This window comes from Canis aureus, chromosome 23 (assembly GCF_053574225.1).
Source record: "Canis aureus isolate CA01 chromosome 23, VMU_Caureus_v.1.0, whole genome shotgun sequence".
In the NCBI taxonomy this organism is placed as follows: Eukaryota; Metazoa; Chordata; class Mammalia; order Carnivora; family Canidae; genus Canis; species Canis aureus.
The window spans coordinates 26,052,166-26,168,833 of record NC_135633.1 but is presented as its reverse complement, the minus strand read 5'-3'; the positions used below and the strand labels follow the sequence as shown (position 1 = coordinate 26,168,833).

At 53.6% G+C, this 116,668-nt stretch overlaps 2 protein-coding genes and 1 long non-coding RNA gene across 11 annotated transcripts; 2 read left to right on the top strand and 1 right to left on the bottom strand.

Annotated features, from left to right (window-relative positions):
- Window positions 1–6,010: 6,010 nt before the first annotated feature.
- Window positions 6,011–11,674, bottom strand: LOC144294856 (uncharacterized). 4 transcript variants are annotated; one of them, XR_013362192.1, is made up of 6 exons: window positions 11,385–11,668; window positions 10,617–10,736; window positions 10,235–10,318; window positions 9,319–9,393; window positions 8,087–8,200; window positions 6,076–6,834 (listed from the first exon to the last, which is right to left on the bottom strand). It is a non-coding gene; the product is annotated as an uncharacterized LOC144294856 (long non-coding RNA). The 4 variants fall into 4 exon arrangements; XR_013362191.1 differs by having other exon boundaries at window positions 6,075–6,834; window positions 10,235–10,736; window positions 11,385–11,672; XR_013362190.1 differs by lacking the exon at window positions 10,235–10,318 and having other exon boundaries at window positions 6,078–6,834; window positions 11,385–11,659.
- On the top strand, window positions 11,635–39,153 carry STARD10 (StAR related lipid transfer domain containing 10). 2 transcript variants are annotated; one of them, XM_077866908.1, is made up of 7 exons: window positions 11,635–11,786; window positions 15,795–16,105; window positions 35,079–35,226; window positions 35,816–35,919; window positions 36,558–36,675; window positions 38,426–38,478; window positions 38,728–39,153. In XM_077866908.1, the coding sequence occupies exons 2-7, from the start codon at window positions 15,899–15,901 to the stop codon at window positions 38,971–38,973; spliced, it is 876 nt and encodes a 291-aa protein (XP_077723034.1). In that variant the 5' UTR covers window positions 11,635–11,786; window positions 15,795–15,898; the 3' UTR covers window positions 38,974–39,153. The 2 variants fall into 2 exon arrangements, with proteins under 2 accessions (XP_077723034.1, XP_077723035.1); XM_077866909.1 differs by lacking the exon at window positions 11,635–11,786 and adding an exon at window positions 15,325–15,463.
- A 1,968-nt stretch (window positions 39,154–41,121) lies between these two features.
- ARAP1 (ArfGAP with RhoGAP domain, ankyrin repeat and PH domain 1) lies at window positions 41,122–106,564 on the top strand. Of its 5 annotated transcripts, none has more exons than XM_077866891.1 (35): window positions 41,122–41,257; window positions 58,584–58,667; window positions 64,337–64,888; window positions 78,006–78,175; window positions 78,715–78,782; window positions 79,348–79,484; window positions 79,626–79,781; window positions 80,174–80,243; window positions 80,542–80,662; window positions 81,068–81,258; window positions 81,819–81,925; window positions 84,114–84,313; window positions 86,669–86,754; window positions 87,941–88,123; window positions 89,200–89,374; window positions 90,544–90,678; window positions 92,740–92,875; window positions 93,149–93,251; window positions 94,052–94,247; window positions 94,522–94,573; window positions 94,684–94,847; window positions 94,942–95,154; window positions 95,457–95,562; window positions 96,007–96,154; window positions 96,242–96,328; window positions 96,416–96,484; window positions 96,800–96,917; window positions 98,292–98,405; window positions 98,616–98,761; window positions 99,293–99,325; window positions 103,153–103,235; window positions 103,979–104,029; window positions 104,208–104,271; window positions 105,495–105,644; window positions 105,929–106,564. In XM_077866891.1, the coding sequence occupies exons 3-35, from the start codon at window positions 64,380–64,382 to the stop codon at window positions 105,944–105,946; spliced, it is 4,359 nt and encodes a 1,452-aa protein (XP_077723017.1). In that variant the 5' UTR covers window positions 41,122–41,257; window positions 58,584–58,667; window positions 64,337–64,379; the 3' UTR covers window positions 105,947–106,564. The 5 variants fall into 5 exon arrangements, with proteins under 5 accessions (XP_077723017.1, XP_077723019.1, XP_077723018.1 ...); XM_077866892.1 differs by lacking the exon at window positions 41,122–41,257 and adding an exon at window positions 53,620–53,695; XM_077866893.1 differs by lacking the exon at window positions 99,293–99,325.
- Window positions 106,565–116,668: the final 10,104 nt, after the last annotated feature.

The following is a 116,668-nucleotide window of genomic DNA, read 5'->3' as shown; positions in this document are numbered from 1 at the left end:
GATGATGAAACAGTTTTGTAAATAGTAGTGATGGTTGCATAACACTATGAATGTCGTTATACCACTGAACTGTACACAACGGTTAAAGTAGGGGCGGGGCAGCCCCGGTGGCCCCACGGTTTAACGTAACCTGCAGCCCGGGGTGTGATCCTGGCGACTGGGGATCGAGTCCCACGTCGGGCTCCCTGCATGGAGCCTGCTTCTCTCTGCCTGTGTCTCTGCCTCTCTCCTCGTTCTCTCTGAATGAATAAATGGATGAATCTTTAAAAAATTAAAATAAAATAAAATAAAATAAAATAAAATAAAATAAAATAAAATAGCCACCTGGTGGCTCAGTCAGTAGAGCATCTGGCTCTTGATTTCAGCTCAGGCTATGATCTCAGGGTCGTGAGTTCAAGCCCCACATGGAGCCCCATGTCAGGCTCTGCACTCAGCACAGAGTTTGCTTGAGATTCTATCCCTCTGCCCCTCCCCTCTGCTTTCTCTCAAATAAATAAAATCTTTTAAAAAATGTATATATAAAATTTTAAAAATAAAAATGGTAAAAAAATAAAAAATGGCTAAAATAATATTTTTGTATATATATTTTATCACAATAAACAAACTCTAAAAATAAACTAAAATAAAAATAAAGGACACAAAGCAAAAAGATAAGCAATAGATGAGGAGAAAATACTTGCAACATGTATATCAAATTAGTAAAATCTAGAAGATATAAAAAAAATTCCAGGAGTGCCTGGGTGGCTCCATCAGTTAAGTGTCTGCCTTCAGCTTAGGTCATGATCCTGGGGTCCTGGGATCAGCCCTGATTTTCCGCTGTCTGCTCAGTGGGGAGCCTGCTTCTCCCTCTCCCCCTCTGTCTGCCGCTCCCCCTGCTTGTGCGCTCTTTGTCAAATAAATAAATAAAATCTTTTTTAAAAAATAAAATAAATGAAAATAAATAAAAATTCCACAAGTCAACTAAGGGACAGAAAACTCAATATAAAAGTGAAACGGACAATGACTCTTTATTTATTTATGTATTCATTCATTAGAGACAGAGAGAGAGAGAGAGGGAGGCAGAGACACAAGCAGAGGGAGAAGCAGGCTCCATGCCGGGACCCCGATGCAGGACTTGATCCCGGGACTCCAAGATCAGGCCATGGGCCGAAGGCAGGCGCTAAACCGCTGAGCCACCCAGGGATCCTGAAACGGACAATGACTCTTATCAGAAGAAGAAAAACAAATGGTTCACAAAAACTAAAACTATACATAACAGGGGAACTGTAAGTTAAAGTGTGAAGGAAATGTCATTTTTCACTCATCACATTGGCAAAAATTAAGAAATTAGGGGCACTTGGGTGGCTCAGTCAGTTAAGCATCACACGCTTGGTTTGGGCTCTGGTCATGATCTCACGGTCTCAAAATCAAGCCTCAAGGTGGGCTCTGTGCACAGCAGGGAGTCTGCTTGAAAATTCTCTCCATCTGCTCCTCCCCCAACTCATGCTCTCTCTCTCTCTCAAAGAGAGAAATAAGCCTTTATAAAGAAATAAGTTAATATTCAGAGTTGGTGAAGGTATGAGACAATGGAGCCATTATTCCTCTGGTGGGAGTGCAGATAGGTCTAACCTCTTGGGAGAGCACCTGGGCCACATAATACACACACACCCACACACCCTTGGACACAGCTGTTGTACTCCAATGTAGGATAGGCTGAATGGCTACATATGTTATGGCACATCCACAAGATGGAATTCAATGCAATCCAAAGGAGGAGCCAGATAGGTATTTCCTAACATTGAAAATATATGTCTGAAAGACTTCATAATGCTTCTTATAATCCAACAGATTTATTTTTTGTTTCTGTTTGTTTTGTTCCTAAGTGAGAGAAAAAGTTCAGACTGCAGTTTGCAAGCAGTTTTCACAAATGACACCTGTGGGAATGGGTTGGCTTTATTCTCGGTACATGGAAAGCCAAATGGAATATGATCATCACATCTTTTTTAAATTTTTTCTAGATGTGGCTTTGCAATCGTAATGATATCTGGATGTACTGTGTATGAATTTTGATTGGATAAATGCAAGAATTTGTTAATCATCTTGAGGCAAAATTACAGGTGTGGTTTTTTTTTAATATTTTATTTTTAAGTAATCTCTATACCCAAGTTGAGTTTCAAACTCACAACCGTGAGGTCAAGAGTGGCATGTTCCACAACTGAGACATCAGGCACCCTTATGGTTTATTTTTATGTTTCTCTTTATTATTTTTTTAAAGATTTTATTCTTTCATTCATGAGAGAGACAGAGACATAGGCAGAGGGAGAAGCAAGCTCCCTGAGGGGAGCCCGATGTGGGACTCCATCCCAGGATCATGGGATCATGACCTGAGCCAAAGGCAGACGCTCAACCACCAAGCTACCCAGGTGTCCCTTTATGCTTCTCTTTAAATAGTTGTTTATGTCTATAACCAATGGCTTACCAAAGATTATAAATTAGAAAATAAAAAGAACTAAAAATGAGGAGCACCTGGCTGGCTCAGTCAGGGGAGCATGAGACTCTTTTTTTTTTTTTTTTTTTTTAAGATTTTTATTTATTTATTCATGAGAGACAGAGAAAGGCAGAGACACAGGCGGAGGGAGAAGCAGGCTCCATGAAGGGAGCCCAACGTGGGACTCAATCCCGGGTCTCCAGGATCAGGCCCTGGGCTGAAGGTGGCGCTAAACTGCTGAGCCACTCGGGCTGCCCGAGACTCTTATTTTCTAAGAGGTCACATGAAAATGAAGGAGAGAAACACAAACTTCTTTGGCAGATGAAATACGGCAGAAGTAGGGTGGCAGGAAGTGGCAAGAGGGTCCTTCATAAGGAAGTTAAATCCTCAAGATGTTGAAGTATGTTTGGCTTCAGATGGGTTCAAGAAAAAAACCAGGCACAGCCCTAGAGGAAGCTTCCTCCCACAGTACTCACCTTCCTTCCCAGTGAAGGCAGGTGGCTGTGAAATTCCCAAGGCATTTGAAGGGACTAGGGACTGGAGGGGGTAGAGATACCAACTGGAAAGGCTTCAAGGGAAGGGGCCATAGGAGAAGAAGGAGAAGGAGGAGACAGTTGGGAAGACATTGAGGGGCCTCCTCTACGGCCTCATTGAGGGGCCACCCTTTATTGAAGGGCCAGGGACAAGGGACAGAGTAATTCAGGCCCAGTTTTTACCTGCACCTCCCTCTATTCCTCCCAACTTTCTAAGATTTTAGGATGCTGACCTATGTGAAATGCAGCTGATTCAGTGTGATGCAGTTTTGAGGAGATATCTGATCCAGGTGAGGAGTGTCCCCACCCATCTTCTTGTCAGAGGTATTCAGAGCCTAGTTCTTAACTTGAACACAGCAGTGAGGAGTGGTTTCAAAACTGAAACCAAAACCAGAAGCAGATGTCCCAGAAGAAGGAGAAATTCTTGAGCTGGAGGGGTATTTTGGGGGGGCGGGGGGATCATCAGCATATGGATGGAAGTGAATGGGGTCATCCAAAGAGTATGCAATGAAGAGGGGGCTTGTTGCAGCATCTGGAGAACTGTATTTCAGGGTGTCCTAGCCCAATCAGCTGAAGACCACCAGAGACAAACCCATAGTCCAACGAAGTCAGGTTTATTGACCCATGCTATGAGGAAGACAATACACCAGAGGAACCACAGGGTGTCCTACCAAACACAAAAGAGAGAGTCATCATAGGATTTGAGAGACATAGCAGTAGGTGAAATTTCAATGAAGCAATATTCTGATGGCTCAAAGCAAGAGAGAGCTATGTGTAAAGGGGCCAACACCCACTGCTACGTGGAGGCAGGGGCCTGTCTCCTTAGAAACAATAAAGTTTAAAAAGATGTGATTTCGGGGGATCCCTGGGGGATCTCTCTCTATATATATCATGAATAAATAAATAAAATCTTAAAAAAAAAAGATGTGATATCTTATGTTCAGAAATCCCTTATCTGAATCTCTGCATCTGGGTTGTAAATCTTGTCCATTTAGTGAGTTAGATACTCCAGGCAGAAGTTTCATTCTTACTTACAGAACTTCAAACAGCAAAATTCCTGATAGTCTATGATTTTTTATTTTTTTAAAAAAGATTTTATTTATTTATTCATGAGAATACACAGACAGAAGAGAGAGAGGCAGAGACACAGGCAGAGGGAGAAGCAGGCTCCATGCAGGGAGCCTGACGTGGGACTGGATCCCAGGTCTCCAGGATCAGGCCCTGGGCTGAAGGTGGCGCTAAACCGCTGAGCCACTCGGGCTGCCCAGTCTATGATTTTAAAAAACAAAGTTGCTCAGTGGGTAAGAAAGAGGTAGTTACCCAAAGGAGGGGATTGTTATGACATCTTTATAGCTGCAGTATGTCCTTGGGAAAAATAGTATCTCCTGTTAATTTTGCAGCTGACTTCTCTCTGTCTGTTATTCTGGCCTGTTAAATAGCAGGGTAGACTTTTACAGTCCCAACTAATGTTTAGGTTTCCAAAGCAAACAATGGAAGAGGAATCTGAATGAGTAGGCAGCAAGAAAATCTAAATTGTAAGTTTCATAAAGCAGGAGGGTGATTATTGGTGTTGAATTCTGCTAAAAGATCTGCTACTATCCAATACAGTAACAACCAGGTGATTTAAATTTTAATTCAAAGTGATAATTGCAGGACTGCCTTTCTGGCTAAGTCTGTAGAGCATCCGGCTCTTGATCGCAGAGCTTGAGTTTGAGTTCCACTTAGTTATAGAGATTACTTTAAAAAAAAAAAAAAAAAAAGGTGGGAGAGCCTGGCTGGCTCAGTCGGTGGAGCATGCAACTCTTGCATGGAGCCTGCTTCTCCCTCTGCCTGTGTCTCTGCCTCTCTCTTTCTCTCTCTGTCTCTCATGAATAAATAAATAAAATCTTTAAAAAAAATAAAGCTGTATTTAGTTAATTGTTTGGAGGGGGAGGAGCAGGGGAATAGGAAGAGAGAATTTTAAGCAGGCTCCCACTGAGCAGGAGGCAGGCTCTTACTACCTTGAGATCATGATCTGAGCCAAAAAATCAAGAGTCCCAGCCTCAACCCACTGAGCCACTCAGGCGCCCCGAAAAGTAATTTTTTAAAAAAAGTAATTATATTAAACTTAAATTATTTTTAAATTAATTAAATAAAAATTGTTATTCCTCCATGGCACTTAGTCACATGTGGCACTTAGTGTTTGCGCTAGTTTGTGGCTACCATAGTCACAGGGCAGATACGGAGCATTCCCATCATCACAGAAAGTTCACTGACCAGCAGTGAGAGAAGTGGGAGTCCCCGACGGGGGTGACCCCTGAAGTGCAGTCTTCCAGGAGTGACGGGAGTGGAAGCCCTATGCGAGGTGCAGACAGTAGTGAGTAGTAGTCTTTCTAAAACCCAATCCTAAGCACTATTCTCCTATAACGGCTACTGTGTAACTCACGCGTGCCTGGAGCCCACAAGCCTCCGACCACTGGGCGCTCCTGCTTCACCGCATCTCCCTGCTCCCGCAAACCCTGGTCGCCAAACTCCATCCCCCAGCATGCCCCGAGCTGTCTTCAGCGACTCTGGCTCTTTTGGCTTCTGGGAAATGTAGTTTTTAAAGTGTTCCAACTCCAGAAGGGTTCTAGGCTTAAACTACGACTCCCATAAGGCAGCGCGCGGGTCTCGGCGGTCCACGGCACCGTGTCCGCCATGTCTGCCGTGACGGATATCAGAGCTGACTACCGAGGTTTAGCGGAGCGGAGTGGGGGCTGAGATGCTGGAGTCCCCAGAAAAGAAGGATAGCAGCTGCGCGGGGCCTCTTCCTGCCACTTCTCAAATCTCCGCCGCTCTGCGGCTGCGGGGTTGCCTCACCCAGAGTGGGACGCATGGGGGCGCCAGGGAACCCTTGTGACCGGACTGCCACAAGCGCTAAGGAGGCGCGTCCTACTGAAAGCAGCCTAGGCCATTGGACGGCCCCTGGCGGCAGGCGCACGCGCAAAGGCTGGCCCTCGCGGCCCCTGTAAACACCGAAGAGCGCCTGCGCTAACGGAGCGTCTCGGGATCAACACGTGGGGGCGCCTCGGCGAAGAGAGCAGTGAATTAAGGGGTCGCCTAAAGGTTTTGCGTTCTTTCTGTTGTCCTTTTTATTATGGTTTATCAAGCACAGACCCCTTCATCACCTCCCTTATTTTGATCCTCGTAGCAGGGTGGTGGGTTTTGTGGGTGTTTTGGTGTAATGACATTCTACTAATTTCACTGCAGGGTTTTTACAAATGGGACAACAGGTCAGAGAAAGTCACACAGCCAGAGTCCTAGCATAATAGAGTGTGACAGGTGAGGGGGGTAGTGCTAAGGGGCTAGACTCTGGATGGGGAGGAGTGGGAGGACCTGGGGCTTCGTTTCAGAGCCTTGCAGGAATTGGACATTTGGGTGACCAGCTGGGGCCAGTGGCAGCTGGACTGGCTGGATGATGAGGAGAGGGAGTGATGCTCACTGAGTTGAGGCTGTAGGAGCCACTGTCCCTGCCAGGTGAGCAGCCAAGTGGTACCCCAGGCATAGCATCCCACCCACCAGCATCAGGCAGCTGCCCACACAGAGAAGTGAACGTTTCTCTGTCCCTTGTAGGGGTGGAGCTGGGCTCTTCCCAGCTGTTTCTCTCTGCAGTGCTTGCTCTTAGAGGTTCTGGGGATAGGTGCATGGAGGGCCTGGGAAACTCAGTTCTAGTTGCAGACGGAGCCTTCTCAGGTGAGCCATGAAAGGCAAATGTTTGTAGAACTAGACATCCAAGATTCTTCTCACTTTCAAGGATCTAGTTCTCTGGGAGAGAACTTACTTTAACACTTATCTGTTTTCAGCAGGGGCAACAGGCTAAAGGAGAAAAGGACTCTGTTAAGGACACACAAGGAGTTGAGGTAGAACTGAACTAGGATAGGGATCTTTCCATTACACTGCAGTGAGCAAACGTCTTCATCAAACATTTATTGAGTGTCTAATGTATACTCTGAGAACAACTACCTTGGGGTAGCAAACAGAAGCCAGGATTGCAGTCAGACCTGGCTTTTAATCAGTCTTCAAAGTGACTGTTACCCTGGGTGAGTCATAACCTCTGAGCCTCAAGTTGTCTGTAAAGTGGCAGTAGTAAGACTTATCCAGGGTGTAACTATGAATTAAATGAGCTATAAGCTGTTTAGCATATAGAACACCACCAGGCACATGGCACACGCTCAGTAAACATTAGCCACTGCTGTTACTCATAAGTGCAGGTTGAGAGCCAGGCAGGAGCAGAGAAGCTGCAGCCCCGGGTCTGCTCATCTCCAAGATACTTCCCCTTCATGCCCTGGGAGCCTGTGGTTCTGGAGGGGGTCGGGGGACGATGGGGACCCACATCCCCATTTCCTCCTCTGGCACGGAGAACCTGGCCGTGAACAAGAGCCTCAAAGAGTGTTTACACCTCCACATACAACATGATTCCCTTCCCTACAACCCAGGATCCAGAGTTAAGGTGATTCTTGCTCAAAGCTACACATTACATACAGCCCTGGACAGTCAGACCAGAACCAAACCCCACACTCTTAACTCCTTCAGAGTTTGGGGTCTTGCACAACCTTTCCTCCCTGACTGGCAGGGGCTTGACCTGTGTTTCCCTTGATCAAAGCAAGAACTGGAGGCCTAGGAGGGGCCTGGGCAGGCCTGACATCAGGTACCCTGCCCCCAGCCCAGCCTGTTAGATGATAGAGGCCTGATCCAGTGGTCATTTCAACTCTGGCCCAAGGCTCCACAGTGGAGGTCTCCTTCAAACCCCTTATTTAGAGAGGAGGAAAGAAAAACCCAGAGAGGCCAAGAACTCACCAAAAGCCCCACAGTAAGGTAGGAGTGAGTCTGGACCAGAACTCAGGTCTCCTGATATTATTAGATCAGGGCTCTGGCTGGCAATCAATTTGGAGCTGGTAGAGCTTGGCTCCATCTCTCCCTCCCAATGCCCCCTCAGCCCTGCTGGACCAGCCCCAACACTGCCACCTGGGTGGGCTCTGGTTGGGGAGCGTCAGGGTGGAGGTGGGTGCCTGGAGAGGGAAGGGGAGGCAGAGTAGAGGACCTGGTCAGAGACAAGCCCAGGGCTGACCTGGGGCAGGTGTGCCGGGGAAGCTCTTCTTGGTGTGGTGGCTGCTGCAGGATTCTAGGGCCGTTTTCATCAGTCTGAGGCAGCAGAGGATAAAAATACCATGGGAGCACACTCCTGGAGGAGGGGAGCAAAGCAGATTCAGGAATGAGTCACAGAACCCAGCCCTAAATTTAGAAGGTGCTGAAGGAGGCAACCTCCCCCAGGGGAGCACCGTGGAGATGCCCGCTGACCCAGGGCCCCAGGGACCCAGGGTGGGGGGCAGTGGCTGGCAGCAGCTGCCTGCACAGCCTTACCCTGTAATGAGAAAATAGACATTTTAAGTTGCTGCTTAGGCATTTTACTGTACAACAGCCCTGCTCACACCCAGGGTCTGGACGTTTAGATGAGGACCTCAACTTAGGATTCCCACCACAAATTCCTGCTTTGCTCTTCCTGGTCATTTAAAATGACCACTCAGAGTCGAGCCCATGAATAACCTAGTGACCTCAACCCTGACCACCTTATAAGTAATAGGTTCTTGCTAGCCTGCTCTCTGTCTCCTGCTTGCCAAAAAAAGGATGGAGGATTGCCCTTTCCCTGGCTCACTGGGCCCTTTCTGGGATCTGAAAGTAAATCTTGTGACCCAACTTCCTTTGTATGAGTATATTGAAACCATGCCTTCAATCAAAAGGGGCCCAGGGTTTTCACTTTCCCAGAGTGGGAATTCAGATCCCGAGGGAGCTACCAGGCAACCCTGTGTGGGTGGCTCATGCCTCCTCATTCAGCAGATCATAATCTACATATTCTTGACACACCAGCTCCAAGTTTTCTAACACATGCCCCATGAAAGCAGAGCCTATCCAAGGCCTGTTCTACCTATGGATTTTGACCCCAGAATGAACCACAAGCCAAGACAGACCCTTCAGCCCCATTCCCAGACAGAGTTCCTAGTTGATTGGGGAGTGGCAGGGTGGAGGTGGCCTTCCCCACATCAGCCCTTCCTGTGGTCCTGAGAACCAGCCCTTGGAGTGTGGACATCTCGGTTCTGTCCGGCCTGCTGCCTGGTCATAGCCAGGGTCCCCATGTCCTGCTGCTGTCCTAGTGTATAGCTATCAGACACTGCAGAGGCGGATCTGTGGATGCAAGGAGCTAATGTCATTGAGCAAAGGCCTCCCAAAGGAGACCAATCCAGGCCTTTGCCAGCTGTTTCGGGATGGGAGTGAAGATGGGAGACAAATTGTCGTAGTGCTCACCTCTGCTTCATTCCCAACCCCCAGGCTCCAGATGAACCCAGGCAGCTTCTTTTCCTCATGTCAGAAGAGAGGGGCCTTCAGGTCAAGGAACAAAGGAACAAAGATGCAGGAAAGAGGTCATGCCTTGGGGAGAGATGTCAGACCTCAGGGGAAGGTGGAAGGGGGCTCAGGAGCTGTGGCACTTATTGAACACTCATTGCTTGCCAGGCACTGTGCTAAGAACGCCACATGCATGAACTCACTTCATCTCCATTGCAATGATGGAGACCCTACTAATCCACCCATTTTAGAAATAGGAGAACTGAGATGCAGAGGGGTTCAGTAACTTGTTCTCTGTTGCACAGTAAAAAGGTTTTAAGCCAGACAGCCTGGCTCCCTGGCTCAAGCTCTAAGCCATCATGCCAGACTGCTGAGCAGATATGTCACAGCATCTGCCCTGCTTCCTCTCCCATCCTCCCTCCTCACCCTCCAGTCCCTGCACCTAGTGCTCTGGGAGCTGCCCTCTGGACCTGTGGGGTCTTGCTGCCCAGGGTACCCCCAGGCTTGGGGGAAGGAGGAGCCCAATCATACCCCCACACCACGTAGGACTTCACAATATACAGAGCCCCGGTCCTGCCTCAGCCTGTCGGGGATGGGGAATTGTGTGCTATAACCACTTTGACAGGATAACAGGCCTACAAAGGTGCCCCGGGTAGGTAGAGTCTGGAGTAGAACCCTGGGGACACCCTCTATGGGAGGGCCCTAGACCCAGATGGCTGTGCCCACCTCTGCACACTGAGTCCCCTTCCTGAAGATGTCAATTGGGCACTGCCGCCTGCAGGAACCCAGTTCGATTGCTGGGTCAATGCAGCCTTCCAAATGCCCTGGAATTTCCTGCCAGAGGCTCCTGATCCATCTGTCTGACCCCAGGCCCTACCTGAGGCTCTGCGCTCAGGCCCACAGCAGTGGGGGTAGAGGCGCCCTTGTGTGTCTTCAGGAAGAACAAAGTTGTCTGGCCCTTCTACCAAGGTAAGGAATCCAGCACTGGGACAAGAGCCCCTTTCCTGGCAGCCCACACAACCTCCTTCTTTTGGTTTCTTCTTATTTTTTGATCTGAAAGCTGGGCCCTCAGCATCCTGACTCCGGATAGTTTCTACCTCCTGGGACTAGAGGGCCTCTGGGGAGCGCTTAGGATCACCCTTTGGATGGTGGGAAGGGGTTATGACTTTTCCTGAGTGGGGAGGCTCTTCTGATAGGCCTGCCTGGGGAACTGGGACCTGTCCAGGGACATAGCCTGGCCCATGTATAACATAACACACCCCTTCTGTCCCACACCCAGGGGACCTCCGCAAGGACACCAAGGATGGCTTCTGTTTCTTGCTGAGCCTTATTTTCTTCATCTGTCAAATGGAGCTCATGGTCCCAGTCTGGCCTTCTACCTAAAGTTATAAAAGTCAAATAAAATGAGTGTGGAGGATTCTTACTCTGGCCCAGCGCCTCTTCACAGAGAGGCTGTGTGTGTGTGTGTGTGTGTGTGTGTGTGTGTGTGTGTGAGCACACATGCATGCACATGTAACCACTGTGACTCCCTGGGTGCTGTCCATGCATCCCTAGGCAGGCCAGGGACTGAGGTCTGGGGAGGACTAATGTGCCACTGGGCAGAGCTTCGAGGCTTTAGGCTGTGGTTGTGGCAGGGCCTCAGGTCACAGGTTGCCAGATGACGCAAATATTGGGGGCATACTTATGCTAAAAATGATTCTTTGCTAATCTGGAAATCAGATTTCACTAGGTGTCCTGTGTTTTATCTGGCAACTCTACTTCGGTGCTCTGGGTGACCCGGTGGGCCCCAGGGTGTGTCTCTGTGCCGGGCTGGCCAAGCAGGAGACTGAGATGCCGTGTGCTTGTGTGGGACTGTGACAGGACACTGGTGTGATGGTATGTGGCTATGACAGTGTCACCAGGAGAAGCCAGGATGTGGGTGATTGCCAGTAAGCTCTCTGTGACTCCCTCAGGCTCCAGCTGCTTCCTCAGGGCAGGGTTTGTTTGGGCTGTTTGCTTAGTGAGGCCCAGCAGGGGTAGAGACCCACCCTGGGCAAACACTTAGATCCGGCTCCAGGTGGGACTAGTATGCCTATTGCCTATTGCCACCTGCTGAGAGACTACTGTAAAGGAGGTTCCCTCTTAAGGCGGAGCCAGCCCTGGGGCCCTCAGAGCGCTCTGTCCTGGGCCCTTCCAGAGGGGCCTCTGGAACCACCTCTCTACTCAGCTGCTTCCTGGTGACATCACACAGGTCACTGGCCAGTCTTCTAGAACAGTGCCCCCAGGACACTCCCTCGTTGCCCTGGGCAACCTGAGAATTTCTCCACCAAACTGGCAGGCCAGGTTACCCCTAAGGAGGGGGTGGGGGGAGAAGGGGCCAGGGGGGGCCTTCTCCTCATTTCCCAGAGGGGAGATCGGGGCAGCCATCCGTCTGTCTGTCTGACTAGATGGTGAGTAGGAGGGAGCACCCATGAGCAAGTCAAGACTTGGGGGTCCCTCATTGTCCAGGAAACTGGGGAGGGTGGAGGGCTAGGCAGAGGTTGAATGTTAAAACAGAGAGAATGGTGACTGTTGCCAATATCACCCTCAGGGGAATGACAGGGGTGGCATATAATGGGGAGTAGGGATGAAGCCTTGGGTTAAGAGAAGGGAGACCTAGGTTCTTATCTCTGCTTTGTCCCTGCTAGCTGGGCCTTTGTTTCCCTGTCTGTACAGTGAGGGCCTGCGGACAGATGACATTAGTCTGAGGATCTTTATTTCTGATGGGGACACAGTGAGGGAATTTGAGGGGAGTGTTAGGGACCAGGTCATGGTCACTGACCCCTGTTCCAATTACTGTCAGAGGGCGGTGAGCAAAGTCCAGTGTGAATCTCCGAATAACCCACTGCTCCCATTCCAGGAATCATAGTCCTGAGGTCCTAGAGGTCCCCATAGGAGTTCTGACTTCTTTGTGACTCGGGGGTGTCCCTGTGCCTCTCAGGGCCTCAGCTGTTCTCTCTGGGAGGGGCATGTGTAAACCCCAGCACTTGCCCAGTGCCTGAGCTAATGATTCCTCATGTTCCCATGACACCTCTCAGTTTGCTAAGCACCTTCTCCTCATACAAGCTCCTGCCTTCCACACCCACTCTGACTCCTGCTCAGTGATACCCCATCCTGGGGGTTGGGATCCAGACAAGAGACAGACCTGGGCTGTGCCTTGGGGGCCCAAAGAAATACCTCAGTCCACTTCTGGTGGAGAGGGCCCTAGGGCTGGGACAGAGGGCTGCAAGTGGCAGAGCAGGAGATGCCTTGCCAACCTTTACTACTGTTTAATCTTTCATGAGAATTTTAACCACCATCATATCAAGATGTTAACACTTTTTTGTTGGAAACATGCCATTTTTGGACAGTAAATCTCTCTACCTCCCCTCCCAGTTGCATTTTTGGTTATTTGGGGGTGAAACTGCTACATGTACAACTCTTTTCATTGCAATAATTCTCAGAGAGTAGGTTTTTTTCTTTCAGATGAAGAAACTGGATTAGAGAGGACCTGTCACCTGCCCCTGGTCACACAGTTAGGAAATAGTGTAGCTTGGATTGGACCCCAGGTCCACAGGCCCTTCACACTCTCAGGCTATGGGAAGCTGGGGTGGCCAAGTTCTAGAACTCCTCTCCAGACTCTTCCCCTAGGTACCCTCTCCCAGCCCTCTTGGGCTCACTGTTCTGCCCTTAGGCAGACAGGGCCGTCCTCTCTGGCTAAGGGGTATTTGGCAGTCATGTTTGGGAGGCTGTCATAAACCCCTGAGCCAAAGATGCCTGAATTTTGGGGGGCATAAGGGAGGAATTGCAAGGGCAAATGATGGGTGATCCTGCCCATCCACTGACTAGTTAGCCAGGCCTAGCCATCCAAGTAGGGGTAGTAGGCCACGTTCTTCTTCTGACTCAAGACCCAAAGATTCATTCTTAGTTAATCTACTTGGTTTCTGCCATCTGTACCTCCCTGAGTTTATGTCTCTCTGACTGGCAGCTGCCCGTTTGCCCTTGCTGCTGCCACCCCTGGACTGGGGGATGGGCATGAAAGGTTTAAGGCCCGCCCTGGTGCCTGCTGTCTGCTGAAATGTTATTGGGGCCCTAGGAAGGCAGGATCCACCAGGCTGGTGTTCCCATCTCTTTTCTTTATGATAGATCCCGGAGGTTACAGTTCACAAAGGCGGCTCTGTGGACTCTTCTTTGGGTCTCCCACCAGCCTGGGTGTGAGGCTGTCAGATAAAACCACTGGGGCCGGGGGAGGGGCAGTGACCTGCGTAGAGCTGGGGTGTATACAGAGGAGTTACATAGCTGAGAACCGTAGCCCTGGCCTTCTGAGCTCAGAGCCAGCTCCCCTGCCACTCAGTCCCACACATTTAAAGAATTTGGATTAGAAGGGGTGGGAGTAATTATCTGACTATGCTACCCACATACTGGGGATCTAAGGTGATCACACCTCATGGGGACCTGCAACTCAGTTTACAGGATTTACTTTGCAGAATATCCCTTGAGGTCACCTGCCATCATGGCTCCATGCTCAGCCCCATTTGCTTGTAAAACTGGGCCTGATTCACAAAGTGCTTGGAGCGATAACCACTAATAGGAAGAAACACTTCTATCTGTGAACCCACTATGACAACTCCTCATCTTTCTCCAGCACCTTTAAGGAAAGCGATTCCATCCCAGAGCTCTAGGATGGTGAGCCTAGGAGGTTATACATTCTGATTCCTTCATTCTACAGATGGGACGCTAAGGCCCAGAGAGGATGGAGCAGAGCAGAGAAAGGAACCCTGGGGGGGGAGGAGGCTGAAACCTGGGTACTGTATAGGATGGCCATGTACTCACTGTGTGACACTGGGCAAGTTAGCTGCCTATCTATGTGAGCTCCCATGGGCCCCCCTGCCCCTCTGTGGTCAAGGGCCACTTGCTGGTGTGAGTGAACGCTCAGCCTTGGGCCATCTGCCACACTCATTCTGGCCCGGCTTCAGAGAAGTTGAACCATTGACCTCAGTTCTCTAAAAGTAGCTTCAGGCAGAGCTGGCACTAGGACCCAGGGGCCAGATGTCAGCCTCCCAGGCTGGAGGGGGTGGCTAGAGTGCTGGTGGAGGTATCTCCTTCCACCCCCCACCCCACCCCCACCCCCGCACCGCGGCTTTGGAGCTCTGGCCAGCTCTGCCAGCGGAGGGACAGAGGCTCTTGAAAACCTAGTCTAGTCCATGGGAGGTGTGTGGACAGGTGCTTGGGTGCTCAGGACAGGTGGTGGCAGACAATGGTCAGTGTCCTGGGCTGGAGGGGGTCCTGGTTAAAGCTCCCAGCCTCGAGTGACTGGAGAGATGTTGCCCAAGTCTAGTCAGTCTGTGAACCTTGAGGCTAGTGGGTTCTATCAACTTCCGCCCGGTTTGCGAACCTCACTGGGAACTGGGTTAGAAGTGTGTAGGCTTGACGTGCCTCGTGGTTGGTGGGGGATGCGAGCTTCGGCATCTCTGAGTTGCTTTTGATTGTGGCGGGGGTGTGTACCCCTGTTTGGGTCTCTGGAGTGCCGTGCGGGGGCGTCTCTGGGATGTCTAGGGAAAGCGTGCCCGTGTGTAAGTAGGTTGTTGCAGGGGTGTATAGCTGTGAGTATGGGAGGGGGGATGGAGAGAAGGGGCTCACAACTAACTTCCAGAATCCCTCCTCAAACACCTCAGGGCCCCTCCTCCCAAAGTCCACCCTCACTTGGCCCGTTTCGGCGCCGACCCCAACCGCGGGTTGAGGACCAGCGCTCCCCAGGCCAAGACCCCTCCCGGGGCGGGCGGGGGCGGGCGCTAGGACCCTGCGGGGCGGGGCGGGGCGGGGCTCCGAGCTCCGTCAGCTGCACCTCCGCAGCCTGGAAAATACCAAGCCCCGGGGAGCGGAGCCCCCGAGCCCCGAGCCTAGCCCCGAGGGAGGGAGAAGGGAGGGGGGAGAAGGGAGGGGGCGCGCGGGGCGGGGGGGCCCGGGGCGGGGCCCGGCGGCGGGACCCACTGCTCCTCCCCCCGGAGCCCCCGCGCGGCCCCGGTCGCCTGGGCAGCGGCGGCGGCGGCGGCGGCGGAGGCGCTCGCACCCCCGGCCCCGGCGGGCCCCGGCGCAGCTGCGGGCACAGGTGAGCGTCCGGCGGGGCGCCCCCCGCCCCGCGCGCACCCCGCGCACCCCGCGCTGGCGCCGCTGCCGAGTTAGTTGAGCCGCTCGCGCCGGCCCGCGGGTCGCCTGGGGTCCTGGTCTCCGCTGGGTCCCCGAGAGCTCTGGCGGAACCCCGCTGCGGCCCCAGGGGGGTCCGGGGTCGCTCCCGGGGGTGCCCCGCCGCTGCCCTGTGCTAGTGCGCGCTCGCCAGGGGGCCCGTCTCTGCCCGCCTGGAACTCTCCATCCGCGCAGGACCCCGGCGCCCCACCCGCGCCCCCAGCGCACTGACTCTCGTCCTCAAACCGGTCCTGCAGGTCCCAGGGAGGTGGCGTCAGCATCTGCAGCCGCGTCGACGTTGCCGGAGCCTCCGCGGAGGACCCAGGAGAGCCGGACCGGGACCAGGGCCCTGGGCCTCCCCATGGAGAAGTCCGCCGCCTCAACAGAGCCCCAGGGGCCTCGGCCAGTCCTGGGCCGCGACAGCGTCCAGGTGCCCGACGATCAGGACTTCCGCAGCTTCCGGTCAGAGTGTGAGGCCGAGGAGGGCTGGAATCTGACCTACAGCAAGGCCGGCGTGTCTGTGTGGGTGCAGGCTGTGGAGATGGATCGGACCCTGCACAAGATCAAGGTAGGGTTGCCCCGACCCACGTGCAGCCTCCACTGTGCCCTTCCTGCTTCCGTCAGGGAGTCTCCTGCTCCTCGCTGGGGCCACAGACACCTGGTTGTGCACCTGGACTCAGAAGGAGTCTCCTGCCAGGGACCAGGAGGAGGCACGGTTTGCGGTTTGCGGGGCAAACGCTCATCACGCAGATGGGCCAACTGAGGCCTGGAGAGGGGCGTGTGCCTCACTCTGGCTCCCTCAGCCCAGGCTTCTTCATGCCCTCGCCTGCTTCCCGGGAGGTGGGCTGCTGCCAGGCTTGTCTAGGAGAGCTGGCTCTTTCTGGGACGCTCTGCCCCTGCAAGTCTTCACCAGTCCCTGACTGCTGTTATCCCAGACAGGGAAACTGAGCCCTTCTTTCCCTAATTCCTGGTTCTGTCCCTACACTCTGCAGCCCTGGGTGCCAGGGGCCTGATTCCTTCCTGCCTGATGCCCTGCTCTTCCTTCTTCCTTCCCTGGCTACTCCCAGAGTCTCCTGCAGGGACTTAGGACTGTGGTTGGCAGAGCCTGAAAGTCAGGGCTTGGATGTCTCTTCTTTATACAGGGCCAGGCTTGGGGAGGAGGGGGCCAAGGGAGGCCAGCAGGTGCAGGGCAGAGGCAGGTACATCTGCTCCCTCAGGACCTACAACCCCACTCCTCACAGCCCTGTGATTGTCCTCTTTGCCCATACAGGATGGGCTTAAGGTATGGGTCCCCAGGAGCCCACCTTGCCTGGGGGACTAGATGGGGCAGAGGCTGGTGAGGACTCTGGTCTAGAGGCCTCAATGGCTGCCCCCAACACATCTGGCATTGCTATGAGTGCCACATTTTGAGGGGAGCAGGTCTCCCTTCGATGGGCTCCTGGCAAAGGGTTGTGCCCTTCACCTCCCTTGCCTTTCCCTTGCTGTCTTTTTGCTGCCCTCCTCCTCCACATGGAGAAGTGTATTTCTGTTGGGGGGTGCGGGGGAGGGCACTGGACTCAGAGGGCACCTCTGCCCAGGACCTGCTCTCAGACTTAGCTCCGGCATCTTGACTTCACACCAGGGCTGGAGATGTCTGACTTTCCCTCTCTGACCCCGTGTCTTTCTGCTGCACTATATCCTCGTCATTTACAGTTTTGTCCGTCTGTCCCATATGGCCTTCTGGCTCACACTTTCTGCCTTCCCTTCTCCCTTGCTGTGAGTCTCTATCTGCATCCCAGCTGTCTATCTCTTTCTCTCTGGCTTTCCATGTGTGTCTCCCCGTCTGGGACTCTGTCCAGGCCTGAGGGCCCAGCGCTACGGGCTTCCTTGGTCCTGGCCTATGTCTGAGGCTGAGGAGCAGGGAAGCAGAGGGCAGCTAGTGGGTCCCAGCTTGGTGTTCTCTAGGGCAGAGATAGATCCTACCCCTCTTTGCATCCCTAGCATCCAACACAGATATAGCAGGGATGTTGATTGAATGAAGGATAGAAAGAAGGAAGGGACAAACTGAAAGGTAAGCAAGGTTGTTGCAAGAACAAGGTTATTTTCCAGACTGTAACCTGGGAAAGGTGTAAGGTTGTCCAGAAGCAGAAAGTCTGAGCTAAGTCCAGTATACTCCCACCCTCTGTGTCAATAGGGCGGAGCTGCCTCCTCCATCTGGCTTGGTTAATGAATAAACCCAGCCCAGTCTGGGACCAGAGCTGGTGGGTCTTAGGGCCAGACTGCCACAGTTCTGACCCTCTTGTGGTCAGCTCAGACCTGTCAAATGGCCTTTGGGAGAGGAGGGGACTTGGGAAAACTGGATGTTGTGGTCCCTAGCCAGGACCTGGATCCTCCTTCCCTCTCAGACTGAGCAGAGTTTGGAGGTGCCAAAAGGCCCTTTGCAATCCCTGTTTCATACTCCCTCTTAACTGGGGTGCAGGTGAGGACACTGAGACCCAGAGAAGGACAGGGGCCAGCCCAGAGCCACATAGCCAAGTCTTAGAAGAGCCAACTTGGAACCCAGATTTCTAGTCTTCCTAGCCTGTCTCTGTTCTGCTCCCCACAATGGAGGTAGAGTTTGGGACAGGAGGTGAGCAGAGCTGGGGCCTGGGATGGAGGCTGGGGCCTTTGCTATGGGCATCCTAAGGGGCCAGCCGCCCACTCCTGATTCCCTCAGCTCAGCCCAGTGGGGCTCTGGGAAATGAGCAGAGGTCTCTGGGCTCTTTAGCCTTAGGTTCCAGGATTCCCAGGTTCCATGCAGTGAATCTCTTTTCTGGTAGGAGCCCCTACCCTGAGCCAAGCAGAGGCTGTGTCTCTCTCCACCTGCAAATTTACCCTCTGGCTAATCCTGGGCAGCAGTAGACTTGTCTTCATGCTACAAAGAAACTGAGGCCAAGAGTCACTTGCGTCAGATCACAGAGCAGTGGAGGCAGAAGTAGGACCCAGGCCAGCCTGGCTCCAGAGCACCTGCCCCACTCTGCTTGGGCTCACAGTTAGTCAAGATCATAGCATTTGACCCCATCAATGACTCTTTGAAGTACGTGGTGTTCTCATAGTCCCATTCCTGTTTGATAAATGAAAAAGCTGAGGTCCAGAAAGGGGAAATGGCTTGCCAAGGTCACAGCAGTTCTGAAGCCAGAGTCCCCAGGGATGATTGGGTCACTCCAGGCGGCCGGGACCCAACCACAGGTGTTTGTTGATCTTTTGCCCCCTTACCCCATCGTGCCCCAACCTGTCGTGGGCCTGCCCCCTGAGCTGGGAAAGTAGCCTGCCCCCAGGGCATGCCTTGTTCTCGTGATCCCAGGGTGAGGGTGGGGGTGGGGTTCCGCCTGTCTATCTGATTGGTTTCCTTCTCATCTCCCTTCCCCTAGATTTATCTTCTCCCTCTGCCTGTGTTGAGTGGACCCTGCAAGCCTCTGGAGCTCTCAGCTGGGCATTTGGAGCCAAGACAAAGGGAAGGGACTGCTGGAGGCCACCTCTGCCCTTTTCCTCCCAACTGGCCTCCAGCCTGGCCTGGCCTCTGGTCTGCATTGTGCCTTGGGCCCTGGAGAGGAGGCTAACACCATGTCCTGAGAGGGCAGGCCTTGTCTCAGAGGCACATGCTTGGACTTGGGAGATCTTGGGTCCAAGGCAGAAAGCAAACCTAGGTCTGTCAATGCCCAGGCCAGTGTCTGGGTATATGAGAAATACAAAATGGGAGGTGGGGGGGGGGGGGGCGGGCAATGCAAAATTAATCAGGGCCAGCTCGGGCCCAGTCCTGGTGGTATCCTCTTCTGTGTATGCCCTGCCCTTCTCTGGGCTGTGTCTCTGTCTGTGTCATGGGCTATAGGAGCCTCTGAGCTCAACACCTGTGTTGGGGCCCATGGGAGAGAAATGAGGAATGAAGGGACAGAAAGCAGGACGTGACATGGCCTGCCAAGCCCTTCCCTGGATCCTCATGTGCTCAGGCTCTCTGATGTTGCAGCCTGCTGAGCATAGTGCTTGGCTAGCCATGTGAGAGCCAGAGGAGACCTAGCCCTGTCCTCAGAAGTTTCCAGACCCTGGTGAAGAGAGGAATGACCCTGGTGAAGAGAGGAATGACAATTCCAGGTGACCCCTGCCTATTACACGGGGCAGATGTTCATAGGCAGACCACAGAAGCAGGGGCGGGGCCTTGAGGGGCTTGGTGGCTAGAGCAGGGGTGGGAGGTCTCTTGGGGGAGTGTGGCTGAGAACCTGAGGTTCCTCTTGCTACAGGAAGCTGGGCAGTGGGGACCTGTCTTCTCTGACTTCCTGTCTTACTGCTCCTCCCCTTCTGCTTTGGAGAAAGCTCCACCGCCTCTCCCTTCCCTATCTCACTGTCCCCTTGCTCCCACATCACAAGGCACCCCCACCCCCACCCCAGGTTTCAAGCTTTCAAGTCTGTTCCAAGTACCTCATTAGCTCCCCGTATAAAATGTGGGATTATCTTATGGATCCCTAAGGTCCCTTCTCTTAACAGTCTTAACACTCTTAACAGACTCAAGAGGGTCTTGGAGAATATGGGGGCAGGCGCAGATGTTTTCTTTCTGGCTTCCCATTGAGTCTTCACAGCTGTGTTGTGGTGTGGGTCTTATTAACACCATTGAACAGATGTGGAAACTGAGGCTCAGAGCAGGAACTCACTTGTGCAAGGGAAAAACAGAGGGGGCTAAGGTGCAGGATCAGAATTCAGATGTTTGGGTCTCCAAAGCTGAGCTCTCTCTGCTCTCTTGGGCTTGCTTACAAGCACCATTGGGCCCTTTTGTCTTCAGGACCCCATAGCTCCCAACATACCCCGCTCTCCTGCCTCAATCTCCCTATGCAGTGTCATTGTGGGAGGGCACCCAACTAAGCAAGAGCCCAGGTCCTCGGCGTGACCTTAGAGGTCACTTCAACTTTCTGAGACAGTCTTATCTGTGGTGGCAAGAATGTGGGTTAATCTGGTTTTAGGGTTTTAGACTCAGTGAGTTCAGGTTCAGGCTGGGACTCTGCCCATCTGGGGCTCAGTTTCCCCATCTCTACAGGAAACTGCTGGGCAGGTGGTTTGTAGAGGCCATTTGGGCCTTAGACCATGATTAGAGGGGTCTATACTGCTGGACACAGAGTAAGAAAGCGAAGGCCTGGCTACTCTGTGCCATCAGAGAGCTCTCTAGATGGGGCACTTGAATCCAGGGTTTGGACCTGAGGACCTGCCCTGGCTGGCTCTAGCTCTGACTTGGCATGGGGGCCACTGGAGGAAGGAGCTCCAGAGCTGTCCTCAGCAAATAGGCTCCCGGAAAGCATGACTCCAGAGCCAGGGTCAGGATCTTCAGGTGGGGGAAGTTCAGAGAAGGGCAAGGTCAGAGGTGATTGGAAACTTCAGGGGAGTCTTAACTGGAGGAGGTGTCTGGGCAAGGCTGAAGCAGTATGGGAGAGAGAGCACATGGTCCAGAGTCCCGGCCACGTGGCCCTGAGCAGGTTGCTACCACCAGCGAGGCTTTAGCTTCCTCATGTATCAGATGAGGATAGTAGTGCCACCTGCCTGTCTGGGTACTTCATTCATTTGTTCGCCAATTCAGTGAACATTCACTGATAGCCTCTCTGCCTGGCCTGTGCAGAGGTTAGGGACACAGAGGGGAATCAAGGCCCAGTGCTGCTTTTAAGGAGGTCCCTCGGGGTTGGGCAGACACTTATTGCAGGAGCTATGGAGACGCAGCAGGGGCCTCTGAACTGGCCTTGGGGGCCAGGGAAGCCTTCCTGGAATGCTCAGGTGATACCTCTGAAATTGGGTGGAGAATGAGATGTACAAGTTCGATAGCATTGGAAGCATTCCCTACAGAGGAGCAGCCGTGTGAGGCCCGAAGGGGAACTAGAGCAGTGTATTAGGAGATTGGCAGGTGGTTTCCTAGGGAGCTTGGAACTCGGGGGGGGGGTGGGGGGGGTGGGGGGGGTGGAGGTGATTAGAGAGCTGGACTCAGGCCCTAGGACCTGCATTCTGAGGTACCAGGGGAGGGTTTTCAGTAAAGCAAGTAAGAGAAGGATGCTGTATTTGTGTGGACAGAGATGCTGAGGCCCCTGCTAAAACAGAGGCTGTGGAGAAGGCATCCAGAAAGCTTTAGGAGGGATAAATGGATGGGACTTGGCAGCTTTAGCATAACCCTCTGCAATGTGTTGTGCAGGCTGGGGTGTGAGATGGTGTGGATGTGCAGCCCCCTTGCTGCCTGCCTTGGGGATGAGGAACCTTGTGAGTGAGATGAAAGTGGGTGTCCCCCAGGGGCCAGAAGAGCCCTCAGTCCCCGGGCTGGCTCTGTATGTCCACGCCCATCTCCCCAGGCTCTGGCTTTTAAACTTTAACGAGCCCCAGCTCAGTTTCCAGCCGAGAGTCTTTAAAGTTTCAGGAGATGAGAGAAAGGAGGGAGTCCTGGAGACAGATGGGTTTTCTTTCTTCTCCTGCTCTCCATGCCTGGCTGGGCCACCTGGAGCCAGGGCTGTGGGCACAATGACTCCAGAAGCCTGGCAGTGTTTGGTGATCTGGGATCTTGATTGGGCCACTCCAGCCTGTTCCTGAGGGACCAATGGCCACAGGCCTGGCAACCAGGTTGCCACAGTAAAAGACAGGCTAGAAACCTTATTCCAGCCACAACCCTTTACCTTCACCTCTGACCACCAGCAGCTGGGAGGAAGGCTGTTCAGAGCAGGTATTAGGCTGGATGGGGCCCCTACTCCTCTTGGGGTTTCACTTTTTCCCCTCCAATGTGCTTGGGCTGCCCTCCATGTTCTGGGACCCTGGACCTTCAGAAACACAGATGGTGAAAGAAGGTGGCAGGCACCGGACTTAGTGCTGGATCCTATGCCAAATACTGGCTCCTCTCACCTGTCATGAGAGAGTGTGGGGTAGGTGGCACAGGGCAGCTGGAGCTAATCTCTGAGGCTTTAGCCTAACACACTGGCCTCCCTGCCTTTCAGCCTGGGCTCCTGGAAGGCAGATACTTGGTACCTCTGATGTCTTTAGAGTCCTTTTGTCCTGGGCAGGTGAACAATGCCTGTACAGGCACTCTGCCCTGGCAGCACACACACAGGGCAAGGGATAAGTACTGTGGTCCTGAGCCATTTAATCTCATCCTTTGGGTTTCAAGCCACAACCTGCATTTGCTCCTGGCTCTCCAAGATCCCATCTATAATCTGGACACCTGCTCCCCAATCTTTGGTCCTTCCAGATTACTTGGGACCTGATTCTGGACTAAAGAAGGCAGAGGCCTGACAGCCAGAGGGGATGGAGTTCCCTTGTGTGGCTCCAACTTTTATTCATTCAGCACATTTTTATTGAGCACATACTATATGCCAAGTAGTGTGTTCTATCCAGGAATTTAGTGGCAAATCAGACAGATCAGACCCTGCTGTTCTGAGCTTACATCCTGAGGAGGAGACTAGAGAAAACAGAAGCAAACAGATAATTAAATAAGATGCCAGATGGTGGTTGTGTGTTATGAGGACAGGGTGATGTGATAGGGCTCATCTGGCCTCTGTGTGCATCTTCTGTGTGTAGAGCTGGATTGAGGGTGATGTGTGTGTGATGTGAGCCTCCTCCCAAGTGCCCCGGTGACAGCTCTGGGCAGATACCTGCTGAGGGTCAGTAAGTCGCCCTGGGTGTGTGTACGTGTACGTATGTATGCGCGCATGTGCCTGAGTGTGGGACTGTGTGTTTCTGCGTCTGGCGTTCCTGTGTGTGTGTGAGTCACGCCCCCTCACTGCAGCAGGGTTGTTTCTGATCCAATTATGTCTCCTCAGCTGTCTCCTGGCGGCTCCAGCCCGGGGCTCAGTGCTGGCTCCACCAGTTTTCCCCTCCCTGCCTCCAGCCGGCCTCCTGGCCTGCCCTCTGGGCCTACCTCTGGGTCGCAGAGTCTCCTCTTGGGGTGTGTTCTCTATTCTTGTGTCTGATGGCTACTGCCTCTGCCTTTTATGTCTCTACTTGTCCCTTTTCTTCCATTTCCCCCCACCCTGTCCCAGTGATTTATTCAGTCAACAAACCTCTTTTCATGCCTCCCACCCATGTTACCAGCCACTGTGTGGGTGCTGGAGACCTGAAGGTGGATCAGACCTGGGCCCTGCTCCTGAGGCCTAGTGGGGAGACCGATGAAGATGAGGACAGCCCTCCAACAGAACTGGGGCCGCAGACCCCAAGGCTGACAGCATGGTGGGGGCGGCTTGTGGGTGGGGCCCTTGGAGCCCAGCAGGAGCCAGGCTGCAAGCTGAGCAGTTCTCTGTGAATCCCTCAACGCTCTAGGCTCCCAGAGGCAGGAATGTGGACTGAGAATGAGGAGTGGAGGCGGAGCCAGAGTGAGGAGGACATTTTGGAGTTGGGATCTGGACCAAAGGCAGAGAAAGAACAGCAGGGACTTTCCAGCTGGGCAGTGCCACCATCAGCTCTGGGTGGTAGAAAGCTCCCTAGCGGCAGGGGTGCACTGCCCTGGGAGCCAGGAGACCAGAGACAAAGATGTGGCTGCAGTGGTCCAAGCAAGGATGAGAAGGCCTGCCTTGGGTTGGAGAAGAGGAGCTGTTGGAAGGTTGTGGCCACACAGAATCCCAGGGATGGGAGTGAGGGACGAGTCCAAGAACCATGCCTGGGGTCCAAGCTCTGGAGGAAAGTGGAGGGCAGTGGGCCCTGGGGTAGATAAATATGGCAGTAGTGACCATGGTGAGGGGGAGCCTGGGAGTGATGCCCAGGAGGCTGTTGAAGACCCAGTCTGGAGCTTCCTAGGGAGAGTGCTTTAGGGGCATTAGGCCCCTGGCAGTCTCTGAAGCCCTGGGAGGTGTTTATCCAATTTGTCTTTGTCTTGGTGTCTGTGTGTCAGCCCTGGCCCTTGTCTTGTCTCCCTAGTCACCCCCTATCCCTCCCACTTCCTCCAGGCCCATCTACATCTGCCTCTCTCAGCTCTCCCGCCTTCCCCAGGCCAGGAGCTCCAGACCAGGAGCTCAGCTTCAGCGATGTCAGAGCAGATGCTCCTGACTGCTGCAGAACTGGGACCTGCTGGTCTGGAGGCTGAGGGGTGTGGTGGGGGCCAGGGAAGCTGCTGGAGACCAGGGGTAGGGAAGGGGCAAGGAGGCAGAGCAGCAGTGAGTCACTCAGCCCTGAATGGAGAGCTGCAGACTCAGGAGCTGGGTCTAGGGAAGGCATAGCAGCACCTCCCCCCCACCTCCCTCCCCAGTCTCACGGGGGCCCCACTCTTGGGGAAGTGGTTTGGAAGTATTTGGTGCCACATACCCTACCCTTCAGCAGAGAGGGCCACAGGGCTTGTCTGTTCCTTGTGCAGGTGGGAATACTGAGCCAGAAGGTGGGGGAAGGAGCCTCTGCACTGGGCCCATCCCATGTGCCTGTGTACTTCCAGCTTCCCTCACTCCAGACACAGCCAGCCACAACAGCCCCAGCCCCAGGGACTGTCCTCACCTGGCCAGGTGCTTGCTCACCTGGGATTCCTTGGGTCCTTCACAGAGCAGAGCCTGGCTTGGGCGGGACTGCGGTTCCTTTACTTTTTTGGTACACCATTTACAAATGGATATAATCTTCCCTTCTCCCAGGTAATTGAGAGGATGGAATTAAATGAATTTGTAAAGCTCTTAGCACAGAGCCTGACACACCATTAACATGTGCTGAATGGATGAATGAATGAAGAGTCTGAGGTACCCAAGGGACAGCTCCAGTTTCTCCCTCCGTCCTCCTTGTTCACTCGGGTTACCTGGTGGAACCACTTGAGCCCTCCCCTTCCTCCAGCCAGTCCAGGCTGTCTCCAGTCCCCAAACTCATGCCAGGATCTCTGTCCGGAGCTCTTAACCTTCCTTTTCATCTGAGTGCCATCTGCTCCTCGTTTATTCTTTAGGACTCCACTTAGGTGCTCTGTCCTGTAGCTGCCTCCTGGCGTCCCTCTTCCCCTGCCGGCCCCCCATCATTGCCTGTGCAGTCTGAGGGCAGAAGGGCCCGGGTCCCCTCTGGTTCCACTCTCAGCATGATCAGGTGATGCGGAGCATTTCCAGACTAAATCGGCTTCAGCATGGGCAGCCTTAGGCCCCAGCTCAGCTCAGCCCAGGCTTCCGGGTCCAGGGAACAAAGACCTCTGGATTCTGTACAATACTTTCAACTCAGGGGAGAAAAGTATAGGTTCTATGTCTTGTACAAGCTGTGTTGTATCAAGAATCCAAAGTGAAAAATAAGCCACCCAGAGCTTCAGTTCCTGAGTAAAACTTTTCCTTGGTTCCTCCCAACTCATTCAAGGGTGTAGATAATTTATACATAGTTTAGACCTTGGCACAGGTACAAATTTGTATCCTCTATTGTTCATTTAATGTTGCAACGGTGCATCTGTAAAAGTTTCTAATATTGCTACAGAATTATTAATTCACAAACATTTCCTGCAGCTGCTCCCTGCCTGTCATTATGCTAGGTTCTTAGAGTTTAGAGTCAGCCTTGCCCTGGGGGAGCCCACAGTTCTCAGTAGCTGGGCAGTCATCCTCCAGGTGATGTGGCTTAACCCAACCAGGCCCAGCTGTGGGTGGTGTTCTGAGTGGTTCTCAATATATTTTGCTAATTACAAATGCAATAATATAGTCGTGAATATTGTAACAACTTTTTTGTGTGTTTTTTCCTGAGATCCTGGGGTTCCAGGAACTGAGTTGAAAGGCATTTTTATGATTTTAAAAATATTTGCCAAATTGTTTTTCAGAATAGTGGAACAAATTTTTGCTGTCTCTAACTGTGTAAACTGTTTTACCATATATTCTCACAAGCAGTGGGTGTGTTCTATATTTTTGCTAATTTACTAAATATAAATTGGCACCTCAGTACAATTTCAGCAAGTCCCAGAATCTTCCCTGAAGCCTATCTCTGACACCCTCTACCCCTACACTGCATTTTATGCATAGATGATGACAGAAGGAATAATCAGACTCAAGTGCCACAGAGATTTTTACAGGAGTCCGGGAGGTGTTCATAATGACTCTTCCTTCTGAATCCCACAGAGGCACTGAGGATCACCGGCCATGGCCCCTGCACTCGAAAAGTCAGAGGAAGCCTACACAGGCACAACTTCTTTGTTGGCTCATCTGTCCGTCCTATTCAGAAACAGTTCTTTACTAAACCGTACCTGATACAGGGGATGCCAAGATGAACAAGGGGGCCATAGCACTGCAGGCAAATCACTGTTGATGGAGGGAAGGCCTGGGGGTGGAGGAGACAAGAAGTAGCCCCCCACCCCCCCACCGCCGACCTGAAGGATTTAAGGACAGGGAGGCCTTCAGCCTGGCTAAAGCTCAGAAACAGAATAGGGCAGGAGCCAGAGAAGGAAAGTCCTGGGAAAGCAGGACTGATGGGAACTCTATCCTCCTGCACCCCACTCCCCACTTTCTCTGACCCCTTGGGTCAGTGCCCTTGAGCTATTCTTGAGATTTTGGGGGGCCCTGGAGGAAGGTCTTAGAGATCTCCATTCTGGGAGCCCCAGAAGCCCAGAGACAATGCAGGGGCTTCATTGGCTTGGCTTGATTCTGGCCTCTTGGGGCCTTTGGGAGAGAGAATGGGGGGCCCTGTGAGGGGACCCAGAGCAGAGAGAGTAGAGGGGCTGCTGAAACTGAACCTCTCACAAGCTTATGACCCAGCTCAGTCTGCATCTCTCCACCCACCTAGGGCTGACATGGAGTCGGATGTGCCTGGCTGGGAGGGCTGGGAGTGGGGAGCTGGTACATTTGTGTTGGGCCCTGGTGGAGGAGGGCTGCCCACCCCACTCTCTGCCCGTCCACTCTGTAGAGGGATCTAGGACATTTTTGTTTGTTTTTTTTTAAACTTTGTTCCCTGGCCCTGTCTATCCTGCCCTTTGGGGATTAGCAAGAAGGTGCTCCCATTGGCAGGGCCTGAGAAGTCAGGGGGGAGCTGCCGGGCTTGGGCTGGAGGAAGGGCAGCTGCTCCCTGGGCTTTATGTACGAGGCTCATTTAATCCTCATAGCTCCATTCCGAGGGGAGGATTACCCCTGTTTGACAGATAAAGATATGGGGACTCAGAGCTGGAGTCCTTTGCCCAAGCCAAGGCCAGAAAGGCAGGACGCCTCAGGGCAGAGGCCTGTGTGACCCAGACAGGCTGGACCTGCTGAGGATACTGAGCTGCTCAGGGCAGCGCAGTAGCTGGAAGGTTCTCTGGCGGGGGTGGGGTAGGGTGGGGTGGGGAGGTGTCTTCTAGGTGCAGAGCTCCAGGGCTGAGTTTTGGAAAATTATGACTGTCTTTGAGCCCAGTGAGGTTTGAGGGCAGAGTCAGGAACTCTGTTCCTCAGAAGAATGAATGAGCTTTGCCTTCCTGGTCAGCAAGCCATCTGAATCCAGGGAGCTCTGCATCATAACCATCAATTCACTAAGACATAAGACAGTCTCCAGTTGCCAATGAGTTGTTTGAGCTGGGCCAGTCCTGCCCCTTGATGAAGGTAGCAGAAAGTCTTGACACTTTGGGGTCAGGCACAGCCAGGTCCTGGTTCTCTGCTTCAGCACTGTTAGCCTTGGCCAATCCTTACAACTCTCTGGGCCTCAGCTTCTGCATCTGTAAAATGGGGATGATGATACCCACTGGGGTGTTGGGAGGATAAGAGACAGTATTTGTACAGGATACAGCTTGGTGCCCGTGACAACTGGCAGAGGCAATTTGACCTAAATTTCTGCTCCTGTGAGGTTCGTGAGCCAGGTGCTGTTGTCTCCTCTGTGATGATGAATTAGGTAGTGATGTTGAACAATTACTACATGGTCATGGTTATTGAAGTTGTGGCTATTGTTCAGGGCTATGATCAATTTGATACTGAGTGCCCCACCTGCTGTCAGGAACGCTTCCTTTGATTCAAATATGGTTCTGTTGGGAAAAGATGATTTACCTAACAGTTATTCCTTTTACAACACTGTCTACTAAAATGCAGCTTGGTAAGCAGCACAGCCTGGGGGATGTTACAGAGTCTGCATGAACCTTACCTTCCCTGGGCCTCACTTTGCCCAGTGGTAACTGAAGGGTAGTGGAGGATGAGATCACCTCCTGGGTCCCTGGGACTTGGGGACAATCCTTGGGTTCTACATATGCTATGGGCAAGGATGCTGGATGCCTGCTGTGTGAAGTCTCAGGGTGAGGGCCAACCTTGGGTCCCCCTGTCTGCCAGTTTGCATGTTATTGCCCTGGCCTTTGGCCCTGAGGGCTAAACCACAGCCCTATGGTGGTGACCTGACTCCCCCCGTGTTGGGTCAGCCATCTCCCCGGATCCTGGGAGATACTACAACCCCTCTCTCTACCACTTCCCTCCTTCCCATAGAGACTTTTCCTTCTCTATAGCTGAGCCCTGGAAAGGCCTCCAGAGGAGCACAGGACGAGGGGTGGGAGAGAAAAGGGGGGCAGCATGAGATACAGCTTGACACCCAGCAGTCCCTCTGCTGAAATGCCCTCTCTCCTCATGGCACTTCCATTCCTTTTCCATTTAGGCTTGTTGCCCTCTGCTCCCACAGTTACTGTGCCCCTCTCCCCCATCCCTGCTCCTTTCCTACTGGGACTTTGTGTTCTTGTTCCTTATGCCACCCACTCATTGGGGCCTCTGGTTCACTTCCGAGTCCCTACTGCCCAGTTGCAGGCCTGGTACACAGCAGACTCCAGAAAGTGGTGAATGGGTGGATGGACAGATGGGCAGGGCCAGGGTTGAGAAGCACCCCAGGGCACAGGATATGAGGTGGCACGTGCAAACGGGACCTGGTGCTATCTTTTTTTTTTTTTTTTTTTAATTTTTATTTATTTATGATAGTCACAGAGAGAGAGAGAGAGGCAGAGACATAGGCAGAGGGAGAAGCAGTATCTTGTGGAAAGGTGCTCATGGCAGCCTGCTGAAGTCATGGTAGCTACTATTTTTTGAATATTTACTATGTGCCAGGCATATTATGTACATTATTTAATTTGATCACAATGTCCCCATGAGAGGTTCTATTTTATCCTCATTTTTCATGTGAAGAAACTAAGACTCGGAAGTTGGTGCCCAAGGGGAGGAACTGGAATTGGAACGTGGGAGTGTCAGACTCAAAACCTGCTTGAGTCTTCCCCAGTGGCCTTCCTCCCTCATCCAGTCCCTCCACCATGGCTCTGTGGACTGAGGGTGCTGACGGTTGAGGGTGTGCAGATCCCAGAGGTCTTGAGCACTGCCAGTTTTCTATTTCCTAGGGCTGGGGAGAAGGGAATTCAGGGGACACAGTCTGTGGTTTCCCTGGTGTCACCTGCTCCCTCTGGGCCTCAGTCTTCTCAGCTGCAAGTCAGCTTCCCTGCTGTAACAAGACTGGGAGGGTTTTGCAGCTCAGCATGGCTCCTTCACTGAGCAACCAGGAATAACCCCCCTCTAGTTCTGGTTCCCAGGGGGAGCTTCCCAGGTGTCCAGCCCAAATGACTGATTGCCTAGGTCCCAATGGCTGTGGGTCCCAGAGCACCTGGCCTGTCCCCCAGGTGGTCTCCAGTAACTCACCCCTCCCCCACCACCCCTCCTGAGGCCTCTTAGAATTACACCTTGCACATGTGGTGGCTTGCCACTGTAGGCAGGAACAATGCTGTATGTAATTTACCCCTTTGGGCACAGCTGCGCTGCATCCTGGGGGCTGTGGAAAGAGCACAGCTAGGAGCCAGGCGGGATGAGGACGCCCATGGCCACTCTCCACTCTATTCTCTGAACCACCCACCCAGCCTGCCTGTTTTTTCACCTGCAGTGCCACTGCCCTAGGCCAGGTTTCCCACTCTGCCAGGAGGGCACCACTGCTGGCCTTCTTCCCCAAGAGCCTGCCATCAGCCTGGGAAACCTTTAAAGTTTCCCTATTGTTATATGTTATGTTATATGTTATGTTATGTTATGTTATTTTTAAGTAAGCTCCATGCCCATCATGGAGCCTGATGTTGGGCTTGAACTCACCTGAGCTAAGATCAAGAGTTGGATGCTTAACTGACTAAGCCACCAGGCATCCCTCCCTCTTTATTTGTTTATTTATTTATTTGAGAGAGCGAGCCAGCATGAGAAGGTGGGGGGCAGAGGGAGAGGGAGAAGCAGCCTCTCTGCCAAGCAGGGAGCCCAATGCGGAGCTCGATCCTAGGACCCAGGATCACAACCTGAGCCAAAGACAGATGCTTAGCTGACTGAGCTACCCAGGTGCCCCCTTCCCTCTTTATTTAAAAGATGAAATGTTATGCAGAGTTTACACTTAACTGCCAGGTCTGTCTCGTGGTCATGCATGCCCCATCTACTGCCTGCTGTCTCAGGGGGAGGCCTTTGGTCCTGAAACCACAGCAGCCCCTAGCCCAGGGGAAAATGGGCAGGGTCTGGGTGGCGTGGGCCACTTCTCAATGTGTACCCGCCCTCAACCATGAGTGCACCTGGGCCCTGGGGGCGCTGAGCCTGGCCAGAGAGAAGAGGCAGTCCCAGGTAGGATTCTCATCTAAGCAGAACTCTGTTGTCACTGCCTCTCCACACACTCACTGCCCAGGATAACACCTCTGAGGACTTGCAAAACCAAATCAGCTTCCAAACTTGGCTTTAGAGAAGTTCTCTTTCCTCAGACGCCACACTTGAGTGCTCCTTGATGGCTAAGAGTACAAGAAAATCCGGTTTTGAATCCCTGCTTGGCTGCTGTCTTTGCTGTCTGGTTCTGGCAGGTTGCTTCATCTTCTGGGTCTCAGGCTCCTACTCTGCAGCACAGGAGTGATGCCAGCTCATAATTTAGGTAAAGAACGAGTGTGTGTTGAATGTCTGCTGCAGCATCCAGACCTCCATGCGGCTGTTTGCTAGAGGCTGTCTGGATGCTTCTGCTGCTGCTGCTGGTTTGACTTCTGCTTTTCTTCTCCAGCACCTTTCTCTTCCTCGCATCCCTTCCACCGCTTGGGTCACTCACTCATTCATTCATTCACTCCTGTGTCATTAGTCTCTTTCAGGTCGAGAGAGTTCCTGAGTCCTTCCTTGACTTTCACAACCCTGACACTCAGCAGGGGGGACTTTTGTACAAGTTCCTTATTGGGACTTTGTCTGATTTTCCTAATGATTAGGTTTTGGTTATGCGTCTTTGGCAAAAATGGCAAATAAGTGGTGTGTATATTCTCTTCATTGTGTCCTGTCAGACAACACCCAGTTGTAACTTGTGTTGTTACTAATGATGTTCCCTGTAATCACTTGATTCAGAAGGTGTCTGTTGTGCTTCCCTACAATTAAGTTACTCGTTTTCCCCTTTGTTTTTTTTTTTATTTTTTTATTTATTCATGATAGTCATCACAGAGAGAGAGCGAGGCAGAGACATAGGCAGAGGGAGAAGCAGGCTCCATGCAGGGAGCCTGACGTGGGATTCGATCCTGGGTCTCCGGGATCGCGCCCTGGGCCAAAGGCAGGCGCTAAACCGCTGCGCCACCCAGGGATCCCTCGTTTTCCCCTTTGTTTTTGTTTTTTTTTTTTAATTTTTAAATTTATTTTTGATAGTCACACAGAGAGAGAGAGAGAGAGAGAGAGAGAGAGGGAGAGGCGGAGACACAGGCAGAGGGAGAAGCAGGCTCCATGCACCGGGAACCCGACGTGGGATTCGATCCCGGGTCTCCAGGATCGTGCCCTGGGCCAAAGGCAGGCGCTAAACCGCTGCGCCACCCAGGGATCCCTATCTTTTGCTATTTTATACCTGTATTTGACAATCTTTAGTTCTCATCCACATTAACTGTCTCTAGACTTTCAAAAAGTGGTGACAGGTACATGGGTAAACAACATACAGAGCTTGTCTGATAAATCTTCATTCTTGTGTTTTCTGGACAACTGCACACCAACACAGTAGGGAACATTCCTTATTCCCTTGGCCCAGGCAGCTTTGTTGAGCCTGGTGTCCATGCACACATCTTGAGTGCCCATCTCCTTCATAGCAAATTTCTGGATCCCTTTGGGTGCCTGAGGGGCAGGCTTCTTGAAACCCACTCCATGGATGCGCTTGTTGATGGTGTATTCTCTGGTCACTACCTCGTTGATGGCAGAGCCGCCCTTCATCTTCTCACCATCCTTCTTTGCAGGAGCCACTCTGCCAGACCCAGATTGGAAAGCGAACTTCGATTTTCTTAATTCTAACATGAGGCTAGCACCTCAGAGCCTTTCTGTGAGAACAAAATATGGTAATGTGTATAAAGTACTTAGGATAGGGGACCTGGGTGGCTCAGTGGTTGAGTATCTACCTTTGGCTCAGGTCATGATCCTGGGTCCCAGGATCCAGTCCCACATTGGGCTCCCCGCGGGGAGCCTGCTTCTTCCTCTGCCTGGGTCTCTGCCTCTCTCTCTCTGTCTCTCATGAATAAATAAATAAAATCTTAAAAAAGAAAAAAAGCACTTAGGATAGTACCTGGCAGGGAAAAAAAGGATGAGTCCTCTGCTGGTGGCTGGAGGAAGAAGGGAGCTGAGGGTAGAAGCCCCCGCCCCCCCCCCCAAAAAAAGGATAGTACCTAGCATGTGGTGAGTGCACTTCTCGGTATCTCTGGGGGACCTTTCTACTTAAATCTTTTCATTATTTGCAGAAGCAGTACTAGACATTTTAGAAAGATAGAAATACTGCAAAAAGAAAACCATCATATTCTCATCTAGAGATTGCTGCTGTTAACACTTTTTTTTTATTTTTATTTTTTTTGCTGTTAACACTTTAGTGATTGTTCTTCCCAAGCTTTTTCTGTGCATATATTCCCTGCCCCCCAGTGAGATAATACTGTGCATTGCATTTCATAGCCTGCTGTTCTTCAGGCAGCAATCCACTTCTTAGGTTTAGTCAATTTTCAGCACATCTAATACTCAGATCATATTCATATTTCTCCAGTCATCTCCAGTATACCCTTTATAGCTGTTTTGTCCATGCCAGTATGCAATCCAGGACCACACTTTCTATCTGGTTCTTGTGTCCTGTCTGTCTGGTTCAGTCCTTCTGTATGATACTGACCTATAGAAGAGACTGGACCCATTGCCCTGTAGAATGCCTCACCATCTGCCTTGGGTTGTATTCTTGTGGTGAAATTTAGCTTGTTCTCTGTCCTCTGTATTTTCTGCAAAGTGAAGCATATCCAGGGCTTGACCCATTCATTGGTGCCTGGAATACCCAATAGGTAGTGATGTGCCCTTCCTGTGGCCTTTCACCACCATTAGTGGTGCCAAGATTAGAGAAAAGGCAATGTGACTCTCCCTCATATGGTTGCATAGATCTCTCTCTCTCTCTCTTTTTTTTTTTTAAGTAACATGTGTGGTTCTCTTGGCACTGTCTGAATGCTCAGCTCTGGGAGACCTTTTTAAACTACATGAGAAAACTTGTCCAGTTGCTGAGGGGAACTTGATCCTGGGGCTTTGGGCTGTTGGGTGAAAAAAAAATCACAGAACAAGGACATGAACCAAGTTTTATCTTGCTGAGTACAAACTTAACAAAACATAGTTCTGTTTTTACTTGCTCCTAGACATATGATCTGGGCTATATCTCAGCTCTGCTGTTTACCAGCTGGGTGACCTCAGGCAAGTTACTTAACCTCTCTCAACCTTAAGTTCCTCCTTGGATTTCTTGTCTGACAGAGTTGTTTTGAGGGTTAAAATATGTATATATGTATATTTGGCTCTTTTTTCCCCTAGATGGAAAGCTCTTTGAAGTCAAAGCTAAAAATTAAGATATTCAAAGATGTTTGGGGTGCCGGGGTGGCTCAGTCAGTTAAGCATCCAACTCTTGGTTTCAGCTCAGATCATGATCTTAGGGTCCTGGGATCGAGCCCTGCACCCTGTGTCTGGCTCCATGCTCACTGCAAAGTATTCTTGTCCCTCTCCCTCCCCATCTTATCCCCCCTCCCACATGCACTCTCTCTTTCTCTCAAATGAATAAATAAAGTCTTAAAAAAATCCAAAGATGTTTGTTGGATGAAAAAAATAAAAGAGTATAGGGATGCCTGGGTGGTTCAGTGGTTGAACGTCTGCCTTCAGCTCAGGGCATGATCCTGGGATCAAGCCCTGCGTAGTCGGGCTTCCTGCTCAGTGGGGAGTTTACTTCTCCCTCTCCCTGCTTGTGCTCTCTTTCTCTCTTGTTCTCTCTCTCATGTGCAAGCCAGGGGAGAGGTGGAGGGAGACAGATTCCCCACTGAGCAGGGAGCTTGATGCAGGGCTAGATCTCAGGTCCCTAGGATCGTGATCTGATCCAAAGGCAGATGCTTAACTGACTGAGTCACCCAGGTGCCTCATAAAATCTTAAAAAACAAAACAAAACCCTTCCCCGAGAAGGAGACTGGGATGAAAGGGGAGCTTTGCTGGGGACCGAGCTGGGGCGAGATGGTCTCTGGACACAGGAGCTATCTGTCTCCTGGCACAGGTGGCTTCTGGGAGGGCTGGATAGGACTCATGGCAAGAGCTAAGCCCATGCTGGCTCAGAGGTTGCCGTTCTTCCCCGTTCTCCTTCTCCTCCCCTTCTTGCCGGTCCCCTCTTTGGTCTCTTGGCCAGGGCTCCAAGCCTTGTGTGACCCTGACAACCCATGTGTCTGTCTGCAGTGCCGGATGGAGTGCCGCGACGTGCCTGCTGAGACACTCTATGACGTGCTACACGACATTGAATATCGAAAGAAGTGGGACAGCAACGTCATTGAGACTTTCGACATCGCCCGCTTGACAGTCAACGCTGACGTGGGCTATTACTCTTGTGAGCAGGCGCCCGCATGCTGATCCCAGCCAGGCCCCTAGCCCAGCCCGTCTCCCAGCTTTCCTCTTTGTGGGCACCCCGCAGCCAGGCGGCTTGGAGACCTGAGTGCTAAGATGTAGAGCCGCCCTCCCTGACATTCCTGTCCATTCCCAGACCCTTGGGCACACACGTACACTCACATAAACACATGCGCTCCCATGTGCATGTATATACACTCCACACGTGAACACAGTTGTGTATGCACCCCATAGCCGCAGGCCACACATGGTCTCACATTTTCAGATACACTCACAGTAATATTGTTCACCCACATACTCACACTCGCACATACAAACAGCCTGGCCAGCCAGGTAAGGGCCACGGGAGGTTGTGAGCAGGAATGGGCGGAGACAAGAGGGGAGAGGGTTCTGCTCTGTCTCTTTCCCAGTATCAGCTCTGGGACTGTGGTCTGGTAGGTAGAGGGGTGCCTGTTTGGATCAGCGAGAGGTGGCAGCTAGCTAGGCATCTCTGTGTCCCTGGCCTCAGCTGTGCCCTCCCTTGCAGGTAGGCAGGCCAGTGGCCTGGCTCAACTTTCCCTTGTACTTCACAGGGAGGTGTCCAAAGCCCCTGAAGAACCGTGATGTCATCACCCTCCGCTCCTGGCTCCCCATGGGCACTGATTACATCATTATGAACTACTCAGTCAAACACCCTGTGAGTCTACCTGCCTTCCCCGCTGGGTGGGCAGGGGAAGGTACCAGGTATGGCGGGGCCAGCAGGCCTAGCCTGGAAGAGGCCTCTGGCAGCTATCATGACTTTCATGTGACTTCAGCTGAGCATGAAGCTCTCTGGCCCTCAATTTCCTTCCTATATAGTGAGAAAAATGGCTCTTGTCTTCCTGCTCAGCTCTCAGGCAGATGAGAAGAGGGTGATGTGGGCCATCACTGTGGGCGAGTGGGATGGGCTGGCTGGGAAAGGGGGTGAACGGGGTGAGAGGCAGGGTTCTCTGACACTCCCTGAGGCTAGGCTGCCTTGCTCTCCATGGCAGCAGGACAGGCAGGTACAGCTGGCCAGGGCAAAGATGAGTGTGTGTGTAAGTGCCCATGTGTGTGCTCGTGATCCCTGACTCCAGACTGGAGGCTTTCCTGGGGAGAACAGGGAGACCTGGTCTGAGTCTTCCCTTTCTCCTCACCCTGGCATCAGGCCTGGCCTGGAGCGGATGCCACGGATTGTGAACTAATTAAATATATGCGTGTGTGTGTATGTGTGTGTGTGTGTGCGCGCGCGCGCTCACAAAGACACTTCTTTTGCCCCAACCCTGAGTCTCACCTCCCTTTGCCTTCCATCCCCAGAAATACCCGCCTCGGAAAGACTTGGTCCGAGCTGTGTCCATCCAGACGGGCTACCTCATCCAGAGCACGGGGCCCAAGAGCTGCGTCATCACCTACCTGGCCCAGGTGGACCCCAAAGGTGAGGGCTCGGCCCTGGCAGCCTATACCACAGAGGTTGCAACCCCATCTACTAGGGATCATAAGGGGCCTCTGTTAGGAGCTGTTTTATATTTTGGGGCATCTTTGTCCAAAATATCATTTGAACCAAGGTTTGAGACTTTATAATGGTTTGAAAAGCAAAGGCCATGATGATCGCTGATGCTCCATGACAAAGCTTGGAGCTCTTTCCCTGGACGCACATGTGCCCATGCTCTGACTTGCTTCCTGCTCACTGGCTGCTCTCACTCCATCCACCTTGCTGGCTCCTATCCTCTGCCCATCTTGGAGGCCTGAGTTTTCCAGGCCTCAGTCCTCTTTCCCTTGGGAGGGCTCGCTATTCCCAAGGCTTCTGTGGCCAGCTAACTTGTCTGTCTGCCAGGATCCAGAGTCCTGTGGCCATCGGCCCCTGGACTCCTCCTTCTAGGTGTCTTCCAGGACCTGAGACTCATTGTATCCCATGCTGAACTATCTCCTGAGCCTCCACCCCCTAGTCACCCATGCCAAGAACCTGGGGGTTGACCTGGGTACCTTCTACTCATCTCCAAATCTGGCCATCCCTTCTTATCAACTCTACCTCCTCAATAGCTCCTGAATTTGTCTTTTCTCTCCATACTCAGCCACCTTGTCTGTCCATACAGCTACCAAGGGATTTTTCCCAAACCTCTATTTCCTCATGACTCTTCTGATTCAAAATCTGTGACTTTCTATTGCCTACAGAGGGAAGTCAAAGCCCTCTGCCCAGGTTTCCCAGGCGCTCCCCACACCTTACATGGTCCCACCTTTCTGTCTAGGCAGTGCTTTCCCTCAGCCTTGAAACACCTCTCCTCCCTTGCTCATGCCCCCATGGCTGCTTCAGATGTCCCTGCCTTTGTCTCTGATACCCACAGTCACTCCTGGCTCTCTGCTTGGTGGGCCCATCCCCCTCTAGTAGAGCCCTTGGCACACCATTGGGCCCCAGACAATGAGTTGTTCTTTGGGTCCCCAAGACTGGCCCAGAATAGGTATCATGGAGTGGATGTGGAATGAGTGAGTGAATGAGTGAAGGTCTAGAGGATGGGTAAGCCCTGAACATCTTTGCCCCGGTGTGCCCAAGCCCCACCGAGGGTCCAGTGACCCAGGCCCAGGGCCCCTCGGTACCTCACTGACTGTGTTGGGTGTCAGAGGCAGAGTAGACACTTGGGAATGAGAAAGGGCAGACAGCTGGGCTGTGTATTCCAGGTCAGGCCAGGGTGGGGTGTTCAGCCAACAGGCCTATGTAGCAGCTAGACTGCCTGGGCAGGGGGCTTGGAAAGATAGGTAGATGAGGGGCTGAACATTAGGGGCACTTACAGGTTGGATATGAGAAGGGATGTCAGCAGAGATGAGGTGGCAGGTGGGGGCTTGGTGGGTCAAGATTTCAACCCACTTGGAGCCTCTGGTCACCTAGGACTCTGGTTTTCTTCCATGTAGTCCTCTGGGGCTCAGCAGAGGGACAGGTGGGTGTAGGGGCCAGGTTTGGGAGAACACAACAGAATTGAGACTGGAGACCTTGGGCTGAAATGGAAAGAGAAAATGAGGATGATGCTGTCTTATAGGACTTGCTCCGCAGCCCCCCTCCCATGGAGAAGAGGGTGGCCTCTTCAGAAGCCCCAGGTGGGAAGGAGCGGGCTGGTGGTATATATGTTTGGTGGGGGCTGGGTCCCAGGAGGCTGCTTCCCTTCTCTCCTCATTGCCCTTCCTTGCTATCATAGGCTCCTTACCCAAGTGGGTGGTGAATAAATCTTCTCAGTTCCTGGCTCCCAAGGTGAGTAGCCTTGGGACTTTGGGGTATGGAAGCTGGGGGAGCCGGTTCCGCTGCGGGGGGTGGGTCAGGAACATAGACCGGGAGTCAGGGGGTGGAGTCAGGGCTTAGGGGAGGGGTCACGAAATGGGCCTGAGTCAGGATCTCCCGGGAGCTGGGGACCCAGCCTCTGGAGGGCGCAGGCCGGGACGTGGCGAAGACTCAGTCCCGCTCCGCGTCCACCCCTGACTCGGCTGTGCGGCGGCCCCGCAGGCCATGAAGAAGATGTACAAGGCGTGCGTCAAGTACCCTGAGTGGAAGCAGAAGCATCAGCCGCATTTCAAGCCGTGGCTACACCCGGAGCAGAGCCCGTTGCCGAGCCTGGCGCTGTCGGAGCTCTCGGTGCAGCACGCGGACTCGCTGGAGAACATCGACGAGAGCGCGGTGACAGAGAGCCGGGAGGAGCGCTTGGGTGGCGCAGGCGGCGAGGGCAGCGACGACGACACCTCGCTCACCTGAGCGCGGCGCCACCGCCACCGCAGGGACCGAGACAAGACGGAGTGGGGCCAGGGGTGGCGGGTCCTCCCGCGCCTTCTCCCCTCCCCCACCCCCTGCGCCTCTTAGGGACGCTGGGCTCGGGCCCAGGCTGGCGCTGCGGCCTGGCTGGACACAGCCCCAATAAACGATCCCACAGCCTCAGCCGGCTCGTCGCTGTACCTGCTTCCCACCTCCCCGGTGCACGACCACCGACCACCGCCGCCCTTGATCCCCTTGTTCGAGAATTCATTTTGTTAATTTTATTATTGTTGGTCACCTGGCCTTTGCTCCTTTAGGCAACCACTCATTTCCCCATGTGTAGCTGGGGATGTATGTCAGGTTGTCACTCCTTCCTCCTGTCCACGGTGTGTCTTCTTGTGTCTAGTCATTAGTTCACTTGTCCATTTGCCAAACCTTTTTGCCTGTTTGTTCTGCTACTTGCTCCAGGCTCTTTGGCTACCTTTAAATGTTCTAAGTAGATCTGGCCAGAGGCCCTGGGTCAGGGGTCAGAGGGTGAGATTCCACCATGTGACCTTCAGCCTAAGGCCCCATTGGTACAACCTGTGGAAATAGAAGGTCCCTCGCTCTCCAGCCATCACAGAAGGAAGGGGGAGAGCTTCCGGGGTCTCAGCCACAGGGCTATGGGCCTCAGAATGGAGATTGGGGCAGTGTGTTCTGTGGAAGGAAGGTTGTGGGTTGAGATGAGGGTCATCAGACTCCAGTGCAGTGGAAGGACCAGGTCCTGTGATTTGAGACTTCCTAGGTCACTTTGAAGACCTCAGGCCTGCATTAAGAAAAGGTGGGGCTCCCAGTCCTTTGCAAATGGTCAGAGGCCAGTCGCCTGGTACTGTGTTCTACTTGGCTGCTTTGAAGTCTCGGCTTTGAGATTTGGAGGGATTCCTGAACCGCACCTGTTCTCTGTGGCCTTCAGGTACCCTCTGCTGCCTGAGAGACACTCCTGCTATCAGGTTGGGAGGAGGAGGTCTCTATGCATTTTCCCTCTCTAGTGTTTTTGTACCACATATGAATTTGGGGCGGGGGAGTTTTCTCCAAGGTTTAGCCCTGTCCTCCCCTCCTGGAAAATGACTTGCCTCAGCCTTGTCAGGAAAATACAACCTACTTGGAGTTGACTTTTCTAGAGAGGCAAGGTGACTGCCCAGTGGAGGGTGGGCAGGAGAGTCTGTAACTCACCAAGACTTGAGTTCCATTCCCAGGCTTACCCAATACTGGCTTTGTAACTTTGGACAAGTCCTGGAACTTCTTGGAGCTTCATATTCTAAGCCCTAACCTGGGGTGATGATTTTTGTCTTCGAGGAGAGGTATGAGGATTGAGATAAATGGAATAAGTTGCCCAGCACTGTGCTTAGCATGTAGTAGGTGCTCAGATTAATGACTCCTAATCTCAGAATCAACCCCATGCCCCATCCTCGTGAGAGCTGTTCTTTCAAATATGTCCATTGGGCATTTGGAGAAATAGAAGCACAGAGAACTTAAAGTCTCTGACTTGACCGGCTCCAGAGGTGACAGGGACACAGGCGGGACCCAGAAATTCCTGTCAAACCCAGGGCCCTTACCTGTGTATGTGCCGGCAGGATGGGCAGGACTCTCTGATCTCAGCCAGTGAAAGTCGCTCGGTGCCAGGACCGTAGGCTGATATGCAGCCTTCTGCCTAAGGGTCCTTGAACCCTTTGACTGGGTAGGACTCGTCCCCACCACCCTGCCCCTGGGGGATGTGAGAGGGAGAGGGAGGTGGAATGTCCTCCGAGAATGAGGTGGGGAACGACTTCCAGGAGGAGAGGCTTAGGGACCTAGGTCGTCCTGCCTCCAACTGCCCCTTTCCGCCCTGCGGATTCTGGACCTCTGGGCCGGAGGGGGTTGGGAGTGAGCGGCGAGGCTCATCCCCCCGGGGGTACGGTCACCCGGAGAAGGGTGGCAGAGACTCAGGAAGAGCTGGAGACTCAGCGGTCGGGGAGGCGCAGGTAGATCTGAATCTCGTGCGCGCCGCGGGAGGGGCGAGGCGGCGCGCAGACCCCGCGTCGGCGGGCGGCGGGGCCGGCGGGTGGGCGGGGCCGGGCCGGGCCGGGGGCGGTCCCTGCCCCGCCCCGCCCCGCCCCCTCCCCGGGGCGTCACGTGGGGCGGGCGGAAGCACCCGGCGGGGTGGGCGCGCCCGGCCTGCGGCCGCGAGTTGACTGCGGCGGCGTGAGTCAGTGGCCGCGCCGGGACCTCGCGTCCCCGGCTCCCAGCGTGGAGTCTTCGCCCACAGCAGGTAAGTGCGGCTGCCGGGACCTCCCCGCCCGCCGCCCCTTCGCCAGGTGGTGACCGGAGTTTCCCCATTTCGCAGAAGGGAACGCCGAGGCCGCGCCGACTGTGCGCCCGGCGCCTACTTCCGCGGGCGTTTTTCCCGGGGCGTCATCTGCCCTCCTGCTGGTGACGGGGTGAGGGCCACCACCTGAGGATGCGCGGTCGGGCCAGCGTCGGCGGGGAGGGGGGCGAACCGGCCGGGCAGGGGCCTTCCAGCCTTAGCCCTTTGGCAGGAAGATTCTCAGGAGCCGGAGCCAGCCCGCCTTCGGGCGCCTTGCTTTTCCCATCTGTGAAATGGAGGCTCCCGCCCCGTGGGCCGCGGAGACCCTTACAGCTCTGCACTTTAGTATGACCCTGTGCCCTGGACCTGGGGCTCCAGTGACCTTGGGCAGACTACTTCCGGTCCTGTGCCTCAGTTCCCCACCAGTAAATGGGGGCATGGCCTCCCAAGAGCCCCCACCTGCCCTAGTTGCTGGAAAGAGGAGCTGTGTGTTCACTGAATGGGGTCAAGCCGGCAGTGGGTTATTGGCACTGGAGGACGGGCTTGGAGCGCAGCTTGCGGGGCATCGGGTGGGTGTTTGGTCCCAGGTCTCGCAGGGTGGTGTTTAGCCTTGAGGAACTCTGGTCAGGAGCAATCACAGTATGGTTTCTGGCATATGCATTTCCCTCCCACATTGCTCCTGTCCTGGGGAGCCGCCTTTGATCTCCAGGCTTGGTCCCAGGGGCAGGGGCGCTGCTGCAGGGTGGTACAGATTTGTGGAGGCGCTCAGCTCAGGTAGATTTGGCTGTGTGCTGAGCACCAAGGTCAAGACTGAGGCACCCAGGATGTCTGTCCTTGGAGAGCAGAGAATGCCAGGTTAGGGGAGACTTCTCAGCCCACTCATTACAGGGTAGAAAGATCCCAGCAGAATCTCGAAGACAAGTGCAGACAGGTACTGAGATAGAATCAGGGACTGAGACTCTGGAGGCCCAGGGAAGAAGAGATGACTGGCATGGTCCTTGGCAGTGAAGGGACAATTAACAAGGCTAAGGACCCTCCAGAAGACAGCACAGCTTGTGCAAAGGCAGGACCTTTCATGGTATATTTGAGGAATGGCAAGGAGTGGGTATGGCTGGAAGGGTGTAGTGAGAACTCGCCCCAGTGTCCCATGGCTGGTTGGGGATTGTCCAGACCTGGGCCCCGGGGGACCTTGCCTCCCCATTCACCACTTGCTCACAGGAGTCGGGCAAAAGGGGGTCATTCCAGGCAATCCTGTAACTGGTGAGGTGGAAGTGGGCAGAGGCCACTCAGGGGCCCAGATTGCCCCCACGCTTCATCGCCCCAGCCACATCCCCACCACCTCTCAGGCTCCAGTCATGCTTTTCTGTACCTGAAACCTCAGTCCTTTGTGTGGATTGCTCGTCCTCTCCACCCTCCCTCTCCAGAAATTGTCTCTCCATAAAATAAAAAAAAAAAAAAAAAAAAAAAAAAAAAAAAATCTCCTAAGTCCTTTGGGACTTCACAGGTGGGTTGCTTATTGCCTCTTCTTGCTTTGCCTTTCAATCTACATAGTGGCACAGCTTGTGAAAGGTCTTCTTGGAGCTCTGTGGGGGAAGGGCCCGCAGAGCCATGGGGATGACTGGGACTTGGGGTGGTCCCTATACAGCCATCAAACATGTGACTCTGCAAGTCCCCAAACTTCTCAGAGCCTTCATTTCCCTATCTGCAGGATGAGGAGAGGAGCCCTGGTTTCATGCTCCAGAGAGAGACTGCTAGGGCAACTACTGGGCCTGAGCATCAATCTTGTCCCCTGCAGTGAATGTTTGAATGTAGGAAAGAGAGAACCTGGAGGGCAGGGGTTAGTTCAGAGGGGTAGGGGGCCTCAGAGTCCTGAGGGCTAGTGGTGGACTAGCCTAGTACTAAGTCTAGAGTATCAGCTAAAGAGAGGGGAGTCCCCTCTGTTCTCTGGGCCCTCTCCCCTCCCTACCCCACTCTTTAGCCAAGCTCAAAGCCAGCCGGCTGATGCCCAAACAAGTAGCCTCTGTTCCCAGGATGGGGGGAGGGGAGGCAGGCCCTGGGCTCCAGGCCCGCCTGTCCAGCGCTGACCCTGCTGCGCACCCGCCCCCCCTGCCCTTCACTCTGGATCTTAACCCTTGGGAGCCTGGGGTGGGCCCTGGGTTGCTTCAAGGCTCATGCCCCTTGCCCACCAGCTGTCCCCTCCACCCAATTTTAGGCTCCCAAGGGTCTGTTGCAGCAAGAGGGGATGCAGTAGGACATAAGTTGGAAATGGAGAAGGAAGAAGGGAATGGAGGTGGAAGGGAACTGGAATAGTTATGGTCAGATACTCAGAGACCACTTGGCTCAGAAGTTTTTTTCACAGATGGGGAGACTGAGGCCAAGGGCCAGAGGTCAGACCAGGATCACATAGTGAGCCCTGTGGGGGTCAGGACTGATCTGACCTCTAGTGTGGGCCCTATCAGGGAAAGAAAAGGGAAAGGAAGGAAGCTCTGTTTGATTTGAGTACCTATCACGTGTCTGATGCTATACATTTGCATTTTATTTAACCTCATATCATTCCATGAGACGGAGATCACTGCCCAGTAACATAGTGGGGAAACAGCCTCAGAAGGAGCTGAGTAATCACATCCGTGAGAAATATGTCAGTAAATAGGCACATAGCACTGAGGTAGGCACTTTTATGTATGTTAACCAGTTTCATCCTCCCTAAACAGCAAATAAGTGATAGAGGCAGGATCAGGACCCAGGCGTTCCTTTGCCTTCTTTGGCCTGATTTCCTCTTCCCCAGTCTGACCTTCCCCTTTGAGCTCAGTCCAGGGTCCATACAGTGAGGGGCTGTCCCCTGGGTGATGGCCAAGGCAGCCTCGAGCAGAGTGTGACCCCAGTCAGGCTGACCCGGCCCTCCCTGGGGAGTGGAGTCTGGTCCCTTGGGTGGGCTCTCTTACCTCTTCCTCTGGCCTTAGCCCCCTTCACAGCCCTGCAAAGAGGGGTGTTTGAGGAAAGGGTTCTGTGCTAAGGGGGCTGCTCCATGGATCTGAACAGCAGGTAGATAAGAGGGAGCCTCAGAGATCCCCTATAAGTACACTCCCCACAGATCTCAGGGCCAACTCAACACCAGGCCCCCTGCCAGCCCTGATCAGAGAGGACGTCTTGTCTGCTTACCCCTGGCCCCATGAGGCCCCTAGACCTGTATGCTCTAATGAGGGCTCTGGGGAGGACAGCCCAAAGAGGCTGATGACCCCGGGTGTCAGGGACAGCCCGGGGCTGGAGGGACAGTGCCTATTTGGTCTTCCACCCGACCTTCCTGTGGAATTTTTCTCCAGCTCAACCTTTGGAATGTAGTTGAGAAAGGAAAAGATCTGTCCTATACTCAGGACATCTATTCCAGACTACTGGGACAATCAGAGTGGCTGGGAGGGGAGGTGGAAGTACGTGACCAGTTCAGGGATTCCTGGGTGGCTCAGCGATTGAGCATCTGCCTTCAGCCCAGGGCCTGATCCTGAGACCTGGGATCAAGTCCCACGTCGGGCTCCTTGCATGGAGCCTGCTTCTTCCTCTGCCTGTGTCTCTGCCTCTCTCTCTGTGTCTCTCATGAATAAATAAATAAAATCTTAAAAAAGAAAAAAAAGTGACCAGTTTAGTAACAACCGTATTATTGAGTAGTAGTAATAATAGTGGCAGTGGCTACTGTTTCTTGGAAGCTTACTTGTTCACCGTGGAAGCATTTCTTTGGGCTGATGTAGTCCTCAGCAGTAGTGTCGCACGGTGGGTACCATTCCCACTCTGTAGATGAGGAAACAGGCCCAGGAAGCTTAGGTGATTTGCCTAAGATGACCCATTACAGAGAAGAGCTGGGAGTCTGAATTTCTCCCTCTTTGCAGTAGACTCTCTGAGCCCTGGGAGACACTGCAGGCGGAGGAGATCCAAACCCTCCTCTGCCCTGCGAACTCCCAATCTGGGTTGAGGGCCGCATGGTGGGTGGCATTGCCGGCAGCCAGCTGTGGGCATCCTACTTGTAGTCGAGACTGACCTCCCTCTAGTTCTGGGCCCGGCCTAGCACGGGCGCCTCTTGGAGGGCTGCTTGCTGCTCTCGTCCTGTCCTGTCCACTTTGGACTTTGTGGAATACGGTGGCTCTCCCAGACCCCGTTTTGCTGGTGAGGAGACTCAGGTCGGGAGAAGCTAAGTGACTTTCCTCAGCCGAGGAAAGGGAGAGCTGGAACTGACACCGGGTAGAGGCCCCAAGGCCAGCACGCTTCCTCCCTGCCTGGGCCTGGTCGGGGCCTCCTGGCCTCCGAAGCCCTGAGCTTCCCCCAGACACCGCCCACCTGCCTTATCACAGGCCCCAGTTTCTCTCCCTGACCAAACCGAACCCTCTGAAGGGACCTGGGATGTGGAACAGCCGGATGTCAGTGACCGAATGAACAAACCCCGGGGGATGTGGTTCCAGAGCCGTGAGGCCAAGAAGCAGGGACCGGCTGTGGTCAGGAGTGGTGCTCAGCCCCTGAGGGGTCCAGAAGAGGATTTAGGGGGCAGAGACCCCCCCACCACCACCACAGGAGGGAGGAATGGGGCAAAATCTTCCTTCTCCTTCATATCTTTATTGTTGTGAGGGCCAGGGGGATAGAGGAGTGTTGGGACCTCTTGTGGCCACACCTCTGACCCCATTCCCAGAGCAAGGAACTAGAGGTCACACCTGGAATCTTGGCGGCTCCTGGGGGAGTCTGGCCTGGCCCTACTTCCTTGTGGCCCGGGGTGGTACTGGAGTGGGACGGCCCCCCACATGGGGGAGCTGCCATTGCGTCTTTCTACCCCATATGCCTGGGCCTTCTTTGCCTCCTTCTCTCCTGCCTCAGAGGGCACTGCCTCGCCCCTGGCGTTCTCCTTACCCCTCCTTTCCACTCCAGTGCCCAACGCCAGGGCCAGGTCTCTGAACTCAGCGTCCCTTGACTTCAGAGGGGGAGCAGGAAGCAATAGGTACCACATCAGTCCTCTAGGTGTGAGCAGATCAGGAGAGGAACATATCAAGCAGAGCAGGTGACATGGGGTGCAGGGCCTTCTCCCCTCCTCTCTATTCCCACTCACCCGCTCCCCAGCTGGGCAGCTGGGATCTTAGGATTCTGAGTCTGAGATTCTAAGCATTGGGGATTCAGGGAGTCTAGGGTTTTTTGTGTGCTGGTGATTCCGAGCTTCTAAATATCCAAAATTCTGGTTTCCAGGAGCCTGCTAAGCCTTGTATCAGGCTGGGTAGCCTCTGAGTTGAAGCTGAGTCCTGTGCCACACCTTGGCTGGCTGATGCCAGACAGACGAGGCTCGGAGTTTCTCAGGGCTGCTTCTGGTGGTCAGTGGCACAGCTGGTCTCCAGGCTCTGTGTGCTCTGTGCACCCATCACTCCCAGCATGAGCACCCAGCTGTCGCCTTTCAAGAAATCTGAGAACCAGACCCTGGAAGGGACTAAGTGGTAGCAGAAGAGACAGCCATCTTGGTGGGGAATGAGGAGGGTACAGGCAGAGGCTAGGCCTCCTCTTCATTTGTTGGCAGAGGGGCTGTCCTCTTGGATACTAGGATGGGCTTGAGGGGAGGCCCAGGGAGGGCTGATGGCTGGCTGGGTCACGGAGCAAGGTCTGGGCCACACTGATGGGTGAGCCAGGTCCTCCTGGGGTCAACATGTTCCGGTCTGGGAGGGTCAGAGCCAGGCTCAAGAGCCAAGCCAGAGTGGTGGACAGAGACCTGCGTCTGGGAGCCCTGAGGGAGGCACTGCACTGCCCGTCCTCAGGAGGGCCTTTGAATATTTTGCAATGCTGCTACCCTCACCCGCTCCTTCCGGTGCCCATCTGAGCCTATGGGCACACCAGCTGCCCTCAGAGGGGCTGCCTTGTGGGAAGGAGGCCTGTTTCCCCCCAAGCCTTCCTCCTGGAGACTTCTGGCTGGGTGTGTTCCTTCCTGGGCTGTTTCCCATCTCTTTCCTGCTCCACATGCCTCTGGGCAGGCACTGTGCATGGGCCTCTCAGGCCCAGATGCATCCTTGGAGGACCTGAGATTGTGCCTTTGCACAGGTGTGATCAGCATTGGACATCCCTGTGAATCGGGGTATGAGGTGTGCTGGGCTTTGCACTCCTTGATGGGTGAGTTGGGTGAGGCTTTTATCCCTCTGAGTAGGGACCTCCCTCTAGGCAGGCCACTGAGTCTGCAGCCAAGCTGCCATAGCTTGTTCTCAAAGCTAATCCTAGCCTGGTGGGGGAGAAGGGACCTCTGGAGAGCAGGGCTGGGGACTAGGCTTTGCCAGGCAACAACAGGACAGCTTTGGGGTGGGGTCTGCCTGGCTTACTGAAAGGGGTGCTAAAGGCCTCAGCTAAGGGCTTACGTCTTCCCTCAGCCTGGGGCTGTTCCTCCCATACTAGCTCCTCAGCTCCAAAGATGGATGTACTAGGCCTAGGGAGGCCAAAGACTCGGGGAGCATCCAGTTGTTCTAGTGGTTCTGTTCCAGTTTCTGTTTCAGGACGTGAATCAGGACACTTATTTGCCTCTACTGCCGGTGACCCGAAAACCCACATTTCTCAGTGTCGGGGTGGCCTAGCCTAAGTGGAGTGGGGGGGGGGGTGCTGCAGTATCTCTGAGATCTCCTAAGGGGACTGTCTCCTCCCAGTTCTTCCAAGGAACAGGCTAATGGAAGGGAGTCCAGTTGGGTGTGGTGGGGGAGGGCTAGGTCCTGGTCCTGACTTGTCGTGTGGCCCTGGTTAGTTTAGTTTTGTTTGTTTGTTTGTTTTGTTTTGTTTTAGTTTTTTGGACCTCTTTGGGGTTCACTTTCATCTTCTGGAAGAGGGGAGGGTTGGCTAAGGTGGTTCCTAAATGCCTAAGGAGCAGGTGGGGGCAGGTGGAGAGCTGGGGGAAGGCAGGCCTGGGGTGCAACAGGCAGGAGACTAGAGCTGTAACTGGAAGTAGAGGAATGGGAGGTGTCTGATATAGGAGGCCCGAGGCCGGGCTCTAGCCACACTCCAGCCACTGGTTGCAGCATGACCTTGGGTGAGTCATCACTTGCCTGGGCACTTGCTTTCCACGTATAAAATTGGGAGACATTCATGCAGTCAACAGATATTTACTATCTGCCAACCTCAGGCTCGATGCATGGGAATCAGACCCTGGTCCTGCTTTCAAGGAGCACCCAGCCATATCTATGGTGAGAGAGTCACAGAGAGTGACTTCCCAGTGTGATCAGGGCTGTGGCCATGGGACTTAGAGGCTGCTTCCTGGAGTGGATGAACTTGAAAAGCAAGGTAGGGAATGACGTTCCAGGCAGAGGGAATGGTATAAGCAAAGATCTGGAGGTAAGGTGGCAGGCAGTGGGAGTGGAGGGAATGAGATGGAAGAGGAGTACGTGGCAGGAGCAATAGAGGCAAGGCAATAGAGGGTCATGGAAGGGGTGGGCAGAGCAGAGGGATTGGGGCTAGTCTCAGAGACTCCTGGAAGTCTAAGAAGGTTCGGAGCTACTCTGGGGAGTGGCTGACGGGTGGGCAGCACGAGGGGGTCTGAGAGTCAGCACTTAAGGCTCCCTGAGCAGTGTTTACCAGGCCAGCGCAGCAGGAAGTGGCTGGGACAGCCTCTGGTAAGAGAAGGGGCAAGCCCAACTGCAGAGGGGACCGAGGAACCTCAGAGTTGAATCCTTGACTCCTAGATCTCTGGTCTGAACCTTGACAGCACATCATCCAACCATCCGTCTCCCTCCCCATGTCACAGGCCCCTGTCCCAAGCTCCTGACTGGGGTAAGCCAGGCCTTTGTGGTTGTCCATTCATCCATTCCTCCAGGGCCCAGACACTTCTAGCCACTGGCGATAGAGCTGTTAATGAGACAGTGCTCCTGTCCTCCGGTTGAGGAGACTGACGGTGAGCAAATAAATATGCAATACAGTGAGAAGTGGCATCCGAGGATGGAACCCAGCAGTGATAAGCTGAAAAATGACAGGGTCAGGAACTCATGGGGGCACATTTTTAGGTAGCGTGTGTAAGGAAGGAAGGCCTTGCATTTGAGAAAGTGCTGGAAAAAAAAAACAGGGGGGTGAGTCATCAGATATCTGGAAGAGCACCCCAGGCAGAGGAGCTCCAGTGCCCAGCTCTGAGGGTAAAGCGCACAGAGTGGGTTGGAATAACAGCAAGGAGACAGAGGCAGTGGGGACAGGCCACGCAACCTGGTAGGCCATGTGCTGGTTTTGGCTTTATTCTGAGGGAGGTGGGAAGGCACTGAGGAATGAGCACTGGTCAGATTTGGGCTGTTTCGAAGGCATGCATTTATTCCTTGCAAGCCTGCATGGTGGAGCTGTTGTAATCTCCATCTTAGAGATGGCGAAACGGAGACTCAGAAATTTCGTGAATTCCCCAGTCTCCCAGCAGCTGGCACCCCTGTGCCCCTGCATTCCTGCCTGCCTGCCTCCCGTGATCCATCCCGGAAGCACCTTGCTGCCTGTCGTGGCTTCCTGCTGTCCAGACACAAGGGCAAGTGTCTTCACGTTGTCTACCCAGGCCCTTCTCGGGCTGTACTCATGTCCCTTCTCTCTTGCCCACCTGACCCTCTGTGTCCTCACTGCTCTCTGCCTGTCTCTGCGCTGTCCCCTCTGAGGAGATGTTGTAGAAAGAGGGGCCTGGGCAGCCCTCGGGTCCGATGCTGGCTCCTGTGTTAGTTTAGGCAGGTTACTTAACCTTTCTGAGGCTTAGTTACTTTCTCATCTGTAAAGTGGGCTAAAACCACTTTCTTTCTAGACTGTCATGAGGATGATATAAAACAGTCCACACACTGTGTTTAGCACAGTGCCTGGTAGATGGTAAGCATTCTGTAATCATGACCTTTTGTTGTTTTAGGCAAGTTTGGCCGGGTCAGATAAGAGGGTTAGAATGTTCTCTGTGAGCTGGAGAGGAGAGGCTGAGTCAGGGAGTCTTCCTCTCTTTTGTCTGACTTTAGAGGGGGGAGGCTGAGATCACACATATCCGTGGCCAGAGCCTGTGTGGCTGGTACCCGGTCTCTCTCTCCTTTCCAGCCCCTGCCGGCCAGTCTGGTCACCTCTACCCAATCAACACAGGCAGCTTCCCCTTTCAGGTGCTAGCAGCGAGGGATCTGCTTATTCTCTGGCTTCGTCCCAGGGACCACCCACGGAGAAGGCAGTTTCGGGTCCCTGTTCTTTGGGCTCCTAATTCTCCCGTGCGGGGGAGCCCACCAAGGCTCTCCTCCTGGGTGGGTAAGCATAACAGCTTCTAGGGTGGTTCTGAGAGGAGTCAAGCAGCTTTCTGTCCCCATCCCGGGCCAGGGCCAGGGCCAGCCCTCAGCCCCTCTGAGGGTCCCGGCATGTGACTCTGGTTCTGTCCACTTCTGCTACCTGGCAGCCTTATTGTCAGCCCTGTGTACTCCCACCTGCCATGTGGTCAGCCCTGTTTCTGCCTCATTGATAGTGTTAGGAGCCCCCTGTCCCCACCACCCCTGCCATGGAGCAGTGGACCCAGAGGAGGATCTTCCTGGTGTCACACTGTCGCACCTCTGGCCTTGCTTTGCCTGAGAAGCCCCCAGCTCAGTAGGGGACTGTGTCTGTGCCTGAGAACCAGACCAGAGCCCCATGTGCTCCTGCTGGGGCTGCCCAGGTCTCCTCAGATGCTGCGCCTCAACGGTGAAAGGCTGGGGCACAGGGAAGGTCGGTATGGGTCAGGGTTAGGGTTAGGTGAGGCACTCTCCCTTGGGGACAGTTACAGGGTGGGCTGAGGGGTATGCTGGCTGAAGGGAGGGAAGCAGGAGGAGGGCCTAGAGATCCAGGCCTGCCAGGGAGGCCTGGGGTGGAGAGCGGGGATGGAGAGGGAGTTGGTGTCAGAACAAAGTAATGAGGAGGCATAGAGGAAATGGGAGGGCCCAGAGTGATCCTGAGTGATTCTTTCAGAGGTGAGAGTATGTGGTAGGTCAGGGGGGATTCGTATGTCACAGACTTTGACAAGGCCTAAACCCCGAATCATTTAACTTTCAGTTTCGTTAATTTGCAAGTGAGATACTCTGCAGATATTTACGCTTCATTCCATATCTTCCTCTATATTTGACCCTCTCCAGGATGGGGCTTGGGCATGAGAGGGACCTCAGATGAGGTTTGGGGGAAGGTGGGTGATGGTCAGGGCTAGAGCAGGGTCAGATTCTGTTTAGATGACGAACCACAGGGATCCTGGAGTCTCATGTTTACTAATGGTCCTCAGTCCATTTCCCATTTGAAAGTCCCTGGGCTGTGCTCTGTTGCTGGCCTCTGCGTGGGGGGCACCTTACTTGCTGTGCTGTGTCCTTGACCTTTGGGAGGATAAGACCATGGTGAGGGGGAGTGGGCTTTGGGTCTCAGTTTCTTATTCTCTAGTGCACATGACCCAGGAAATCCGTTTTGTTTATGACTGTTCTTTCTCTTAGTGGTCTGCTCATTTTACACTTAAAATCATAAAGCCTCTTTTTCTTAAAAAAAGATTTTATTTATTTATTCATGAGAGACAGAGAGAGACAAACAGAGACAGACGCAGAGGGAGAAGCAGGCTCCTTGCAGGGAGCCCGATATGGGACTGCATCCTGGAACCTTGGGACCACAACCTGAGCCAAAGGCAGACTCTCAACCTCTGAGCGCTGAGCCACCCAGGCATCCTATAAAGCTACTTTTTAATAGTAATTTTGAGGAACAAACTGGAACTTAATTGTCATAGACCTAAGATACTTTCATCATTTTGTCATCTAATTATAAAAGTGAGGTACAACTATAGAAACTTTCAACAGCAGGGATCCCTGGGTGGCTCAGCGGTTTAAGCGCCTGCCTTTGGCCCAGGGCGAGATCCTGGAGACCCTGGATCGAGTCCCATATCAGGCTCCCAGCATGGAGCCTGCTTCTCCTTCTGCCTGTGTCTCTGCCTCTCTCTCTGTGTGTCTTTTATGAATGAATAAATAAATAAAATCTTAAAAACAAACAAACAAAAAAAAAACTTTCAACAGCATAGACATGAAGGTTGTAGAAAATGATAATCGTTTAAGATTAGGGTGGGAGTTAGGGCTAGTCCTGAAATGAAGTCAGGATGTCTCCTGTCCCCTAGTCTTTAATGCATCATGGTCATGAATAAAACTGGTTTTATTTTATTTTTTTATTGTAATGCTGAACCGGTGGCCCCAAGAAGGCTGTTAAAATGTTCTATGTCTCCCCAGGCCCACTGTGTGAGAGTGTGCATGTTGTGCTCTGTCCAAGAGTACCTGGTTGTGGGGGACAGCGTGAAGTGAGAGCTGGGAGAGGGGATACTGAAACCTAGCCTGTCCTTCTTGCTGAGCTGCGTGTCCTGCTGTGGGGCTCCTGAAGGAAGAGGCATTTTTTTCTAATTGGCTTAGAAGCCGCACCTGGGTTGGAGGTAGCATTACTTTCCTGGGAGAGCACATGGTGGGGTGGGGAATGTGCAGTGCCTGGGGCCACCCAGAAAGAGGGCTGGGGGGCAGTGGGGTATCCAGTCTGGAGCCCTGCAGGGGGATGTGGCCGGAGGCAGGGTGTGCTAGTCCTTGGTATCTTGGGGAACAGAGAGCTCCAGGATGCGGAGCAATCCAGACAGGAGCCTGGATACAAGGCCAGTGCCAAGGTCCCCTCTGGTCAGGACCGGCCAAGGCCTCAGGCTAAGGAACAGGAAGTGTCTGTCTTAGCAACAGTAGTGAGCAGATGACGAGTGAGTGTGGCCTCTAGTACATACATGGTGACGTGTCGTAGTTATCTGGGTGACAGCTCTGCTTTATGGAGGGGGAAACTGAGTCTCAAAATGTCACATGACTTCAGGCAAGGAGTGATGAAGCCAGGACTGGAACCCAGCCTTGCCATGCATCCTGGGGGAAAAGGGCTCTGATGTAGACTCACCAGTGGCCCCCAGCTCCCCACCAGGTGGCTGAGGCAGCTCTTTATGCACCCAGGCGCTGGGGCCCTGACTCAATCCTCACCATGCTGAGGGCTGCTCCTCATCTGCCTCTGCCATTCCTGGGACCCCAGAGATGAGTCACACCACGGATGGGATGGGGCAGGAATCTGGTGCCAGGGCAAATGCCAGGGCAGAGATTCGGAGCTGCGGCAAAGCAGGAGACTCCAGTATAATTCTTTGGGTCTGGTATGCAGTGGCCACCGATCCCTGAGAGAAAGAAGGTAGGCTTCTTGGCCCAACGATCAGTCAGCTGCCTGCCTGAGGGCTGCACCTGATGCCTTGCCTAGCTGGGCTGGAGGGAGCTAGCTTCTGCAGCGGGGCGGGAGCGCTTCTGCACTCCTCGAGCCAGGAACCCAGCCCCCACCTAGTTCCTCATATGGGAGGGAAGTGTCTCCAAGGCCTCTTGCCTGGTTAGCGGAGTCCTGAGAACACCCAGGAGGGCGGCGGATCAAATGTGGTCCTGCCCACAGGTATCACCCGGTGATTGGGTTGGGGTTGGTGGTGGGGGGTCCTGGGCATCGTTGGGCTCTGGGGCAGTTGTACATAGTCAGGCTGTTGGGAGTGTGGGACCGAAGGGTGTGTGTGTGTGGTGGAGGGGCAGATCTGCCCTGTGGCTGCCGGGTGGGGTGAGAGGTGTGTGTCCCTGGAGGCTGTGAGAGGTATGAGTTTGTGGTATGGGCAGGCTGTGGTTTGTAGAACTGGCCTGGCCAGAGCTAGATGTGTGCTGGTCTTGGTTCCTGTGTGGGACACTCTGAGGGGTTTCCTGAGGTTTGGATGCTGGAGTCTATGCTGAGTCGCCTGGAGTAGTGGGGGTTGTGGGAGTGGGAGGAGATGGCGTGCACGGGAGGAGGGGGTGAGTGGAGGAGTAGCTCAGGCCCGGGTGTGGACCCCGCCTCCCTCTCATTCCATCCCCCCATCACTGGGCCTTCCCTTGGACCCAGAGTGCAGCTCTGTGCAGAGGGGGCCTGAAGTACTCCTGGGGGCGTGGGGTGTGCGGCGGGGGAGGGCAGGGTCTTGGCTGAGGGGGCTTCAGAGCTGAATGTGGAAGGAGTTAGGACCTTTAGGGCCACTCTGACTCAGGCCTAAATCACTCATGCAAATCAGAATGCAAAGGAGGCTCACACCCTCGTGGGAGTCCCCAGACCTGTCTGGGTGTCACTACTGTCCTCTTACATCCCCATCCCTGCCCCACTGAAATCACCCCATCTCTGGACCTGCCAGGTCCTTTCCTACCCCTGAGCCTTGCCCACTCAGTTTCCTTTGGCTGGAAGCGCAACCTCCTACTCCTTCCAAGCCCAGCTCTGGAGTGCCCTCGGGAAGCCTTTCCAGCTCTACCAAAGAGAGGCAGTCACATCTTCTGAAGGCCCCTGTGGCTCCAGCAAGTGACCTGGGCAAATTTCCACTTCCCACAGCTTCCTTGAAATGGGGCAAGAGTCTCAGGCCTTGAGATTGTTATGAGGACAAGTGAGATAAAGCTGACAATCTGGCAAGGGCCAGGCATGCAGTAGGCACTTAGGAAAAACGGAGGAAGTGGGAGGGTGCCTGCCCTTGGCTAAGGCTCTGGGCTGCCCTGCTGCTGGACTGGCGGGAATGGCGGGACTGAGATGCCAGGCTGGGCCAGGAGGGCAGTGAGGTTTAAACTGTGGTGAGGGTTGAGTGGTAGTCAGAGGACAGAAGGTGAGAGCTTCGCCTCCGGCAAGCAGACCTAGGGAAGGACTGGCTGCCAAGGATTAGTGATTCTGGATGACCCTTACCTCTGGACTGAGTGCCCTTGGGTCAGCCAGGCCCTGGACTCCACTGTGGAGGGAGGGGTGGATAAAAAGAGGTGCAGGCTCTCAGAGTACCCCAGGCCAGATGGGGGTTAGGCACAGACGGAGCCCCATGAATGGACCAACTAGAGATAGATGGGGAGTAGCGCTCTGCTACATGGCTTGGCTTCCACGGTTTAGGAGCCCAAGCCCAGTGGTTAGGGAGCACTTGCTGGAGAAGGCAACAGGAATCAGTACCTGAAGGTGGGATGTGGCTCATTTGCTCACTGTCAGCAGACATTTTCGGGGGTCCCATATGCTAAGCTGGTGCCTGGTGCAAAAAGCAACATGAAGGGCATCCTAGGCCAGCCCAGCCCAGCTGGGGCTTCTTTTAGGGCTTCGTTTACATCGAGTCACTTCCTCTCTGTGGGTGTTGTTTCTTCATTTGTAAATGTCACTGCTGGAGCAGGTTGAATGACAGGGGCCGGCCTTGCGGCTTAGAGCTGGGGTGGGATCTTAGTTGGCAGAGCAGAGGGGAGCTGGAGGGGGACAGGAGAAGCAGGGGCAGGTGGGATGGTGGGGTGTTGAAGTTTGAGCTGGGCCCTTGAGGTAGGGGAGGAGGGGAACCCCACAGCTTGTGGCCATGCTGTCACAACAGGATGACACTCCCCTCCGCTGGTCCCTGCTTCCCTGGGGGTGGAGACTCAGTAATGTGTCATAGCAGCCAGAGGGCTTAAAGCTCCAAACCAGAGCCAGGATTAGAGTACAGTGAGTGTGGCACTTGGCTTGGGCACGAAGTGTAAAGGGAGGAGGGTGGGCAAAAAGCTCAGTAATCAAGATAATATTTTTAAGCCGTATTTTAAAAAAAAAAAAACAAATCAAAATTGGTGAGAAAAATCCAGGATAAAATACCAAAATTTTAAATAAAGAGTATCGCCAATTCCTTCTTTGCCTCAGCCTCCCGTATGGCTCAGCAGGGCGCTGCTCCAAACTTCTTTTTTCTTTCTTTAAAGATTTTATTTATTTATCCACGAGAGACACACAGGGAGACAGGCAGAGACACAGGCAGAGGGAGAAGCAGGCTCCATGCAGGGAGCCCAATGTGGGACTCGATCCTCGGTCACCAGGATCAGGCCCTGGGCCAAAGGCGGTGCTAAACCGCTGAGCCACCCGGGCTGCCCATCAAACTTTTTTCAAGGAGCTGCCTCCTCTAGGAAGCCTTCCCTGACCCTCTGCCCTGAGAGGGCACTGTGGGCTGTTTTCACTGGCTGGATGGTGACTGACCCCCTCTAGCCTGAGCTTCCTGGAGAGCCAGGCCAGGTCTGAGGTCGGGCTTACATTTCCAGAGCCTTGAATGAGGCTGCCCCAGAGGGGTCAGTGTAGATCTCTGACTCTGCCCTTGGTCTAAAGTCTTTAGTGCAGGAATAGGAACTTAAGGGAGGCTGGGGGGTGGGGTGGGGCTGACTACTTCTGAGGGATGGAAGTGGTTTCCTGTTTCCCAGCCCTGGTCATTCCAGTGCAGTGTTGGGGCCATCACCAGTTGGTGCTGAGCCTTTAAAAGGGTGCCCAAGCTGTAGCTCGTGCTTGCTTAACATTCATTATCACTTTTGAGTGGCAAGAAGCAGAGTGGTTAAGAATCCAGAGTTAGGGGGCTCCTGGGTGACACAGTCAGTTGAGGGTCCTATTCTTAGTTTTGGCTCAGGTCATGATCTCATGGTTATGAGATTGGGCCTGTGTTGGGCTCTGTGGTCAGCGCAGAGTCTGCTTGAGATCCTCTCTCCCTCTCCCTCTGCCCCTCCTGCTCCTGTGCTTTCTCTCTCTCTCTCTTCTCTAATATAAATAAATAAATAAATAAATAAATAAATAAATAAATAAATAAATAAATCTTAAAAAAAAAAAAGAATCTCCAGACTTAGACTATCCAGGAGAAATGAAATGTGAGCCACAAGTACAATTTAAACAAATTTTAAGTTGTTTTAATGTATTATATTTAAGTATCCAAAATATTATACTTTTGTCAGATAATAAATAGAAACAATAGAGATATTTTATCTTCTTGGGTTTTTTTTTTTTTTTTTGTACTAAATCTTCAAAATCCAGTGTGTACTTTATACAGCACACTTCCATTATGTGGCCACATGTTCAGTGCTTCATGGCCATATGTGGCTACTACTGGCTACTATATTAGACAAAGATCTAAACTATATTTAAGCTGCCCATTCCTAGTTGTGCGACTTTGGGCAAATTACTTCTCTATGCCTCAGTTTCTTCATCTTGAACTGTGAGATATGTACCTCATAGGGTTGCTGTGAGGATTCACTAAGTTAATAAAAAGTGCTTATGTACCTATATAGTAAGGACTATTTAGGTTGTCTCTTATTTTTTAAAAAATTGTCATTTGAGTAGCACTGCCATTTTTTGCCAGTTCTTTCTGAAGTACTAATTACCTAAAATTTATTTATTCTTATTTTTATTTTTAAAAAAAATTTATTTACTTATTTGAGAGAGTGAGCAAGAGAGTGCATAGAGGGGGAGGGAGAAGCAGACTCCCCACTGAGCAGGGAGTCCTATGCGAGGTTCCATCCCAGGACCCTGAGATCATGACCTGAGCCAAAAGCAGATGCTTAACCAACTGAGCCACCCAGGCGCCCCTACCTATAATTTATTTTTGAAATACTTTTAAGGGCATCTATTCATGTCTCTCATGAATAAATAAAATCTTTAAAAAATACATAAAATACTTTAAAAACATATACCTTTTTAAGCCCCATCCTAAGAAGTGGTTATAGAGTCTACTTAAGACAAATATCTAACTGGCAAATTAAAATGTTCACAGGTGCCCCCTAAAGCCATCATGCAGAGCCTAGCAGTCTTCAGTTGACCCTGCCCTGGTGGCTGGAGACATACTGTGGCCCAGAGGTGCCCATCTCCCCCCAATCCCCCTACAGAACCCAGGCCATCCAGGCTTGCTAGTAGCTTGCCCTCAGGGACAGCCAGTTCTTTCTCCTCCTGCCTGGAAACACCCTCATTTGGCTTCCACACATATTTAGGAGCAGGGCCTCTGGCATCTGAGACCTCTGCCTCAGTTGCCCCCCACTCCCTTCACCCCATCCCATGGCTTCCAGCCTTAATGGAGAGTGTCCTGTTTCCCTGTGTGTCCCCAGCATCCCCCACCTCTCATTGACAGGCTCTGCAGTGTAGTCGGAGCTGCGTCTGCTCCTCTTCCGAGTCCTCTCTGGGGGCAGGTCCCAGCACAGCCCATGCCTATGCATCCCAGCCCCTGTCCTGGGGAGGACCAGAGAGTGGGAGTCCTGACTCCTCTTTGCAATCTGTGGGGCCACCACCTCTGGGCAGGCATGTCTGCCTCTTCACTCCTGCGGGAAGGCCTTCCTCTGGTCTAACCTCCATTGCTTCACCTGGACTCCATTAGGTTCCCTGAACCCTACCTCTTCCCCTACCATCTTGCCCATGTCTGGCTTCCTTCTCTTTCTTCCCCCTCCTCCTCCCCTTTCTTCCTTCTTCTCTCTTCCTTCCTCCTCCTTTCCCTCCTCCCGGCATCCAGCTGTTCAGAATGGCTCATGGACTTTCTCTTCCACTCCTGTCCTTGCAGGTTCCACCTTGGACCAAGATGAGGAGCAATTCAGAGTAGCTGCTGCCTCTGGAAGGATCTTTAGCGTCCTGGGCAGCCCAGCAGGTGAGTCAAGAGTTGGGAAGCAGGGAGCTGGGTTAGGTGTGGTGGGCTCAGCCCCAGCTTTGAAGTAGGGGAGGCTTCGTAGAGGCTTCCTGGAGGTCAGACAGGAGGTCCCAGTTTTCATTTTGAAAATAGGCAGAGAGGCAGGGAAAGGATGAGACTAATGAGCCTCCCAGGAGGGCTTTGAAGGGGTGGGATAGGGCAGGGACCAATGGGTGGGGTGGGGAATATGAATCACATTCTTATTTATTTATTTTAATTTTTTTTTAAGATATTATTTATTCATTGGGTGGCAGGGAGGCAGAAGGCAGAGGGAGAGGCAGGCTTCCAGTGGAGCAGGGACTGATGCAGGACTCGATCCTAGGACCCTGGGATCACGACCTGAGCTGAAGGCAGACGCTCAACCACTGAGCCATCCAGGAACCCCTATTTTAAGATTTTTGTTTATTTATTTATTTGACAAGGAAAGAGAGAACGCGTGCACATGTGTGCACACAAGCAGGGAGAGTAGCAGGCAGAGGGAGAGGGAGAAGCAGCCTCACTCTGAGCAGGGAGCCTACTGCAGGGCTCCATCCCAGCACCCTGGGATCATGGCTTGAACCAAAGGTAGATGATTAACTGACTGAGCCACCCAGGTGCCGCCACATTCTCTTTTAAATTGTGTTCATTTTTTGGAAATGATGGAAAAGTTTAAGACATAGAAAGGTATAGTGACAGGTAACCCTCCCTCCTTGTTCTCACAGCTACCAGGTCTTCTCCCCCAAGCCAGGCAGTTTCTTGTGTACCCCATCTGGAGGTATTATGTGCATGTCTATGCATGTATGTATATGACTATATATGTGTACATATATGTGCATTTTTAATTTAGCCTAGATGTTTACATAAGAAAACACTGCTCTGCAAATTATTTTTCCACCTAACATCAAATCCTTAATATCATTTTATATGAACTTTAGAATCTGCCTATTGGTAATTTTGGGGGGATTGTGCTTTGTACTTGTTATAGCTTAACCCAGGAAGAACTGATGTCTTCATAATGTTGAGAGCTGGTTTATCCAAGAACATCCACTATATTTCGTTTGTGTCTTCCTTTGGGCCCCTCAACAGCCTTTTTTTTTTTTTTTTTAAGATTTTATTTATTTATTCATTAGAGACACACAGAGAGAGAGGCAGAGACACAGGCAAAGGGAGAAGCAGGCTCCATGCAGGGAGCCCGATGTGGGGCTTGTTCCTGGGACTCCAGAATCATGCCCTGGGCTGAAGGCAGGTGCTAAACCGCTGAGCCACCCTGGGATCCCCCTCAGCAGCCTTTTTAAAGAACTCACGTATTTCAAAATGTAGGTTATAGATGAAGATGTAGAGTGAAAATCTCCCTCCCACCAGAGGTGGGTTTCCAGGGAAGCTGAGCTTCAGGCTCCTTCGAAGGCCCTGAGAGGAACCCTGGCACTGTATGCATGTGGTCATGTGGTTTTGGAAATTTTTACAGAAGTAAGATATTTTTGTTTTTCCAATAAAGTTTTTAAATTTTTTAAAAAAGACTGTATTTGTTTATTTGGCAGAGAGAGAGAGAGAGAGAGTGCATACATGGGGAGCAGCAGAGAGAGAGGGACAAGCAGGCTCCCCAGTGAGCAGGGAGCCTGATGCGGGGCTCGATCCCAAGACCCTGGGACCATGACGTGAGCTGTAGGCAGATGCTTAACTGACTGAGCCACACAGGCGCCCTTATAATTCTTTTTAAACTGAGATATGATTGACATATGATATTGTATTAGTTTTCAGGTATACAACATAATGATTTGATATTTGTGTATATTGTAAAATGATAAGACATTATAATACCTTTTTTTAAGAGAGGGAGGTGGGAGAGGGACAGAGGGAGAGCGAGAGAAAGAATCTCAAGCAGGCCCCACGCCCAGCACAAAGCCTGTCATGGGGCCCCATCTCATGACCCTGAGATCATGACCTGAGCCGAAATTAAGAGTCAGACACTTAACAGACTGACCACCCAGGCACCACTCTGATATCTTTTTCTTAAAGAGGGAATCGAACATGTGTCAGCATCAGAACTCTTGAAGTCTGGCTGTAGGTCTGCCCCCTTCTGTCCCCTCAGCCCTCAATTCTCCTTAGAGGCAAGGTCACCTTGTCTCTGATGTATCTTTTCAGAGAAATTTTATGTATTTACCATCACTGTGAACTGATCTATCCTCTCTGGTTTGTTTTTTCCTACATCAAAGGCAGAATGTTCTATATACTGCTCTACACCTTTCTTTAGCCATTAACAATGCATCTGGGAGGTCATCCCATATCAATATGTAATGATAATGTTTCCTCATTTTTTTTTTTTAAGTAGGCTCCACACCCAGCATAGAGCCCACCTTAAGGCTTGAACTCACAAGCCTGAGATCAAGACCTGAGCTGAGACCAAGAGTCAGATGCTTAACCTACTGAGCCACCCAGGTGTCCTGAGCTTCCTCATTTTTTTAAGGCTGCTCAGTATTCTACTACATGACTACACTATAATGTAGTTATCCATTCCCTGTTTGATTGGTATTTGGGTTATTTCCAGTGTTTTGGTATTATACACATCGCTGTTACCAGTCACTTTGGAAGACTGCAGGGCAGGTATTGTCTACAGGTGGCTGGATCAAAGAGTAAAAAGACTTGGGGTTTTCATACCTATTGTGGTTTAATTGCCCTTCCCAGAGGCACACCCATCAGCTGGGCAGGGGAATGCCTCACCCCGTCACCACTTAGTGTGAGGAGGTTAAGTTCCTTTTCGTATTCTTAAGAACCATTTATATTTTCCTTTCTGTATTTTGTATTTTTTGCCCCCCTTTTTTTTCCTGTTAGGTCATTAACCTGTTTATTTCTAGGTGCTTTTCAGTTTTCAGGAAAATCTTTTACAGCTTAACATAGTAACTTAAGGGATCCCTGGGTGGCGCAGTGGTTTAGTGCCTGCCTTTGGCCCAGGGCGCGATCCTGGAGACCCGGGATCGAATCCCACGTCAGGCTCCCGGTGCATGGAGCCTGCTTCTCCCTCTGCCTGTGTCTCTGCCTCTCTCTCTCTCTCTGTGACTATCATAAATAAATAAAAATTAAAAAAAAAATTAAAAAAAAAAAGAACCATTTATATTTTCCTTTCTGTATTTTGTATTTTTTGCCCCCTTTTTTTTTCCTGTTAGGTCATTAACCTGTTTATTTCTAGGTGCTTTTCAGTTTTCAGGAAAATCAATCCTGTGTCTGGGATATGAGAGGCATATGTCCTCTGACTTGTCGGTTATCTCTTGGCTTTGTTTCTAGTGCATTTTTATCATGCAGGAATGTTTGATTTTTTTTTTAAAGGTCTTATGTATTTATTTAAGAGAGAGAGACACACACCATGAGCTGGGGGAGAGGCAGAGGCAGAAGGAGAAGCAGACTCCCTGCTGAGCAGGGAGCCCAGTGGGGGGCTGGGGGGCTGGATCCCAGGACTCTGGGATCATGACCTGAGCCACCCAGGCACCCCTGCTTTTTATAGAGTTGAATATTTTACTCATTACATTCCTAGGTTTGTATCATTTCTAAAAGGCTTTTGCGGGCAGCCCCGTTGGCGCAGCGGTTTAGCGCCACCTGCAGCCCAGGGTGTGATCCTGGAGACCCGGGATAGAGTCCCACGTCAGGCTCCCTGCATGGTGCCTGCTTCTCCCTCTGCCTGTGTCTCTGCCTCTCTCTCTCTAGCTGTGTCTCTATGAATAAATAAATAAATAAAATTTTTAAAAAAAATAAATAAATAAAAGGCTTTTGCCTCTCTCAGATGATATTTTAAATCCTTTCATGATCTTATTTTTTAAAATGAAATCTTTGTAATTTATCCTGTTGTAAAGTGTGAAGTAGGGGGTCTGATTTTGTTTCTAGATTGTTCCACAGCTGTCCTAAAAATTTAATAATCCATCTTTTTTCACTAGTTTGAGATGTTACTTTTATTGGACATTAAATTCTTATATGTGTTTAGATCTATTTTTGATCTATTTGTTTTGTTTGATTCATCTGCTCAGGTGCTGGTAACATTTACTATCTTAATTACTGGCTGATTCTCACTCTTTACCTTTCTTTTCCCCCCACCTCCTGCTTGAGCATTTTCCTGGCTCTTCCTGCTTGTTTACTTTTCCACATGAATTTTTTTTAAGGATTTTATTTATTTATTCATGAGAGACACAGAGCGGGGGCGGGCAGAGACAGGCAGAGGGAGATGCAGGCTTCATGTGGGGAGCCTGATGCGGGACTCAGTCCCGGGTCTCCAGGATCATACCCTCAGCTGAAGGCAGATGCTCAACCACTGAGCCACCCAGGCGTCTCTCCACATGAATTTTCAAATCTGCTTGTCTAGCTCTTCTTCCCTACCCCTCAAAACTGTGTGGTATTTAATAGGATTCTGCATATTTATAGATTAGCTTAGAAATAATATCTTCATGGTGCCTTCTACATGGGAACATACTGTGTCTTTCATTTTTCCAGGTTTCTTCTTTCTGTCTCTTCCTATAGATCTTACACAGTTCTTACTGTTTCTTTTTGGTGTTTTTGGTTTTGTAATGCTATGGTAAATGAGGCTCTTCATCCAGGTTTCTACCTGGTTATTGCCTATAAATATTGATTTTGTTATATTAGTTTTGAATCCAGCTCACTTGTAAATTCTTTAACTTTTAATCCTATGATTAATAATAATCACTATCATGAAATGGATATCCTTGATTCCTGACCTTAATGGAGATTTTTCCATTGTTTTCCCATTAAGTAAGGTGCCAATTTTTAGTTTAAGGAAGTATCAATCCATTTCTATGTTAGTGAAATTTTTGTTAAGTACACTGGATATTGTGTTTTATCATTTGCTTCTTTGGTATCTGTGGAGATGATCTGGTGACTTTTCTCTTTTGATTTGTTAATCACCTTCTCCTTGTATCATCTGTCTCTTGACTCTGCCAGGCCAGGAGCTCTGGAGTGCAGAGATGCGACCTGAGTCCCTACCACCCAGTGTGAGGCTCTGTCCAATGAACAAATGAGTGGATGGCCTTTTCTATGCATTAACCACCTTGGTGGTGGGAGGGGTGCCTTATTCACAGGGCCAGGACCCCAGAGGCTGTGTGATGTTGGCTTCACTTAACTCCTGGAACATTCTGCTTCCTCCGGGGGCATGGAGGTGGGGTGAAGCTCAACCCCTAGACGGGCTTGCACGGGGACCAGCAGGGGTATCCCTCAACCCAACCCATACTCACTAAGCCCCTGGGCCTGGCCATGAGCTGGGAACTGGTGCCTCAGAAGGAACTGGGCCCTTGCCTGGATCTTGCAGAGGGAAGTAGACGGTATGTGTGCCAGACACAGCCATTGGCCAGCCTTGCAGCAGTGGCCCAGGTTGTGGCCTTAGGAGTGATATCAAGTCTGGAGGTACTGGAGGGTGTGCCAAAAGAGATGTGAGCTGGATGCTAGGAGGCCACAGAGGTGGAGGTGGTGGGTTTCAGGCAGAGAGAAAAGCCTGTGTGTTCAGGGATCTAGCAGTATCTGCCTTGCCTGGCACATGGGGCTCAGAGGAGAAAGCTCAAGGACAGAGCTTTGGCATGGGAGAGCCGCAGAGGGTTGCTAATCGGGGCACTATGGCCAGGCAGCCTTGCCTCTCACGTGTGTCCATCTGTCTATTCCAGGTCTGGACAAGCCCCTGCTGGCTGGCCTCTGCTAGCAGGAACCATGGCAGAGGCTGGGGATGCAGCACTGTCTGTGGCTGAGTGGCTGCGGGCACTGCACCTGGAGCAGTACACTGGGCTCTTCGAGCAGCATGGGCTGGTGTGGGCCACAGAGTGCCAAGGCCTCAGTGATGCCCGCCTGGTAGACATGGGCATGCTACTCCCTGGTCACCGCCGCCGCATCCTGGCTGGCCTGCTCCGTGCCCACACGCCCCCGACCCCTGCACCCCGCCCCACCCTACGACCTGTGCCCATGAAGCGTCATGTCTTCCGCACTCCACCTGTGCCTGCCACCCCACCAGAGCCACTGCCTGCGGCTGGAGAGGACGAGGGGCTGCCCGCTGCCCCACCCATCCCACCCCGGAGGAGCTGCCTCCCGCCTGCCTGCTTCTCCGCCCCATCCGCAGCAGCCCCAGACCCCGTGCTGCCCCCGCTGCCTGCCAAGCGGCATTTGGCAGAATTAAGTGTTCCTCCTGTGCCCCCCCGCACTGGGACGCCACGCCTGCTGGTGAGGTGAGTGCACGCCATCCATGGTGGGAGGAATAGGGGTGGAAGATCCTAGAAAGTGGAGAGGGAGTTTGTGGCCTTTGGCATTGGGGGTAAGAAAGGCACCTTAGTGGAGGGAACAGCATGTGTAAAGCTCAGAGGTGAGAAGCACCGTCCGGGGCCACTCTGAGCAGATTGGAGCTAAACTAGGGGGTGAGTGTGGGGGTGGCTTGCGGATGGCATGGTGGGACATTCTGGAAATGCCCGGTGGGAAGCCGAGAAGGTTTTAAGCAGAACAATTGGGTAAAAGCTGAATACTAAAAAGATGACTCTGGGGGCTGGTGAGGTTGGTGGAGAAGGAGGAGGCTAGGCGACTAGCGACAGGGCCTAGGCTCCCAGGAGAGGCAGAGAGAATGGATAGGACTTGGGGATGGCCTGGGTATAAGCAGAGAGGGCACAGGGAGCCACATGGCATCCATGTTTCCATCTTGGGTGGATAATGATGCTGTTCTTGATCTGGGAGTTCAAGGACAGAAGCATACCCAGGGAGCAAGTCTGGAGTTCAGTTTGGGGCCTGGTGAGTATGAGACGCTGGGAGATGGGAGTACATTCTGAGTCAGTAGGTAGCATGTGGAGGTAACAGTCTAGAATGATGAACTTGCCGTGGGGGGAGCAGGAATTTCCCAGGGCCTGCTGCTTGTGTCCCGTCTTCCCCCTGTACTGCTCCTGCCACACGTCCCCAAATCCTGGGGACACTTCTCAGGCCACAGCCTACTCACCCTCCCTCTTCCTCAGAATTATTTTCCCTGCTCCTGGCTCTTGGTACTCCTGTTTCCTTGAGTTTCCACCTACTTCTGTCCATTTTAACCTCTTTCATATATACCCTCTGTTCTTGCCATGTGCTGGGGTGCCCAGCTGGGAGGGAGCATCCCCAGTTAGTACTGGATATGTTTTCGGGGGTGTATTGGAGATTATTGCAGTACTTGGACCAAGTCAGCCCAGTCTGGGAAGGCTTCTCGGAGGAGGAAAAGATGTATAGAGAGAGGTCTCCTGGTCCCTATTGTTGGGCACTGTGCTGGGTGCTTCACTTACACAATCTTGTTTGGTCCCAGCTCAAGCCTTCTGGGGATTTGTGTTCTGTTTTCAAGCAGAGAAACTGAGTCTCAGAAAAGGGAGAGGAGCCCTGGCTGGATCCATGCCAAGTGCATGCTCAGGGAGCCCCTGTGGGGAGGGCCTGGGAAGCTTTCCCCACCCAGAGAGGGGCGTTAAGTAAGGAGGCCTTGCCGGCTAAGCCAGGGCTGTGCTGTTTTGAAGTTTGATTGGTGGAAGCACAAAAGGGGTTTTTGCCTTTCCTGGGCTCACACTATGCAAGATGGTGCTAGGGTCCCCTAGGAGCCTGGCTCACGTTTGGATTGGAGTTTCCTGGAGCCCTTCTGCCCTCTAGTGGCCATTCTCATACATGCATGAGACTTTTTTTTTTTTTTTAATTTTTTTATTTATTTATGATAGTCACAGAGAGAGAGAGGCAGAGACACAGGCAGAGGGAGAAGCAGGCTCCATGCACCGGGAGCCCGACGTGGGATTCGATCCCGGGTCTCCAGGATCGCGCCCTGGGCCAAAGGCAGGCGCCAAACCGCTGCGCCACCCAGGGATCCCTTTTTTTTTTTTTTTTAAGATTTTATTTATTTGAGAGACAGCACTTGCGTGACAGAGCATGGAGGGAGGGCGGAGCAGAGGGGCAAGGGGCAGAGAGGGAGGGAGAAGCTGCTCCAGCTGAGCAGGGAGCCTGACCCGGGATCATGACCTGAGCCGAAGACAGATGCTTAAAACGACTAAGCCATCAGGCCTCCTAGCCATTTCTGTTTCTTTTCATTCCATCATTATAGAGGGGGCTGAGGGAGAGAGAGAGCGTATGTGTGTCTGTCCATCTGTATCTAGGGCGGGGAGTAGGTGAACAAGGACAGGAAGCAGGGCCCTGTCCGTTAGAAGCTCACAAAGGCTAAGGGAGGCAAACCTCTCACTAAGAGAGTGGAGGCCTGGATTCCTGTCTCGGAGCCAGAATACCTGGGGCAGGCCCAGCTAGCTGTGTGAGTGATGAGCAATTGCCCCTCTGGGCCTGTTTCTATTGGGTGCCCTCCTGGAACTAACATCTGTGTTCAGGGGAGTTGTTGGGTAGAGTAAGGGTCCCATCAATGCCCCGGAGTACCAGCCCCAACCCTCAGAGCCTCAGTGTGAACTTAGTCATTTAGTTAGCCTGTGGGGGAGGCCAGGCTTCCATGCTCAGGAGTCTGGGCCCTTTAGCTAAAGGACCCCAAATTTATTCCATGCTGAGGGAACTTGGAGACAGTTATTCTTTACAATCTGGGGCTATTTCTTAAGGCAGATTGTGATGGGAGGTGAGCTGCCAAGCCTGGCTTCCTTGTCCTGGGGTCTTTGACATTTGGAACTTTGGATATCTGTAGGTCCTAGCACCCTGACTTGCAAGATGTACAAAATCTTTAAAGCCCAGGACAGAAAAACTCACTGAGGGTGGAGCTTCATGTGTAGGTAACAGGTGAAGGCTGGGCAGGGAGGAGACGGGGATAGAGCCTGACTGGCTCTCCCTCCTGGCCCCTTCTTCTGGACACCAGGCTCCATGGTGCCCAGCAGAAGGCTATTCAACATGACCTGCTCCTGTCCCCTTTGTAGAAGTCCCTTCTTCCTGATACGGCCTTTGGGTCCTTGCTTGCACCCTTTAGTGATAGAGGTCTCACTTTCTCTGTCTCAGGACCTCTTAAACCAGTTCATGTGGTGTCCAAGTGAGCACATCTGCCTGGCTCCCCATCACCAGCCTCCCAGCAGAATTTGGGATTATCTGCTGTGTGTGCATGTGTATACTCTGGAGATAGTGACTCCATGTGAGGGCATGCCTAGCCAGTTTGTATTTGTGCACCCGCAGGGGTGCATGTTTGCACAAGCCATCAAGGAAGTAGTGTGTCTGTGTATTTACGTTTCTGCATGGGTTTTAAGGGAGGCCCTATGTGATCCTAATATGTATATATGAGTGGGGGTTTATTCAGTGTCAGTGATTACTTGCTGGTGGTGGTATGTGTGTGTGAGGTCATCAGGGCCTGTGTGCACACATGCATGTGCCTGTGTCTACTGGCCTGGTGGAAACTCCAACAGTGTGAGTCCATTTGTGAATGCATGTGCTGTGGGTGGTGAATTGGTATGTGTGTTATTTGTGTACTGCCAGGTGTGAGCCACTGTGCTGCCAAGCCCACTAGTGTCAGCTCCACTAAGACCAAGATTGTTGTTGATTTTGTTTACTGCTGAATCCCCCATACCTGGAACAATGCCAGCTGCTTAATAGGCACTCTGAAAGTATTTGTTGTGTGCAGGAATAGATGAAGACTGCATGAATTTCTGTACTGCCCAGTGCTGAGCACGTGTGCCACCCACACAGACTTGGCACCCACAGAGTGCCTTCAGCACACACTGCACGTTAGACAGTAGGGTTAAGGGGCCCCAAGCTCACCATCCCAAATCCCTTCCCACTATACAACTTGGGTCACCCCAGACGTCTTAGAAAGGCAGAGGCCTTCATGGAGGCAGGCAGAAAATGAGCAGGGATGGGGTTGCCACCTCCTTGCCCTAACTGGGTCAGGACTCTCAGAACCAGGCTTACCATCCTGCCTGGCGTGAAACAACCCTACTTCACTCCTCAGAGGGTCTACACCCCCCACCATTATTTAAGCTTATGATAGGGAACTTGTTGATGAGTCCAGAAATGCTGAGAAACTTTCCCAGAGTCGCACAGCCCAGCAGAGTGGAAGCCATTGTTCAGACTGCCTCCTGGCCTGGGGCCCCATCTACTTAGCCCCAGGTATCATAGATGTGAACCCTCTGAGCCTGCTTCCCTAAGTGGCAGAGGGGTCTTTTCTGATCCAGGGTTCCAGGGTCACTCCACAGAGCCCCTCTCAGATGACTCTGGACCTCAGTGTCCCCCTCTGATACCTGCTAGATGCCTAAAGATACATCTAAAGAGGAGTATTTGCCCAGAGAGGGCAGCTGCCAGCTGGAATCCTACTGCAAGGCCTCCCACCTGTGCCCTCGACTGCCCTGCAGCTCAGCCAATCCCTCGTCTTCCTGAAGGCTGATCACTTGTTGCTGGGGCAGAACTTGCTCCCTTCAAAGAGCCTCTTTCTCAGCCTCTCTGGACCTCCTTTTTGGGGGTGGGGAGGAGACAGCCAAGGCCAAGGTTTCCTGAGGGTCTACTCTGTAAGGCCCTGCTAGACGGCCCTGGGGTGGCTTGTCCCATTCCAACTTGGGGTTGGGGGGGGCAGCCTGGGGGCGGGGAGGAAGTGTCTGCCCCAAGGGATTCTGGGTGACTTTTCTCTTTCTCAGTGTTTTCAGGAAGTGTGTGTATTGGCCAGGGCGGCAGGGAGTGGGGGAGGAGGAGAGCAGGAAGCCAAGGGAGACCAAAACTGGATACACACACACACACACACACACACACACACACACTCCTGGACAGATTCAATCTTACACAGAAACACGTACTCAGACAAGTGATCACGGCCCCTGAGAGCCGTACCTGAACCCAGACACCGCCTCAGACACACCCAGGGAGCAGGGGCCTGGCTGTCTGCCAGAGCAGCCCTGGTCGGACGAGCCGCCTGCTTGGGCGCACAGCGCTGTGGAGCGGGAGCCGTGGGAGTCCTCCGGGCCCGGACCTGTGGGCATCTGAGGGTGAGCGAAGGGCAGCTTTGGGCCGGGCTGTCAGTGGCGGCCGGAGAGGGAGGCTCCTTCCGAGGGTCTGTCTGTGACCGCTGGGCAGGGTTTTCTGTGGTCCTCCCTCCACCCCTCCTGGTTTTTCTCTCAGATTTTCTCTTCTTTCACTTTCTCCACATCTTCTGTTGCCCTTTCCTTTTCTCCCCTTCTCTTCTTCCCTCTGCCCTGGGCTTTTTGGGCCTCCATCTTCCCATTAGCCTGTCTCTTGGGCCCACTGGGAGCCCACAGTGCCTCGGTGGGTGTCTGCCTATCGGGGACCTGGTGCTGATCTCAGTCTGGCTTCTCTCAGAGTCCAGTTCAAGGGTGTTGTGGCCGTGGGCAGCCTCCACCTCCCTTTGCCCTCCCACTGAGTCCAGGGTAATAGGGAGACCTGAGGAGGGCTGGTACTTGGTTGGTGTGGTTCCTATTCCACTTCCCTAGAGCCAGTAAAGTGGTGGGTACCTATGATGCTGGCGGGCTGGGTTGGCCTTCCCTCCCCCCAATTGCTGTGAATCCCTAATGAACTCAACAACCCTGTGTTTGAGTCACTTGGGGACACAGAAATGCCTCTAACTGGATCCTGTCTGCATCCAGCCCTGCCCTGTGCCCTTGGCTCATCTTTCCACAGGGCTCAGCAGATACCCACCTGCACCTTCTCCTACCAGGACAACCTTGAGCTGGACCCTCAGGAGGTAGGGGATGGGGTCCATACAGTCTTGGACCCCCTCGTGGGCCTTGCCCTGTAGCCCTCAAGAACCAGCACAGGCCCAGACCTGGGAAGCATGAAGAGCTGCGGTGGGAGAGCTGGGCCTCTGCCGCCTCCTGCCCACTACAGCACTGCTTGCCTGTGGGAAAGCTCAGTGTAGGCCCAGTGGCAGACATGCCACAAAGGGCCCAACTGGCTGTGTGAGCGTAGAGGAGGGAGCGGTTGAGTGGACTTTCCTGAAGGCATGTCATGAGCACATTGGAGCTAATGATCTAGATCATTGTGGGGATTAAATACAGAAGCCTCCCAGAAGAATGCTTAGCACCTAGTGGGTACTAAGTGGTAGCTGTCGTTCCAGGGACAAGTGCTAAGAGTGGAATGAAGCCTTGGCTGTGAGAGTGGATGCTGGGTTCATTGGGTTCTGCTCTGTGGAGGGATGAGGCACTGCTGTCTTTCTCTAGTGATCGGGATGAGAGTGGGGTGCTGGTCATTCATCAAACTTTTCGAAGCCCCCTCTGTTTTGGGTGATGGCATGGAGAGAGGCTGGCCCGAGGGAGCTCACAGTATGTGCAGAGGCCGGGGGGCATTCTGCTGCAGATGACATCTAAGCAACGGGAAACCCAGGAAGGGCTTTCCATGCTGTGAGCTGGGCAGAAGTAACAGAACAGAACCAGGGGAGTGCTGGAGGGGTTGACCTTTGGGTCTCATGATGGAGAAGGAAGGACAGGGATAGTCACGGAGGAAGCCAGAAGCACAGGACTGAGGCCTGAGCCCCCATATAGCCAGGGCACAAATGAGGAAGTGGGCAGATGGGAAGGTTTGCCTCCGTGGGAATGGGAGGTGGGGGGGGGGAGACAGATATGGTCAGATCATTGGGCCTCATCCAGTGAGAGCCCCTCTTCTGCTCCTGAGAGCCTCAGGTTAAGATTGGGCTGGGTCCTTCCAAAGCCAGTGTGACACCTTAGGGGGAAGGTCCTGAAGCCAAGACAGGATGTAAGCCTGGGTTCTTGGTCCTCTGAGGTCAGTTCAGTGAAGCAAACATTGGTAGACACAACTATACTGAGTGATCAGAAGCATGGAGGCTGGAGGAGCCCCAGGGAGGCCCCAGCCCAGCTGGCAACATGAGAGGAGGCACAAAGTGGTGAGGGAGGATGTACCATTTGGACAGAAAACGGTGTTCTAGGTAGAAGGACCAACATAATGCAAAGGCCTGGAAGTATGCATTTATGGAATACAGCTCAGAGAAGCATGGCTAGAAAGTGAGTAGGGGATGAGTTCAAGGCCAGCCTAATATTCAGACTGCCCCACTCTGTTGGCCCATCTGTCCTTATGGTAAAGCCTGATTCCTTTGGCCATATAGATTGATATAGACAGAAAGATCTGAAGGAATAGCCAGGGGCCGCCCTGGGGGAGGAGCCCATGAAGCAGATTCTTGGCCCATCCTGTGGGATCTGAGCCACTCTCACTGAAGCCAGGATGAAAAATGCGCTGCTGACCTGCGGGAATGGCTTTTCTTACTGAATTGTCAGTAAGGCTGAAGACCAATCAGGGAAGAAACTGAGGCTCAGAGGTAAAGTGACCTGCTTTGCGAGGCCAAACACCGAAGGACAGTCAAGCTGGGATTTGAGTGGGTGGAGCAGGCTCTGCCTGGCTCTGAAGCTCCGTCTCTTAGCTAGACTGACCACACATTTCATTTTGCCCAGGACAGGCCCTGTTTATACCTCTTGCTTGGACATAGTTACTAACAGTTTTTCTTTAAACTGTCAGAAACTTTCTGGTTTACACAATTTTTAAAAATACGATCACCCTATGATATGATCATCCTATTCTTACCCATTCTGACTAGGGACCCTCACTTGTTCCCCCAACCCCCATTTTTAAGGTCAGGTATGTGTATTTGCCCAATTCAATAAAACAAACCTTCTCAGGCTGAGATGCCAGACTGGGGTGAATCAGCCTCAGCCCCTGTCCAGGAGTTGCCTGATCTTGCTTTGGGCATCGTGGGGAGAACAGATGTGTCCACATGTCACTTGGATAGAGGGGAAAGGGGCTGAAGGAGCAGGAGAGCCAGGGATGGTGGGTAGGTGGAAGCCCACTGAGGATAGGCCCATTGAGCTGGGTTCTTAGGTACACATGGGCTTTGCATGGGCTGAGATGATAGGGGAGGATAGTGAGGAGGAAGCAAGCAGCGTAAGCAGAGGTTTGGAGTGGGCGGACATTGAGCACGTGCTCGTGTTTGGTGCTCAGGGCTGGGGCCAATCTTCTGATCTAATGGCTCAGAAGTCAGTGGGAAGCATCCAGCTCGGTGTCAGCTACAGATTGGAGCTGAGGCCGCTCTTGGGGTTGCAGGACTGAGTGGCCAGGGCTCCAGCTGGGGTGGGGGCACTCTGTGGGCACTGTCCCTTCCTCTGGGGTTTTCCCACTATGCTGTGCCTTCCGGATACCACTTCTCCTTTCCTGGCCTGGCCCTGACTCAGCATGGCCCTGTCCTGTGGTAGGCAGGCAGGGGTCAGCCAGGAAGGTTCCTGGAAGAGGTGGCTAGAGTGAGGCCTGGAGGTCCATGGGGGCCTCCCCTTGCTTCCACTTGCTTGGCACATAGCCATTTGCTTGCAAAGACTGTGCTGGAAGAGGAGCTGTTTGCACTGTTCCCTTTTCCCTTCTTGCCATGGTCACAATGGCCTTCAGAGAGAGCTGTGATCTCATTCCCTCTTGGATGGCAACTCCAGAGCTGCCTACATCCTGTGTTGGGTGGCCATTGTAAGCAGGCAGGCCTCAGAGAAGCTCTTAGATCCTGGCCGTGGACTCATTTGACATGGTGGTTGAGTTTGCAGGCTGTGGTGCCAGGGTACAAATCCCAGCTGTTGGATCCAGGACAAGTTACTTTGTATTTCTGTGCCTCAGTTTCTTTATCTGTAAAGTGGGGATAATAGTATGCCATACCTTACAGAGTGCTTGTGAGGCTGGGATAAATCAACGAATCCATGTAAAGCACTCAGAAGACAACTGGGAGGGCACCTGAGTGGCTTGGTCAGTTGGACGTCTGCTGTCAGCTCAGGTCATGATCCCAGGGTCCTAAGATTGAGGCCTGTGTCAGGTTTCCTGCTCTCCTTCTCCTTCTGCCTGCCACTCCCCCTGCCTCTCTCTGTCAATAAGTAAAATCTTAATTAAAAAAAAAAAGGCGAGAGAGAGAAGACAACTGAGAATATATACATACACAGAAAACTAATAAAAATTGATTAATCCAGATATTCATTTATTTATTAATCCCTGCTGAGTGCTAGGCATGCAATAGTGAATAAGGTAGGGGTGGCACCTGCCTCTGGGACCCCACAGGCCAGGAGACAGGCCTCAGATGGCAGATGGCAGAGAGAGAAGACAACTGAGAATATATACATACACAGAAAACTAATAAAAATTGATTAATCCAGATATTCATTTATTTATTAATCCCTGCTGAGTGCTAGGCATGCAATAGTGAATAAGGTAGGGGTGGCACCTGCCTCTGGGACCCCACAGGCCAGGAGACAGGCCTCAGATGGCAGATCCCTCCCAGACAGTCAGGACAGGGATGGAGGCGGGAGGCAACTGGGGTCCTCAGATGGGAGGGCTGATGCTTCTTCAGGTCTGAGGATGCTTTGTTGCCACCCTCTTCCCCTCCGCACTGGCCCTCAGTCCTGGGGGAGGGCAGGGAAGCACTTGGCACTGCTTGGCATTGGAGGGGCAGAGCCCATCCCCACTTCTTCTGGGTCAGTCTGACTGACCCTGGCCTCACAGCCTGGAATTCTGCTCTTAGCTGATCACAGGCCAGACCCCCCGCCCCCAAGGCCCCTTCTTCTTGGGGTCTGGGAGGCCGTGTGTCATAGACTGCTTTGCCCATCAGGAAGTCTCCAAGGATGTTGCAGCTGACCAGCCAGGGTCACACCCTTGGACCTGTGGGTACTTACTCAGTCTCTAGGCCTTCCTTCACTTTTTTTTTTAAGAGAGAGATTTTATTTATTTATTTGACAGAGAGACATAGAGAATGAGCCCAAGCAGGGGGACGAGCAGAGGGAGAGAGAGAAACAGGCTCCCTGCTCAGCAGGGACCTGATGCAAGGTCCTGGAATCATGACCTGAGCCTAAGGTAGACACTTAACCTACTGAGCCACCTAGGCACCCCTTTCGTTGCCCTTTCATTCACTTTTCTCTCAACCATGATGGCCACCTCTCCACTTACCCATCTGTCCCCCACCTACCCATCCATTCAACCATTTACTTGTTTTGTCATCCATCCACCCGCCCACCCAGCATGCTCTTGTTGCTGACTCCACTGCTTCCTGCACTGGGCTGTGGGGTTAAAGACTCAGGCCCGAAGCTGCCCCTGGCCTAAAGAGACTCACAGTCAAGCAGGGGAGACAGCCTGGTGCAGTGTCCACCAGGGGATCTTCTTAGGTCCAGCTAAACATTCAGGCTCTCAAGAGTACCATAGGCCCCCCTGGCATCCGGTCATTTCAGGAGGGAACAGCTGGCCGCCAGGGTAGCAGCAGGTCTTTCTCTGCTGCGGGGTCCTGGTAGCCGTCGGAGCCACCATTCACACAGCTGTCTGTGGCCCCCCCCAGGGTACAGCTCAGGGGGAGGGGACCAAGATTCACAGCAGATAGATGCGAGGGCCACCCTGACTTAGAAACATCTGGACTCAAGGGTCAGATGTTTTGGGGCAGCCCAGGTGGCTCAGTGGTTTAGTGCTGCCTTCAGCCCAGGGCCTGATCCTGGAGACCTGGGATCGAGTCCCACGTTGGGCTTCCTGCATAGAGCCTACTTCTCCCTCTCCCTCTGTCTCTGCCTCTCTCTCTCTCTCTCTCTCTCTGTGTGTCTCTCATGAATAAAATAAATAAAATCTTAAAAAGCAAAAAAAAAAAAAAAAGTTAAAAAAAAAAAAGGTCAGATGTTTCTAAGGGCATGTCCCCTAAGGACCCCACAGGTGTGGTTTCAGGTTCCTACATGGGATGTGCCCAGTTCCAAGCCACCACATTTAGAGAAGCCCGAAGCTCCAGCTTCTCCACCAGGTCGAGAGCCCACCTTCAGTTTCTCCCAGTCTAGGTACAGTGCCTCACTCATTCAAGCCGCTTTTGTCAAAGGCAGTGTTGCCAAGGAACATGGCTGGCATGCCACCTTTAGCAGGTTTCTCCGGGAACAGCACGAGAAAGCTAACTGAAGGTCAGATTCACAGAAAGAGAAAGAGTTTCATTCATTCTTTACCCACATGCGGAGAGGAGATGGTTAGAGCACAGGGTGATAGGGAAGTAGCCATGTGTCCTAGGAAGCACATGGACGGTGGAGTCAGCATTCAGATCCTGGCTTAGATGCTAGCAGAATGCCTGGAACAAAGGAGGGAGATGCTTTAAAAAATGTCATTTGGAATAGTTTGTTTAAAACTTGTAACGGTAGGGGGGAGGGGGGACCTGGGCGGCTCAGTCAGTTAAGTGTCTGCGGTTGGCTCAGATCATGATCCTGGGTTTCTGGGATTGAGCCCCACATTGGGCTCCCTGTCAGCCGGGAGTCTGCTTCTCCCTTTCCCTCTGCCCTTCCCCCGACCTCGCAGTCTGCATGGGCATGCATGCTCTCTGTCTGTCTGAAATAAAAAAGATCTTTTTAAATAAATAAATAAAGCTTGTAACAGAGGAGAAGATGGGCAGGGTCTGGGGGAGTGTGAAAGAGGTGTCAGGAAAGACTTTGAGAGAAGCAGAACTTAAGTTTGGAGTCAAAGGACAAGTAGATGTTCTCTGGTCAGAGACCAAGAGGAAGGGATTGCTGGAGGAGGCAAGAGCAGGAACAAAGGCCTGCATCATGGTCATGCCCCAGCCCTTGCTTGCTCTTGCGGTAGACACACACTGCCAATCACTGCCAGGGACACTGGGGCAATGACCAGGCTGAAAATAACCGGTGAGGCGAGTTGCCCACCCACTCTGGTGTTCCTCCTTGGCCCCTGCCAGACGCTGGCAGAGACAGTGGGTGGGGCCAGGCTTCCGGGTTTAGGTGCCTTGTTCCAGCTGTGTCACAACATGCCTTGTCTTGGTTAATTCTCCCAAATACCCTGCCAGTTCGGTGATGTAGTCCCTGCTCTACAGAAGAAGAAACAAGGCTCAGAGACACTAAGTGCTTTTCCTTGGACACACAGGCTAAGACTCAGGCAGGGTTTCGTCGCATATCAGAGGCCAAAGCCAGGAGACACTCAGCCTGTAGGGAGTAGTGTGAACTGTGCAGAGACAGATACACAGAGCACTTTGGCTGTGGGAGCCCAGGGGGCTCTGAACCTGGCCTTGGAGTTGGGGGAAGGTTTGGCGGGGAGCGAGGTGGTGATAGCAGAGATGAGGGGCTGGTGTGCAAGAAGAGTGTGATGGGCAAACAAGCGTTAGGAAGGATGTATAGAAGAAGGAACTCACGTGCACTGTTGGTGAGAATGCAAGTTGGTGCAGCCTCTGTGGAAGACAGAATGGAGGTTCCTCAAAAAAAAAAAAAAAAAAACCAACAAAAATAGAACTACCATATAATCCAGTAATTCCATTGCTGGGTATTAACCCAAAAGAAATGAAAACACTAACTCAAAAGAGTATATGCAGCCCTATGTTGATTGTAGAAGTATTTACAATAGCCAAGATATGGAAGCAACTAAGTGTCCCTCAATAGGTGAATGGATAAAGAAGATATGATATATATATATCTCCCACATAATATGGGATATTATTCAGCCATAATAAAGAATGAGATCATCATGCCATGTGCAACAACATGTATGGAGCCGGAGGCTATGATGTGGAGTGAAATCAGAGAAAGACAAATACCATATGATTTCACTCATATATGGAATTTAGGAAACAAAATAACAAAGACAAAAAAACAGACACTTAAATATGGGGAACAAACTGGTGGTTATCGGAGAGAAATGGGGGCTAGGGGAAATAGATGAAGGGATCAGGAGTACACTTATCCTGATGAGCACTGAGAAATGCGTAGGATTGGCAAATCATCATATTGTACACCTGAAGCTAATGTAACACTGTATATTTAAAAATAGAGGAGTGTGGTGGGATCAGGTGAGTTTGAGGGGTCTGAGGGCACACAGGGTGCGGTGAATGTCATGTCTGGGGCAACAAAGAAGGTGGTCTTGGCCCAGAGACCCACAGCTCAGGGCCTTAGGACTTGGTTTTTAAGGCTTTGGTCTGGATGCCCATTTTGATCCTGATCCATCCACCTGCCAACAAATGCCTCCTTATCCCTAAAAAGGATAAAAGCTCAGGTCAAGCATCACCTCCTCCAGTCTTCCTTGACTCCCCAGGTTAGGGTGCAAACCACCCCCCAGCCCATTCTGGCTGGCATCCCTCTTCCAGATTGGAGACCCTATGGGTACATGTGGCTGAAAGCTAGAGCTCTGGGGACAGGTGACCCTGTCACAGCAATGCAGGGCCAGCTCATGGCCAAAGAAGGGGCCTAGTTCCTTTAAGCTTAAGGAGCTTGGGGGATTAGGGGCAGGGGAATGAGGTGAGGGAGGCTTCTGTTGGAATTTGTGGAATGAATGAGCTTTGCTGCAGCTCAGGTGAGCTGGGGGCTCAATGGGTTCGAGTCCTGGCTCTGTCACATAGTGAGTCAGCCCAGTGGCTCAACTGCCTGGAGCTAACCTCCTGGTGTCCAACTTTTGGTCTCTTCCCAGCCTTCCCTCCAAGGAAGAGAAGCTAGTGTCACCACCACTGTCATCACCTCCCCAGCCAGAGCCTGAGGAGCCCCCGGCCACCTTCCCCCGGGTGCCTCTACAGCCCCTGTCTCCACCTCCCAGCCCCCCAGAGATCCCCCCGAAGCCTCTTCGCCTGCCCCCGGAGTTCGGTAAGTGCCATAGCCAGGCATGGGGTTCCCCGTGTGTAGCCTGGAATCAGGGCCCCTCAAGAGTCTACAAGGATGCAAGGATCGAACTTTCTTTTGGGCTCTGCCACATACACCATGTAGCCTTGGACAGGTGAACATCATTCTCTTCATCCTCAAAATGGAGATGACAGCACCTACCTCTGTTAAGTGCACATGGCAAACTTTTTGAGTTGTTTGATGATTTTGCTTTTCCTTGGATTGTCCACTTTTCTTGATGCCTGTTACTTTTTCAGCCTTTTTAGACAGCCCCTGCTCCTGACCCCCAAACTCACCACCTATTAGACCTCCTGGTCTGGCCTCTCATTTGGCCACCCCCTATTACTGTCCTTTGGGGCCCTGAGAGTATAAATAGCATTTCCTGTCGCATGTGCCTATTTTTGAAAGCCAGGCTGGAGTGGGATCTCTTTTAGGCTGAGGGTGGCTTTTGTGAAGTCAGGCCAGGGTTCCCGGGAGGGGAGGCTAGGTTCTTTGCTTCTGAGTATCCCCCCCTCTCTTCTCAGATGACTCTGACTACGATGAGGCTCCAGAGGAGGGGCCAGGGGCCCCAGCCAGCCTGATGACCAAGAAGGTGGGGACAGGTGGTGATTAGGGCTCGGCTGTCAGAGTGGAGGGTGGGCTGCCCCGCTGCCTTGCAGAACCTGAGGACCACCAGAGAAAGGGCCTCCAGTTCCCAGGGAAGCTTCCTTCCCCCCTTGTTCTCTTGCTGTGCAGAGCTTAGGATTTGAGCATAGGACCTGAGCTCTGGGCTAGGGGCCTGGGAGCTCTGACTTGCGGCCCCAGCTCAGTCTTCAGCCACGTCTGGATGGCTGTGTGTGGCCTCCTCTTTCCATTGGTGTTTGGAGCACTTCTCCCTTGGAGTGTCTCCCTCCGACTTCCTTTCACTTTCTGGGTTCCCATGTCTTAACTCTCCATCCCTGAGTATTTTTCACTATCCCTTCATCTTTGTCTCCGAGGCTGTCTCCCTGGGTCCCTGTGCAGTCTGCCGGTGTGGGGAGGGTGTGCAAGCAGCAGTGAAAGTGCCGGGTGGTGTGGGGCGTGGATGGAGTGGACCGAGCAGGCGGGGCAGGCCCTGTGTGGGTGTGATCTAGGGCTCGAAGGGAAACATGATGCTGGGTCTGGGGGTGGGGGGGCAGGAGGAGCTCCTGGTGAGCCAGGTCCCACGGGCTGTGCGCGTGGCCAGTCTGCTGAGCGAGGGTGAGGAACTGTCTGGGGAAGACGACGACCAAGGAGATGAAGATGAGGATGACCATGCCTATGAGGGCATCCCCAAGTAAGTGTCCACTCTTCTCCAGTGGTTGTCCTGCCCAGCCTCCCTCCTTTCCCAAGTGTGGCCGGGCCACTCCACCTCTTCGGCTCCTCCCTGTGGGAGCTCCCATCCTCGGCTACTTCATTGCCTCTCCTCTTTCGCCAGTGGTGGATGGCACACCAGCAGCCTGAACTCGTCCCTGCCCAGCAGCCTCCTGATCCCCGAGCTCCCACCACACCCCATGGATGGGCTCTCTGGGGGCTCTGCCCCCATCACCTCGGTCATCAAGGCCGGCTGGCTGGACAAGAACCCACCGCAGGGGTGAGTGAGGCCTGTTAGGTCCCGCTGGTTCTCTGCATGGAGATGGGGAGTGCTCTAGTATACTGGTATACTGGATCTGAAAACCAGAAGGGCTAAGGTTATTTGAATAGGTCTCTCTCCAGGCAGACTGTAACAATTGATCATCCCACCAGACCTATGTTTTATTAACCTTAAAATTGGGAAGTTCTACTTTGAGTCTGAGTTTAATTATTCTTGCTGTAGGTAAAGTCCATCTTCTCAGTGACCATTTGGGTTCCTTTCTCCCTTGAACCTGGCTGTTCCTAACTTTATGGTAGTATGTGACTACCATAGAGGGGCTGGGGTAATCTTAGAGCCTCTCCTCTAACCCCCAATCCTGAGCTCTGCTTGTCCTTCTGCTTCTGCTTCTCCAGATCTTATATCTATCAGAAGCGATGGGTGAGACTGGATGCCGATCACTTGAGATACTTTGACAGTAACAAGGTGAGGCCTGTGTTGGTCCCTGACGGGACCCCTGCTGACTCTTGACACTGGATACAGGTGGAGTCCCTCCCCGGACGAGTCCTCACCTGAGCTCCAGTCTGACTCCTTGAGCTGTGTCTTCCTGACACATTGGCCAGCTGTGGGCCGTGGTCAGGGTCCGTGCAGGGGCTGTCCCTGACCCCCTGTGGAAGATGGAGCTGTAGTTAGCCTTGGTTTCCACTGAGGTTGAAGGAACCGAGGAGGGGCTGGGCCTTTAGGTGCCGCACCCCCCACAATACAGCTTCCTTCTCTTCCCCAGGATGCCTACTCTAAGCGCTTTATCTCTGTGGCCTGCATCTCCCGCATAGCTGCCATCGGGGACCAGAAGTTTGAAGTGATCACGAACAACCGGACCTTTGCCTTCCGGGCAGAGAGTGATGGTGAGGCGTGGGGCGAGGAGAAGACTGGCAGTTTGGCCTGATAAATGAGGGAGGAGAACCAGGGCACATCTGCTCCCCCACATCAAACCCAGAGAGGAGTCAATCCTCTACAACATAGGGTAGAGAAGGGGGCACTCTCCGACTGGCTCTGTGCGTGATATACCCACGGAGTCCTCAGAACCACATATTTCCATTTACAGGGGAAATAGGCTCAGAGAGGCGAAGTGGCCAGTTAGCTTGCACAGCTGGGCTTGGAACCTGAACTTGTCCAAGTCAGAGAACTCAGAGATAGAGATGGGTGGGCGAGTCCAAATGGGCTTGCTGGCAGAGGCGTTGCCTGAGGAGCCCAGAGCAGGGAACCCTGCCAGGCTGAGCTCAGGCTTAGTTTTTCCCCTTTGCCTGCAGTGGAGCGGAAGGAGTGGATGCAGGCCCTGCAGCAGGCAGTGGCCCGGGCTCAGCTGTCTAGCACTTACCCATTGGGTGTCCGAGGCTCAGAGTTGCCTGACCGGGCTGGCAGCCTGGAACTTCGTGGTTTCAAGAATAAACTGTATGTGGCCGTGGTTGGGGACAAAGTGCAGCTGTATAAGAATCTGGAGGTGCGAAGGGGTCAGCCAGTTTGCTAAACCACTCCCCTGCCCCCTGCCCACCTGGTCCCTTAGCCCTGCCCATTGTTCATGCTGCTCCCTCAAGCCTGCCCCCTGCCCATCCTGCTCCCTCAGCCCTGCCCACCCTGCTCCCTCAGCCTTGCCCCCTACCCTGTGCCTACCAGGTACCTCAGGCCTGCCCCCTGTCCACCTTGCTCCCTCAGGCGTGCCCCCTGCCCACCTGGTCCCTCAGCCCTGCCCCTTCCCTTTCCTCCTTCCCCTGACTGTTCTTAGCCCTGTGCCAGCTACCCTTCCTGCTCCTAGTTCTGACCGTGTCCCCTGCCTGGTCCCTGAGCATTATCTTCCCATTACTGCCCTGCCTCCTTCTCCCTGTCCCTATTGCAACATGGCCCCTGAACCTGGGTCCATTTCCAGATTCCTGAGTCCTCTTTACGTCCTTCCAAGGCACTTTCTAGTCCCTAAGGTATGACCTCCCCTTCCTCTCTATCCCTTCCTGGGCCTTGTGCCCTGCCCCCAGGCCTTGCCCTCACCCCTTCCCACCTACCTGCTAGGAGTACCACCTGGGCATTGGCATCACCTTCATTGACATGAGCGTAGGCAATGTGAAGGAAGCAGACCGGCGCAGCTTCGACCTCACCACCCCCTACCGCATCTTCAGGTAAGCCTCCCTCTCTTCGCTTACCTGCGTCATCTCTCCCTGCCAGGATTCTCTTCTTGCTTATTTGGGAAACTGCCCCTTCTTCTAGGATGGATTTCTCCTCTCCCTTCCCAGCCCTGCCCACCCCCACTGGTCCTTTACCTCCACTCACTAACCTGCTCTACCTCTCCTTTCTAAGAAATCTCACTTTCACCCCTCCCTCCTTCCTCCTCATGCATTGGCCGCCTGTCCCCCTCCCTCCGTCACTCCGAGGCCATCAGCTGCCACCTCCAAGGCACTGTGCCATGCCTCAGTTCAAATCCTATGTATTAGTCAGCTTGGCTGCCATACATGACAGGATAGCACAACCTGAGGGGGGCTTCAACAACAGAAATTTATTTTCTCACAGTTCTAGAAGCTGGAAGTCCAAGGTCAAGGAGCCATCAGGGTTAGTTTCTGGTGAGGCCCCTCTTCCTGGCTTGTAGATGGCCATCTCCTTACTGCATCTCACACAGCTTTTCCTCTGTGTGCCTGGAGAGACAGAAGGAGAGGGAGAGAGAGAGAGAGAGAGAGAGAGAGAAAGAGAAACACCAGTCTTGTCAGATTAGAGCCTTACTCTTATGACATTATTTAACCTTAATTACCTCCCTAGAGGCCCTGTCTCCAGATGCATTCACACTGTGGGGACACAAGTCAGTCTATAACATCCTGGGTCACACTACTGTGTGACCCGGGCAACTCACTTGACCTCTCTGTGCCTCAGTTTCTTCCTCTGTGAGTAAGACCACGGTAGTCTTTGTAAAACTATTACCTGACATGGTGTGTGATAATTGCTCTGTCATCACTAGCCCCCTCACGGCTCCGCTGTCATGTTCTTTGCCCTTAGCATAGATCTCTGTCTCCCGCAAGGACTTCCTCCTGAGCTCCACACCTGCATGTCCAACAGTTTTGTGGATGTCTCCCCCCTCGCCTCCCTGTACCTCCCAGGCCCCTGACTTCATCCATGGGGATGCCTGCCTCTCCTGTTCAGCCCCACGCATGCCTGTCACAACCCTTACCTTACCTTCATAGCTCTCTCTCACCTCTGTCTGGCCCTGCCCCATTTTGTACCAGGCCAGAGGGGTCTCTGGCCCAGTGGTGGCACCTCCTCATGCTTTGGCTGCCTGTCTGTGACTGCCAGTGGGGTCTTGTCTTTCCTTTTTGTTGAAAGCCAAGTTTTTATTTCTTGCCTTTGAGGTAATCTTCAATGACATCGTTGGCCTGAGATTCTTTGTGCCGTCATCCTTAAATACCGCACAACCGTGACCAACCACTTTCCAATGTTTTTCTTGTCTGTTGGTTTTACGGAGGTCTGACCATTCACCTGGTTTCTCGTCATCATCAATCTTAATTAGGTTGATCAGGTGTTCAGCACCAAGGACCTCCACCAGCCTGACATGTAGGCTGAGACCATTGAACATAGGAACACAGAGACAGGCTTAGTGCTTAGCTAAGGCCTTGACAGCTTGCAGATTCCATATGTCAGACCTTCGTGGATGAGCACGGTCCTCAGCACCTCTGGTCAAGCAGCATTAATGCCTGTCATGTCTCTAGCAGTGATGCCTTTTTGGGCCATGGTAGTGGGCTATAGGGATAGTCGAATCTTGAATGCACACATATGTGGGGTGATGGTGGCAGGGAAAGAAAGAATCAGAAGAAGACATCTCTTTACCCTCTCCTCCACCCCACTAAAACCCTCCTCTGCTTCTCTCTTGTCTTCTGGGTACACTTTGATCTCCTCTGCCTGGCACAGCTTGTCCCTGTATGTCTCCCAGCCTCTTCTCTGCCAGTCTGCCCATCTTGCCCCCAGATCCTGGAATGCCCTGTGTGCCCCTTTGCACATGTTATTCCCTCTGTCTAGAAAACCTTTACACCTCTTCTCCTGGCTAAGCCCTTCTCATCTGTCAAGGCTTAGTTCAGGCATCATTTCTTCCCAGCAGCCTTTCCTACTCCCCAGCTGGGCTCCCCAACCCCCCCACATGTCTCTTTGGCTCATGGTACCCTTGATGTTGTCCATGCCCACCTTCCTCACAGACCCAGGATGCTTCTGTCTTCCGGTTATGAGCACTCAACTCCTTGTTCTGCCCACGTCACGCTGTGCCTCTTCATGCCACCCCCAAATCTCTCTGAGCCCTCTCCCACCAGTGCCTTCCTCCTCCTGTGTCCATAGCTTCTCAGCTGAATCGGAGCTAGAGAAGGAGCAGTGGCTGGAGGCCATGCAGGGAGCCATCGCAGAGGCCCTGTCTACCTCAGAGGTGGCCGAGCGCATCTGGGCCGTGGACCCCAACAGGTTCTGTGCTGACTGCGGGGCTGCCCAGCCTGACTGGGCCTCCATCAACCTCTGTGTTGTCATCTGCAAGCGCTGTGCAGGTGTGTGGGGCTGGGGCACTAGGCTGAGGCCCAACAGGGCTGGTGTGTCGGGATGGCAGGTGGCCTGTCTGGCCAGAGGGGCCGGAGCCCAGATGGTAGTCACATCACTGTGGATGAAGTTGCCTCTGTGCGCCAGGCCTTTCCCACCGTGATTAGCTTGTAGTCCTGAGATTGCGAGGTAGGGATTCAACTGCATATGCCATGGGTAAGGACACTGAGGCACAGGGAGGGGAAACAGCTCGTTCCAGGTGGCCTGGCAAGTAAGTCTGAATTTGAGCCCAGGCCGATTGGGGTCCAGCACCCCATCACATCAGAGGGGTGGAAAGAAATGAGACAGAAGGGGCTGGCAGGGCTTTGCATGCTGTGGGAGATGCTGATGTTTCATCCAAAGGAGATGGGAGCAGGGGTGGGAGGGCCACATTCAGATTTGTGCCTCAGTCTCTGGCCGGTGGGTGGAATCTCGTTGGAGGGCTGAGACTGGAGAGCAGTGGGGAGGCTGTTAGTGGATACACTAGAGAGAGGAACAGGCTGAGGCCTTGTCTGGGGAAGCAATGGAGAGGACTCGAGAGATGTACAGGCTCTGTGGTGTAAAAGTCCCTGTGACAGATCAGATGAGGAGGGTGAGAAAGATAGAGGCTGGCACCCAAGAGCATTCATCTCACCACCTGCCATTTATTGGGGGGTCTGTGCTATGCCAGACACCTTGAGTGTTAGGGATTTGGCCCTCAGGGGAGCTGATGATGCCCAGGTGGCAGCTTTGGGCAGCTGGAGATGGGGATCCGGGGCGGGGGGAGAGTTCTGGGGAAGGCACTGAGCTCAGTGAGAAACCCCGAAGCCTGGGGAACATCTAGGGCAAATGTCCAAGAGGCCTGGAGCTGTGAGATCTGCATACAGGAAAGAAATGACTGGATTTAGAAAGGTATTAGCTCTCTGAGTGGTGTGGGTGACAGGTGTGAATGAGGCGCTCCCTAGGAGACTGCAGAGGGGGGTGAGGCTGAAGCCAGAACCAGGCAGCACTCAGTGCTCCTAATACCCCCAGCCTGCTCCCTACCCCAGAGGTTCTTCCTGGGACCTGTAGCTGAGTAAGGCTGCATTCTCTACAGCCCCAACTTGCCCTGCCCTCTTATTCCACAGAGATTTACTAAGTGCTCTCTGTCTGCCAGACTTTGTTCTAGGCATGGAGGCTAGACCCTAAAGCAAGCAGTCAGGGTTCCTTCTCTCAGGCAGCTTACATTCTAGTGGGAAGAGATGGAAAATACATATATGAACCAATAGAAATACTAGGTAATGAAGTGCTAGGCAGAGAATGTGTTTGTTGGGAAGCCCTCTCTAAGAAGATGACATGTCAGCTAAGACCTGAATGTGAGGAGGGAGGCAGCTCTGGGGAGATGGGGGAAGAGAGTCCAGGCAGAAAGAACTGTGAGTGCAAAGTCCCTGAAACAGGAATGAGTATGGCTGATTAGAAGAGGGAGGAGAGTGTGGCTAAACAGGATTGGGGTTGAGAGAAATTTTGAGATGAACTTGCAGAAGCAGGTAAGGAATTTAAATCTAATTCTAGGGAGCCGGGAAGCGGTTTAGTGCCGCTTTCAGCCCAGGGTGTGATCCTGGAGACCTGGGATCGAGTCCCACATCAGGTTCCCTGCATGGAGCCCGCTTCTCCCTCTGCCTGTGCCTGTGTCTCTCTCTTTCTCTCTGTATCTCTCATGAATAAATAAATAAAATCTTAAAAAAAATTCTAGGGAGCCATGGGAGGGGGTTATCTAAAGCAAGGATCTGAAATAAGGGGATTTGCATTTTAAGGAGATCACTCTGGGGGGCCTGGCTGGCTCAGTGGGTATGTGACTCTTGACGCCCCTCAAAGTGGGGGTGGGGGGATGGAGGGTAATGAGTTCAAGGCCCATGTTGGTCCTAGAGCTTACTTTAAAAAAAAGAGAGAGGGGATCCCTGGGTGGCGTGGTTTAGCGCCTGCCTTTGGCCCAGGGCGCGATCCTGGAGACCTGGGATCGAATCCCACGTCGGGCTCCCGGTGCATGGAGCCTGCTTCTCTCTCTGCCTGTGTCTCTGCCTCTCTCTCTCTCTCTCTCTCTGTGACTATCATAAAAAAAAAAATTTTTTTGAAAAAAAGAGAGAGAGATAAAAAAGATCAGTGTGGCTGGGCTGTGCAGAGTGGCCTGGCAGGGGGGCAGGGGGAGGGGGTTCTGCTGCAGGAGCCCAGGTAACTTTACAGTTCTGTGGCGCCTGGAGCAGGGAGTGGGCATGGGAGTGGCCTCTCCCTGTCTGCCCCTGCTTGGATTCCCCTGCGGGGAGGGTGGGAAGGTAAGTGCTTGTGTGAAGGTGAGGGCCCTCTGTCTGCAGGGGAGCACCGTGGCCTGGGCGCTGGTGTCTCCAAGGTGCGGAGCCTGAAGATGGACAGGAAAGTGTGGACAGAAACGCTCATCGAGGTGGGGAGGCCTTGCTTGTCACCTGGGTTTGGGGCCCGCTCCGCTGCCTGCTGCCTGGGTCTCCCCACCGCTCTCCCCCTGCTCACAGACCTTGGCCCCCTGGAGCTAGAAGAGACCTTTGCGATCATCTAGTGGGTGGGGATTTTGGAAAAGTTGATTTTTGGCAAAGTCAGCTAACTGGCCAGTGAGCTAAGAATGTTTTGACAGTTTTAAAGGGATGTTAAAAAAAAAAAAAAAAAGGAATATGCAACAGAAACTGTCCTGCAGAGCCTAAAATATTTACTTCTTCTGCACGCACAACCACTAGCAGGTCTGGGGGCACCCTTACATGTGCATATGCGCCTGTCTACTTGGGGTTCCCAGGTACTGATGTGTGTGGGAGTTACACAGGAGACCCTGCAATGGGAGGCTCACCACACAGGGCCTTCCTGACAGCCCCAGCCAAGCTGCAGACTCCAGCGCAGTTTGGGTCTCATCCCCTGAGAGGTAGGGTTAGAACCCCCTGGTTTAAAATGAGGACATTGAGGCCGGGGGAGAGAAGATGACCTGCCCAAAGTCACAGAGTAAGTCAGCGGTGGCAGGGTCTGTTGCTGCTTTATTCTCTTCTGTGAACTCAGGACCTGACAGAAGGGCAGGTTGGGAGGCCCAGGAAATAGCTGCGGAACAGATGATAAGCAGAATGAAAAGGATTGATCAACTAGTCCCTTGATCACTAGCTTCCTGCATCTGCGCCCCCAGTATCTGCCTCTGCTCCTCCTCCCCTGAGCCCAGAAAGGAATGTCAAAGACAAGAGAGGTTTCCAAAATCCTTACCCACCCCATTGGCTGACAGGTTAGCTACCCGCCACCCTCATCCCCCCGCCCTTGCTCGAGCTATGATAGTCTCAGGAATGCAGAGTTCCAGATGTGGGACTGGGTAGGGGAAATAGCAAGGCCCCCCACCAGCCACCAGAGTTGGGGCATCCACCTGCCCAAATGTCTGCCTCTCATCCTGTCATTGAGCTGAGGAACTGGGTTTGGGCCCAGAGCCACTGATAGGCCAGGCTGCCCCTCAGATTCCCCATGGGAAAATGCGTGGGTGGCCTGACTCGCCCAGCCCCCCGCCTGACAACCTCAAAACAAAGATTTTACCAGACACAGGGCCCTGGCCATAGGCTGCCTGTCTCACCTCTTGCCCACACCCACAGCTCTTCTTACAGCTGGGCAATGGCCCTGGGAACCGCTTCTGGGCGGCCAACGTGCCCCCCAGTGAGGCTCTGCAGCCCAACAGCGGGCCTGGTGCCCGGCGGCGCCACCTGGAGGCCAAATACCGTGAGGGCAAGTACCGCCGCTACCACCCGCTCTTTGGCAACCAGGAGGAACTGGACAAGGTCAGGGCGCCTGGGCCTCTGGACCCCCTTGAGACCACCCACTTTCTTTCTGCCCCCCCCTCATTGCTCTCTCTGCCTCAGCTTATCTCTTCCGTCAGCTTACTGTAATGAGTTGGCAAATGGGGAAACGGAGGCCCGGGGAGTGGAAGGGCCTTGCCCAAGCCACAGGGAGAGTTGGGGCAAAGCAAAGAGGAGTCAGGCCTGACCCTTGGGCTGAGTCCACATCTCCAGCATCTGTCTGCCTCCCTCCCCTCCTGATTCCTCTGTCTCCCAAACCGTCCTGCTCCTTGTGAATCCTGCCAAAAGGAGTGAACTTGATGGGGATGCTATTTCCTGTCAGGCTCATGAAAAACAGCTGGCTGCTCTGACCCACCCCCATCCACACCCCACTCAAGATGAGGCCTCACATGGGCCCCAGGCCCTGACAGGCTGGGAGCCAAGCCCTGGGCCCTGGTCTGGCTCAGCCTGAGTGGGGGGTAGCTTGCTTCAAGGCAGGGGGATGCCACTGGTGACCTCTGATTGGCCTTCAGCCCCTCCCCCAAGCAGCCCCACCCAGGCAGGCTCAGGCCAGCTAGAAGCCCAGTGGGAGCCAGGCCTCCACCTCCCAGGAACCCAGGCGTCCAGCCCCCGGCCCAGCCCAGTCTAGCCCGCCAGCTAGGAGGAGCAGCAGCTCCCATTGGTCGGGAGGGCTGGGCAGGCGGTGAGGAATTCAAATGTGGGAGGAATTAGCTACAAAGCACCCCCCTCTGCCCTTCCACAAGGCAGAAGGAGCTTGAGATCCTCTAGAGAACAGGCTTGGCAGCCGACGGGTCCTACGGGCTGCTAGTAGGGGTGAGCCCTGGGCCACTGAGACTCCCCAGCCTCTTGGGGGCAGCCCCTACTCATCCTCCTAATCCCTTGGCCTTTCTCTTTTCTCCCCCTCTCCTCTCTTTTTCTTCCTGCCTCTTCTCTTTAAACCTGAGAATGGGCCTCCAGACTTGGGTGACTCCTTCCTCTCCTCCCCCAAACCCCCTCTCCCGCCGGCCCCCCACTCCTACTTAAGCTGACCCTTCCCTCCCCCTTTTTCCTCCTCCCAGGCTCTGTGTGCTGCAGTCACTACCACAGACCTGGCTGAGACCCAAGCTCTCCTGGGCTGTGGGGCTGGGGTCAACTGCTTCTCAGGGGATCCTGAGGCTCCCACACCCCTGGCTCTTGCCGAGCAGGCAGGGCAGACACTGCAGATGGAATTTCTTCGGAACAACCGGACCACGGGTGAGTGGCCGGTGGAACCGTCCACCTCGAGGGATGGGACCTCCCTGCTGCCATGGTCTAGCCATTTGAAAGGGGTGCTGGGTGGGGGTCTGCCAAAAGCTGTGTATCACCCTGCTAGATCAGATATAAATACCACTCGAGCTGTGATTGCAGCTCCTTGAGAGGCCCTGGTACAACAGTATGTGATTTTGGGGTATGTTTGGGTTTGCATGTCAGTGTACATTTGTGCATCTGGCTTCCCCTTCATATGTGTGTCTCTTTGTGTCTGTCTAAATCCCTTTCTGGATTTGTGGGTCCCTCCCAGACCTGCAGTGTGGGCCTTCAGGGTGGCATCTGTGTGCCAATGTCTGTGCATCTCTCACCTGCTGTGGATCTGTTTCCTCGCACCTGGGAGCATTGAGGGATTTGGGGTTTGTGTAGCTGCAGAGTATCTGAGTTGCTGTGTGGGGGTTGCATTTCTCTGTGTGCGGGTGACCCACAACAGCAGCCCTGTCTGCTGCTTTGTCTGGGTGGGGCTCTGTCACAGACTGGGGCTGGGTCCCATTTGGCTATCACTCTCCGGATGGGTGAGAGGGGACCGTGGGGGTGAGCACTGCTGGTCAAGGCCCAGGGCTGGCCTCTGGGGCCATATCCCAGGACGGAGGGTGGAGCTCAGCGGCCAGAACTCGGCTCACGGCCATGGGTGGGTGGGGTGTGCTGGGCTGGAGCAAGCCCAGGTGTCCAGGGAGGCACAGGAGACCACCCAGCTGGCTTGGGCTTTGGGACTGCTAGGAGCAGGGCTGGAGCCAGGCTACTTTCTTAGACTCTGCATTATCTGTGGCAAACCTCTTTCTGGGGATTGTTAATGAGTCTGCCTAAGACCCCTCATTCTAGTGTGCTTGCCCCATGCCTCAACAGAGAGAGTAGGGTGGGCTGGGCTGGGGAGTCAGGGGGGCTTCCTGGCAGGGGAGGTACTGGAGCTGGGCCTTGGAATTTGCACAAGTAGGGAGAGGTAGAGAATGATACGGGCAAAGCCCTGGACTGGGTAGTGAAAGCCTGAGGGTGATAGAGGGCTGGTGACTTGAATGTAAGCTTGGATGCTCAACCCAGGTGGGGGTGTGGGGGAGACCCTGGGATGGCAAGCATGAGCAGCCATTCCCCGCCGCCCCACCCCAACACCTTCCCTAAAGAGGTACCTCGGCTGGATTCAATGAAGCCCCTGGAAAAGCACTACTCAGTTGTCTTGCCAACTGTGAGCCACAGTGGCTTTCTCTACAAGACCGCTTCTGCCGGCAAGCTGCTGCAGGACCGCCGTGCCCGGGAAGGTGGGTGCTGGGCCAGACCCCGTTCTTGCCATGACATTCTGGCATGGTGGCAGGGCCAGAGAAGCCAGGGCTGGCTGGGCTGGTGGACCCCTAAGGGTGCCAAGTGTACTCTGGCAGAGTTATTCTAGAGGGCTTCCGGGATGTAGTCCCTGGTACACAGTAGATGCTTAATACATGGGCCAATAGCAGTGGGAATGGGGCATGGCACTGTAGAGCAAGTCACTGCTAGAATTCCTTTAGACTAAAAAAGCCTTTATTGAGTACCTGCTGGGTGCTGGGGATCTGGCATTTGGAACCAGACAGAGCTGAGCTTAGAGCTCCATCCCTTTGACATCTCTGCCTTCTGCTTGCTCTCCAACTCAGTACAGTCCAGCCCTTCCCACATCCTATAAGGACCTGCACATCGGCGCTCCCACTCCATGACCTGTGATCCCTCTCCTCTCATTCACTCTGCTGCAGCTGTACTGGCCTCCTTGGTGTTTCTCAAGGACATACATTCATTTCCACCAGGGCCTTTGCTTTTGCTCTGCCCCTCGCCTAAAATACTTTTCCGCGAAATATTTGCATAATCAGTCCCTCACTTCAGTCCAGTCTCTGTTTAAATATTTCTCTCTTTTTTAAAGATTTTATTTATTTATTCATGAGACACACACGGGGGAGGGGCAGAGACACAGGCAGAGGGAGAAGCAGGCTCCATGCAGTGCAGGGAGCCCAACATGGGACTCAATCCCTGGTCTCCAGGATCACACCCTGGGCCAAAGGCGGCGCTAAACTGCTGGGCCACCAGGGCTACCCGTTTCTGTTTAAATGTTACTCTTTAGAGACTTCATCCATGGTCATTTTATCCAAAATAGCATGCCCTATGTACCTTACTTTTACCCTACTTCACACCACTTATCTGACATTGGTTAGTCTGTTTATAGATGTATCTGGTGATTCTCTGTGCCCCACTGGAATATAAGCTCCTCTTGGCCACCACTGTAGTCCCAGCACCTAGAACAGCTCCTAGCACAGAGGGCACTTGGCAGACAATGCCTGATGAAGAGTAACTGAGGCAGGTGCTCCTGGAAGGGCCCAACCTGGGGGACAGGCTCTGGGACACACTGCCCTCAGAGGACAAATGTCATATCCTTGCAGACAGGACAAGAGACAGTGTCTGCTGTGGGAATATTGTTGAGACCATTGCTCTCTGCATCCTTGGCACCCCTCTGTGAAGCCCTCTAGCACCCAAAGAGATTTCTTTGGAACTCTGCTGTTCACTACCTCACTGCCCCTGGGGCACTGCCCCTAGTCTACCTCCCTGTGCCTGATAATGTCATTTATGTAACTGCCTGAGTCATCCTTTTTGCCCTGGGTGCCAGGAAGCTCTGAGCCAATGTGAAGCTCAGGGCTGTGAACCATAGGAGTCTGCCTGACTTTGCCATTCTGCTCTTTCTCCTGCCTTTCCTGGTCCACATTCCCATTTCTTTTCCTTGATGGGATCTTGTCACTTTCCTGAGAGCCATTATAGGAGGAGTCAGAGTATAGAGCAATGTGTGCCACTGGTAGGGGAGTATAGGAGTGTGGATGGGGCATGGAAGCTTCCTGTGGCATATGGGCTGGATTGAAGGATGAAGGGTATGGGTGGAGGGAACAAGGTGAGCAAAAGTGGGGAGGGTGAGGTGCCCAGGAGTGATCCGAGAGATGGCTGGAGAGGTGGGTGGGGGCAGACCCATCAGGGCCTTAAATACCAGTCTAAGGGATATAGGATAAGGTTGAGGGCAGGGGCATGGAAAGGTTTTGAGCAGAGGAAGAATGGAGTCTGGTTTTACCTAGATCACTTTTGAATCTTGGAAGTGAAGCTAGGAACCAAGGAAAAAGTCATTGCAGTGGTCCAGGGGCAAGATGTGGGCTGGGCTAGGGCGGTGGGCTACAGGAAGGAGGATGGAACTGGGGGAAGCTTTTGAGTTAGAGTGAAGAGGACATAGGTCAGGTGGGAGTAGGAGCCCAGGGAGGATACAGAAGTGTTTTCAGGGGAGGGCGGGGGCTCCCTCATGGCTCCCCTGCCCAACTTCTCTCCAGAGTTCAGCCGACGCTGGTGTGTCCTTAGCGACGGGGTCTTGAGCTACTATGAGAACGAGCGGGCAGTGACCCCCAACGGAGAGATTCGGGCCAGTGAGATTGTGTGCCTGGCAGTGCCCCCTCCTGACACCCACGGGTGAGCACCCCTGGGGCAAAATCACAGACTGTTGTTGCTATAAGGTCCGGCCCCCCATTGAGGAAACAGAAATAGGCCCAGAGAAGGGCAGAACTTTCCCAGGGTCACACAGCATCCTGAGACTGGAGCCAGGTCTCCTTAGGCCCTAGTTTAGGGCTTTCCCACCACCTCTTAGGGGAGCCAAGGGCAATGGGCAGAGGTTGGAGGCAGGGTTGCATGGGGTCGGTCATGGCTGGGCTGGGAGTGCCTACATCCTGGCCTTTGTATCTACAGCTTTGAATACACCTTTGAGGTGTACACAGAGGGAGAGCGGCTGTACCTGTTTGGGCTGGAGAGTGCGGAGCTGGCTCGTGAGTGGGTCAAGTGCATTGCTAAGGTAGGCCTGGGTTAATGGACCCGTGTGAGGAGTATGACCTCCTGGCTATTTCCATGTACCCCAGCTACCCTACCTCACAAATGGAGGGAGCAGTCATAAGGCAGGCTTTTTGGGCCAAGGGCCTGACATTACCTGCAGTCCCTAAGCAGGGAGGTTAGGAGACCTGTGGAAGAAGGGCTGTGGGCCTTGCACTCCATAGGTGCTCAATACATGTTTAATGATGAATAGCAGTCAGAGCCATTTTAGAATGGTCAGTGCTGACTCCAGAGGGAGTGAGCTCCTGGCTCTGGAGGAAGGAGGCAGGGAGGCTACAGAGTTCTGCTCTGGGGACTAGAGCCAGGTGCCCTATGGGGTCCCCTGTACTGTGAGAGCCTGAGATTCCTATTTACTTGGTCACTGATCAATCATCTGTGAGCCTTGTGATGATCAGCCTTCTGAGCCGTGGGAATCCAGCTGAACCAGCCTTGGTCCTCACTCTTTAGTGCTGGTGGGGGAGACAGACGGGGGCCCAGACAGCAAGAGTACTATAATCAGTGCTGCAACAGAAGGCAGAGCAGGGGCATCCCTGAAGGCATCTGGGAACGTTTTGCAGAGGAGGACACTTCTGGGCGTGAAGTGCGGCATGATACCCGAGTTCTTGAACTGTGCTGGATTCTGCCCTGGGGCAGAGAGAAGTGGCAGCTGGGTGGGAAGTGGGCATGTGCTCATAGGCCAAAGAGCTGGAGGGTCCCGGGCAGGCAGTGCTGTTGGCTGATGTAGCCTCCTTGGCTACCTCCCCCTTCCCCTGGCCTCCCCACCAGGCATTCATACCTCCCCTGGCTGAAGATCTGCTCGCCCGGGATTTTGAGCGGCTTGGGCGCCTCCCCTACAAAGCTGGCCTGAGCCTACAGCGGGCCCAGGAGGGCTGGTTCTCCCTCACTGGCTCTGAGCTCCGTGCTGTCTTCCCAGAGGGACCCTGCGAGGAGCCACTACAACTTCGGAAACTGCAGGAGCTTTGTGCGTGGACCCAGTCCTGGGCCCCTAACTTTCAGGGCATCCTGTCCTGGGTTCCCAGGCCCCCAGCCCTCCCTGGAAGTCTAAACTCTACCCTGGCCAGCCCAGAAGGAGCCAGCCTGCTCTTTTCTGTCCTTTCCTGCCCTTGGGGTATAGCTTAGCAACTCCATGTATTGGGGGGTGGGTGGGTCCTGGGAAGGCATGTACCCAGAGAGCTTCAGGAGGGAGCCGGTTGGGGACCATGAACAGGGCCTCACCTTGACCGGCCCCTCCACAGCCGTCCAAGGGGACAGCGAGAACCAAGTGCTGGTGCTGGTGGAGCGAAGGAGGTGAGCCCTGGACTCCCTGAGGGGCGGTGAGAAGCCTGTGGCAGTCGGAGAGGCTTAGGAGGGGTGGCGCCTGGGTAAGTCCGCAAGTAACGGACGGTTCCCCGGTCTAGGACGCTGTACATCCAGGGCGAGCGGCGGCTGGACTTCACAGGCTGGCTGGGGGCCATCCAGAAAGCAGCTGCCAGCTCGGGGGACACGCTGTCGGAGCAGCAGCTTGGAGACTCCGATATCCCAGTGATTGTGTACCGCTGTGTGGACTACATCACGCAGTGTGGTGAGCCTCGCCCCCTCCAGGCCAAGCCCCGCCTTCCCAGGGCCCCTCAGGCCCTGCGAGGCCCTGTCCCTGGCTCAGTCCCACCCTTCTCCAGGCCTGACATCGGAGGGCATCTACCGTAAGTGTGGGCAGACGTCGAAGACTCAGCGGCTGCTGGAGAGCCTGCGGCAGGACGCCCGGTCTGTGCGCCTCAAGGAGGGGGAGCAGCATGTGGATGATGTCTCCTCAGCCCTCAAGCGCTTCCTGCGAGACCTGCCTGATGGCCTCTTCACTCGCGCCCAGCGCCTGGCCTGGCTGGATGCCTCAGGTAGGCCCCCGCAGTCCTCGCCCTGCCTGAGACCCAGGCTAGTGCTGCTGACTTGACCACTCCTATCCCTTCCTTCCGCATCCCAGCTGTGCTCTGGACACTTGGACGAGGCATGTCCCCAGGGGACAAGCTCCAGTTCCCTGTCCCTCCCTCTGCTTCTCCTTCCTTTGTCCCTCTAAACAGAACCAGGAAATACCGGCCCCTAGGATGAGAGGCAGAGCTGTCAGAGGGGTGGGACAGGGGAGATGGCTGGGGGTGGTAGGGGTGGGGCTTCTTGACCTGATCTATCTCTCCCCACCCAGAGATTGAGGATGAGGAAGAGAAGGTCTCCAGATATCGAGAACTCCTGGCACGTCTGCCTCCAGTCAACCGCGCCACAGTGAAGGCACTTATCAGTCACCTGTACTGGTAAGGGACATTACTATTATATGACTCTGGGGGGATGGGGTGAAAAAGATTCTTCTACTCCCAACCTGGCTGACTGCCCTCTCCTCAGAACCAGGTAGGCCTGGGAACTGAATGTTGACTTTTGATATACCCTGATCTTGGACACTTTGTCTCCTAACTTACTTCCTACAGGGTGGGGGGAATAGAGGAGATTTCAGCTAGGACCCAGGGGACCTTGGCCAGATCTCCCAGCTTCCCAGCTCTATTCCTCTCCAGCATACAAAACATGGCCAGAAAGACTATTCCTGCTTCCCCTTAACTAGTGGTTCACTTGAACCAGGACCTTCCCTGGCCTCTCTTCAGGGGCCAGTCATGGACCTGCTCGGAACTGGGATGGTAAAGTGGGGCAGTTCTGGACTGGGCTTCTCACTCAAGACTGTCTGACTTCTGTCTTCCCCTGTCCAGTGTCCAGTGCTTCTCAGACACAAACCAGATGAACACACACAACTTGGCTATTGTGTTTGGGCCCACGCTCTTCCAGACAGATGGGCAGGACTACAAGGCTGGCCGTGTGGTGGAAGACCTCATCAGCCACTATGTGGTGGTGTTCAGTGTGCGTCCCTAGCCAGTGGGGAGTGAAGGGCAGGGATGAGCCTCTTGGGTGGCAGTGATCATCTGTCTGTGTCTCCCACCCTCCCAGGTGGATGAGGAGGAGCTGAGGAAGCAGCGGGAAGAGATCACTGCCATTGTGAAGATGCGGGTGGCTGGCACTGCCAGTGGGACCCAGGTGAAAGACAGGGCTGGGGGTAGGGGGCTCAGAATAGCTACCTGCACATCCTCCTTGGATCGCTAGCTGAGCCCTGTCTCCTCACAGCATGCCGGTGACTTCATCTGCACAGTGTACCTGGAGGAGAAGAAGGCAGACACGGAACAGCATATCAAGGTGGGGGGTGGGGACCTGGAAGCCAAGGAACCAGAAAAGTCGGGTTGGGCTAGGCATAGGTTCAGGTGACCAGAGGAGCAAAGCTTCCATCCCAAGGGGGACCCCTAGTTTGGAACCCTTATCTGGCTGGTGTCAGGGCCTCTCTTTGCCTCCTCCCCACCCAGTAACTCAGGACCCCTTGGAGACACTCCCCCAACACTCCAAGACTCCAGAGGACCTGAGAGGTGGGCTCAGCCCTTGGATCACACAGTGAAATTGTGGCAGAGCAGAGGCCGGGACAGGGTAGGCTGACCTCTTCCATCTCGGCCACTGCAGATCCCGGCATCCATGACAGCTGAGGAGCTCACCCTGGAGATCCTGGATCGCAGGAATGTGGGCATCAGGGAGAGGGACTACTGGACCTGCTTTGAAGTCAATGAGAGGGAGGAAGCAGGTGGGTGGCTACCAAGACTGGTGCGGAATGTGGCACAGTCTGTTCTTGTCTGGGCTGCAGCCCCAGTCTGTTCTCCCCTGCTCCCCAGTGTGGCGACAGTGGTGGTCAGGGGAGTTTGGGATGACTGATGTTGCTGTCACACTGTCATCTTGGGGATGGTGGTGATAGTATGCTGGCAGGGATTGAGGTGATGGCTGTAATGTGGTTGATGGAAAGGATGATGAAGGAGGTAGGTGGTATCAGCTACGATACCATGCTTTCTTGGTGTCAGTGAGGATGATGTTGCTTGCAAGGGTGGTGATGCTGAATTTGATGATTGGATTAATGGTGAAGGGAGTAGTAGGTGGTCATGGCCATGCAGGAGGGGTGGGGTGGCACGGGGTAGGGTGGTGGTTGTGAGGGTGGTTGTGATGGTGGTTGTGAGGGAGTCATGGTGGTGAAGGGGGTGGTAAAGGCATTTTATGGCGAAGGGTTGTCTTAATAGCAGTGGTGGATGAGGGTACATCTGTTCATTTGTTTTCCTGTTATTTGCTGGGCTGGGGAGTCAGACTCATAGTCCCTCTGCTCATAGGAGTTAGTGTGGTCAGGAATTGACACCAGTGCCGTAATTGGTGGGAGAGCTGTACAACCAAGGCTGTGATAACTGCTGTGCAGGAAAGGGCCACAGAACCCCTGGAGCTCGTAACAGGGTTGCTGGCTTTGGAGTCCCTGTGTTAGGAGGTAAAAAAGAGGAGTTACTTGGTAAAGGAGAAAAGTGCCTCCAGGCAGTGGGAGTGGCACAGGCAAAGGCCTGTGGTGGCCATGGACATCATCCTTTCGAGGAGCTTGAGATGGCAGTGAAGGGGTTGTGTCACAGGGTGGGGCTGAAGACTCAGGCAGAGGCGGCCTGACCACAATGCAAAGCCATTGAAGGGTTAGTGATGGGATTTTGGAGAGGTTGTTCATTGCTGTTGGGTAAGGAGAGGCGGGGGCAGGGAGTGAGACACATACTGGAGACCACATGGAAGGCCACGGCATTAGTCCAAGGGAAATGGTAACATGCAAAGAAAGGTGTGGCAACAGCGATGGACAGAAGCAAAGAGATTTGACATATGGAGGGAAGATGGGGAGGCTTTGTTTCTGGCTTGAATGGCTTGGTGGGTGGTGTTTTGACACAGGAAAGATCACTGGCGTGGTTTCGGACGTGTGGGTTGGAGCAGCTTTGGTCCTAGCCAGATGTGTCAAGCCTGAAGCTCGGGTGTGGAGAGGGTGATCATGCTGGTGGTGTGTTGTGCTGCTGGTAGGCCTTGGGAGAGTAGGTGACATGTGTGCGTGCCAGCCCTCGGTGCTATAAGGCCACAGCAGGTGGTAACAGCAGGTGTGACCTCTCCCCAGAGCGCCCCCTGCACTTTTCGGAGAAGGTGCTGCCCATCTTGCACGGGCTGGGTACAGACAGCTACCTGGTGGTGAAGAAGCAGCAGTCCATGGATGCCATGCTGCTGTACCTCGGTAGGTGGTGGCCCCCGGTGGGCGGGGCCCATAGGGCTGGGCAGGCAAGCAGGTCCCTTCTTTCAGAGACTGGGTGGGAACTGGTGGTACGGGGCTCATTGGTGGCCAGGATAGGCTGGGGCAGCCTCCTTCATCCTGGGACCCTTCCCGGGTGTCTGTCCCCGGGCAGGGGGGTCGGGGCAGCCCATGTCCACTCCATTCTTCCCCCAGCCAGCCACGTGGGCGACACCAAGCACGGCATGATGAAGTTCCGCGAAGACCGTAGCCTCCTGGGCCTGGGCCTGCCCTCAGGTGGCTTTCACGATCGATACTTCATCCTCAACAGCAGCTGCCTGCGGCTCTACAAGGAGATCCGGGTAAGTGACCCCAATGGCTCCTGCCCTGCAATGAGCACTGGCACACAAGTGTGCTCACATACGCATTCACTAACATCTGCCAGAGTCTGCCAGTGGGAACATCCCCGTCGTGGGGTCTTGGGATGGCACAGTGGTGGCGGAGAGCTATAGACTCTCCGGGAGCCTCTGCCGTGGCCCTTGGCGGCCACTCTTCTGTGCCCTGTAGCCCCACCAGGCTCTAGTACCTGGATGCTATCACATCAAGCTCATGCCGCCTCACCTGTGCCTGGGCCTTGTCACGGCACCCACAAGAACATGCTACATCATGACAGCCCCCACAGCTCCCACCTGTGGCCCACACATGCCTCGCCACTTCACAGGTTGTATCTCCTCCATGCCCACTCTGTCCACATGCCTGGTGTCCTCCCAGATCTTGGCCCCTTGTCCCCTTTTTTACAAACCTGCCACATCCCGGCATGCACCACTGCATACACTGTCCGGGCTCTGGACCTGGACCTCCTTCCTCCATAACCCTGATCCTCTATCAAACAGAGCCAGAGGCCGTGGAGCGGGGCCCCTGAGACCGTGAGTAGCTATGAGCCAACTGCCAGCTTCCTTACACCGCCTGGGGGCCAAGTGAGCCTGGTGGGAGCCTGGGGACACAGCCAGAGCTCTTGGCTGTCCCCAGGCATGGTTCCCTGATCCCTTGCCAGTCAGCACTGGCTCCCACCTCCATCCCCAACCCTGCCCCACAGTGCTTTCCCCAAGGCAGAACCCCCATCAGTGTGATGCTTTACAGTTTTCCAAAGGACTCGGTATAGAGGCTGTAGAGCCAGTAACAAAGGCCCCTAGGTTTGAATTAGTGCTCTGACCCTCATATCCTGCCACCCCTGGAGCCATCCTCTTCCCAGCCTGGAGAGATAGTTTCAAGACTATCAGAATGTCTGTGCTACTGCCCTGATCCTAAAAGGCCAGGGTGGGACTACATAGGCTTATGATACAATCCTGCCTGTGGTAGGAGTTCCTGCTCAGCTTCCCTGGATGCTCGCCAGCCCTTATGTGCACAGCTCTGGGAGGGGAGCTTATCTACTCCTTCTTCAGGACTGCCCTATCCAGTGAGGGATAGTTCTGCCTGGGAGAAGGCCCTTGCTCAAGTTCAGCTAAGAATCTGCCTCCTGTGATGCCTCTGTGGGTCCCAGCTATGCTGTAGGGGCCACAAAGCATAGATGCCCTGCAGAGATGGGCAGCAGAAATGTTTCCATGCCCAGGGTTCTAGCCTGAGCTCCCATAGCTGGCCCCACCGGTGCCTCTAGCCCTTCCTGCCCCTCGCCTCTCCTGAGGACACTGGATAGGCCTAGCTGCCATGGAGGGAGCAGAGCAAATAGAGCAGGATCCTCACCTCCCTCTCTTTGCACATTATACATCTGTTAATGCAGCCTGGGCTCCTACAGACCCTTGTAGGGAATGCCTCTTCTTCTCTCCTTTGCTTCCCTCTATGATTACTTACTTCTGGGTCTGTTTACCCCTCCACTCAGTCTCCCTTGGTTCTGGGATGTTACTTCCCTGACCGTCTCTTTATAGGGTTGCTTAGGCCCCTTGGAGCAGAGCAAGACCATCAGTGTGGGCAGAGGGGAAGAAGATGGCTGAGGCACCTGGAAAAGCAGCAGCTGATCCCTTAGCATGGAGGGGAGAAGGCAGGGGAACTAGAAAAAGGAAAAAGATCTAATCTAATGTTTATCAAGCTAGGTTTGGTGCCCAGCCCTCCAGATACTAGGACATGTAATCTCACTATTGTCCTGTGAGGAGAGATATTGTGCCCATTTCACAGGCGAAAAAACAAGCTTCAAGTGACTTGCCTAAGGCAGTCTCTAGGTGGAATAGCCTGGGATTCAAACCCAGATTTGTTAGCCTCAGAGTTCAGGTTCTATTCCTTGAAGTACAGGAATCAAGGACTCAGGAGCCAGGCTGATCTGTGCAGCGCCAAGTAGTATTCTCTGACAGAAGCTCCAGAAGGGTGTGGTTTGGCTACCGAGGTGTTGGTAGTTCTGCTGTTTGCTGGTTTATGGAGCAACAGACAGAAATTGGGACAACAGCCGGCAGTTCAGGATATGCAGACACCCAAGCCTAGTCCTGGGCATCTTCTGTTGTTAAAGACCTTGAGGCACCTAGGAAAGGCACATTCTAGAAAAAGCTTGGTTCCAGCAGAGGTCTTTGAGCATCAAAGGGTGAACTTTATTCTCTTCCAGTGACTTCATACCTTAGAAATGCTGGAAACACGAGCTGTTTGAGTAGAAACAAAGTCCTACAATGATAGACGTCCCCTCCGCGTCTCAGCCACACTCCTGTCACACACCTACCATGCATACGCCGCACACTCCAGGGCCTGAGGAAATGGAGGTCTGAGGATTGTTTTTTCTAGTTCTCAGGGAGTCACACACTGGTTTGAATTCCTTGATTCCCACAATTCTCTCCACGCCCTGCCTGGAACTGTCTTGTCGTTCCTATGTCACACCCACGAGGCTGTTCCTTCCACTGTCAACTCACTCTACCCCTTGCTTCTAGTTCTCTTTCCCTGGCACCCACAGCTCAGCTTCTTCCAGCACCTCAGCCTGCTTTCCATTCTGTCAGTCTCCTGCTTTCCATACTTGCAACCTAGTTTTTCTCCTACTGAGTCCTTTCTCCTGTCATGCCTGGAGCCTACTGTTCTCCAGACCCGCAGACTAATTTCTTTTCTTTTCTTTTTTTTTTTTTTTTAAGATTTTATTTTTTTTATTTATGAGAGACGCACAGAGAGAGGCAGAGACATAGGCAGAGGGAAAAGCAGGCTCCCTATTGGCAGCCCGATGTAGGACTCTATCCCAGGACCCCAGGATCATGCCCTGAGCCAAAGGCAGATGCTCAACCACTGAGCCACACAGGCTCCCCCCGCCCACCCCGGCAGACCAATTTTTTTCACAACCTCCTAAGTCTCAAGTCTTTTCATTCCCACTCCACCTGACTCCCTCCAACCTGTTGTCTGACTTCTTCAGTGCTCTCGGCCTGGCTTCTTCCCTGCTCTCATGGAGGTTTGCCTCCCCTTTGTGTTCACCCACACCTCGTTTGCCCTATATCTGCAGCCTGATTGCCCATCCCACTGCCCTGTTTCCTCTCTGCCTGCACCCCCGTTTGCTCCAGCCCTCTTGGGCATATGGCCATTGTCAAGTCAGGTGCTATGTGCAGGAGACATAGGGCTCCCTCATCAGAGCCTTGGTTGTCAGGGAGGGTCATGGTTAAAACAGGGCAAAAGGTCCCTAGTAAGTCCTCTTAAACTACATCTCCTGTGACAGCAGCCAAATCTCCACTAATCCCAAGGCAGCCCATCCTTTTGTAACCTCCCAGGGAGTCTACCAATCCCCGGACCTTTCCACTTCCCTGGCCATCCTCTAGTCCCTTCTTTTTGTTCCTGTTGAGGAGCCATGCCTGGGGGTGGCTGGGAGCAATGGTGGGGACAGGGTGGAGGTGGCTCAATATTTGATGCCCAGTGTTGGTTGTAAGTGAGTCCCCTTCCCCTACCATCCGCCTTGGTGCCCACCTGGTGCCTGGGGGGCCTGGTGGGGGCAGGGCTTTGAGCAGGTGGCTCCCGAAGCAGGTAGAAGGCTCATTAGCTTGACCTCCAATCAGCCTCTGCCCGGGGGGCCACTGCTCCCATACCTCTGCCTCGGAGCCAACCTGTGCCTTCTGAGCCCAGACCCATATGCAGAGGTAGGGGCCAGAGGTGTGCTTGTGAGTGCTCTGGTGCCCCTCCCTAGTATATCGGCCTCTTGCTTCCTGACCCTAGACCACTGGAAAGTTTTTCCTTTGGTCTACCAAACAGCCGTTCTGCTTCAGCTTGAGTCATCAGCCTTCCCCTTGTGGAACCAAAGAGCTAGTAACTGCTCACCCCACAAGTCTTCTGTTCACACGGTCAACCCTGGAGCCTCCGTGGGGTGGAGAGGGATGAGGAGTAAATAACTGGAGACAAACAGACCCAAGCAGCCAGCTGAGGCTCTCAGATCATATGCGCTCATTGGGTTTGGTACCAGAGGGTGATGTGCAGACTTCTCCCTCCACTGGTTCAGCCAATGCTGCAAGTCAGTTCTCCAGTTTGCAGGACATCAGGGAGGGCCTGAGAATCACTGCCCTGTGTCGTTCTGCTGGAATGGCCGCTGCCTCGGGGACTGAGGGTTGACTGTCTGATGCTGCTGCAGGGAGAGAAGCCTGGGGGGCTTAGTTGGGCTGGATGGTGAACAGGAAGGGCTTGGTCAGGAAGGCTTCCTGAAGGAGGTTCCCTGTGCTGGGATGCAAAGGGGGCTAGGGAGGAGGGAGGTGCCCCATCACCCCAATTCCTGCCCTGGCTGACTGAAATGCCATCCTTCTGCCCTCCTGCACCCCAGAGTCACCGGCCTGAGAAGGAGTGGCCTGTCAGGAGTCTCAAAGTCTACCTGGGAGTGAAGAAGAAACTCCGGCCACCCACGTGGTGAGCTGGGGCTGAGGCCTGGGGGAGCTCATAATGGTTTGGGTGGGTAGGTGGAGGCAGCACAGCCGGAGCTTTGAACTTGACAAGGGGTTGGTACCATAGTTCTGAAGGTGTGGTCTCCCAGACCAGCAGCAGTGGCACCACCAGGAAACGTCAACAGCCCAGATTCTTGGTCCCACCCCAGACCTGCTGAGTCATGGGTCCTGAGGAGTGGGGCCAGCAGTCTGTGTGGGACAAGCCATCTAGGGGACTCTAATGCTTGGTCAGGTTTTGAGAACCACTGGCCTGGATTGAAATCCCATCACTGACTACCTCTGGGACCTTTCTGTGCCTCACTTCCTACATCCGTGGAATGTGGAAAATAATGGTACACCTGTTTCAGAGGGTGGTTGTATGCTTTTGAGATGAAAAGTGATACATAGTCACTATTATTGTTATTAATTGCAGTCGTCAGACCTGGTTTTCTAACTTTCTCCTCTCCTCTGTGGACTGGGCCTGGTTGTCTCTCAGGGACTAGGGCAGGCCTGGGGGAAGCGGGGATGGGATGGGGAGCCAGGGGCCTGGGGGGCTGGTGTGGGCTGAGAAGAAGACACAGTGGCCAGAATGTGTCTGCTTGCAAGAAGGCCCTGAACTCTGCCCCCTGGCTCTGGCCTGGGCCTCTGGGCTCTGTCCTCTGTCCTGGGCACCTAGGCTGGGAGGCCTCTGGGGGATGCTATGTGACTCCACCTGCCCCTCCTCTGCAGCTGGGGCTTCACAGTGGTGCATGAGACGGAGAAGCATGAGAAGCAGCAGTGGTAAGTGAGGGCACTGGCCTGAGACCCCAGGCTGAGGAGAGATGGTTGTGTGTCCCCTCTGGTTGGGTCCCTTCACTGGCCACATCTGTGCCCTGCCTGGAGACTCTGGGCTGGGAAGACAGGCAGGGTGTTCCCTGCTCAGCCTTGGCAGCATCCCGATGTATGTCCTACCCCGCAGGTACCTGTGCTGTGAGACGCAGACGGAGCTCCGGGAGTGGTTTGCCACCTTCCTCTTTGTGCAGGTACCAGGTGGAGGGTGGGGTCCTAGGAGGCTTCCATCGTGGAGAATGGGTGTGTTTATTTCTTCACCATAAAGGCCACTAGTTGCTTCAAGGAGATTTTGAGTTGCTTTTAAATCATTCGCTTGCTCATTTACTCAGTAAACCCTGCCTAAAGTCCTATCTCCTCCAGCCCCAAGCCAGATGTGCTAGAGACAGAGGACGCAGACCCCTGCCCTCAGGCACTCCCCAGGTAGAAAGGAAAACAGATCTAGACGTGGCCTGTTACATGGCCCGGTGTGATCAGTGTATGGAGACAGAGAAAAGCCCGGGGACCCTACCTGGGGGAGCGGTGGGTGGGTGGAGAAGGCAACAAGGAGGGGGTGTCACAGGCTAAGTCTGAGGATGACAAAAAGCCTTCACCAAGCAAAGGCAGTGAGGGTGGGGGTAGTGGCTTCTAGGCGGAAGGAACAGTTTATGCAGAGGCATGGTAAGAGAACTACAGCTTGCCCAATGGGGTGTAAAGAGAGAAGCCAGGAGTGCCAGAAGTTGACACTGGAAAGGGAGTCAGGAGCCAGATCTCAGAGTCTTGAAGGCCATTCCAAGAAAGCTGAATTTGACCTAGTCAGCAGTTTGAAGCAAGAAAGTGGTGTGCAGGTTGGTGTCTGAGAGGGCTCTTTCTGGATGCGGCGCACAGAGGAGGACAGATGGGGTGGGTAAGGTGGCTGCTGCAGTGGGCCAGGTGGGAGCAAGCTAGCAAGGGCTCGGAGCCAGAGCAGGGCCGGGGGAGGAGCAGGGAGGGGGTGGGCTCAAGCCAATCGATTTTAAATGAGAGTTCAGAATGGTTTAGGGAAAAGGGAGACAGCACTGTACTGGGGTCCTGGGCTGAGTCCTTTGAGCCCTGAGCTTTCTGGTAGTCAAGCCTAAAGGGAAACAGGTGGATTCTATGGTTTTCTGGGTTCCTGGTGAAAGGCACACACATGTTCCTCTAGAACTGTTTTCTTGGTGTCAGATTCTTGGAGCAGTTTGTCAGTGGACCTGGAGGTAGGAGTTGTTGAGTAACATAACTGGCTGGGTTTTGCCAGGGATACAGTCATGTTCTCCTAACAGCTGCTTCTCACATTGGCTGGGATCAAAGCTGAGGGTGTCACCTCAGATCATAGCCGGAGACATTTCTGGGAAGGGTGGGTGGATCTGGAGCTGAGTGTCCGGGTGAGCTGAGTGCCCTCTTCTCACCTGCTCCCCAGCATGACGGCCTGGTGTGGCCCTCGGAGCCCTCCCGTGTGTCCCGGGCTGTGCCTGAAGTCCGGCTGGGCAGCGTGTCATTGATCCCCCTGCGTGGCAGTGAGAACGAAATGCGCCGGAGTGTGGCTGCCTTCACCGCAGACCCCCTTTCTGTGAGTGGCTTTCCATCCCTGTGGGCAGGGGGCTGGGACCTGGAGGGGGTCCTCCTTCCACCTCTCCTGATTGCCCTCTGGCCCCCTCCCTCCATCCTCCAACCAATCCTGGCAGGCTCTGTTGGAGGAGCCCCCTCTCTGCCCTGCCCTGGGGACCCCAGCTGACCTGAGCCTTCCCAGGCCAGCATTACAGAATAGCCGTAGAAGCCTCGGCAGGGCCCCTTTGGCCCCTGTGAATGTTCACAGGGTGCTTATGGAGTCTGGGCTTCTGTGCCTTCCCACAGCTCCTCCGCAACGTCTGAGCGCAGGAGCCAGCCCCTGCCGCTGGGACTCTGCCGCCATGAAGCTTTCCTGTTCAGACACCCTCACGCCCTACGTGCCTGGTGTGAACCAGCAGGGGGCGCATGAGGAAGCCGCAGCCCCCTCCCCCAACATCCCACATCCTGACTGCAGCATGGGGTTCCCTGGCCTGGAAGTTGCAGGGGGGTGGCAGCAGGGTCTGCCTGAGGGAGGAACACCTCATCTGCTCTGTCCAGGTGCTCAGCCCTCCTGGCCTGGCCTGCTCCCTCTCCAGGGTCACCCACCCTGAGTTTGAGGGGTTGGAGACATGGGATGGGCGTCAATGGGGAACTCTAGAGGACCACCATCCTTGCAGAGGCCCAAGGCCCTGGGGCCCCCGCTGGAAGGGAGCCCACCCCCTTGTCACAAAGTCCAGAACAGCAAAGAGTGGATGCTCTACAGGAACACCTAGCTGGGATGGGGAGGAGCTCTTGGGTAAGTTTCTCCGGAGCCTAGAGCTGGGCCCGGGGGGACTTCAGGAACCCCTTCCAGTCTAGGCAGACTGCGAGGGCCCAGGCTGCCTGGTGTCCCTTCCCCACTTTGGGGGCCTTTTGATAATATAAATATATCTGTATATTTTATCCTATGTTGCTGAGGCCTGTGATTGGTTGGGGATTTTAGGTGTCCTGGTATAGGAGGGGACAGGAGTTCAGGAGGCCCAGAGGTGAGTGAGTGCCTAGTTCCGTGAAGGTGGGGGGACCTGGGCCTTCAGCTGCTTAGCCACTTGCTCCTGACCCCGGCCAAGACAAACCCCAGCTGGAGCGAGCCCCTTTCCCTGCTGCAGTTTAAAGTCTGGGCCAGGGCCTAGGTGTAGCATGTGAGTGGCTCAGGGCAGCCCCTCACCAGCCACTCTGAGACACAGAGTCACAGGAGCTCTATTAAGTTAGGAAGAAGAACCTCAGGTGTCCCTTGGTCCCTATGCATGCCCTTCCAGAGATTGGCCCTACCTTACACCAGGAAGCTGCCCTCACTGGGCACTGCCTACTTGTCTCCTACAAGACGAGGCCCTGGCAAGTGGGGAAGATAACGAGCTGTTTAGAGACCGATTTGGGACTCCCTGGGAAGGTGCCAGACACCACATTCCTCCTTCTGCCTAGAGCCTCATTATGGCCTCTCTCCAGGGGCCCAGCAGGCAGAAGGGCTGACCTCCCAACCTTAGCCTCAGCCAGTAGGGGCTGGGCAAAGGGGGGGTGGGGTGGAGATAGGTCACGTGACCTGTGATTCATGTGATCCTGCCCTGGGGCAGGCCCCTGTGTGGATGGGGTCTTGAGGGACCTGAACTCCAGGTTCCTTGTTCCGGTCTCTTGAGAAGGGGAGATGGATGCCAGAGCGGAATGGGTTTCCTGGCCAGCTTCACAGGCTGGGGCTATGCCCCTGCATCTCCCACGCTTACCCTGCCCTGGGTGGGGTGCACCAAGCTAGGCTGACAGATTGAAAGTCTGACCACTCTGCCTGCAGCTAGGACGAGATTGTTGTCCAAGTGCTCAGGGGCTGGAATTCTTCCCTGGATCTGACCTTGGACTGACCAGCTAGTTCTGAGGCCCAGAAAGGGTGGATGAGACCGGAAATGCCCCAGTGCTAGGCTGCCAGTGTCCTGGCCCTGGCTCAGGGATTGGTTGCAGTGACTGAAATGGGCCACCAGGGGGCAGCCACGGATAGCTCAACGTAGCGGGTCCCAGAACAGGTTCTGGAGGCCCCGGTGTGGCTGTCCTGGACCAGGCCTTGTTCTGTTAGAGTGTGGGGTGGGACCTGGCCCTGCCTTTGACTCCAAGGCTAGTGATATTCTGGAAGGCAACACCAAGTGCTTTGGACTCCCAGGATCTAGGAGCCAGGTGGAGAGAACAGCCTTTTTCTAAGTATCCACTGTGGCTCAGAGCCCCTGTGCTCTCTGCACTGTCTCCTCCTTACAGAGGAAGAAGAGCTCAGAGAAGGGAGGTGAGTTGCTCAAGGTCACAGAGCTCTCCTGAATCAGAACTGAGATCAGTTCTACTATCCCACTTTTGGGGGAGGGGGACTCCCACCTCCATATCCCTCCTGATGTCAACTGTGCTCTCTTTACTTAAAATTGGCCCCTTATATCCCCTGGGGAAGGAGTTAATGATAACTTAAAGTGCTTTCCCTTGGGACCAGGGATGACATTACAACAGGAGCCTCCAGGCCTCAACCTGAATGAATTATGGCAATGACAACAGTAGGATGAGTGGATTAGGGCAGGAGGTTCTACTGGTCTTGGTGACAAGGACTACTAGAAATGGGGCCTCTTGGGACCCTGAGTGGTTTATTCACATATTATTTGAGGTTGGGTTGGTGGGAGCAGAGAGGGGGATGGGGAGAGATGGATGTGTGAGGAGCCTCGAGCTGGACCTGCTGAGAGGTGGTGAGCAGCTCTTGGAGAGGAAGGAGGCTTTCTGGAGGAGGAGGTGCCCCCAAGATGGCCCTGAAACCTGGAAGCCTTGCCAGGTACACGTGGTAGGGATGAGTGCAAGCTGGGCTGGGGGTGGATTGAGGTATTGGGAGAGAAGGACCGGATGACCCAAGTCTGGGCCTGATCACAGGGGACCACATTGAGCCCTGGGAGAGAAGGCTGTGGCAAATCAGCCTGGGTGGTGAGGGCACTGGGGATCTGGGGATAGAGAGGAAGGAGGGAAGTGGGGGAGGGCTGGGTGATGCAGGAGGGATGCCTTTCTCTCTCTCTCTCTCTCTCTCTCTCTCTCTCTTTCTGCCACCTCCTTCCTGCTCAACCTGCCCAGACTGCAAAGTGTTCAGCAGGCTTTGAGGGCCTCTGGGCCTCGGGAGACCCCTGGTTCTGCAGGAAATTGATGAGGAAGATGGGCCCTGCCTCCTCCTTCCCCCAGAACCAAGGGATTGGAAGGGGGCCTGGAGCTAAGGCCTTCTTATCTGGTCCCATGCTCCGGTGGCTCCCGAGCCCCCTGCCCACAGCTCACTGTTTTGGAAAAACATGGGTGTGAAAGCCAGCTGGGCAGATGCCGACACTCGCATCTATAAGCTCTGGAGCCTTGGCTGACATCCTGAGGTCTCTGATCCTCCCTGTTCTCATCTACTTTGGAGATATTAATAGTACCTACTAATGGGAGGATTAAATGAGCTAATAAGTGTGAAGTACCTAGCACTGTCCCTTGACAATCCCCTTCCCAATCATGTCTGGGGAGACATAGCATCCAGAGTCTTCTCCAGGCCCAATATATTTTACTTCAACAAGCACTTCTTCAACCCTACTGTGGGCAGAGCTTTACTGGACACTGAGGGGAAGCAGATAAGTAAGTGCTGGGGGTGGGGAAGCCCTTGTGGTAGGGGTATCGATCAGGAAAGCCTCCACAGAAGGAGACGAGACTACAAAGATAAGCAGATTTCTGCAGGTGGAGTGAAGAGGGCAAGGTATCTTCAGAAGAGGGACCAGCATGAACCAGGGCCAAGGTGACGTGACCCTGCAGTGAGCAGCCACTTGTGAGTGCATCTTAGTGCCCCGGGGCCTGTCGCCCATGCCTCTAGTGTTGGGGTTTTGCCTTTCCTGTCTCTTAAATGTAACCACATCCCAGTCAAATGGGCTCCTTGGGGTCTTCCCCCACCAGAACAAGAATAATTCCTATTCCTTTAGCTAGCTTTGTGGCCAAAGTGTGATCCAGGCCTTAATCTGGGGAATGTCTGTCTCACATATACACATAAGTACGACTGACATGAACCTCCCAACCTCTCCTCCAGTATGACACTTCCTTCAGGAAGCTCTTCTGTATTGTTCCTCTATACCGTGTGTATATGCCCAGGTCACTTGCCCCCAGCTAGGGAAGAGCTACCAGATCAGGGTGCCCTGGTCAGCAGCCCAAGCTGCTCCAGCCCTAACGTGTGCCCTCTCCCATGCCACTCTCAGCTTGTGGAAATTTCCGTACTTTCTCTGCCCTGGTTACAGCTCCTACTGCTGTATTTATCACCCTGGAGACACAGTGGCACAGGCGCACACATGCTATACACACACACACATACACACACACTCATGCCCTGTACACATGTGGTGCCTGCACACCTCAGCCTGCGCTTCCAGATGCGCAGACACACACATATGGCACGTGTCTGAACGCCCCCACAATAAAGCTCTCTAGGAAAATTGCCCCCACCCTGCTCCTCCTCCTCCTCCACTCGGTCCTCCCACCACCAAACACCTCAAAACACTGAGACCAAAGAGATGGGCTGGACAGCCCTCCCACCACTTGTCAGCCTGGGAGGCACATCCCACTCCCTGACTACAGCGTCCTCCTTCCCACCCTTCTTCCCTCCGTCTGTCTCCTCAGCTTCTCAATCCTTCACTTTTCTGTACCCCTGTCTCTCCCTGCGCCTCAGTCATTTGAAGTACTCTTGTCAAAAGAGGTAGAAACCACGCTTCCTCCTTGCCCTCCTTCCTGAGGCCCTCAGGAAGGGGATCTCAGGGGGGCTGATGGAGACAGAGGGACAGGCTGAGGGGACCCAAGGGCCCGAGCCTCCAGATCCTGTCACTTCCGGTCCCTCCTGGACAAGGAGAGGGCTGTGTGCCTGGCACCATGGAGACCAGCGTCATGGCAACACAGCCTGGGTGGGCACAGCCTTCCTCCTAGGGGCCCCCCATAGTCCCCTAGGAACTGCCAAGCAGCTCTAAGGAGATGAGCCTTGTGCTGGCACCCACCCCCAGCTCATACCAGCCCAAGAACCCACCCTGACCATCTGTATTTGCATCCCAGCTTCCAGTGACACAAGTCACTAATCTCCAATGGGGTAGGTGGGGGGGTGGATTCTCTTGCAAACATGAGCTCCAGAGCTGGGGACTTTGGGTCTTTTATTGGCTGAGGGTTCATTTATTGATTGAGAGTCAGAGAGGGCAGGGACTTGCTTAGGGGAACACAGCACATCTAGCCGGGCTCCTGACTTAGACATCACTTCTCTCTTCTGGTCTCCCACCTTTGACCCAGGTCAGTAGTCCCTGGAGCAAAGGGGTCCTTCCAGCCTGGAGGGTCTCCAGCCAGTCCTAGTGTTGGCAATGAAAATGATGCAAATGATAATGCTGATAAGCCACAATGAAGTACCCACACCTCCTGGGCTAAGGCTTTGCATGTGTTTCCATTTAATCCTTTCAACAAACCCCATGAGGAAGATATTCTCATTTTATAGGTGAAGAAACCAAGGCATGGACTTGACAATGTCAGGTGACTAATAAGTGGTGTGGCTGAGAAGGAACACAGGTCCTTCCCAGATGGCGCAGGTGAGCCAAAGCTTCATGCCTAGTGTCCTCCCCAGCAGGAACTCTTTTTCTAAATCAGCGACAGACCGTGTTTTCAGTTCTGTCTTTCCTTCTGGAGAGAGTTTACGGGGAGGATCTGAAGCCAGGGGAGGGTATTTTTCTAAGAAGATGGAGAGGGAACAGAGCCCTTCTTGTGTGGTCAGCCCTAGGGAAGACCTCCCTCACAGTCCAGCAAAGCAAGCTCACAAATCCCAGGACTTCATAGGACCTTCCACCTGTCCAAGCCCAGGCTGGAGCTGTGTGCTGGAGGGAGGAGACCCTGGCTCCTGTGCCCAGCCTTAGCTTGTCTACCGACCTTGATGGAGGCACAGTGCACTTGCCTCCCTCCTGCCTTATGTAATCATTCAAATATAGCAGCTGCCTTTATCCCACTGAGTCACACCCCCTCCCGCCCCCGCTCAGGTGCGGGGAGTTAAGGGGGAAGAGGTAGATTAGGGCTGTGTGGGCAGCTCAGGGCCCCCTGGGAGGAGGATCCTGCTGCATTGGAGGGTGGTGGAGGTGAGGGAGCTGGGGCCAAAACCCCAGGGAGAGCAAAACCTTCCCCAGAGTGTGAAGCCCCAGGGGCCACTTCTGTTTTGACCTATCCCTGCTGAAATTCCACCACGGACTGTATCCACAGCCTTCTTTCCTAGTCCTGTGCCTGGTGGAAGAAGTGAGGAGGAGGAAGGAGAGCTGGAAGATTACAAAGAAGAGGAGGTAGTGGAGTAGGGCAGTGGCCGGGACTCGCTGGTGCTCGCCCTGCCTTTTACTCACTGTGTGGCCTGGGCATGTTTCTGCCCCCTTGTTTCCCCCCCTGCACCATAAGGAATGGGATTCCACTGGCTCTGACACCTTGTGGTGCCTGAGCCATATTCCTGGAGATGACCTCGACCTTAGGCAGAAGACACTTCAAAGCGTCTGGTCTACCTCTGTCCCAGGCTGACTTCCCTCTCTTCCTTTTCTTTGTGCATCTCAAGCTCACCCTCCATGGGCCAGCTCAGCACCCACCCCCCGAAATCTACAGGGCTACGGAGACAGGGTCACTGGGTTCCGGGTTGAGGGGCTGAATTTTGACTGCCTCACCCCTTTCTGAACTGGCCATCTGCTCCACCACTTTATTCCCCTGCCCAATGAGGGAGCTTACTACCCCCGTGTGAGGTCACCCCTTCTTTTATAGGGCAGCTCTGACTGATCCTGGACATGAAGCAGGCCCACACAGTGCTTCAACCCTCAGTTTTGGGTCCCCAAAGCCATCTTCCTGAGGTGTTGAAGAAACCACACCACCTTACAGCTGTTCTGGAGCCTTTGTAGTTTTTTATTCCTTTGTCACCTGTGCTGTGATGGGGTCTGTGCTTAGTGTGAGGACACGGAGCTATGCCAGGCTCCTTGACAAAGACAAGAGGAGCCATTGTCCTTAGAGTCCCAAGTGGCAGTTTCCTGGCTAAGGGGAAGGCAGAGAAGCACTGTGAGGTGGCTCCAAGCTTCCCACTCCCCCCATCCCTGGGCTTCAGTTGCCAAGACCCAGATGTGGGCCCATCTTGGCTCCCAGCCAGAGGGAGTCACCCAGGGGTTTTCAGGCCGAGCCTCTGTGAAATCCATGTTCTGTCAATTACCAGCCTTTCCCCGAGAAGGCTGAGGGGTCCTCTGTGGCTTCAGCCTGCCCTTGGGTCAGGGTGGGGACGGGTTCCCACAGAGTAGGGCAGTGGGAACCACCTGTGTCCCCACATCCACATGCAGCCTTTTATTGAGGACTTGCTCTGATGCGATCCTGCCCTGAGCTCAAGCACTGTCTCCCTTCCATATTCACCTGTGTTTCTTTCCTTCCTATTTCCCTCAACATTTCTCACTCATACCTGGTGAGGCCACCCAAAGCCTGGGGGCTGGGGCTGAGGTGAATAGGACTTGGCCTGTCCTTGAGAAAAGTGTGATCCAGTAGAGGAAATGAGGTGATCCTGTGCAGGGGTGAAAGGTGGGACAGATGATGTGGGAAGAGGGAGGTAGCCAAAGGCTTCTCAGCCCAGAACCCACAGATCCCTCCTGCCTACCCTGTCCCCTGTGGGTGAGGAGAGGGTGTGTGCTGAGCTGATCCAAGGAGGCTAAGCCAGGATTTGGGATGGGTGGAGAAAAGCAAGAGGAGAGGGAAGTGAGGCTGGGAACCAGACGGCACCAAGTTAAGGAGGGAGAAAGAACTGACCTGTGCTTAGGGAATAGACCTTGCTCTGTGTGGAGCAGGGGATGGAGATTGATTAGTCAGGGCCGAACATGAGCGACTTCAAATACCAGGCTAAGAAACTTGTCCTTTATCCTGAAGGCGCTGGGGAGCCATGCAAGGGTTTTGAAAAAGGGTTACATGACCAGCTAGATAGTCAGTGCCCCGTGCAGGGTGGAGTGGAATAGAGCTGAATTGGGGCAGGGGGCTGGAGAAAGACCAGAGGAGGGTGCACTCAGCTGGGCCCAAGGGATGGAGGCAGTGGACAGATGTGAGAGAATTACGGAGGGACAATTGACAGTGACAGAGTTGACATAGGAAGTGCAGGAGAAGGAAGAGGCAAAGCGACTTTGAAGTTTCCAGACAGAATTAGAACTTTGCTAATGCCTTTGATAGAAACAAAAGACAGGTTAGATGTTGAATATTTGAGTGCGAGGGGCCTCTGGGATGCCCCGCAGATGCCCAGGAGGCAGCCTGTACGGAGGGCTGGAGGGTCGCTGAAGTCAGTGCGTCAGGGGAAGGCTCCAAGCTCCCTGGCGGTGGGGTGGAGAAAGGGGAGAGACAGGGCCCGGCGCTTCTGCGAGGAGCACCCATGTTGAGGGGGCAAAGGGAGGAAGAGCCAGCGAGAGAGACGCAGGAGGGGCCGTCTGGAAGGTGGGAGGGAAGCAGCCGCGCAGGAAGGGGGCGGGAGAGGGCTCTGAGCAGAAGCCGCCTTCTTTGGCAGCGAGGAGGTAGCTGGAGCCTGCAGTGCTCGCGAGGCAGTGGGCGCAGGGCGGAGGCTGGATCCCAGAGGCTGCGTCCTCCCGTCCCTTTGGGCAGCCCCCCGCCTCCCAGCTTCCTCTCCCCTCCCGCCAGCTCCCCCGACTAGCGAAAACCCGTGTCTGCGGGGCGAGGGCGGCGGCGGGGCCAGGGCCAGGGCCAGGGCCAGGCCCGTGAGCGCGGCACGCCCGGATCAGCACCCGGGAGAGCGGCCGGGGCCTGCGGCGGGGCGGGGCCTGCGGCGGGGCGGGGCGGGGCCTGCGGTTCCTGCCGCGCCCGCGGAGGGACGCCTTGGCCCTCTCCCCTTGCAGAAGCACGCCCCGCCATCCGGGCACTGCGCTACAGGAGCCCCTACCCCAACATCTGAGGCCGTTACTCCCTCTCAGCGCCATCCAGTCCACCTCTTCAGGGTGGAGATGGGAGGAAGACTTTACCCGGACTTGACAGGCATTTCCAAAGCTTTACAACTCTCTGAGCTTGGAAATTGTGACCTCTCCTTTTGAATGAGAAAACTAAATTGAAGTTTAGAGAGATTAAATGACTTGCCCAGGGTGCATGGCAGAGCTGGGATTTGAACTTCCACCTGCCTGGGCTCTAAGTCCTGGAGTACCTGAGTACCCAGGAGTCCTGGATATTGTGCCTCGTTCCTGCACACTCCTTACTCCTGGGTCAGCTGTGGAGTCTGGTGTGGCAGTAGGATGAGAGGAGACCTTCCCTCCTACCTGACTTGCTTGAGTTTATTCCCAGGAGATTTCTGAAGATGAGGCCTTCACCATCGTTTCCAGAGTGGGAGGGCAGAGAGGAGGCTAAGGGGTAGGTGAGGCCTCAACGCACCTGCTTCCCCTGTGCCCGGAGGTGCCCTCCTTTAAACCAGTGTCTTTAAAAAACACCTCTGACTCAGCTTCTTACTGCCAGGCTCTTCGGGGCGTGAAGGGGAACTGTGAGAGGCCAAGCCTGGACATGGTCCAGGGTAGGGGCTTTCTGGACCTGAAAAATGCCTTCCTAGCTGGCAGGCATGAAGTAGGAAGGTCCCAGGTATGAGTCAGGCTGAGAAAACAGTGTGGCCAGAGCTTTCAGAGGTCTGAAATTCTACCTTCTGGAGCCACAGTGGGAAGCAAAAGCTCCCTCATATTTTCTTTCCTGAAACTTCCAAAGCCACAGGTCAGAGGTGAGGTTATTGGTGAGGGCTACACCTAGTCCCTGTCGGCTAGAGTACACCCCCTTCTCCTGGGTCCCCTCCCTTTAAGACCCAGTGGTATCCTCTCCTACAGAAATGCTCACCAACCCCCGACTAAGTCAGGGGCCCTTTTTGGGCACTACAGACTGTGCTTCCATCATACTACAAGTTGTACCCCCCCACACACACACACACCTTGACTGGGTGCTGCTCCAAGGCAAAGAACAGTCTGAGTCACATCTAATGAAGTTGGCTAATGGTAGGTGTTTGTGAATGAATGAATAAGTTGGTGGAGGAGCCAGCATTGAACCCCTATTTCCTGCCTCGAAGTGTGGAGCTTTTTCTTTTCTGTCCAAAGACTAGTGAGACAGCTCCCTACTTGTCCCATTGCTAAAATGAGCCCATTCCATTGGCTTAATGCTCCCTCCTGAGGAGTCTTCTCTGGCAACAGAGCAGAGGTCCAGCAAGCTTTCTCTCATGCAGATAGTCTGTGCACAGTGAAAACCAAGTGGGCAGGCTGTGGCCTGGGTGCCCACAACTCCTAGTAGAAGTGCATGCTTCTGGGCACCTGGCTGGTTCATTCCATAGAGCATGTGACTCTTGTTTGTTTTAAAGATTTTATTTATTCATGAGAGAGACAGAGAGAGTGACAGAGACATAGGCAGAGGGAGGGGCAGGCTCCGTGTGGGGAGCCTGATGTGGGACTTGGTCCGGACCCCAGGATCATGCCCTGAGCCAAAGGTAGATGCTCAACCACTGAGCCACCCAGGTACCCCGAGGATGTAACTCTTGATCTTGGGGCTGTGAGTTCGAGCCCATGTTGGTTATAGAGATTAGTTAAAAATAAAATTTAAAAAAAAGTGCATGCTTCAGCATCAGGTCCCACAGTGCCCCAGCTAAACAGAGCCACTAAAAAGTGGACTCTGTGACAAGGCTGAGTCCAAAGGCCATTAGCAAAAGTACCCAGAGCCCCTGTGTACACAGCTCCATGCACCCCAGGACATAATACAAACTCTGTAAGGGAGCCCAGAGGAGCTGGTTCTGCCTGGAGGCCTGGCCCTGCCATACTTCAGAAGGATGCAGAAGTGTCCCTTGATCCTGAGGGCCTCAATAATGGGGTACCGCAGGGTCTGGGTCTCATCCATTTGCCCCTCATCCCCAGCTCCCATTGTACTCTGCATTGTGTAAATCCATCCTCATACCTCCCTGGCATCCTCTGCTTCTCTCTCTCTCTCTCTTCCTCTATCTCTCATCTCTGCTTCCCCCCCTTTTCTTTT

Coding starts and splice junctions, on each gene's coding strand:
- ARAP1 (XM_077866891.1), top strand. CDS start 64,380: ATGGCAGAGGCTGGGGATGCAGCACTGTCTGTGGCTGAGTGGCTGCGG. Junction 78,783..79,347: donor CCAGCCTGATGACCAAGAAG/GTGGGGACAGGT, acceptor GTGGGGGGGCAG/GAGGAGCTCCTGGTGAGCCA. Junction 80,663..81,067: donor CTTCCGGGCAGAGAGTGATG/GTGAGGCGTGGG, acceptor CTTTGCCTGCAG/TGGAGCGGAAGGAGTGGATG.
- STARD10 (XM_077866908.1), top strand. CDS start 15,899: ATGGAGAAGTCCGCCGCCTCAACAGAGCCCCAGGGGCCTCGGCCAGTC. Junction 16,106..35,078: donor GGACCCTGCACAAGATCAAG/GTAGGGTTGCCC, acceptor GTCTGTCTGCAG/TGCCGGATGGAGTGCCGCGA. Junction 35,920..36,557: donor ACTACTCAGTCAAACACCCT/GTGAGTCTACCT, acceptor TTCCATCCCCAG/AAATACCCGCCTCGGAAAGA.